A 140,142-nucleotide genomic window follows, 5' to 3' on the forward strand; every position below is an offset into this window, starting at 1 on the left:
ATCACCATATTATCGTGTTAGGGTATCCTAAGGCTGACTTGGAATACTTACATTTACCAGAATGTTGTATATTTTCTTGTTATTAATTAGCACCCTTTTGTTTCTGCTTGAATAACTCATTCCAGCATTCCTCGTAAGGCAGGTCTAGTGGAGATTAACTCCCTCAGCTTTTGTTCGGGAAATATCTTGCCTTCATTTATGAAGGACAACTTTGCTGGGTAAAGTATTTTTGATTGGCAGTTTTTTTTTTCTTTCAGCACTTTGAATATATTATCCTACTCACTTCCAGCCTACAAGGATTCTGTTGAAAATCCGCTGCTAGCTTTGTGATGGTTTCTTTGTAAGAGAGAAAATTTTTTCTATTTTTGAAATTATCTCTTTGATTTTTGACAATTTTATTATAATATGCCTTGGGAAAGATTATTTTGGATTGAAATTATGGGGTGACCTATTAGCTTCATGGACCTGGATGTCCAAATCTCTCTCTGAGTTTGGGAAGTTCCCAGCCATTATTTCTTTAAACTTTCTGGCCCTTTCTCCTTCTTCTCCTGGGACTCCAGTGATGCATATATTGTTTCACTTCATGGTGTCCCAGTAGTCTAGTCCTATAGTCTTCCTTCATTCCTTTTCATTCATTTTTTCTTTTTGCTCCTCTAACTGAATAATTTACAAGTGATCATTTTTTGAGCTAATTCTTCCTTCTTTATGGTTTAGTCTGCCGGTGAAGCTATTGAATTCTTCAGTCATTGTGCTGTTCAGCTAAAATTTTGTTTTTTGTTTTCTCTTTGTTGAACTTCTCATTTTTTTCTGTACTATTTTCCTGATTTCATTAAATTCTTAATCTATGTTTTCTTGTAGCTCTCTGAGCATTTGTTTTAGTCACAATATTGTTCATTTTTATTTTTTAATTGAAGTATAGTCAGTTTACAATATATCAATTTCTGGTGTACAATATAATGTTTCAGACATACATATACATACATATATTTTCATATTCTTTTTCATTATAGGTTATTACAAGATATTGAATATACTTCCCTGTGCTATATAGAAGAAACTTGTTGTTTATCTATTTTTTATATAGTAGTCAATATTTGCAAATCCTCAACTCCTAATTTATCCCTTCCCACTCCCTTTCCCCCTGGTAACCATAAGTTTGCTTACTATCTGTGTCTTCTTCTGTTTTGTGGATAAGTTCATTAGTATCTACTTCTTTCTTTTTAGATTCCATATATAAGTGATATCATACGGCATTTTTCTTTTTCTGGCTTACTGCACTTAGAACAATAATCTCCAGCTCCATTCATGTTGCTGCAGATGGCATTAATTTCTTTTTTATGTAGTATTCCATTATATAAATATACCACAACTTCTATCCAGTAATCTGTAGATGGACATTTAGGTTGTTTCCGTGTCTTGACTATTGTATATAGTACTGCTATGAACACTGGGGTACATGTATCTTTTCAAATTAGAGTTCCCTCCAGATATATGCCCATGAATGGGATTGCTGGATCATATGGTAAGTCTACTTTTAGTTTTTTTGAGGAATCTCTGAGCATATTTAGAACAATTATTTAGAATTCTTTGTCAGGCAAATCATGAATCTATTTCTTGGGGGTCAGTTACTGAGTTTACTGTGTTCCTTTGGTGCTGTCATATTTCTCTAATTTTTCATGATCCCTGTATCCTTGCATAAGTGTCTGTGCATATGAACAGGCAATCACCTCTTCCAAACTTTATGGACTGACTTTAGTAAGGAAAGGCCATCACCTGTGCGCGGGGACATGCCAGAATGTTTTGTGATGCAGGTCTAGTGGAGCAGAGTGCCAAAAGCTGGGGTGTGTGCTAGCTGTGGCTTGGGGGAGGGGGCACATGATGTCTCATTGGTGCAGGCCATGGGGTCCAGGGCATTGGCAACTGTATGGTCCTTGGTCAGTGCTGTGGGGGATCCCCAGTGGCTGTAAACATTGATAGGTTTGTCACTAGCACCTCCAGGTCCAGTGGCTAGGGACCAGGGCAGGCCGCAGTGGTGGCCAGAGCCAGTAGTGTGCCTACACTCAGCTCCAGTTGCTTGTGAAGTGGCAGGGGTTGGTTGCAGACACAAACATAGTGGTGAGGACCAGGGCCAGCAACAAGGGCCTGGGCCAACTGTGGGCACACTGGCTTCTGTGGGGCCCTGGCTGCTCATGTGCACTCCTGTGGCTGCAGGATCTCTTTACAGGCACATGCATGGCAGTGAGGCCAATGAAGGGAGTCAGGCCAGGAGCATGCAGGCACACAGCTGGAGGGGTAACTGTGGGTGAACCCAGTGGTGCAGACCAGTGACAAGTGATGGCTGAATCTGGGCACAGAAGCAGTTAATGGGGCTCTGTTGCCCTGAACACCTATGGCTGTAGGATATTGTCACAAGTCCACAGCAGGCAGTGGGGCTAGATGCTAGTGAGCCCAGTGGTGCAGGCCAGTGACTTGCAATATGGCTGATCCAGGCCCCAAAGCATTTATGTTATATCCATGATCAACAGAGTTTCTCCTTGCAAAATATGTGAGATTGGAAAAATTACGTAACTATTAAACGAAAACAGAAAAAAATCCAAAAAAGAAATACAATCCAAAAGAAGACCCCTCCTCTCAAAGTTAACTTTAAGCACCAACTCTGACTTTTCTACAAAGGGCATAATGCTGTGTGACTGTCTTTTCATTGAGTATATCATGAAAATCTTTATTAGTTAATACATTTTAATAGTATAAAGTGTCTCCCTTATGTCCATGATGGTAATATAGTCAAGAGGTTTACAAGTTCAAAGAAAAAAATATCTAGACATAAAAAAGAGTCTGTATGAAATTATTGAACATTACTCAACAATAGTTTAAAAGACTTGAGTAATAAGAGGTACAAATCATTTTCCTGAATAAAAAGATGGAGTAGATTATGGCACAATATTGCAAACAAGATCTCAACAAAGTTTGTATTTTCACATTTTTCGTTCTGTTGCAAGAAAAATGTAAATTTTACATGGAACAATGGGAAGAGCCAAACATTTTGTGAAAATGCAGACTAAAGTTTGTCTGAAGATATGTCTTTAATGGCTATGATCTAAATATTTTAGTTTTGAGTCAGTAAAAACTCATGTCAAGTCCTAAGATTGTGTTAACAGTTTAGTATGTGATAATGGCGGTGTTTCAAAAAAGTGGAGAGAAATGAGCCTATTTAATAAATGGTGTTGGAGTTATCTCTCTAGACAGCATAGTAAGAGTAGAGGTCTACCTCACGTATTATGAGTATATTTTTATGTGGATTCTTAATTGAAATATAAAATTTAAACTACCAATGTACTCAAAAATTATGAGACTTTCATAATTGTAATGTTGAGAATGCATGACACCAATTATAGGGATAAATTTTTTAAGTTTAAATTTATGAATTCTGAACTTCAAAAAAAAAAAAATCCGTCCATAGGCAAATTTTAGAGTGTATTCCCTCAAAATGAAAAAGAATATCATGTTTACATGGAATAATATAAAGTGAAAAAAGCAACTGTGTATAGTTTTCACTGTTGCTATAAAAAGGGGTAAAATATATTTTAATTACATAATTATATATATAATTTATATGTATATTTACATTTAATTATATATAAATATATATATATTTAGATTTATAGTACAAAGAGCACATAAACCAAGAAACTACTGTAGTCTTTCTTTTTTCAAAGCACACATTTTGCGTTTTTGGAGGGGCTTTTTTATTAGGGGGAGGTAATTAAGTTTATTTATTTACATTGGGAGGAGGTACTTAGGATTGAACCCAGGACCTCATGCATGCTAAGCATGCTCTCCACCATTTAACCTATACCCTCCCCCCAGTACTGTAATAGTTTTATGACCAACTATTATGAAATGATAAGCATATCAATTAAAATGCGGCTAAGGACATGAGCCAATATTAAGAAACTGAAGATGAACAATGAATAAATAGCATTAAATTGTTCAGTGTGTCTAGAAAATCAGCTTAAGAAATATTTCATTACATCATATAAATAAGGTTGGAAAAACTGTAAAAAGAACAGGATCCACTGTGGGAATGGATTTAGGGAAATCACATTTCTTAACTTTCGATGGGAGTTAAATTCATATAGACTTTCATGAGTCAATTTCATCAGAACTGAAAGTGAATTTACCTTTTAAACCAGAAATGACACTTTTAGAAAGAAATTCTCAGAAGGAAACCTGGACCAGCAGAGCAAGATTTATGCTCAAAGGTGTTCCTCTACAGTGTTATTTATGATAGTAAAAATACTGGAAGCTATCATAAGTGAGCATCGGTGGGGTACAGGTATTGATCTGGAAGATGGAATTCTAGGTAGTCATTAAAAATGATTGTGGAAAGGCAGAAAAAGTGGGAAAATCTTAATCACAATAACCACACATTGTGAAGTGAAATATGGAGTTCTCTATGTATATATAAAATCCTAATATTGTATGTATCCAAAAAGAATGTTGAAATACAAGAAGCCAAACCATACCTACCCAAACACCACAGATAAAACTACAATCCAGAGCAGTATTTTTTTTTCCCATTTAAGTAAAATTGAAGAACACGTCTCAGAGAGAGTAAGTCTGTGACTCCTGTGATATATGAAAGTTACTTTATTTGTACTTTCTGAGCATTATTTTCTCAGTATTACCTAATACCCCAGCTGCACAGTGTTTCATGGTTAAAGTTCTTCACAAGCTTCCACAGTATTTGACTGCTCTTCTACAGTTAATGATGTTGAGATATGTTTTTCATCACTATCACTGATGTTAGCAGTTTTAAAACTCTTGGATACACTTTTACAGGAATTTTTAAATGCTTTTAACTATAATAACATAGACTAGCTACACACACCACCAAATCAAGTGAAGAACCTCCAAAAACGCATAAATACCAGTAATAGTTGTTCATTCATAGACTATTAAAATGATATGGTTTATTTCTCTTTAGTAGCAATTACAGATACAGCCTGCCAATCACTGGGCATGCCTGCTCTAAGATGATCTAATTCTAGGCAACAAAATAGGATTTGGAAATAGCATTTATAATTTTGCATGTAATACAGGACGTTATTGACATTTTGATGGGAACTCGCTCTCAAAAGTAATGTTTAAGAGTAGACCTCAGTTCCTCACTGTCTGAAAGAGAAGCCCGAGTGTGAGAGGAAGGGCAGGCTGGGAAAAGGGAGGCTTAGTTCCTCACATAAAAGGAAGGAATTTGAGATCATGCAGTGTTTGGTAACTGAGTGGCAGATGATTCAGTGACAGTGACAGGAATTCAACAGGCTAAGTCTTCCCCAGAAACACAGAGATAAAGGGGTAGGTTCTGGGTAACTACAGAGGCTAAGTCTCCAACTGGGGACAATAAATAGGGGCAGTGGCTGAAGACAGCTAGGATAAGCATGGGTTGAATCCTCCAAGAGGCTAAAGGCTGCCACCTTTCCCTGCCAAGCATAGGCTGGATATGAAGTGACAGGGCATACCAGGTAAGCAGAGGCCAAGTTCAAGACAGAAAATGGGCCGAATTCCAAAAAAACAGGTGATACATGTATATGTATCACGCACGCGCACACACACACACACACACACACACACACACACCCAATCCAAATGGCTCATTCTCTCCACTCTGGCCTCCCCATTTCCCTCTCCACACTACCTAAAATCAAACCATCTTCCTGACAACTTTTCATATTTTATTTTTATAACACCACCACATCTTCTCCCTTGCAGATATGTTTTCTTGATATGGCTGGTGGTAGCAGCAAAGACACAGACTATCTGGTCACGATGACTTCTCAGTAAAAATATTCTAGGATGGCTTCTCATTGGCCTGTTTTGTAACAAAGGATCATTCCCGGATGAGTACAAATGTGGGGCCAGGAAGAGATGGTGTCATCTGGGGTAAATGCCAACTCTGCTCAGAAGAACAGGTTTTATTACTAGAAGAATGCAGAAAAGTTCAAATAGCCCCTTCAAAATCTTTAAGTACATAATAAAAGCGTCATATCACGCGAACAAGAAAAAGGATGAATTAATCAAACAGTGCAGGGAGAACTGGCTATTTATTTGGAAGAACAGAGAGCTGCCAACCTCCTACTACATGTAACAAGAAATATCATGGAAGGATATATGAATAATTTAACATGTCTGCTTCACACACGTCAAAGGAAGAGACATACTTGCCACAGTGCTTGGTTCCAAAAGGGATTTATTGTGACAACACAAAAGCACAATGAAGCGGAAACATTTAACTTTCAACTAGTAGAAGAACTTTATTTCTAAGACTGACCCTTCACACAGGAATTTACAGGGATAAAAAACACGGTGCTGCTTATTTTCCAATGGCTCCACCCAGACCTTCCCCTCTACCTTCTCAGTGCCCACTTGGGCTCACCTGCACGCGGCATCTGGTTGGGTTCCAGCAATTTGGTGCCACAGTTTCACTAGTGACAACATCTCCTACGAGGTGGTCCTTCCTCCATGAGAGCAGCTCCTGTCAGGCTCTGTGACACTTGCTTCCACCCTCTGCCCCTTAAGGACTGAGAATGGTAATGTCTTCCTGGTGATGCTAGTCTCTGGGTGCTTCATTATTCCTTGTTTCTGGCCCAAACCACTGTAATAAGCCTGCCATTAAAATCTTCTTAGTTAGAGTAGAATTCTGTTTTTCACCAGAACCATGGCTGATATAAACAGCCATCCCTATATTGTCGTAAGGAAAAATTCTTCCCTAAAAGTGCTGCATAGAACATTAACACTTAGAAAAGAATTCATCTGTATTGGGGAAATGCCTTCAGCTCTGAATAAAAGACAGCCCTAAGAATAAATAAGAAGCCACTATTGCCACAGTGACACAAAGTCCTAGTGGAGAGCAGGTCTGGATAGAGCTGTGCAGCTCAGTGATGTCACCTCTGAGCCAGGCTTTTCCCATCTTGTGGACTGTCATCTTCAGACTATTGCCCTTTAGAGCCACAAGCTATAACCTAGTGTGACATATGGACATGAAGAAGTCCAGGAGAGAGACAATCTCTTCTCATGTCACCACAGAATTTTATCACTGAGATCTTTCCCACAAGCACAACAGAATAGTTTCCAAACACCTCACTGCTCACACATCGACCCCAACAAAATCATTAGAATAGAGTCTTCATGAATGACTTGGACTAACCTGAGTTTAACCCTAAATCATCTGGGGGAAGGCCAGACACAGAGAACACAGAGCCCAGCAAGTACGAAGTAGGGAATGGCTGTAGGGTGGGCAATGTCTCTTGAAACTGCTTATCAAGGTATTCCAAGGAAGCAAAGGAAACCACAGGACAATGGAGGAGGAGACAGTATATTACACTCCATTAAATTAAATACAAATACAGTTCTTGGGTTATACACATCATGCCTAAATAGCTACAGCAATGAAACACCAAGCGTATGACAGGAGCACTTCATTACATACCACTACATTTTATTTGTAGAATGCAGGGAGTGTTACTGTCCGTAACTGACGTTAATCTTTGCGAAATCTATGTAAATATGGTTGTGATTAACAGCACTTACATTATCGACTGAACTGAGACAGCTGAATAACCTCAGAAAAATATTATTTGGTTTTATGGAAGTGGAAGCTCAGTACCAATGGTCATACTCATTCTTGTATGCCAGCAAAGTCAGAGGAAAGGGGAGTGATATGGTTGTAAAACAGAATATACTGGCCACACTACAGAGGGACGCTGGTCGTATTTAGAATAGGACTGATGCAGAGGTAGTTAAAAACCTCACAAAAACATATTTTGGCTTCTTTATTGAAGAGGCCACTCAGCAGCGATGGCCCTAGCCATTTATTTATGTCATGAAACAGGAGAAGGGGTATGTGGCTTGTACTTAAAATTTTCCAAATGTATTTTCATGTATACAGTGGTGTACTGCTGTAAATACCTGAAAACAGGTTCTCTGAGAAAACAGAGATCCTGATTTGTAAAGTCTGCCAATTTCCACAGTGTAAATACTCTCACTAAAGCCAAGCTACCAACACGATGGCACTGAACGTAGAGCTGGGAAGAGAGGTGTAGTGACACATCGTCATACGGTAGTTTCACCATGCAGATTCAACAACACAAATAACCCAAAGAACAAAGATAATAACAAAATACTGTAAAAGAATTAGGAAGGGCTGACTACGTATTACCTTTGTTCTTAATATAATTTAACTGTAAGTTTATACAGTTTAATTTTCAAACAATGACTATGTTTAGCAATGGGCTTGCAAAATTCCTGAAAATTTAATAATCAGCAGTACTTACAAGCCAGTATGAGCCTACTGCAGCAGATTCCTGTGTGTTGGTACGTGTGTATAAATATATTTACAAATACATATAAACCAACATATAGTTATATCCACCTATAAAGACACTGGTAGTAAATAACGTGGGAAATATTAATATAGGCCAGAATAGTTACTTAACTAAGGGTTCAGATTTTCTTTTCACAAGCACGTTGGGCTCTAATATACAAATCAGGGACACCTCAAATTTCTGTTACATTAGCACACTCACATAAGGCCTGCAAACATCAGGGACTCTTCACATAAATGTTTAATCCTGTTGTCATGTAACTTTTTTGAACTCCAGATTCCACTGTGAACATAAGTATAAAGGAATAGCATCCATTACAGTTACAATAAAATTTTGGTATCACATCCGGAATACAATCCTACACAACATCAATTCTACATGAAGATTTTTATCACATGACTTCAATGGATTTCCCCTCAATACAAATTTTCTGGTGAAAAGTTGTAACTTTTCTTGGAAGCTTTCACATATTCAAAACATTAATAAGGCTTTATTCTAGTAGTAACTGTTTGAAGTACAACAAAACGTGACTTTCTAATAATTTGTGGCCTTCTTTGGGTTTCAGTAATCTCACTTTAAAAAACTGTATAACGAATCTGAACGCGTGGATGAAGGCTTCTGGACATTCAGGACGCTGAGAGTGCTTTCACCCTGGTGTGAATCCTCTGATGTTTAGTGAGCACTGACCTCTGACTGAAGGTTTTCCCACATCCACTACACTCATAGGGTTTCTCCCCTGTGTGAGTCCTCTGATGTTTAGTGAGAGCTGATTTCTCACAGAAGGTTTTCCCACACTCATTACATTTATAAGGTTTCTCCCCTGTGTGAGTTCTTTGATGCACAATGAGGTTTGACTTCACACAGAAGGATTTCCCACATTCATTACATATAAAGGGTTTCTCTCCTGTGTGTGTTCTCTGATGTACAGTTAGGGCTGACCTGTGGCAGAAGGATTTTCCACATGCGTTACATTCATAGGGTTTCTCCCCTGTGTGGGTTCTCTGATGTTCAGTGAGGTTTGACTTCACACAGAATGTTTTCCCACACTGCTTACATTCATAGGGTTTCTCTCCTGTGTGCGTTCGCTGATGGTTGGTAAGATGTGGTTTCTGACAAAAGGATTTCCCACATTCAGTACATTCATAGGGTTTCTCTCCTGTGTGTGTTCGCTGATGTTGAGTGAGGTTTGACTTCTCCCAGAATGTCTTCCCACATTCACCACATTCGAAGGTTTTTTCTCCTGAGTGAGCTCTTCGAAGCTGGGTGAAGTGTGACTTCTTGTTGGAAGTATTTCCATTTTCATTGTGCTGATAAGGTTTCTCCCCCATGTGTACTATCTGATGTTTAAAGAGGGCTGACTTTTCCCATGTTTTGTGATTTACTTTATATTCATGGGGGATTTTTCTTGGGTAAGTTCCCTGAGGGATAATGAAAGTTGAATTGTCACAGAAAATTTGCCCATATTCATCAAATTCATAAGGATTGTCCCCTGTAAGAGCTCTCTGATGTCCCAATCTTAAATCCACAAAGAAGGACTTCCCACAAATACTGCATTCATATGGCTCCATTTCCAAATGAGTTCTCTGAGATAAATTGAGCTTCAAACTTTGGATGAAGGTTCTTCCACATTCATTATATTTACAGAGTGTCTCTCCTCTCTGAGCTTTCTTGTTTGTGAAAAAGGCTGCCTCCCCATGGAAGCCTTGTCCATTTTCATTATACTCAAAAGGCTGGTTAAAAATAGGCTGAGTGAGATCTGGGCTATGATGGAGGACATTCCTTTTTTGATTATATTTATAAGATCTCCCTCCAGTAGTTTTCTCATGCCTAATGTCAAGGAGTAACTTCTCATATACATTAAACTCATCCGACTTCTTTCCAGAATAGTTCTTTCTGTTAATAATTAAGCCTGAAATGTTCTTCAAACTCATTTCACATGAGTCACATATCTTACACAGAAAATTTCTGGAAGGAACGGAGTCTGTACCTAGACTGAAAGTTTTTCTTACTCTATCACCACTATTTGTACTTAACTTTTTGTTGGTGGTGAAAGCAAGTTGCCAAAAATGTTCATCTTGATTTTCCTGGCTGCTCTCTATCAGGTCATCAACTTTCCAGTCTTCTAGAAATGAGAAAAATAACCACATCTTATGAATCCTAGTACACTTCCAATGGAACGGGACTTTCACACAAATGTCCTATTACGTAGTCACTTCTATTGTTTTGGGCTCAGTTTCTTGGTGTGAACTAAATCTATGTATACATTTCCTTTGTCCTTCTGGTTTGAGTGGAAAATAAATACTTGCTGCGGTGGAAACAGGGAAAGCAAAGTGGCAATGCCATTTACTTTATAAATATAACCTTCAAAACTGGACAGACAAAGGTGAAATAAAATTCAAAGCCTAGGGAACTGGAGAGTGGCTGATCCTCAGAGAAGGGAGTGAGCCCAATGGAGACAGTAAACACTGAATAAAGTGACACTGAAGATTAGGAGACCAAAGGATGCTTTCAAAGGATGAACTATGATAGAACAGAGTTTAGCCCTAATCCCCTCATACACTGATTACTGGGGGGAGGGGGGAGTGGGATATTACTGCTGGAGTACTTGCTTCTACTCTGCACATCAACACCATACTAAAATTCTGAAAACACTAACTTCCTCAGGTTCAGAATAGTCCTATAGGCTAGGATCTAGTTTTGCCTTTAACTCACAAAGAATAATTTTTTTTTTTAACTCCCATGAAAGAAGCAGACTGGAGAAGGTGAAATGAATTCAAGACGTGGTGAGCAAGGGATGGACATTTTCTGAGAATTCTTCACTTAGGGAGAAGGAAGCTCTGAGAACTGGGTAAGTTCGACAAGGGAGTTTTGCTGTAATTGTTGTTGCTGTTTTAAGGAAAACAGACTGAGAAACGTATGACAGGGCGATTTCAGCTGGACATGTCCTTATCCCCACACAGCTTGATGACTGTGGTAGGATCCACAGGAATTTGCAGGTTGCCATTTCTTTTTTTCCCCTTTGACATATCAACATCAAAATAGATTTCTGAAAGCACCTAGTTCCTCATGTTTTAAGGGACAATGCTGTACCCCAGACTCTTATCTAGTTGTGATTCACAACAACACAGATGTCCAACAGGAAATACAAAACAGATGAGGGACAGGCCACTTCTGCAAAAGGCCCAGGTTCATTTTGTTTTGTCACAGCTGTTAATGAAGCTGGCCCAGCCATCAAGTCGTATGTTTTGTTACTTCAGTCTGCGGGCTTACTTTTCCCCAAAACAACTTTTGTTTCTGAAGCAGTACTGATGTTTAAGCCTGCTTTTATTTATATCCAGATTTATCTTTTACATCAAGGTTTTCTGCATTCATATCTAGCCTCATCTTGGCTTTTACTTACTTGTGAGACCCATAATGAACACATTTCTCTATATGGTTCTGACACCTTCAACAAACTTTATCATAAAAATTCTTGGCTATACTTTACGGCTGCTTCCCAATGCAGCAATGTTAATCACATGTTAAAAGAAATCTCTAACAGCCCATTGCTCCAAAGACTAACTGATAATAGTTATCATCTTGGCAAACACAAACCAAAACAAAAACTGGATTCACATTACGAGTTCACGTCATAATTCCTCAAGTCCATTAAAAAACTACCTGTGCAGCTCTAACTGAATCTCTAATAAATTGCTCGTTCTCAGCAACACACCTATCACTTAATCAGCTACACCAGCCTTGGCTCTCCTTGCGACTGGGACATCCTTCAGGAAAGGCTACTTACTTTAATTTAAAACAACAAGCCACAAAAATAATATTAAAAGACAAAAGCCAACAAACTCTAAAACATCCCTACCATTTTCAGCTTCCACTTGCTGCCTTTAGAAGAAGTTACTGTCTGTATAAAAATTCCATTGCTCAAGGCTACACCCTTTGCCATGGTCATAGTCTAGCTCTTGGTTAAGTGTTACCAAAATCCTGTTTCCTCTGACCTCATTGAAGAGACAGTACATTAATGATTCTAAAAAAGCAATGTACTTATGAATTATTTCCAACCTGTACCTGATGAACTGTAATACACGAGGACAGAATATGGGAATGTGCATTTAGGAAAAGCACTACAGAATGCTCTCTGAATGGATGAAGAAGAGTGATTGCTTCTAAACTTGGCTCCATAGTTATGCAACAAAGTAATTATTAAAATATAAGAATTAGGAAGAGTATGAAGGGCCTTCTCTTTGGGAAAACAAAATCTCAACAAGGAAAGAAACCCTAAGCAACAATCACATGGTCAGGCCTGAGTTTTGGGGTTACAGCTACTAGTGTAGAAAATACGGACTATTAAAGTTCTAGCAAAAAACTGAGCTCTGACTTAAAATAAATGAAATAATAACAACAAACCATTACTATACACCATACAAAGTTCAAATACTTTACACGTACAATTTTAATTAAGTTTCTGAGAAGGCAAAACAAACAAAAGTAAAAGTTACAGAAAAAAGAGAAAATGTTTATAAGTGAAATTTAAGATTTAAGATAGTATGAGGTTTAGTACACATTCTGAAGAGCAGAAAGACACTGAGATATACAGAATAGGACCGCATTGTGATAGTCAATGAAAGGAGACTGTAATTTCATTTATGGATAAGGAGTAACTTTGTTGGGTTAGTGAAAGATAAATTGGATCCTTTGGGTAAAAAAATAACCAGTTAAAAATAAGATCGAGTCAGGAATGACAGAACACAGAGTTAATGGTTTTGAACAACATCAGTAAATAAGTGAGAAAATGAAGAGATGCAGAAGATGGTTCTGAAAGGAAAACAACCACAAAAGTATGAAAAGACTAGTACTAGGAGATGATGGGTTCAGTATGCTGACCCCGTGGTAGTAATGGATGGTAGACTGTTCCTTATTTGGCCCCTGGGAAACGAGTCTCTCTAATTTTCATGTGACTCACACTGATCCTCTCAAGCTCCTCTAATGATGAGATTTAATGGACTTACACACCTTGTAAAAGCGGTATTGTCCCAGGACCACCTCTCTCATTTCCAAACAACCACTCTGTAGAAAAGGGGTCTGCAAATTGTGACTACAAGGCGGTGGTCCTAGAACTAAGAATACTTTTTATGTTTTTAGAGGGAAAAAGATGGAAGGGGCAGTAGAGAGGAGTGAAGAGGAAGCACAGGAGGAAGAGAAAGAGGTAAGAAGAGGAGCAGCAGCAGCAGTGACCAAGACCATGTGTGGCCCACTAAGCCTAAAATATTTACTATCTGGTCTTTAACAAAAAAGTTTGCCTATCTCTAATCTAGAAGACTTCATCTAGCCCCAACCTTTAACCCCACCTAAAGCTGATGGCTTTCAAATGGATACTTCTAGTTCTGGCCTCAACCATGTACTTATATGATGTGTTTCAAATCTCCTATTCAATCCCAGATTACAACAATTATCTCAAGCTTCTGTCCAAATGTAAAATTTGTAGCAACTCCCCTATAATCTCTCCTCCGGATTTTCTCTATCTCAGTCAATGGTACCCTAAATTATCAGATGCAAGAGACAAATCATTGGAATCAGGCTTAACTCCTCTCTTTCTCTCTATATCCAACCCAGCGGCAAATCCTCTTGGCCTCATCTTAAGATATACGTACAAATCTACAATTTCTCAGCACTTCCAACATTGCCTTAGCCACTGTCCTCTCTCCTCCAGAGTACACAATAGTGTCCTGTTGATATTTTTCCCTTGCTCATGCCTAAGCACCGCCTACCCACCACATATTCACTGCACAGAAGTCAGAGAGATCCTTCAAAACTGTAGATCTGATAGCTAAATCTGATTTACACTGAGTCAAAAGAGCCTGAAGATTTCCCAAATCACTCAAAATACAATTAACGTATCTGTCACGGTCCCTGCTACTTCTATGACATCATCTCCTGCCAATCTCCCTCATGCCCACTCACCTCCCACAATGCTGACAGCCTTGCCATTCTTCTGACACTCTGAGAGCACACCTGTCTAAGAAGTTCAGCACCTGATGTTCCCTCTGCCTGGAATTCTCAGAATCCACATAGCTCACATTTTTATTAGAGACTCATTTCTACTGTGGACCTCATCAAAAAGGTTTTCCCTTGACTTCTTTACCAAATAACACATTCCATCATTCTCCAAACCCCTTTCCACTGCTTTAACTCTTCATAATACTTACCACTGCCTGACACCACGTGTGTGTATGTATGTACACATACCCACACACACAACCCTGTACCTACACACGTATGCTTTTTGCCCCTCAGTGTAATATACACTCTTTGATAACAGGGACATACTTTTAATTACCTACAAACGAAACTGGGTCACGGTGGGAGCTCAGCATGTATCTGTTAAATGAATATATAGAAGTATTGCTTGGATACATACCATCTAATAAAAGATGTCTAAAGACAACAGAGGGAAGGTGAACAATTTTAAAAGCTAAACTAGCCAAGAAAAATTACCTAAGATGAAGCCAACTGAGTTTGGATTATGGGTATAGGCAAATCACTCTAAGATGTCAAAGAACAAATGACAGTGTTTATGAATGAAAGTAACATATGAAGGATGTGATTAAGGTAATAGAGGGATGTGGGCCAACTGTTCTTAATCACTTCAAAAGGTCTGGGGCTAAAAAAAGAAATTTCTAAAAAATATTTCAAAGTTGATAAACCATAAACCAGTGGCCTAAGGTCTCATTTCCTCTGGCTTTCATCTGCCTGAGAACTTACTAACTCACCTGAGAGGTACTGTTTTGGGAATCTTTCCTCTGGTATCCAGGGCTCTTCTCCTTGCTCAATCTTGAAGATCACTTCTGGCTTAGTAATGCAATTCCCTGTAAAGAAAACAACACAGGACTATGGCTAAACAGCCTGGCTTTGGGGACTGAAAAAATGACGAGGAAGAAAGGCAGAGCTTCAGGAGCTATCTAAGGAGGTGCAGAAATGAGCCAATCCTGGAGGAGGGAAGGACATAGCATTCTTTATAGTGGCCAAAGGGACTGGTCCTCTTAGAACCTTGAGTCCCAGTCAGAAAATTCCACAAGGAGTTCTTATGTTTCATCAACTAAGAAATGCATGCTACTGGTAATCACATGGGAAAAAAATTCTTACCTACTGAGACAAGGTGGCTGTAATTTTCCAGGATCACATCTCTGTATAATATCTTCTGAGTAGGATCCAGTAGGTACCACTCTTCCTGGGTGAAGTCCACACACACATCTCTGAATGACACTTGTTCCTGTAACAGTATATTCCTTTTCTATATGAAGTTGTCAGAGCGATATGAGTGGAAAACATTTAAAAGAACTAATCTCTTTAGAATTTACTAAAAATTGATATGTAGGATTGCCTTCTTTTATGTTAGAGTATGTACGATAAAAGTAGTATCTTATACAAACTGAGTTTCCACTAGGGGCCTGGAACTGTCCTAGTTGCTACAAATACGATTCCCGATAAGGAGACATACACAGTAACATTTATTAAATTAGACATTGTAGGAGCTAACAGTATGCACAAAGTAGACTGTGGTAACCAAGAAAAAGTTAGTTCTTTCATATTGTCTTTTATATTATCAGGTTAACTTACACTGAGGAAGGAAGGAAGTTGTTAAAATGAATAGAGGAACTGAAATTAATATGGTACAGGCCCTAACCAAGCTCAACTGATTAAAGTGACCAGCTCTGCATTCTACCTGCCTACCAGAGAAAAAAGGATGGATCCTCTCAGCTAAAAGAGATCGTTTTCTGGAGCCTCTACCAATATTTGTGTTGTTAAATACAACGCTTGGCATCCAATAAAAAAATTTCATGTTATATGAAGACACACAGACCAAGAAAAAAAGGACAATAAAAGCAGACTCTTGGGAGGTTCGGATACTGGAATAAATAAGAACTTCAAAATGAATTATGATTGATATGTTCAATAAAAAGAGGAAAATATGAATAAAATAAATGAAAGGATGGGAGAAGTTCAACAGATATGTGGTTCTGTGTGTTGTGGAGAAAGAATTATTAGAGCAGGCCTAAGACTGCTGTTCTTTGAAAGGTCTGCTGCAAGGGTGTCCCTTGGCTGGCATCCAGGAGCTTGGATTTCTGGAGGGTTCTCACCATTCCTTGATAAGAATGGTTCACTGTGCCTAACCTGTTTGTGTAAACAATATGGTTTATGCTGCACACATGCATTCCTTCTGGAGTCTAGAATTTCGTTACATGCTGAGCAGAGAGTATCTATGTGACTAGCCCCTGATAGAAGCTGAGCACTGAATGTATGTCGAGATTCCCTGGCAGTCATTTCATACCTGTCGTCACACCTCATTGCTATACGACTTACGTCTTTACTAGGAGAAGACTCTTAGAAGCTTGTGCCTGGTCTCCTCTGGGCTATGCTCCACATGCCTTTTCCCTTTGCTGACTGTGCTTTGTATCCTTTCACTTTAATAAGTCACAGCTATAAGTACAGCTACATGCTGAGTCATCTTGGCACATCACTGAACCTGGCGATGGTCCTGGGGATCTCTGATACATGTGTATACACAGACAAGTACATACATACATACATCAAATGGGCATTCTAAGGTTGAAAATTACAATACCTGAAATTAAGAACTCATTAGATGGGTTCAAATCACGTGAGAGAAAGAAGACACAATCTAAAATGTATGCACCTAACAAAAGAATATCAAAATACATACAGCAAAAACTGATAGAACTGAAAGGAGAAATAAACAGATCTATAATTATAGCTGAAGACTTCAATATCCCTCTGTCAGTACTGAGAGATAAAGCAAGCAGAAAATCAGTTAAGCATACAGATGAGCTGAACAGCGCTATAAATCAACATGATCTAATTGACATTTGTAGAATACTCCATCCAAAAAGACAAAACACACATTCTATCATTCTATTCCAGCTCACACGGAATATTCATCAAGACAGATCACAGTCTAGGCCACAAAACACATCCGGACAAATTTAAAACAATAGCTATCATACAAAACATGTTCTCAGACCACAATGGAATTAAATAGAAATCAATAAACAAGAGATAGGTGAAAAACTCCCTAAATACATGAAAGTTAAACAACATAGTTATAAATGACTTAGAGGTCAAAGAAGAAGTCTCAAATGAAATTTTAAAATATTTTAAATGAAATGGAAAAAAAATGAAAATACCATGTATCAAAATTTGTGGGATGCAATGAAAGCAGTGCATAGAGGGAAACGTACAGCATCAAATGTATATATCAGAAAAGATTTAAAATCAACAACTTAAGCTTCCATCTCAGTAAACTAGACCAAAAAAAGGGAAATTAAGCCTGAAGCAAGCAAAATAAAGGAAATAATAAAAATCAGTTTAACTGAAAACATGAAAAAAATAGAAAAAGTCAATGAAATCAAAAGTTGCTTCTTTAATTAATAAACCTCCAAAGTAACCAAGAAAAAAAGAATAAAGAAGCAAATTGTGAATCTCAAAAATGAAAGATAGGTGACACTACTAATCCTAATGACATAAAAGAATAATAAGAAAATACTACAAACAATTCTATTCCTGAAAAATTGATAACATACATGAACTCAACAAATTCCTTAAGACACAACTACCAAATTCACAAAAGGAGAAACAGATAACCTGAAGAGACTGTTAAAAAAATTGAATCCATAATTAAAACACTTCCAAAACAGAAAAGCACCAAGCCCAGACGGTGTCACTGGTCAACTCCACTAAACATCTAAGGAAAAGATAGTAACAATTCTCCATAATCTGCTCCGGTAAATAACACTTCCAAACTCATTATGAGGCCAACAATACCCTAATACCAAAAATAGATCAAGATATTATGAGAAAAATAAAGATCAATAACTCTCAATAACAGATGCAAAAATCCTCAAATATCGGCAAATCAAATCTGACAAAATATAAAAAGAAATACGGATCACAACCAAGTGGAATTTATTGCAGGTATGGAAGGCTGGGTCAACATTAAAAAAAAAATCAATCAATATAATTTAACACATGAAAGAAGAAACAGTACATATCATATCATGAAGAAAAAGCATTTGACAAAATCCAACAGTCATTCATAATAAAACCTCTCAGCAAACTAGGAATAGAGGGGAACTTTCTCAACTTGATGAAGACCCTCTATAAAAACCCTACAGCTAACATCATACTTAATGTTAAGAGGTTGGACACTTCCCTCTAAGTGCAGGAACAGGGCAAGGCCGTCCTGTTGCAATACTCCTATTCAGCTTTGTACTGGACATCATAGCTAGTGCAGAAAGACTTAAAACAAGGCAAAACAAACAAACAAAAAAACTGAAATAAAAAGTGTATGATTAGGGAAAAAAACTGTCTTTATTCAAAGTCAACATGATTGTGTATGTAGAAAATCCCAAAGAATCTGCAAAAAGAAAAAGAAAAAAAATCCTGGAAGTAATAAGCAAATTTAGCAATCACATAGGATACAAGGTCAATACAAAAAAGTTAACTGTTCTCCCATTATCAGAATTAACAATGGAAATTTCAAATTTTTGAATTAAAAATATCCCATTTACAACACCACCAAAAAAAAAAGTACTCAAGTATAAATCTAACACAATTACAGGAATATGCAGAAAAACAAAAACTGTTGGAAGAAGTCAAACAGCTAAATAAATGGAGAGATATTCCATATTCATCAGTCAGAAGACTCAGTATTGACAAGATGTCAATTCTTCCCAACTTATACTATAACTCAATGCTATTCAAATAAAAATCCCAGCTATTTTTTAGACATTGACAAAATGATTCTGAAGCTTATATGGAAAGGTAAAAGACCTAGATAGCCAACAAATGTGGAAGAAGGAAAAAGAGGATTTATGGTACCTGATTTCAAGACTTACATAAAGCTGTAAGTAACCAAGACAGTATGTTATTGGTAAAAGAGACACATAGATCAGCGGAACAGAATAGAGGGGCCAGGAACAGATCCACTGAAATAGAGTCAACTGATTTTGTGTGTGTGTGTGTGTGTGTGTGTGTGTGTGTGTGTGTGTGTGTGTGTATGGTATAGTTGATGTACTATACATAAGCTTCAGGTGTACAATATAGTGAGTCACAATTTTTAAAGGTTATTTTCCATTTATAGCTATTATATAACATAGGCTATATTTCCTGTATTGTGTATCTTTGTATTTTTACTTATTTTACTTACTTATTTTATATACAGTAGTTTGCACCTCAATCCCCTACTCCTATCTACCCCTCCCTCCTTCCCTCTCCCCACTGGTAACAACTAGTTTGTTTATCTGTGAGTCTGTTTCTTTTTTGTTATATTCACAAGTTGTTTTTGTTTTATTTAGTCAACCTATTTTTTGACAAAGGCAAATACCTAAATGGAGAAAAAAAAGTCCTTAAACAAATGATTCTTAAACAAGTGTACATCCATGCAAAAAAAGAACCTAGACACAGACTTTATATCTTATACAAACATGAATTAAAAATGAGTCACAGACCTAAATGTAAAACGCAAAACTACAAAACTTCTAGAAGAAAATATAGAATATAGAAAATCTGTGTTATCTTGGATTTGGTGATGAGTTTTTAGATACAACAGAAAAATCATTCCATTAAAAAACATTCCATTAAAAAAAATACATGGGTTGGATTTCATTAAACGAAATCTTTTGCCTTGCAAAAGACACTTCTTAACAAATGAAAGAACAAGCCATAGACTGGAAGAAAATATTCACAACATGTGTCTAATAAAGGATTGCATTCAAAATGTACAAAGGAACTATGAATACTCAATAGTAAGAAAACAAATGACCTAACTGAAAAAACAGACAAAACATCTGAACAAACAAGTCAAGCAAAGACATATGGATAGCAAATAAATTTATGGACAGGTGCTCAATATCATCTGTCATTAGGGAAATGCAAATTAAAACAAAAATGAGATACCGTGACACATTTATTAGAATAGTTAAATCTCAAACAATGACAGTGTCAATTTCGGGTCCAGATGCAGAACAACAGGAATTCTGATTCATAGTTGGTAGGAAAGCAAAATAATGCAGCACTTTTGTAAAACTGGCAGTTTCTTACAAAGCTAACAATAGTCTTAACACATGATCAAGCAATTTCACACTGTAGGTATTTAAAATCTTACATCTATGAAAAAACCTACATTATGAATGTTTCCAGCAGCTTGATTCATTATGACCAAAAACTAGAAGGAAACAAGAGTCCATGGGTTAACAACTCTGAAATTACTTGTATGTGTATGTTGGAACTGAACAATTAAGTAAATGAAATGAGGATGGTGGTAGCCAGACTGCTAGAATGGGAGTTACAGACAAGCACGGGGAGAAAGCTAGAATGTTCCATGTGCTAATGATTACAACAGGAGACGTCATTAATGTAAACTAATGCTTAGCTTAATATAGACAGAGATGGTTACAGACTGAAATGTTTATAGTTATGTGTATATATGTGAGTTAGTACATATATATTATTTCCTTGTTCAGTCAGCTGAGAGGGTTTATAAGCACACCAGTAGCAACAGGCACACCCAGCCCCTCAACCTTGGTTTCTAACATCATTCTCCAATAAAAGGAACCAGAGCTCTTCAGAAAAAAAATGCCTAATTCTAAGGCAGGAAATATATAAGATGAGCCTGGAATATCTTCTTGTACCAGAAATTATGGAAGAAGTACTCAAAAACACAATAATGGCGTAGGTCACAAGGACACAGGAACCAGTTGAAAGTACTCTAGTTAATAACCAAGCTGGAACAATTTGAGCAACAAAATGAACAAGGTAGTATTGGACTATAAACAAAGTATAAAATAACTAGTCATGAGTTCATTTTGGTATAAAAATTGACTGAGTTAACAAACAGGAGAATACACGAATCTAATCTCCTGTGCAGAATTCCTAATAATTTATGTGGCTACTTCACCATGAAGGAGGTGTAGTAGAACTCCACATTTTCTTCCAAAGAGTACAGTATGAAAACAGGAAAAAGGAATAATTTTACAGTGGAGAAAGCTGACCATACAACCTCAGCCAGGTGATCAACGGTGACATATCAACTGTGAAAAGTAATGTTGAGAGCATTTACCCCTTGATAAGATGTTGCCAAATGACACTTTACCTCTGTGGTCCTTCTCCAAGAAACCAATAACCCCAGTCTAATCACGAGAAAAATAGCAGACAATTCCCAAGTGAGGGACATCTACAAAACACTCCTCAAAACTGACAAGGTCATCAAAAACAAGGGAAGTCTGAGAAACTGTCACAGCCAAGGGGAGCCTAAGGAAACAGGATGACTAAGTGAAATGTGGTATCCCAAAGCAGAAAACCTACATGAGGGGGAAAAAAACCCATGAACAATTATTCAAGACAAATGATACACCAGAAACATTTTGTAAGTCATATAAAAAACAAGCATTAGTATCCCTAATATACTAAGACACCAAAATATACCTAGATTTCACTGAATATAACTAGACGTTGAAAAAAAAGACAGAAACCTAAGAGCAAAATGGGCAAAAGACATGAACAGATAGTTCACAGAAATATAAATACAAGACACCTTTTACACTTGATTTACATACATAAAAAATATTCAGCCTCACTCATAGTTAAGAAAATTGCAGATGTAAACTACATAAGACACTACTTTTTACCTATTAGCTGCTAACATTAAAAAGTTAAACCACATATTTCTATGGGAGAAGCTGTGGAGAAACAAAACACTTTCATGCAGTGCCAGTAGAAATACAAAAATGATACTATAATCCCATCAAACAGATCAAGTTTATCAATTGTATTCAACCCTTTGACCTGGCAATCTCACTTCTGGGAATTTATCTGATAGAATAAAACTACAAGTACAAGGTTATTCATTAAAACATGGTTTGTAGTAGCAAAAGGCTGAGTTAATAACTAGTTTAATGAACTATGGAACATTCACAACTGAATTACCATGCAATTACAACAAAGAAAGCAGCAATCCATGTTCTGTTAAGAAAGATCCCTGGGACAGTGAAGGAAGTGAAGAAAAGCAAAAAAAGAGGATGGAAAATAGTGTACAGACGGACTACTCAGTGTGGTTCCCTGAGTAGCAGAATCAGCTTCACCTGGGAATTGATTAGAAATGCAGCCTCCAGGTGCCCACCCAGATCTACTAAATCAAAATCTGCATTTTAACACATTGCCAGTGATGTACAGGTGCATCTAAGTTTAAGAAGCCCTAAGAATAATATATTCCCTTTTTTTAAGCTGCACTGTAGTCAGTTATAACGTGTCAACTTCTGGTGTACAGCATAATGTAATATATTCACTTTTAAATAAAGGCTGAGGGCACACAAATTTTCTTTTAACTGAATAAAAAAACACTGGGAGGACAAACAATAAACTAGAAATAATGGATACCTATAAAGGGTGACAATACATTCCAGTTCGTCTGGGACTGTCCCAATACATGGCAGTCATCCCAGCACAATTGTTATTAAAACTTCTTTCACTCGCAGTGAAAGCGTCACAGTTTAGATGAGAAATAAATGTCACCCTACCTGGAGGAAGCATCAGATACAGAGAGACTGGGGGTGTGAATTTTTACTTACATTTTTATTGTATCATTTACTTTACCATGTTAATATATTACCAATTCAAAATATATATATATATATATATATATTTTTAAAGACAAAATCAGTCAGGAAAAACAGGTATACTGAGAAGGGCAGTGGGCTAAGGATATACAAAGCAATGGATAAGCAATAAACTCAGGGATAAGCAATGCTGGGGCAAAAAGGCAAAGACAATTTCATGAGGGATAGAAGATAGACAACAGAGGAGACTCTGAAGACAAAGAGACTACGGATAATAGTACCAAATGCTGCAAAACGGTCAAGTAAGACAAAATCGGATTTGACTACAATTTGGTAGCCTTTTCCACCATTGATTCAGGTGACTGGTGGTGAAGGAGCAAGACTGCATTGATTAGGCTGAAATGGAAATGCAGAGACAAAAGTTAGGACTACCTGCTACTCATGCTAGAAATACAAATGTGCAGACCCAAGGTTTTATAAACCTTTATAAACTTGAGAAAATCCATTTTAAGTCAAAGTGGGAATAAACAAAAAAACTCACCTGGGATTTGTTCATTTTTCACTCTTAGTGGAGGAAGGAGCGCTGAGGGAGAAGGAAGAAAGAAGTAAGAACTTGGCCTGCCTTGTAGTTCCTGGATTCACCTGCCTACACAGCTCCACACAAAAGATACTTACATGTCCATGTGTGGCTCCGATTTATGTTGAGCTTAGACATGATACTTTTCACTGAGTGAATGTAAACATTTGTTTCTTATTGATTTATTACCAATATAGGTTCTGTGACACAGAAAAATTAAAAACATGAGAAGATGAGTTTAATATGTAACAGTAAGCTAAAGGAGGAAACACTAAAGATTTGTCAAAACTGATGTTGTATGGGAAAAAAAACACCCCAACCACATTGTTAATCTATTTAATCTATTTACCTGCTAAAACCATTAATCCTGTGAGGTCAGATAACCCAAGAAAGGTCTTAAAAAAGGGATGGGGGTGTTTAAGGCAAGATTAAAAAAGAAAAAAAAGTCTGTTCTAACCTATTCACAATCTTCAAAAGGATCTTTTAATAAAAAAACTATCTTTGGCCAAACAGTGACAAAAGAACCTGCAGTGGCCCAGAAATCTGCAGACCTGACTTTTAACCTTGGTTCTGGCACTAAAAAATTGCACGATCTGAGCCAGTCACCTTCTCGGGCTCAATTTTTTTTTTTTTTTTCATCTTTCATTAGGACACAAACAACCCAGAAAGGACTTGCCTGTACTACCATCCTGGGAGTCTACACGGCCAGGAGAGCAGGAACCTCAGCATTTCTCCTGATGCCATCAACAATGGGACACTGTTTGAGGGCAGCTTGCCTCAGGAAGGAGTGAATGGATAATGAGGGAGGAGGGGGTGTGTAGGGACAGATAATGAGACTTTCCTTAGCTATGGCTAGTGAGCCTTTCTACTCGGACCATGCCTTCAAATTCTCCAAAGAGGTGACATTTTCTGTGTAGCCTGAGTGCCCACCCCTCTCAGCTCCAGCTCACCTCTCTCTTCTTAAATTTGTCCCAGACCTTCCACCGCCACACAGCCTTCGATGGCTTCAGGATACTGTGTCATGATTATACATAACAAATAACAAATGAATACACAATAAATAATAACTGGGGAGCTGGGTGATGTTAGAGCTAGGAGAAAGCCTTGGTGGCTAGCTGGTCCAGCCCCTTCCAACTCCATTTCATAAACGAGTTAACTGAGGAACGGAGGCCCTGGAAACGTGTCCAAGCTCCAGCCGCAACAAACACACACAACAGCAGCTAACTAATGTGAGAGCTCAAAAGAACACAATACGGCAAGCATTCTCGATATCAGCATTTTGGAGATGCGAAAACCAAGCCTCCTGCCGGCTATCTGGTCAGGGAAACCCATTTATTTCCGACCACCTGCCTGGAGCACTCGTTCCCCCCCGCCCCCCACAGCCGCCCTGCTCCCCGTAAGCCCAGCGCACAAGCAGCGTACACGCACACGTCACCCGGCGGAGCGCGCGCACGCGCACTCGCTCTTCCCCGCACCCCTGCCCCCTCCCCGTGGGTCCAGCGCACACGTCACGCACGCGCACTCCCCACCCGCGGCCACACGACGGCGCCGCCCGCTCCGCTCCGGGGCTGGAATGCTGCGGGCCGAGCGAGCCCGAGAGCCCGCGTTCCCGCTCGGGATCTCGGCCCCTGTAGGCAGAAACGCCCCCGCCTGCCGTCCCTTCAGTTCTACAGGCGCCGAAGATTCCTGCGGCCCCGCTGGTGCTCGCGGGGCTCCAACCACCACCTGGCACCGCTGCCTCCGCCGGCTCCCTGAACCGCGCGGGGCCCCCTCGGCCCTCACCCCCTCCCTCAGGGGCTCACCCGCAGCTCCCTTGCCGCGTGGACCTGGAAGCCAGGAATTGTTTCCCACGAGGGGCTTGGAGGCCGGGGAAGGACAAGCCGGGAGGAGAAGGCGGGGATGCACATGCGCAGAGGGAGGGAGCGGCGCGGCGCGGCGGCGGCGAGCTGGAACTAGGCTCCTGGCTGCTTGGGTTGGCTAGGTGGCTTTACCTTTAGAAGAGGTGCCTCACTCCTAAATTGTAAAAGTAAGCTAACGGCAGTACAGTACCTCGCTAGCGGTTTTTATGAAGATTAAAGGCGTGTACATCGTAAAAGCACTTAGGACCGCGTCTGTAACATGAATTGTTCAGTACATTCCTTAAGGTTACCTTACCCCAATATACACAATGCCCACTCCTTTAGAGAGTTTCTGCCTTGTTGACGGAGTTGAGAGGTTGCTGTCTGATATACTCACTCCTGCTTCCTGGAACCTGGATTCTGTCTGTGTCCCAGAGATGTACATCAAAGCACTGTGTGTTTTAGACTAGACACAAGCCAAGAGAAGTAAAATTGTGCATGAATTTTATTTATGGACGTGGACAGATATTAGTTTAGTTTTGATAAGTTTATCTTCTAGCAGTTTAGACAATAAGTTTATGTAAACTAAAATAAGATCTGAGATCAGCATATTATTTGGAATGAGGAAAAAAGCAAGCTAGCAATTCAGTTTTAATAATAAAAACTGTTCTTACGTAAGAAAGTATTCATATACCACTCTTGAAGAAAGCACATTCTCATCTGTTGGAACCAACCATGCTTTCTTTACTTGGAATCAAATGTACATTCCTTTATGTGGACATCCTTTCGACATTTATAGCACACTATGATCATTTTTCATAAAAGAATATATGGTTAACTCTTTTTGGTCAATGTCATTTAACTTTTTAAAATAAGGTTTACAGAAGAGTTGCAAAGATAGTTCCTGTGTATTTTTCACTCAGCTTCCCCTAATGTTAACTCAACTTTACGTAACATTGATACATTTACCAAAACTAAGAAAGTGACATGGGTACAATTCTGTTAACTAAACTACAGAGTTTATTCAGATTTCATCAGTTTTTCCACTAATGTCCTTTTGCTGATCCAGAATCCAATCCAGGATACCACAGCACGTTTAGTCATGATGTCTGTTTGGTCTCCTACAGTCTGTAACAGTTTCTTTGTCTTTCCTTGTCTTTCGTTACCTTTAAATGTTTGAATAGTGGTCAGGTATTTTGAAGTATGTCCCTGAATTTGAGTTGTCTGAAGTTTCTCCTGATTGGACTGAGGTTATAAATTTTTTTTTTAGGGAAATCTTTTTTTTTTCCTTTTTCAGTTTTATTACGTAGGATTATTACAGTTCGACGGCACATACACATTATATTGCATGTAAATCTGTATATACAGTATATGGCACATTTATTTAGTTTACATATATGTACTAATTATTGTTTCTAAGAACAGATCTTTAGCTTTTTAAACTTACATAGTTATCAAAGGAATAAAGTCAACTACAAAATAAGAATCAACAGAATGCAGTGATCCAATCATAAAGGACTATCAAATATGCTTACACGTGTTTAAGAAATCAAAATAATAATTCATTTGTGTCATTGTTATTTTTCTTTAGCTTCCTCATATAAATGATGTTGTATGACATTTTTCTTTCTTTTTCTGGCTCACTTCATTTAGAATGACAATCTTGAGGTCCATCCACATTGCTGCAAATGGCATTGTTTTATTCTTTTTTATGGCTGAGTAGTGTTCCATTGTATATATGTACCACATCTTCTTTATCCAGTCATCTGTTGATGGACATTTGGGTTGTTTCCATGTCTCAGCTATTGTATATAGTGCTGCTGTGAACACTGGGGTGCATGTGTCTTTTTGAATTTTATTTTTCTCTGGATATATACCCAGGAGTGGGATTGCAGGATCACATGGTAAGTCTGTTTTCAATTCTTTAAAGAACCTCCATACTGTCCTCCATAGTAGCTGCACCAACCCATAGTCCCACCAGCAGTGTAGGAGGGTTCCCTTTTGTGCACACCCTCTCCAGTATCTATCATTTGTAGACTTTTCAATGATGGCCATTCTGGCTGGTGTGAGGTAATATCTCATTGTAGTTTTGATCTGCATTTCTGTGACAATTAGTGATGCTGAGCATTTTTTTTTTTTCATGTGCCTACTGGCCATTTGTATGTGTTCATTGAAGAATTCCTTATTTAGGTCTTCTGCCCATTTTTGGATTGGGTGCTTGTTTCTTTGATACTAATTTTGTATATTTTGGAAATTAGTCCCTTGTCAGTCACATCATTTGCAAATATTTTCTCCCATTCTGTAGGTTGTCTTTTCATTTAGTTGCTGGTATCCTTAGCTGTGCAAAAGTCTCACAATATACTTTTAGTTGGGCTGTTTATTTTCTTATTGTTGAGTTTTAGTAGTACTTTGTATGCTTTGAATATAATTTCTTTATCAGATGTGTATTTGGCAAATTTTTTCCTCCTAATCTGTGATTTGTTTTTTCATTCTCTTAGCAGTGTCTTCTAGAGAGTAAATGTTTTTAATTTTAAAAAATCCAACTTATCAATACTTTGTTCCATGGATGATGCTTTGGTATTATAGCTAAAAATTCAAACCTCAGGTTCCCTAGACATCCACGTATGTAATCTTTTAGAAGTTTTTCAGTTTGGGGTTTTACATTTAAGTCAGTTATTCATTTTGAGTTAATTTTTGTGGAAAGTGTAAGTTCTGTGTCTAAGCTCATTTGTTTTATATGTTTGTTTTATTGTTCCAGCATTGCTCGTTAGAAGACTATCCTTTCTCTATTAAATTGCCTTTGTTCTTTTGTCAAAAATCACTTGAGAACATTTGGGTGAGTCTCAGTTCTGGGCTACTGATCTATGTGTCCTTATTTGCCAATACATGCTTTCAAAAATCAATTGACCATGGATGTATGTGGCTATTTCTACATTCTCAGTTCAATTCCATTGTTCTATATGTCTATCCTTATAGTGGCACCACACTGTTTTCATTAATGTAGCTGTGTAGTAAGTTTGGAAATCACAAAGTGTGAGTCATCCAATTTTGTTCTTTCTTGACATTGCTTTGGCTGTTTGGGACACCTTGTATTACCTTATAAATTTGGAGATCAGCTTTTTCATTTCTGCAATACTATTGTGGGAATTTTGATAGGGATTGCATTGAATATGTAGGTAATTTTCAGTAGTACTGACATCTTAGCCACATTATGTCTTACCTGGCATGAGCATGGGATGTCTTTCTCCTTATTTCAGTATACTTTAGTTCTTTCAGTAATGTCTTATAGATTTCAGTGTACAACTTCCTTATCTCTTTTAAATAATTATTCCTAGGTATTATTTTCTTTTGTATACTATTTGAAATGTGAAGTTTCTTAATTTCTTTTTCAGGATAGTCAATGCTGCTATATAGAAACACAACTTATTTTTCACTATTGACCTTGCATCTTGGAATTTACCCTAATTTGTATATTAGCTCTAGTAGTTATGTGTGTGTGTGTATTCTTTAAGATTTTGTATGTATAGGATAATGTCACCTGTGAATAGAAATAGTTTTACTTCTTCTTTTCCATTTTTCATGTCTTTTATTTCTTTTCCTTGCCTAAATTTCTCTTGCTAAAAGTTCCAGTACTTTGTTGAAAAGAACTGGTGAAAGCTGGTATTGTCTTGTTCCTGATCTTAGTAGGAAAGTTTTTGGTCTGTCATTGATTTTTATGTTACCTCTGGATTTTTTCCTAAATTCCCTTCATGTTGAAGAAGTTCCCTTATATACCCAGTTTGCTGTATTTTTTAATCATTAAAAGATACTGAACACTTCAATTGCTTTTTCTGTGTCAATATATGTGATCACTGTTTGCCTTTGTCCTATTAAGGTGCTATATTACATTAATGGCAACTCTATTTGTATGTTAAACCATCCTTGCATTCCTGGAATAAATCCCACTTGTTCATGGTGTATCTTTTTTTAAGATGCTGCTAGATTCAGTTTGCTAGCATTTTGCTGAGGATTTTTATATCTATACTGATAAGGAATTTTCATTTGTGATTTTTCTTTGTAATGTCTTTGTCTTTTTTTTTTTTTAACAAGGATGATGCTAACATCATGGAATGAGAAAATAGTGATCTCTCCTCTGCTATTTTATGTAAGAGTTTGGGAAATTCTTTAGATATTTGATAGAACACACCAAAGAAGCCATCTGATTTTGGACTTTTTTTGTTGGGTGTAGGGGTTTGATTACTGATTCAATCTCTTATTATGGATCTGTTCAGATTTTCTATTTCTTTTTGAGTCAGTTTTGGTAATTTGCATGATTCTTGGAATTAATATTGTTTTACAATTACTGTTGGTGCATTTATCTTTTAAATTACATGAGAAACAAAAAGGAGTTACTAACAGACACCATTAATACTGGTTTTTATATTTACCTATGTAGTTATGTTTACCAGTATTCTTTATTTGTTAATATGACTTCAAGTTACTGTCTAGTGTCCAGTATCCTTCCTTTTCAGGCTAACAGACTAAGTTTAGAATTTCTTGTAGGTTAGGTCTGCACTGACTTTGCTTGCCCACACTTTAATCAGGCTTCTGTCCCCATCACAAGCCCCTGAAACTTTGTCCCTAAGTCTAACCAAGTACAGAAAGACAGAATATACCTTGACTTAGCAGCTCATTCTAAAGGCTAATGCGAGCCAGACACATTTCCTGTCAGACTACCCCGTCACGCTGTTTGTTCTCCTCCTCCACTCACTTGTCCAACTTCCTCTCCAGAGTTCTTGCTAACCCTTCTTATTCATTCCTGAAAAAGAAAAGCTTTTTTCTATTTGATTTTGAGATGCTTTCAAATCCTGAAGTTGAAGCATTCTTTCTATTGCAACAGTCTTTTTGAAACGTTTCTGGTCCCGAAATTCTGGATTTATTTTTACTTAATATCTGAAGCACTAACCTGCTTATCTTTGTCACTGCTGAGAGAAATGCTATTATTTGCTATTTACTTTTAAATACTATTATTTTGTTGCTAGTATTTTCTGGTGTTTAAAGTAACTCCTATTTATATTCATAAATCACACTGATTTACAACTTTGCTTGCTTGGGTAGCTTGGTGTTTTAAGAGGCACGCTGGGTGTGAGAAGACTATTTTTGCGAGGTACTTAAAAACCTCAAGGCTGTACACAGAAGTGATAACCCTAGGCCACAATCCCTGAATTGCTAAAGAGCAGTAATGTTTCCAAACCCTCTCAAGGCCCTGGGCGAGCAGGCTTCTGGGAAATGGAGTCTGGAAGCTTGTGGGCTAGTCGCGTGTGGTCTTGGGAACTGGTCTTCTGCGGCTCCTTCTGCGCATTTGCAACGCCCCGTAGGCTCAGCCTCTTGAGTGCGTCGTCTTGAGCCTATTGTGGGAGACGGTCCAGAGCATCCAGGTCTGCTCGCCGCTTGGGGGCCGGACCGGGTGCAGCCAGAGTGGGAGTAGTAGGCGAAGCAAAAAGGTTGGGCAAGGGGTGAGGGGACTCCCTGCGCCGCTCCGGGGAGCGGGCAGGGGGCGGCGGTGCCCGACGGTGGGGAGGAGCCTCTTGGACCACGGCAGGACTCGCAGCCTTAAGAAGAGGAGAGGGCGGGTAGGGGCGGCCAACGCGGAGTCTCTGTCAAGGGAAGTCGCCGGGGTGGGCGTGGGGACGCGGGGCCTCGGCGAGGCCGCAGACACCGCGTCTGTCCCGCCCCTCCACGGCGCGGGTGCCTTGGTCTCTACGGCCCGCGACCGTGGGGCACGTGCACATGCGTGATGAGTGCGCTCAGCCGGGCATAGGGAGCTGGGGGTAAGGGAGCTTTAGTGCAGGGCAGAACTTGGTGTAAAAGAATTAACTGGGAAAGGTTACCTACATGAGACTTCATTTCCTCATTTGTAATACTCAGGATACTAATACCATGTGCCTCTTGGGGTTGTTCAGAGATTAAATGCCATAGCATAGTACCTGGCAGTGAATATTAGCTACTCTTGTTTATAGAAATACTTCTTACTCGTTATGCTCACAACCTCTTAGGTCAGTATAACTGTCCCCGCTGTAACAAATTAGAACAGTGAGACGGAGAGGAGAGTTGTATATCCAAAGTCACAATAACAAACTAGTAGACAACCTCAGATTTTTCTCGTAATGTCACGGTGTTTCTCATTTACTATCTTGGTTAGAAAAGCTTGTATTGCGCCTCCACAGCACTTAGCAGAAATAATTTGACATGTGAAGAAAAAATCTGAACGGTTGAATATTAGTGTGTAGCAGCTCTGTGGGATATCTAGAAGTTTTCAGAGTCCTTGGTTCAGAGAGCATAATTGTTTCTGAGTTAGCTCTATAACAGTCTGGCTTTGTGTTCTGAGCAGCCTTGGTTTGAGTTTATAGAAGGTCGACCTGAGATTCTGTGGAATAATGAATACTCGGAGTTGACTTGTGGGCCTGGGTGAAGGTTCCACTTAAAATAAATTTGCCCCTTAGGCACATTTCCTCATTTATCTCAGAACAAATTACCTCTTGCCAAATAAGAAGGAGGAGGTTCTAGGAACAGAATCCCACGTGGGAGAGAGCACAGCGCACCATTTGCGTTTCTCAGCAGAGGGAGTAGTTCTCAGAAAGGAGCAGATCCCAGGTTTATACAGCCTAATCAGAATGAGTGAGATTTGGATAATGCTGCCATATTCAGAAGCCACCACAGGCTGCCTAATGCAGGAAAGTCTGGACCAGGTTTCAGAAGAGAGAGGAACTGGGGCTGAGAGGAATGAAAGAGGGTTAAGCTAACCAGGAAATATTACTTCATTGGAGGGGTTTTGATGACATGGTGTGGGGAAAGGAGCTTTGCAACCAGATGGGAATGCTGTTTTACCAATCCCAATTTAACTCCCACTCTGTTTTTCCCTCTGCCCAGATTCTGAACTGTTCTCACACAGTGAATCTGGCATCTAAAAATATGCTGATGATTTTCTTACAGAAACAGTGCAAGAAGAGTTTTCTGTTTGTCTTGTTAAAAGTTGGGAAAAATTGGTCCTGAGAGTGTAAATGAATTCTCTGGCTTTGTGTTAATGGCAGAGCCAAGAGTAGGTGTTGAATCTCCACGTAGCCAGGCCAGTGGCTGTCCACATCATCACTGATAGAACACTTTTCTTAAATCTTTTGAGACTCTACTTATACTTTTAGAAAAACACTTAAAAAGTAACCTTAACCTCACCTTAAAATGCCTCCATCCCTTTTTTTATAGGTTTGGTGAATTCTGTACCTCAAGGAGTAAACGAGAAATAAACAAACAATGTACATTACTACATTTGATTTATAACTTTTGATGAAGGCTTAGTCTTTCTTCATTTAGTGTTTTGTAATTTGTTTAACCAGTTTTCTCATAATTTTTAAAATTCTTTGAAATAAAATAAAGGGATATGTATATTGTTTAAAAAAATAGAAAGAATTACATTCACCCAGTGAAAAAATTGCACATCTAAGCTCTTCATGACCATATCGCACTCACACATGGACATGTGGGTACTTTTTTCATATGTCCCTTCCTGCCCCTTCTCCAGTATGAAAAGGATATTCCCCCAGAGAGAGGCATTTCAACCCAGGCGATGTTTGTAGCTTTTTAAATAGGTAAATCTAGGAGTTGTGGGCAGTCTGTATCTCTAATGACTTCATTCCTCTGTTTTTGTCCCAGCTGTACCTTCAGAGATTTCAAAATTTTCTCAAGACCAGCAAAATATGAAGAAATCCTATGTGAGTTGTTGAAGTCATCCTTCATTTTGTTTTATAATGTATTTTATGAGGTTAATGACTCCTATACTTGAAAGGGAAAGGCAGAGGTCCATAAAATGAACCTGAGGGAAACAGCATAGCACAATGGTTCTCAAATTTTAATGTGCATTAAAATCACCTGGAAAGTTTGTAAAACACAGAATGGGGCCTGAGAATTTCCATTTTGAACAAGATTGCAGGTCATGCTAATGTTGAGGTCTACAGGCCAGTGGCATTGGACTAGTAGATCACTGGGGCAAAGACAAGGAGACACATATACACAGATCATAAGAAGTTAAGTGGTTATCAGTTTTTCTTAATTGAAGTATAGTTCGTTTACAATGTTGTGTCAATTTCTGGTGTACAGTATAACGTTTCAGTCATACATACACATACATATATTCATTTTCATATGCTTTTTCATTGTAAGTTACTACAAGATACTGAATATAGTTCCCTGTGCTGTACAGAAGAAACTTTTTTTTAATCTATTTTTTATATATAGTGGCTAACATCTGCAAATCTCAAACTCCCAAATTTATCCCTTCCCATCCCTTTTCCCCGTAAGATTGTTTACTATGTCTGCGAGTCTGTTTCTATTTTGTAAATGAGTTCATACTGTCTTTTTTTTTTTCGATTCCACATATGAGTGATATCGTATAGTATTTTTCTTTCTCTTTCTGGCTTACTTCACTTAGAATAACATTCTCCAGGTCCATCCATGTTGCTGCAAATGGCATTGTTTTATTCTTCTTTATGGATGGTAGTATTCCATTGTATAAATACACCACAGTTTCTTTATCCAGTCATCTGTAGGTGGACATTTAGGTTGTTTCCATGTCTTGGCTATTGTAAATAGTGCTTCTGTGAACATTGGGGTTTATGTATCTTTTCAAATTAGAGTTCCCCGCAGGCATACACCCAGAAGTGGGATTGCTGTATCATATCATAAGTCTATTTTTAGTCTTTTGAGGAATCTCCGTACTACTTTCCACGATGGCTGCACCAAACTGCATTCCCACCAACAGTGTAGGAGGATTCCCTTTTATCCACACCCTCTCCAGCATTTTTCATTTGTGGACTTCTGAATGATGGCCATTCTGACTGGTTTGAGGTAATATCTCATTGTAGTTTTGATTTGCATTTCTCTGATAATTAGCGATGCTTAGCATTTTTTTATGTGCCTGTTGGCCATTTGTATGTCTTCATTGGATAATTGCTTATTTAGGTCTTCTGCCTATTTTTGGATTGAGTTCTTTTTTTTTTGTTTTTTTGTTATTAAGTTGTATGAGCTCTGTATCTATTCTGAAAATTAAGTCCTTGTCAGTCGCATCATTGAAATATTTTCTCCCATTCCATAGGTTGTCTTTTTGTTTTGCTTATGGTTTCCTTTGCTGTGCAAACTCTTATAAGTTTAATTAGGTTTCATTTGTTTAGTTTTGCTTTTATTTCTATTGCCTGGGTAGACTGTCCTAGGAGAACACTGCTAAGATTTATGTCAAAGTATGTTTTGCCTATGTTTTCTTCTAGGAGGTTTATAGTGTCTTATCTTATTTTTAAGTCTTTAAGCCATTTTGAGTTTATTTTTGGATATGGTGTGAGGGAGTGTTCTAATTTCATTGATATACATGCCAGTTTTCCCAACACCACTTGCTGAAGAGACTGTCTTTTCTCCATTGTATATTCTTGCCTCCTTTGTTGAAGATTAATTAACTGCACATCTGTGGGTTTATTCCTGGGCGTTCTATTCTGTTCCATGGATCCATATATCTGTTTTTGTACCAGTACTATGCTATTTTGAATACTGTAGCCCTGTAGCATTTTCTGAAGTCTGGGAGGGTTATTCCTCCAGCTTCATTCTTTTTCTTCAGTAATGCTTTGGCAGTTCTGGGTCTTTTGTGACTCCATATAAATTTGAGGATTGTTTATTCTAGTTCTGGGTAATTTGTCAGGGATCACATTAAATCTGCAGATTGTTTTCAGTAATATGGCCATTTTAACAATAATTCTCCCAGTCTAAGAGCATGGGTAATCTGATAGGGATCACATTAAATCTGTAGATTGCTTTGAGTAGTGTGGCCATTTTAACAGTATCAATTCTTCTAATCCAAGAGCATGGAATATCTTTCTATTTCTTTAAATCATCCTTAATTTCCTTAATCAGTGTTTTGTAGTTCTTTGCATAGAAGTCTTTCATCTCCTTGGTCAGGTTTATTCCTAAGTGTTTTATTTATTTTGTGCAATTTTAAAAGGGATTGCTTCTTTGCTTTCCTTTTCTGATATTTCTTTGTTAGTGTGAAGAAATGCTACTGATTTCTATATGTTAATCTTATATCCTGCTACCTTGCCAAATTATTTTATCAGCTCTAGTAGTTTTTGTGTGGAGCTTTTAGGGTTTTCTATATATAGTATCATGTTATCTGTATATAGTGACAGTTTGCTTCTTCTCTTCCAATATGGATCCCTTTTATTCTTTAAGTCAAATTCTTTTGTCTAATTGCTATGGCTAGGACTTCCAAGACTATGTTGAATAGAAGTGATAAGAGTAGGTATCCTTGTCTTGTTCCAGATTTTAGCGGGAAGGCTTTCAACTTTTCACTGTTGAGTATTACATTGGCTTTAGGTTTGTCATATGGCTGTCAAATTTGAGTTTTTGTTTTTCCACTCCTGGATAAAACTAGAACACCTAGAGAATAAACTGGCTGCATGTCATTAAAAGAAATTTCCAAAAGTCTTAGTCTTGCTCAGTATGTCATTTAAGAGATGACTCTCTGGCAGATATTTCTGCACTTAATCAAATTTCAACCTGCTTCATGTAGAGTGAATTCTTCCTCATCATTTGCTGGAATTTGGTCATAAAAAAATCAACAATAATATAAATTTGTTTATTGGGTTAAATACACATAAACAATTACTCATTTTAAAGTGTACAGTTTGGTGGCATTCAGTACATTCACAATGTTGTGCAAACATTATCACTGTCTAGTCCCAGAACATTTCCATCATCCCAATATAAAACCTAATATCCTTTAAAGTCATTCTCCATTCCCCTTTTACTCCAGTCCCTGGCAACCACTAATCTGCTTTCTGACTCTAAGGCTTGCTTGCCTCTTCTGGATATTTTATAAAAATGTAATAATACAGTATGTGGGTTTTTCTTTTTTGCATCTTTCACTTAAAATATAATGTTTTCAAGGTTCATCTATATTGTGGCATGTATCAATCTTCATTCCTTTTCACCCTGAGCTTTATTAAGGTATAATTAACAAAACTGTGAGATATTTATTTTTATTTTTATTTTATTTTTTTTAACTTTTTTATTGATTTATAATCACTTTACAATGTTGTGTCAAATTCCAGTGTTCAGCACAATCCTTCAGTCGTTCATGGACATATACACACTCATTGTCACATTTCCTTCTCTGTGAGTTATCATAACATTTTGTGTATATTTCCCTGTGCTATACAGTGAACTGTGAGATATTTAAAGTGTATATCATGACAATTTGATACACATATATGTTGTGAAAGGATTCCTCCCATCTAGTAAATTAACACATCCATCACCTCACAGATTTATCCTTTTTTTTTATAAGAACATTTAAGTTCTCTCTTAGCAAATCTCAGTTATACAATACAGTGTTATCAATGGTAGTTAGCATGTTATACATTAGATCCTCAGACCTTATTCATTTTATAGCTGAAAGTTTGTACTCTTTTATCAAGACTTCATTTCTTTTTATGGCTAATAATATTCCATTGTATGGATGTACCACACTTTGTTTATCCATTTATCAGTTGATGGGCGTTTGGGGTGTTTCTACCTTAACAGTTATTGTGAATACTGCTGTTGTCAACATTTGTGCACCTATTTTTTCTGTTTTTTTGGTTTGAACACGTGTTTTCAATTCTGAATGTTTCCCTAGAAGTGGAAATGCTGGGTCATGTCTTAATTATTTTTAACTTAATGAGGAACCACCAAACTTTTTCACAATGGCTGCACAATTTTACATTTTCACCAGCAATGGATGAGAGTTCCAGTTTTTCCTCATCCTCGACAACACTTGTTATTGTCTATTTTTAAAAAAATTATAACCATCCTAATGGGTGCAAAGTAGTATCTCATTGTGGTTTTGATTTGCTTTTCCCTAACGACAAATGAGCACCTTTTCATGTGCTTTTTGGAAATTTCTGTTTTACAGACATGTCTATTCAAATCCTTTTGTCCATTTTTTAAACTGGGTTTTTTATTATAAGAGCATTTTGGGTACTAGGCTTTTATCAGATATGTGATTTTCAAATATTTCCTCCCATTCTTTTAATTGTCTTTTTTAGTCTCTTCATAGTATATCCTTTGAATCAAGATTTTAATTTTAATAAAGTTTGGTTTATCTGTTTTTCTTTTGTTGTATGTGCTTTTGATGTCATATCTAAGAACTCATTGCCAAATCAAGATCATAAAGATTTATTGTGTTTTCTTCTAAGGTCTTTGATCTATTTTGAGTTAATTTTTATATATAACATAAGGGAGGGATCCAACGTCATTTATTTGTATGTGGATATCCAGTTGTCTCAACACCATTTGTTGAAGAGACTTTTTTTTTCCCATTAAATTACGTTGGCACCCTTGTTGAGAATTAGTTGACCAGAGAGGTATAGGTTTATTTCTGGACTCGGTTCCCTTCAGTTGATCTATATGTGTATCCTTATGCTGTTTTGATTCTCAAGCTTTGTAGCAGGTTTTGAAGTTTGGACATGTGAGTCTTCTGATTTGTTCTACAATTTTATTAAATTTGTTTATTAGCTCTAATAGTTTTTTTGTGGGTTCTTCAGGATTTTCTGTTTATAAGATGATGTTTTCTACAGACAGAGATAGTTTTACTTCATTCTTTCTAATTTGGTTGCCTTTATTTCTTTTTATTGCCTGATTCCTCTGGCTGGGACTTCTTTTACAATGTTGAATAGAAGTAGCCAAGGTGGATATTCTTGTCTTGTTCCTCATCATAGTGGGAAAGCTTTCAGTCTTTTACCATTAAATATGTTAGCTGCAGGTTTTTCATAAATGCTTTTTATCATATTGTGAAGTTCCCTTATATTCCTAGTTTATTGAGTGATTTTTATCCTGGAAAGGTTTTGGATCTGGTCAAATGCTTTTTCTGCTTCTGAACTTGAGCATATGGAGATTTTTCATCTTTATTGGTATATTAAATTGATTTTCTCATGTTGAACACCTCTTGATTCCTGGCATAAATTCCACTTTTTCATGGTTTATGATCCTTTTTATTATTTTGTTAGACTCAATTTTGTAGTATTCCGTTGAGGATATTACATTTATGTTCAGCAGGCATATTGGTCTGTAATTTCATTTTATTGTGCTGCATTTATCTGGCTTAGCTATTAAGACTAATTAATGCTGGCCTCATTAAATTAGTTAAGTACAGTTGACCCTTGAATAACATGGGTTTGAACTGCATGGGTCCACTTAAATGCAGATTTCTTTTGACACTGAATACTACAGTACTATAAATCTATGCTTAGTTGAATCTGCAGATGCAGAACTGTGGATATGGAGGGCCAACTATAAAGCTACACTTGGATATTCAACTGCACTAGGGTTATCACCTCTAACACTTGCATTTTTCAAGGGTCAGCAGTATTTCTTCCGCTTTTTGGGAAGAGTTTGTGAAGGATTAGTGTTAATTCTTCTTTAAATGTTTGTTTAAATTCACCAATGACATCATCTGGTTCTGGACTTTTCTTTGTTGAGAGGTTTTTCATTACTAATTTTATCTCTTTGTTTACTATTCACATTTTATTTTTCTTCCCCAGTCAGTTGGTAATTTGTGTGTTTCTAGGAATTTATTAATTTCCTCTAAATTTCCAATTTTTTGATGTATAATTGTTTGTAATATTGTCTGATAACCCTCATTTCTGTTAGGGTGGTAGTAAATGTCTCCGTTGCTGATTTTATTATTTTGAGTTTTCTTTCTTTTTTGTCAGTCTAGCTAAAGATTTGTTAATTTTGTTGATTGTTTTCAGAGATACAATCTTTGGTCTTGTTCACTGTATTTTTCTATTCCATTCATTTGTCTTTCTAATCCTTATTATTTCCTTCCTCCTGCTGGAGACAAAGACCAAAATACTATATCACAGGATCACAAGGATAGAGACAAACAGAGGGAACACTATATGATGACGGAAGCAGAGATTGGAATAATGCAGCTTCAATCCAAGGAATGTCAGGTACTGCTGGCCAACATCAGAAACAAGAAGGAGGCAAGGAAAGAATCCCAGAAGGATCATGGCCTTGCTAACATCTTGCTTTCAGACTTCTAGACTCCAGAACTATGAGAGAATAAATTTCTCATTACCACCAGTTTGTGGGAATTTGTCACAGCAGCCCTAGAAATGTAATACACGTGCCTGTTAACATAGATTTGTAATTATTGTTTTATGCTTATGTCTTTTAAGTCAGATAGGGGAAAAAGAGGAGTTATTAACCTAAAATATAATATTGGCTTCCATATTTACCTTAATAGCTTAATGGCATTCTTTATTTCTTCTAATAGCTTTGATTTAGTCTTCTGTTCATTTTCACCTGAAGGACTCCTTTTAGCATTTCTTATAGGACAAGTCTATTAGCAGTGAACTCCTTCAGCTTTTGTTAATCTGCGAATGGCTTAATTTCTTCCTTATTTTGAAGAATAGTTTTTCTGAATGTAGAATTATTTGTTGAAAGTTTACTTCTTTCAGCTCTTTAATATGTCATCCCACTGTCTCTTGTCCTACATGGTTTCTTAGGAGGAATTGGATATTCTTTTTCAGAATCTTCTGTACACGATGAGTCATTTCTTTCTTATTTCCTTCAAGAGTCTCTTTTTTTCTTTGATAATTGATTATTCTGTGTTTTAGTGTGGATCTCTTTGTGCTTATGTTACTTGAAGTTTCTTGAGCTTTTTGGATATATAGGTTCATGTCTTGGATCAAATTTGGGAGGTTTTCAGCTTTTATTTTTTCAAATTTTTTTTCTGCCCTTTCCTCTCCTGGTAATCCCATCATGCAGAGGTTGTTACACTTGATGGTATCCCATAGGTCTCTTAGGCTCTGTTTATCTTTCTTCGTTCTTTTTTCTTTCTGCTTCTCAGACTATAATTTCTATTTACTTATCTTCTAGTTTGCTGATTCTTTTTTTTTTTCCATCTGTGCACATATGCTGTTGAACCCTCTGTTGAATTTTTCATTTCAGTTTCTGTACTTTTAAACTTCAGGACTTCTATATGATTCCTTTTTATTCATCCTACCTCTTTGTTGATACCCTCTTTGGTGGAATGTTTTTCTTCTGGTTTCCTTTAGGTTTTAGGTTTTTTTTTCTCCCTATGAATTCCTTTACCTCTTTAATCTTACTTAAGACAATCTGATTTACAGTCTTTATCTAGTAAGTCCAAAGACTAAGCTTCCTCAGGGAAAGTGTCTGTGAATTTTGTTTTTTTGTGTGTGAATGGGCTATACTTTCTCATTTAGATGCCTTGTAATATTTTGGTGAAAACTGGACGTTTTGAATATTATAATGTGTTAATTCAGAAATCCCATCTTTCCCCCAAACCCCAGGGTTGTTACTATTGCATGAGGTGTAGTTTTTTGTTTGTTTGTTTAGTGAATTTCTAAACTATTTTTGTAAGATCTCTATTCTTTGTTGCATGTCATCACTGACATCTCTATTCTATTTGCTATAGCGGTCAACTGGTGATTTAACGGAGATTTCCTTAAATGCCTGTGGCCAACAAAATAAAAAATCTCCCAGTCCTTACTGTGGGTCTACATGTGTTAGGGACACCTTCAACAGTATACTGGGCAGTTTACAACTCCTCCCTCCCTCCTATTTCCTACTTATGTAGAGGTTAGCTTAATGGTCATCCAGAGGTGAGCACTTAGGACCTTGTTGGGTCTTTCCTGAACATGGGCCTTGTCCTAGATATGTGTGTGTCTTCTAGATTTCCAGGAATAGATAGAAACCTTTCAAAGCCCCAAAGCGTTTTACTCCCCAACTTTTCTTCACAGACTTTTTCAACATATTTGTTGTTTGCTCCAGCTGACATCCTTTGCCCCAGTGGCAGCAGCTGGTTCATTTGCCTTTGAATGTTTTCAATAGATGCCCTTCATACAGTCATTTCTCTGGTGTCAGAGAGTTGTGAGCATTCTAATCTAGTCTTTTCAGGTGTTCACCAGTTAGGTTAAAACAGACAACCCCCTAATTGTTTGAAAAACAGCTCTATTCTGCTGTCTCTGGCACCAGAAATCTACACCAAGAGTATTGGATTCCATCTTCAAGACCACTGCTAAAACAGTGTTACGAGTGAGTTGTCTCCTGAAAGTTTATATGTTGAAGTCCTAATCCCCAGTACCTCAGAATATGACCTTATTTGGAGAAAGGGTCTTTACAGGTCTTTACAAGAGGTAATCAAGTTAAGGTGAGGTCTTTAGATTAGGCCCTAATCCAATACTGGTGTCATTATAAAAGGAATATTTGGACATAGAGCTACGTACAGTGGGGATATATTGTGGAGCCACAGGGGAAGACAGCCATCTGGAAGCCAAGGAGGGAGATCTTGAATAGCTTCATATGTCACAACCCTCTGAAGGAACCAACCCTGCTGATACCTTAATCTTGGACTTCCAGCCTCCAGAACTGTGAGATGATAAATTCATGTTGTTCAAGCCACTCAGTCTGCATACTTTGTCATGGCAGCCGTAGCAAACTAATACAGCCTGAGTAGGTGAGGTTGAGCAAGATCCCTCCTGCCAGCGTTCAGCTGCATTTTCGTTTTTTTGTTTTTTGTTTTTTGGGTTTTGTTTTTTTTTTTGGCCATCACCTCCTCCTCCTCCTTACAGGAGTGGCTGTTCCCAGTCTCATTTTCTTGGCTGTTGCGACCTTTGTCTTTTTTCCAGAGTTCTGCTTAAGTTGATTCTGATGGATTTTGCCAGGGTTCCTGCGGTGTTTTGGTGTTCCTGCGGAAAGATGCAGCCCGGGGTTTCCTGGTTTCCCTGATCAAAGTCTGTTACCAGTGATATTTTCTAGAGTGTGAGCTTGACCTCTCTGCAGCGTTTGACCCCAGTGTCTGTGCTTTTCTGCACAGCCTCTGCTGGTGGCTTTCCACCTCTCTAGCGACACCTTCTTCCTGGAATCTTTTGACTCTTTATGAATAATGTATCCACTGTATATTAGTTTCCTATTAAAGCTCTAACAAACTACCACAAACTTAGTGGTTTAAACCAACACAAATTTATCCTCTCTAGTTCTAGACGTCAGAAGTCTGAAGGTAGTCTTACGAGGCTAAAATCAAGGTGATGACAGGGCTGGTACTCTGGGCTCTCTGATGGGAGAATGTGTTTCCTTGCTGTTTTTAGCTGTTGTGGTACCTTCCTCCATTTTCAAGACATATCACTTCAGTCTCTACTCTGTCTTTCCACTGCCTTCTCTTTTGTAGTCGTATCTCTCTCTGGCTCCTTTTTAGTTATTAGGACACTTATGATTACACTGAGAATCCACCTGGATAACCCAGGATACTCTCTTTTCAGAATTCTTAGCTTAATCACACTTACAAAGTCCCTTTTGCCATATACAGTAATATTCACTTGTTCCAGGGATTAGGACGTGAATATCTTACGGCCGTTATTCAGTGTACCGCACCAGGGTTTTCATCCTTGACTCACTATTCATATGTTTTTACATATATATATGTATGTAAATATATATGTTTATATATATTTATTGACTTCATTTTCTGTTTGTATAAGTAGACAAACGTATGTATGCATGTATCATGGAAGAGTATACATTTTGTTTTATATGCTTCTTAGAATTATGTAGGTTATCTCATTTGGTACATGGGTTACTGCAGCTCCTTTTTAAAAATTTAATATTGCACTTAGGATCAGTCAAGTTGATTAATACTTTATTCCTTTTGATGCCATATAATATTTTATTATGAACCCATAACACATTTTAGTTTTCCATATTTTTACTGAAAGACATTTGTCATTTCCATTTTTCATTTTCATGTCTAATAAAGGTGCACCTTGTTCTGTTGTGCTTTATTACACTTCACAGATACCGCATTTTTTACAGATTGAAGGTTTGTGGCAACCCTGCATCGAGTCTATTGGCACCATTGTTCCAAAAGCATTTGCTCACTTCATGTCTCTGTGTCATATTTTTGGTAATTTTTTGCAATATTTCAAACTTTTTCATTATTATAATATTTGCTATGGTGATCAGTGATCTTTGGTGTTACTATTATAATTGTTTTGGGGCACTATGTAACCCATATAAGACGGTGAACTCAAATGTGTGTATTCTGACTGCTCTACCCGGCCAGCTGTTCCCCAGTCTCTTTCCCTCTCCTTGGTCTTCCATACTTTGTAAGACACAACAGCATTGAAATCAATAACCCTACAAGGGCCTCTAAGTGTTCAGGTGAAAGGAAGATTCACACATCTCTCACTTTATTATTTAAAAAAAAATTTTTTTTTCTTTTTGGCGAGGGGAGTTAATTAGGTTTATTTATTTATTATTCTTAGAGGAGGTACTGGGGATTGAACTTAGGACCTTGGGCATGCTAAGTGTGTGCTCTACCACTTGAGCTGTACCCTCCTCCCATCTCTCACTTAAAATCAAAAGCTAGAAATGATTAAACAGTGAAGAAAGCATGTTGAAAGCCTAGACAGACAGAAAACTAGGCTTCTTGCACCAGTTAGTCAGGTTGTGAATGCAAAGGAAAAGTTCTTGAGAGAAATGAGAAATGCTATTCCAGTAATCACACAAATGATGAAAAAGCAAAACAGCCTTGTTTCTGATATGGAGAAAGTTTTAGTGGTCTGGATGGAAGGTGAAACCAGCTACAGCATTCCCTTAAATCAAAACCTAACCCAGAGCAAGGCCCTAATTCTCTTTTCTTCAATTCTGTGACAGCTGAAATTGGCAAGGAAAGCTGCAGAAGAAAAGTTTGCAGGTGGTAGAGGCTGGTTCATGAGGTTTAGGGAAAGAAGCTGTCTCTCTAACGTCAGAGTGCAAAGTGAAGCAGCAAGTCTGATGTAGAAGCTGCAGCAAGATATCTGGAAGATCTGGTTAACGTAATTAATGAAGGTGGCTACACTGAACAATGATTTTCAGTATAGACAGTACAGCCTTATATTGGAAAAAGATGCCATCTGGGACTTTCATGGCTAGAGAGAAGTCAATGCCTGGCTTCAAAGCTTCAAGGGGCAGGCTGACTCTCTTGTTAGGGGCTAATGCAGCTGGTGACTCTTAAGTTGAAGCCAGTGTTCATTTACCATTACAAAAATCCTAGGGTCTTTTAGAATTATGCTAAATCTACTCTGCCTGTGCTTTATAAATGGAACAACAAAGCCTGGTTAACCGCACATCTGTTTACAACATGGTTTGCTGAATATTTTAAACCCACTATTGAGACCTACTGCTCAGAAAAAGATATTTCTTAAAAGTATTACTGCTCGATGACAATGCACCTAGTCACCCAAGAGCTCTGATGGAGATGTACAGTGGGATTAATACTGTTTTCATGCCTGCAGAGACAACATCCATTCTGTAGCACATGGATGGAGTAATTTTGATGTTCTGGTCATATTATTTAAGAAATACATTTCATAAGGCTGTAGCTGCCATAGATAGTGATTCGTCTGATGGATCTGGGCAAAATAAATTAAAAAACCTTCTGGAAAGGAGTCACCATTCTAGAAACCATTAGGAATGTTCAGGATTCATGGAAAGAGGTCTACATATCAACAGTAACAGGCATTTGAAGAAGTTGATTTCAACCCCCATGGGGTGACTTTGAGGAATTCAAGACTTCAGTGGAGGAAGTAATTGTAGGTGTAGTGGAAATAGCAAGAGAACTAGAATTAGAAGTGGAGCCTGAAGATGTGACTGAATTACTCTAATCTCATGATAAAACTTTAACAGCTGAAGAGTTGCTTCTTATAGATGAACAAAAAAGTGGTTTCTTGGGCTGGAATCTACTCTTGTGAAGACTGTTTGAGACAGTCTATTCAATTATGGGAAAAAATATTCAGATGTCTACCTACATTTATTTTACTCTAAAAAAAGAATGAAATCTTATGTATAGATTGACACTGTAAGTTTACAGTTTATAAATAAAAAGGTTTCCCAGATGGAAGAGTAACCAAATATTTTGGACACCCCTGTTCTGCAGGAGTTATGTCCAAATTTATTCAAGAAGTAATTCCCCAAACACCTTTATAGCTCTTTGTCTTATCATAGTCCTAAATGGTACTCTCCTATGTGCTAATTGTTATTCGTTTAACTACATGTTTTAGATGTATCCATGGTTATGCCATTGCCCCAAGTTCATGTATGTTACTCTAATGTTTTAACAACTCAGAATTTGACATCAGTGCAACTCATCCTAACAGCAGGAATAGAACTTTTGTCGCCTCCTCAATCAACCTTGCAAATCTTTTCACTACAGTAACACCTGATTGTAGTTCTACGTTTGTATGTTTGTCTGTTTTTCAGATTATATGCTCCTTGGTAACAGTAACATTGCTTTATCATTGGATTCCCCCAAAGTAGAAGAGTTCTTTGTGGCATGTAGGCACACAGTGGGATGCCAATAACTTATTACAGTAGTAGGAAATATCTTTTATGATTTCTCCCTCTCCATCCAAATACAGTGTAAAAGTAGACACCCCAAAACACATTTTCTGATTAACTCTGAGAAGTGAACATCATAACAATTCTCATGCAGCTTTTCCATGTCTTCCAATTCTGATTACTTAAATTTGAGCACAAATGTGCTATTTCAGGGATCCTTATCATTTGAGGATGTGACTGTGGGCTTCACCCAGGAGGAGTGGCAGCAGCTGGACCCTGCTCAGAGGACCCTGTACAGGGATGTGATGCTGGAGAACTACAGTCATCTCATCTCAGTGGGTAGGGATTGTTTTCCATGTAGACTCCTACTTTGCACGTCCATTCTTGGTTGCTGAAACCTGTGGGGGCTTTTTTGAGTTTAATGCTTTTTCAGGCTTGAGATTCAGGGTGATAAGCAGAACTGTTCAGACATCATGAAGAATGTTTTTTCCCCCCAATAAAAGATTGAAATTGGTCCCCGAAGCTTCATTTTCTGTTTTCCTCAGAAGCCCTAAAGCCCTTGAGACTAGCCCAAGTCCTGTGTCATTTCCCGTTCACAGGATATTGCATCTCTAAACCAGAGCTGATCTTCAAGTTGGAGCAAGGAGAGCAGCCATGGATGTTAGAGAAAGAGTCCCCAAGCCAGGACTACCCAGGTTAGTTAGGGTGAATTAAACAGATGGACACCGGTGACAGGTATGAATTCTTTTTCTTAAGTGCTGCTCATAAGTTCATTTTTTTTCATTCAACAAATATTGAGCACCTATGTGTGTCATTCAAGTTTTAGATGCTGGAAATACATCAGTGAACTAAATTTTGTCCCTGACCTCAGAGAGCTTACATTCTGATAGGGAGAGAAAGATAAGAAACAAACAATATCATACACACACACACACACACACATACATACACACACACATATATGTACACACACACACACACACACACATAATATGCCAATAAATAGAAGGAAATTAAAGAAAGTTAAGAATGATGGAGTGTTATACTTTGAAAAGGAGGTCAGGAAGGCCTTTTGATGATATCAACTTGAATAAAATGGGGGTGAGAACCATGGGGAGTCTTGATGGCAGTCCATCAAAGCAGGGATGCACTTAGTGTTTTTTAATTTTTTCATTTTATATGTATTTACTTTTTTACTTAGTGTTTTTGACAAATATCTTCATGGGTTTAGGGAAAGGAGTGAGTGAAGAGTAGTAAGAGTTGGCATTGTAGAAGTGACAGGAGCTCAAATTATGTAGGGCCATTTCGGCCATGATAAGGATTTTGATTTTATTCTAAGTGAAATCAGAAGCCATTGGTATAATTTTAGCTAGTAAGCAAAAGACACTGATACATCTTTTAAACTGATCTTTCTGGCTGTTGGGCAAAGAAAATACTGTTAGGGGCAGAGGGCTGAAAGCAGGAACAACAGTCAGGACCATATTTCAATCTATGGAAATGTGATGAGAGCTTCCCCTTGGTTGGAAATGGTGAGGAAGAATAAAAGTGATTGGCTTCTCTATATATTTTGAAGGTGGGGCCTATAAGATTTGCTATTGAAATGGATAAGGAATGTGAGAGAAAGAAACTCCAATTACTTTCAAGAATGACCCCAGTTACTTCATTCGAAGCAATTGGATGAGTGGGCACCAATTGCTAAGACTGGGAAAATGGAAGGGAAGCAGTTTAGGAGGAGTTATTAGTTTAAACTGCACATACCAAGCTTCAGATGATTGTAAAATAGCCCAGTTTACTTAAGAATGAGCATTTGGATATATAAGCAGAGGTAGATTAGGGGAGGATCCAGGTTGAGATATTTGTGTGGAAATTATCAGCTATGGCCGTATTTAAAGTTTTAAAATTTAGCGTTTAAAGCTAAGAGGTTAGATAACATCTCTCCCTAGGAGTAGGAGTGCACAGAGGTCTGAAGGCTGTACGCTGGGACACTAGCTTACAGAAGCCATGAAAATGACATGACTCGCCAGAAAAAAGGGAAGCAGGAGTCTGGAGATTAGGGGGAAACAAAGAGAATGTAGTGTTCTGAAGCCAAGTGAAGACAGTGTTTAAAAGACAGAGTGAACTTCTTTGAAAAAGAATGTGTGAAGTCAGCGTTTTCTCTATCTCTGCCTGCAAATCATCAAGAAACATTAAGGAAAACGAGTAATACAAACTCCATTTTTTAACACTAGAGAATATCCAAGATCCCAAATCAGTACAAGTGTAAAAGCTGCAACATTACTGAAAAAAAAATCAAGCAGGAGTATATGTATCAGCAGATGGTTATAAAACAAAAGCATTTTTTATAACTTAATAAAATAAAAGAAACAAAAAAGAAAAGCACTTCTGATGTTCAGAGGAACTGGCAAAGTCCTCTTCAGGTACAAATTACATACTCTGAGATGTGAGACCTAAATGTTCATATAACCACAATATTGGGCACAGGATAGCTGGAGCTTTGAATACAGTTTGGTTCTGCAAAGCAAACATAGTAGGGCTAAGTGTGGAAGCAGACACACAAGCCATACTTTTCAATAACACTCTTTCTGTGACAACAAGCAAAGGGAGACTTTCCATTTGTTGAGGGGGGGACCTCACAGAGGCATATATGTGGGGAAATAAACTTACATGCTACTTTAGTGGGTAATCCTAGAACACAGAATTTAAAGCAAAGACTTTCTTGATAACAGTTGGTCAGGATGTGCAGACCTCCTACAAAAATGAGAAGACGCAGGGAGTGAGTCTGGTTATGAGGAAGGGAACACAATGAGGCAATTAGCTATGGGTCTGTAATAAGCACATTTGATTGCTCAGTCAGCAGGGTATTTTCATAGTGTTCATGTGAACCACCATGTCCTGGAAGAAACAGTCAGAAAGGTGGGAGGGGAACTGATGTATCTGCTGTCTTCTTGTTCCTCTCTCTCATTAGATAAGACTGGTCTGTAGAGTTTTAACTCCATCTCATCTCTGGATTACATTACCTCTCTAGGTAGCTGCTGGGGAAGCCAGCGCCTTCAGGGCCCAAGTTCAGCTACTTGTGCAGTGAAGTCAGCACAACACTTGGTCGGCATCTGCACTGGTGCCAACCCCAGCACCTGACTCCATGATTACCAACAGAGCAAGCCCTGTAAGGCTACTTGGTTGAGAAAGGAAGGCAGATCTAGGTTGATCTATAGACTGAGTCTGGTACATGTGCACAACACATGTTCATAGGGAATTATCCTTTTAATCTAAGATACATCTCTATTCCCTCTCCCCAGTAAACCTCATGCAGTGAGCTGTTCTTAAAAACTCGTGTCCTTTGAAGCCAAGTAATCAAAAAGGAATCAGCACAAATGCATACAAACTATTGCAAGAAAAAAGGGGTGGAGAAGATCAGAAAAGAAGTAGTAGGCAATTGAGTTGTCATCTGACTGAAGCAGTTATAAATTACATAAGTACTGTGACCAGATATTAAACCATGAATTTCAGAAAGGAGAACTAATTGATTTGATTACTTCTGTGACAAAAGGATTCAAGAAAGATGTTCATAAGCTAGAAAATGAATTGTAGGATGTCAAACTCAGAAAACAATTGGAACAGAAAATAAAATCACAGTTAAGTAAACAAATCGGAGGAATCTTAAGGAAGAATAGGTACTGCCAAAATTACATTCAGAAAGAAATGAAAAAAATGAGCAAGAAGACACGGAAATAAATAAAATTTGAAGTACATAAAAAAGAATAAAAAAGATTCCATATGTATTTCATAAATACAATTCATTCCCCAAAATAGAAAGTCAAAGAAATAGAGCAAGTATTTAAAATATTCTAAGAACACTTGGTGGGGAAAGATACAGTTTAGTCTGCATAAAAGAGCAAATCCTCAATCAGGGTATATGGACCTAAAATTGTCAACATTATGATATATGCTAACATGGTTAATAGATTTCAAAAACAAAGAATCAGTTTGACAGCCAGTCAGTGTAAGAAAAAGTCCAGCTAGCTTCAGACTTTTCCACAGCAGAATTTGCTGCTAAAAGTCAGCAGAGCAATTCCTACAAAATCCTTATGAAGTCACATTAGGAATTTTATACCCCATTAAAAAGATATTTAACAAAAAAGAGCCAATATTCTTTGAGTAGGCAAGAACTTTGTTCCCAGAAGCCTTTGTTAGAGGATGCATATCAGATAACCAGGAGAGACATAAAAAAGATTGGTGGTTTTCTCTGAATTTAACTGAAGGACCAATTTTAAAGAAATAGAGGAATTAGATGACAGAACAGAATGTAATAGTTACAAATCTGAGCAACAGAGATAGGCTGTATGGATTGATTAGGGGAGGCTAAAAATTAAGAAAGAAATATACTAATGCAATGAGTTCTGTTATAACAGGACATGTGCATTCCTAAAAAAACACTGCTCAATACAAAATAAATTAAAAACTACATGGCTAATGGGAAAATGGGGTCGGGGGTATAACCCTCAAAAGCTTTGTCAGTGACACATTGAGAGAGCAGTATTGCAGTCTCCAGCTGTAATTTTGCATTTATTTCTCCTTTCAGTTATGTTGGTTTTTGCTTTATGAATTTTGAAGAATTATTAGCTGCAAAAATATTAGGATCTTTATGTCCTCTTGATGAATTGATCCCTTTATGATTATGTAATATCTCTGTATCCCGGATAGTAGTCTTCGTTCTCAAGTTTACTTTGATATTAATATAGCTCCTCTAGCTTTCTTTTAATTAATGTTTCCACATATATCTTTTCCCCTCCTTTTAACCTATTTATATCTAAAGTGGATTACTTACAGATAGCATATGGTTGGGTCTTTTTTATCTAATATGAAAACCTCTATTTTTTAATTGGAATATTTTGACCACTTAAATTTAACATAATTTTTGTATGTTTGGATTCAAATTTATTATTTTGCTGCTTGTTTCCTATTTATCCCATTTGTTATTACCCCCTCCTTTTTTTCTTTTTTAAAAGCTCTTTTGGATTGAGAATTTTTTTGTTTTATCTCTACTATTTACTACTAGTAATACCTCTATCTTAATTTATGTACTATGTGGTTGCCCTGTGGTACACAGTATACATCTTCAGTTTATCACAGTCTAATACTACTATTTTCCATGTTGTCTTACAGTCTTAAAACAATGTAATTCTATTACTCCCTCCCACTCTGTGTGATGTTTAGCCATTTTACTTAGATTTACATTTTTACTTAGAAATCCTGCAATACATGATTAACATCTTTGCTTTAGGCAGCTAATCATCTTTTAAAGTGATGAAAAGTCTTTTACTTACCTTTAAAAAAATCATATTCTAGCACTTTATTTCTTTGTGTATCTTAGTCCTTCCAATACTTCCTTTAATATTTCTTTTTTGTCTTTTATTTTATTTTATTTTAACATTTTTTACTGATTTATAATCATTTTACAATGCTGTGTCAAATTCCAGTGTAGAGCACAATTTTTCAGTTATACGTGAACATATATATATTCATTGTCACATTTTTTTCTCAGTATTCCTTGTAACACAAGTCTCTTGGCAGTGAATTTTCTCAGCCTTTTTTTTTTTTTTTTTTTTTTTTACCTAAAAAGACCTTTATTTCATCTTTATTTGTGAATATAGAATTTCTCTGAGTATAGAATTGTGGATTGGCACTTTTTTCTGTCCTTACTTTAAGGAGTCGCTCTATTGTCCTCTGGCTCACATTATTACTCCTTCCTTTGTTCCTCTATATTTAATGTTTTAGTTCCTCTAGCTGCCTTCCAGATTTTCTTTTTATTTTTGTTTTTCAGCTGTTTAACTACAATGTTTCTAGGTTTAGCTTGTTTTGTTTTATTTGTTTGTATTTCTCTTTTTTGTTGTTTTCTCAGCTTCTCATATATGTGGTTTGACGGCTTTCATCTTTTTTTTCCTTCTTTTCTGGGACTCCAGTTACTTATATGCAGCTGTGTTTGATATTCATATTTCTTGGATCTTTTTTGTCAGGAGAATTTTCTGTGTTTGTGCTCCATTTTCAGCCTTTAACTGTCTTCCCAAGGAGTTATGTTAGAGAAGGCTTATCTTTCATCTCTTGATCCTCCTTCAGCAGTGGGCTGCTGCTCTTGTTACTCCGTGCTACATTGTGGCTGGGGTCGGGTGGTCTTTGTTGTTCTGATCCAGCTTCAGTCTTGGGTATGAGCCTGGGCCTCAGCAGTGGGACTTCCTCAGTGTACCTCCCCTTTCTTCAGTTGTAAGAGACTTCTACTTTCATATCAGTAAAGCTTCTTGGGCCCTAGATGATTATCTGCTCCTCCTGGAGGGATGGAGTGTTTGTCTTCTACCCTTACCCCACTATACTCCCACACTAAGGGATCCAGACTGTTGGCTAAGTTTATCTCAGATTGGTAGCTTGCTTTAAGCAAAAGAAAACAAGTCCTCTCTTAAGGAAAAGCATTTCCAATTCAGGACATTAAGATTCTCACTAAGTTCAACAAAACACGAGCTCAAAAAAACTAGGAAATAAATTATTTGTGAGATTAAGCAGAAGTGACAAAATATATTTTCCAACACCTGTTAAGAAAATGGCTTTTTAGACAGTTAAGTGTAAAACATTCATTCAAAGAAATAAAAGGTGAAATAAAATCAGTAAGGAAGAATGTCTAAATGGGTATGGGTAGGCAGATTGTTGAATAACCATTCGAATTTTTAGAACTAAAAATAAGTTGAAGTTCTAAAAAATAGATTAAATAGCAGACTAGATGCAGCTGAAGAGACTTTACTAGAAAATAAATGACATAGTCCAAGTAAAGATGACAGGAGAAGGGAAATAAGTCACTAAATTCAAAGATATCTAGGGTAGGAATAAGAAGACAGATATAACATGAATAATTGGACCAGGAAAGAGAAAGAAAAATGGAGAAGCAATATATGAAACAATGATTGCTTCGAATTTTCTAGAAATTATGCAATAAGATCACATATGTGGGACACAAAACACATACCAAGCAGGATAAATAAAAAGAAATATATACTTAAGAACTATTAATTTAATTGAAGAACACTGGATCTGAACAGCAGCCAGAGAGAAAATCAAGTTACCTACTAAAGTATGAGACGCTGCCAGAGACTTCTCAATTGAAGCAAGAAATATTTGTCAGATTAGAACTATGAACTCAGAAAACTTTTTTTTTTAAAAAAAGAATCAGAGTTGTCAGAGAGAAATAAAGCCTAGTTAAAGCAATATAGATTTTATTCAGTAACTGTTGCAATGAGGGGTAAAGTTTCAGTGAAACTGAGCTCAACTCCAAGTACAGCAGAGACAGCTGGGGATTTGTAGTGAGCAAGCAGAGTGAAGGGGTCACGGAATAGAAAATTACTAAGAGAGCAATCAAGGGTAGGGGGATTCTTACTAAACTGGCCTAACAGGTTGCTTGCTAAATGCAGGCCACAGGTTTATACATCAAGGTTGGGGCGTGAGGAACTTGATCAGACATCAAGGGGGAGGAAATTCTCCCTAGACTGACAAGGATTCTTGCCAAAACTGCTCAGCAAGGACAGTCATGAAAGGCCAAGGTTGAGGTCTGGCCAAGAATAGGTCTCAGAAGAGCTTATATAAAATTTGGTTAAGGAAAGAGTCTCTGTCAGAGTGTATCATTAAATTTGAACTGATCCTGAAGTAAGTTATAGAAGCAATATTGTTACTGTATAACTTTGTTAGTAAAATTCTAATAGAGATACTACAGGAAGAAAGAAAATGAAACCCAAAAGAATGCTTGAGATGAGAGAAGGAGTGGTAAGTGATAAGAAATTAGGAAACATATGGGTAATTCTAAACAATATGTGGATAAAATAATTATGAACCTAATTTGTAGGGCTGAAAAAGACACTATGATATGCTAAACATAATTGCATAATTGACTTGGGAGGTGATCAAATTGTATTTAATTCTTCTGTTATTCAGAAAAAGAGATTCAAGATACAGAATCACTTCAAATGCTAGGTTAAATATTCATGATAACAAATGAAATGAACAGCCACCTAAAGTGGAGAAATGTGTGTATAACCTCCAAAGTTTTAAAGAGGAGAAAATGGAAAAGATAACAAAATACCCAAATTAGTCCAAAATGAAGGAAGAAGAGTGCAATGGATATAGTAGTAAAGCTGTGACAAATACAAAGCACCAAGTAAAATGTAGGAGACAACTTGATATATCTTAGTAATCACCATAAATGTAAAAGGACTAAATTTACCAGTTAAAAATCAGATAGTCAAATTGGATCCTCAAAAAATAAAATAAAATTTTGCTCCAAGACTTTAGGTTTCAGTGACTCCATATTTATATCTTCACTTCCTTTGCTCATTCAGTTATTCAGTATTTTTTCTTTGCAGGGCATCTCTAACAGGATATTCTGATTTCCTCCCAATGTGGCAAGAACTGATGTTAAAATCGTCATTAACAAATCACAATCTTCCCTACTTATCCACATTTACTAGGTTCTATAGCCTTCTACTCTTACAGCTGACAACTATAGCCATCATTTAACTTTTCTCTCTGTCCTTCTTTCTGATATTAGATCACTGTTAGTGTTATACTTTTGTAAAAGTGCGTAAAAAAATATTCTTATCTTCTCACTTTCCACTGATAATACTGAAAACACTAGCCATAGTGTTTCCTCTTTTGATTGTTCTAATTCTTAAATGAAATTAGACTCTTCCCCCCACCCAAAGCATCTAATTTATCATATTTGTAACCTGAGTTCTATTTTTTTTCCCAATAGTAATATACAACAGTTAAGTTTTTCTCTTTTAATGACCCTTTAAATGTGGCTTCATCTCATTTCTGTGGCACAAAACTGGGGGTGCTAAACTCCTACTGAATCTTTCCTAAGTATCACCCATATATATGCTTTCCTTCCCTACAACTCTATGTTTAATTCCTATGTGTTTAGTGATTCTTGTGAGTAAATACATGAAAAGTATATGGAGACTGCTAGATCATGGTAATGGTTTGTTATTTTTCCTGTTTTTATTATCATTATTATGATGACGACGACGATGATGATGATGATGATGATGTAAATTTTGGGGTTTTGTTTTTTACTCTTCATTTTAGATTGTTTCTTGATTTTTATCTAATATCTGAGCCAAAAGAGAAAAATAATATATTTCCATAAATAATTTTTTGAGGAAAAAAAGAGCACTGTGCTCAAAATTAACTTATTTTCACAAAACAAATAATATTTATAAGATGAAAAATACCTGAACTCATAATTTGGAAGTTATTCCCTCCTATATATTGACTAAGTTAGTCACAGTGCAACATTTGTTCAGCAGACTCGTATAGTACATTATTTACCATGATAAAAATGATTAAGGTGTCTTCCTATGCCATTCAGGAGAGAGCTATATATTCTGCCATTCCACTTGATTTTCTTATTCATTTCAAAATATATTACTAAAAACTCTGTTTTTATAATTTTTACGTCCTAAGCGCAGAACAAAAAACCAAAAATCTCTACCCTTTCCTCTAAAAAGTCTTCATAGATCCCCTCAAAAAATTATTCTCTACCTGTTTCCACTCTCATAGTCCTTTATTTCTCTTTTCTATGTGTATTACATCCTGCAATATATTATAGCTGTATGCTTCCACTTCCGGTATTCCCTCTACTATGTACTATGATCCTGAGGTCAGGATTAAGGTTTATTTGTTGAGATGCCCCTCCCAAAGAATTTGGTCTAATCTGATATAAACTCAGTGTTAATATTTTGTTTAATAACTAAGCCCCTTTTGGTTAGTGATCCAAATGGGATGTTATTCCACTGTATAGGAGCCTGTACTAATTATTGATTTTTTTATGCTCAGTGCTTGCCTTAAGGTGACTCTCCACTGATTTTTATTTAGATACTTAGTGTTTTCTGTTCCCTTGTCTTTGTGTGTTAGATCTTGGCTTTACCATTCATGAAACAGAATGGGAAATATATCCATTAAAAATCAGATTAGAATTTATAAAAGAGAAGGCTTGAAAGTATGTATTTATGTGCTTTTTAACAGTGCTTTGAAATGAATTGTTTTAAATACTGGTAAGATGCCCATCAATGAAATATTTGTGCATCATTTTCATAATAAAAATCGTAGATTTAGTAGGCATTTATTATTTTTAAGAAATATTTTCAACAAGTCTTGATATTTCCCATTAACTTTTATCTGTGTATACATGTTGCAACATGTATTCATTTTATTTTCATTTTTTATTTTTATCTTTTGAAGTAAAAATTTTTTGATACATTTTAATTTAAGCTCAAGTTCCACAGCTTTTGTGAAATGCTTCTTGCTTGTTTTAATTTACATTATCTGCTATAGATTCTGATTATTGATTCTGATAGAGTGTAGATATTAATGAGTCTGCTTTCTTATCTATATTATGCTTTCTCCAAAGAGGTTATATCTCCAAAGAGGGTATATCTTATTTTGTTATGTAACTTATAATGGATATTGGATCATTTCTTAATTGGGATTTGATGAGTGAGTGGGCCTTTTTTGGATTCATTCAGAAAACACTACAAGAAATTAACTTCTAAATGCACATTTTGGGTTATAAACCTCTAGATTCTTGTTCAGAAATTATAGGCTTGAATAAAAGTTGAGATGTGTATTTTGAAAAAGCACATCACTTGTTAAGGACCAGTAATTCCGTGTCCACTCAGGGTATTCAGAGGAAATCAAAGATAAACACTTACAGGATCATAGGTTATAGTTGGAAAAGGAAGAAAAAAAAAGTTGGGTATTTTAAATTTCCACAGTAAGTAGAGGGTGTTTATGTTACAAAGGAGTATTGTTCAATGTTGTGATAGAATGAGATGTATAGAATGTAAATTTTAAATTTCAGTGTGAATAGAACTTGAAATTGTAGAGATGTTTATAAAGACTTATTTGGACAGTGTCATTTCCCTGATGTTTAATGTTTAAGTTCTGGGCAAAGCCAAAATGAGGAATGTAAGCCAGCTTAGTGAAAGTCTTGATTGGACTTGAACAATTTATGGCAAATTAACAGTCTGACATTCCTAGAAAGAAGACATTTATTATGGACTTTTGGAGTGATAGCATGGATACAGTATGAATGTAATTGGTAAAAAGTGTTTTTATCTTTCTCCAGAATTGTAACTTCAGTCTATTTTGTCTCATGGTGCTTGGAGACAGTGGGCTCTGGACAGGTTTTTTAACAAAGTCATCATTTTTGTTATATTGCGTAATCTGGAAAGGAAGATAACAAGATGAAGTCTAGTTGACAGTTCTTAGGGTAAATAAATATAAGTGTCAATGAATATTTTTAAATATAAATGTCCATGGTTTTAAATATAAATAAACCCCAGAAATGTGAAAATCCTGGTGTAAAAGCAAAAATTTATTAATACTGTGTCAGAGCAAATTTAAGATGAGAAGTTAGCATTTGATGATAGGATAGGTTCACTTTTGCAGAAACTCTGAGAGAATAAGCTGAATATACCCAAACTAAAAGCAACAAATGGATGTGGCCCTCTGGCAATCTTCCTTGTCTCTTTGATTTTCCATTCCCTGGTAGACATTTGTATTCTTTTTAAGTCACGTGGGTAGAGGGAGAATTAGAAAGCAGGCTACAGGACTCCTTAATCATGAACAAATCTGTACTTTCCCAGATATTTAATTTGGTATTAACAGTATAATAAATTAACAATATATAACAGAAAATAAAAATAATTTTTGAAAGAGGAGAATTGAAGTGGAAACATGTAAACCATAGAGATTTATCTGCAGTATTTTAAGTATAAGAAAATTATGTAAAGTCTCATCTGTTTCCTTCAAAAGATCAGATCATTCCTCTGATATTTCTCTAGGGTGCTCTTATCTACTAATCTTTATTCCCTCTCTGGTTCTCTGCATTTCCCATCCCTGGATCAGTCTTTTTTTTTTCAAAATCTATTTTTCTTTATTCTCTGTGCTTTGAATTTATTTCTAACCTCTATATTAAGTCTTGAAGTATATATTTATAAATTGCCAAATGTAGACATGTGTATTCTAAGTTTCTATCTCCTCTTTCTGGCTTTGTTTTTTCTAAGCCAAAACGATGGGGGATATGAACATTTTGGATTATTCTTTTTTCAAGAAACTAAGTCAGCCATACAAAAAGGCATTTGTATATAAGTTCATCATATTATGTAATAAAATTCATAACTTACAGTTTTTTTCTTATTTTTAGAAGTCTGCAAAATTTATTACCAACTAGAGCAGAGTCAAGAAATCCAAGACAGACATTTCTGGCAAGCTCCATTTATCAGCAACAAAACACTGGCTATAGAGAAAGGTAATGTATTAGGAAGAGTGTTAAACTTTAGCCCAGACCCAGTTCCTCCCATAAAAATACCCTGTAAATGTGACACTAGTGGTATGAGTTTGAAATACAGTTCAGAATTTATTATTGAGGAAAACTATGTAAGAAGCAAGTCTGATGCATACCTCAATGCATATGGAAAATGGTTTCTTCATGTTAATCATGAAAGAATTCATATGGGAGAGAAACCTTATGAATTCATTCAAAATGGAAAGTACTTCAGTCATAATGAAGACTTCATTCCATGTCAGAAAATTAAAAATGTAGAACAATCTTTTGAATACAAAGAAAATGGGAAAGATTTCCATGAGAAGACAGTTTTCATCACATATAAATACACTCACATAGGACAGAGTCCTTGTGAACATAATGAATGTGATAAAACATTCTGTAATTATTCAACTCTCATGGCCAATAAGATGGCACAACAAAGAGAAAATCTTTATAAGTTTAATGAATATGGTAAAACCTTTGAGACATTATCTCTTTCGAAATGTAGAATTCATTTGAAGGTGAAAGATTATGATTGTATTGAAGGAGTGGATAATTTCAGCAGATCAACCTTTCCTAATGCAGGAAACAGAACATTTGAATGTAGCAACTTGAGGGGACCTTTCTGGGAGAAGTCAATTCTTAGTGTAACTCAGAGAACATGCATAGGAGACAAAGCCTGTGAATGTAATGAATGTGGAAAAGCATTCTGCGAAAAGTCAAAACTCACCAGACATCAGAGAACACATACAGGAGAGAAACCTTATGAATGTAATGAATGTGGGAAATGCTTCTCTAGGAAATCCCTTCTCAATTTACATCAGAGGATACACACAGGAGAGAAACCCTATAAATGCAATGAATGTGGGAAATCCTACTCTAGGAAGTCACACCTCATAATTCATCAGAGAACTCACACAGGAGAGAAACCCTATGAATGTAGTCAATGTGGGAAAAGCTTCTACCATAAGTCATATCTTACAGTACACCAGAGAATTCACACAGGGGAGAAACCTTATGAATGTAATCAATGTGGAAAAACCTTTATAAGCAACTCAGTTCTCACAATACATCAGAAAACACACACAGGCAAGAAACCCTATGAGTGTAATCAATGTGGGAAGTTCTTTTCCAGGAATTCATACCTTACAATACATCAGAGAACTCACACAGGTGAGAAACCCTATGAATGTAAAGTATGTGGGAAAACCTTCTGTCACAAGTCAGATGTCAGTAAACACCAGAAAACTCACATAGGGGGGAAACCCTATAAATGTAATCAGTGTGGGAAAACCTTTAGTCGCAACTCAGGCCTAAAAGTACATCAGAGAACCCACACAAAGGAGAAACCCTATGAATGTAATGAGTGTGGAAAATCTTTCTCTGAGAACTCAGTCCTCACGGTGCATCAGAGAATACACACAGGGGAAAAACCTTATGAATGTAATGAATGTGGGAAAACCTTCTACAATAAGTCAGATCTCACTAAACACCAGAGAACTCACACAGGTGAGAAACCCTATGAATGTATAGAATGTGGGAAATTTTTCTCTAGGAATTCCTATCTTACAGTACACCAGAGAACTCACACAGGGGAGAAACCCTATGTGTGTAAAAAATGTGGGAAAACCTTCTGCCATAGGTCAGACTATACAGTACATAAGAGGGCACACAGAGGGGAAAAGTCTTATCACTGTGATCAGTGTGGGAAAACCTTCACTTGCAATTCAGTCCTTAGATCACATCAGAGAACTCACACAGGGGAGAAGCCCTATGAATGTAGTGAGTGTGGGAAATCTTTCTCTGAGTAATCAGTCCTCACTGTACATCAGAGAATACACACAGGGGAAAAACCTTGTAAGTGTAATGAATGTGGGAAGCCCTTCTGTCATAAGTCAGATCTCACTAAACATCAGAGAACACACACAGGAGAGAAACCCTATGAATGTAATCATTGTGAGAAAACCTTCAGTTGCAACTCAGGTCTCAAAGTACATCAGAGAAGACACATAAAGCAGAAACCCTATGAATGTATTCACTGTGGGAAAACCTCTAAGAAATCAGTTCCCACAGTCCATTCAAAATTATACTCAGGGGAAGAAATCTTATAGCAGTGAGAAAAATATTTAGTGATTCATACCTCAAAATAGTGTGGAGAAGTCACACAGGATGTTACCCTCTATGAATGTAAAGTGGCAAATTTTTCACCTTAAGTGATATTCTAGAGTAAATAAAGAGTACCCATAGAGGAAATTATTATGAATATAATGAATGTCTGAAAATATTAGTAAGACAACTAAAAATGAATATATGTAGAAAAAACTTTATTAATGTATTTAGGAAGTGTGGGAAAATATAAGTTAGGGCTTATCAAACAAATAATTTTGTAGGGGATAATTCTGTGAATCAAATGGATGTAGGAAAGTGTTCTTCCAGAACTTGGCCATTGCTAACAATCAGATAAACTATACTTGGGAAAAACTGTCAATAACTTGTATTTTTTGAGACCTTCATACACAAGTTGTACTCATTGTATGTCAGGGAATAACAGGGAAGCTATGCAAAGAATACAGCAAGTGTAGTTGAGCTTATATCAAGAAATGCCATTTTACTGAATAAGACAATTGATGTTAGATGAGGTCTTCAAAATGTTTTGAATGTGAAGGCTTTAACAAAATTCAGACTTTATTATATCTGAAGATTGTATTGGAGGAAGTCTGTCCATTTAGGAAGTATGGACAGAAATTTTCCTTTAGATATGATGTTATTCTAAAAGTTATGTTTTGCACTGCTTTCAATTTTTTAAATAGAAATAAAACTGAAAATAGACATGAAAATATTAACTGTGGAATATGAAGGAATAATATGTGGAATATGGACTTTTTAAAAGCACAAATATGTTGAATAATCTCAGTTTCTGATTCCACTTTTAGAGAAATGCATGTCAGCCCATGGCCCTCCCCTTTATGAGCCATCACATGTTTTTAGTGAGTTTTCATCACGGCTGTGCTGTCACCCCTGCAAACACAGTCAGTTCTGCATATCTGTATCTTCCTATCTGTGGTTCCATGGTTGATTGAATTCTCAATGCAGAACCCAAGGATACGGAGGGCCCGCTGTAAGGGACTTGAGCATCAGCTGATTTTGGTATTTGAGGGGGTGTCCTTGAGCCAATCCCTAGCAGATACTGAGGGATGACTGTAGTGCCTAATGGTCTGGTTCATCCTGGGGCCGACCTCTAGGGAATCTCAGCGTAGACTAGATCCCATCAGAACAAACACCAGGGGCAGCTTTGAGGCTGCATCTGTCTCCTCTCCTTAGGTTCAGTAACTGGAAAGCTGAGTGTGTGAATGAAGCTAGAATACTGCCTGGAATACTCTAGGACATGTGACCTCAATGTTCCAATTCAGATTTACAGGAAGCTTTTCATAGCTTCCTTCTTGAAACTAAGTCTGTTGACCCAATTACAGCCCACCCTTTTAGGGGAGGGAAACTTGGTATAGTTGTAGTGAAATATTTCATACATATGTCCAATTTTGAGTCAGATATAACCAATGAGTGTACCCGTTGCAGGTTGGAAGTAAAGTATTACAAGAAGAGTTGATGCATCCTGCATACTGTCCTCAAACCCATTTTATATCCTGTAACTGCTACCATCTTCAACATGTCTCATTACCTCTACAATAATACACATAAGTTATTTTGTGTATGTGTGTGTAATAACATTGTTTTGCAAGTATATCAGTGGGTACCTGTTCTGCAACTTGCTTTTGTCTTCAGATGTGTGGTTTTGATATTTGTACATGTTGATATATTTTGCTTTAGTTGATTTATTTTAATAAAACATAATATATGACTATGTAACTATAACAATATTGTCCATTTTTCTGTTTATCATTTAAAATTTTTTCAGAGTTTCAGTATTAAAGCAATAAGGTTTAATTTTTTAAAAAAGAATTTTGAGATATAATTTAAACATGGTAATATATACCCTACTTTAGTCGCGAATTTAATGAGTTTAATAAGAGTATAATCACATGCACTCTCTCCTACAGTAAAGATAGACAACATACCTGTTACGCAGAAGCGTTCTTCACTCCCTTTCCCAGTCCCTCCTGGGACTTCCTTCTCCCTCCTGGCTCCTGGCAAACCAATGATCTGCTTTCTAGTACTAGGTTAGATTGATTTTTTTTATTGCATGTCATATAAATGGAGTTATACAAACTGTCCTCTTGTTTGTCTTCCTTCATTCAGCATGATTTTGAGATTCATCAGTGTTTCAGCAGGTATATTAAATACCTTTACTTTTATTGCTGAGTGGTATTCCAGTGTATACATATATTACAATTCATTTATGTATTCGCCTATTGTTTCCAGTTTTTGATTGTTAAGAACATAGTTGTAATGAACTTAATGTGCATTTTTGTGTAGGTATGTATTTTTATTTCTCTTTGGTAAATAATTAGAGTAAAATTTCTGAGTTGGTAGGGTTATTATGTGTGATATCAAGGTTTTCGGAAGTAGTTAATCCATTTCACATTTCCATCAGCAGTGTGCAAGAGTTGCAGTTGTTCCACATTTTTGTCAGTACTTGGTATTGTCGCTCTTTAATGCAGCCATTCTAATGAGTGTATAGGTATCTAACTGTGGTTTTCAGTTGCATATCTCTGATAAATGATGTTTAGCATCTTTCACTTATTTGTTGGCCATTTGTGTATCTCATTTTGTAAAGCATCTATTCAAATTGTTTGCCACTTCTTAGTATGGGTTGTTCATTTGTTTATTATTAAGTGATAAGATTTCTTTATTAATTGTGAATATTTTCCTCTAGTCTGTGGCTTTTCAAAAAAATTTTTTTTTCATTTTGTTGAGAGTTCAGCTTATCAGTTTTTCTTTTCTACTGAATCTTTGCAAATCCAATAGTTCCAAAGAATTTTTTCCCCATGTTTTCTAAATGTTTTAAATCTATGTTTAGATGTATGATCTATTTTGAGTACATTTTTGTATATGGTGTATGTTAAGGGTCAAGATTTATATTATTCAATTTGAATATTCAAACGTTTCAACTCCATTTGTAGAAAAAACTACCGTTTCCCCATTGAATTACCTTGGCACCTTTGAAAGAATGGATTATTTGAATTTGTGTGGGTGTGTGTTTGTGTGTGGTAGGGAGTCTGCCTATGGACTCTTTATTCTTTCCACTGACCTATATATCTTCTTTACATTGTTTGTATTCCCTTATCTTTATAGTGAATTTTTAATGAAATTGTATAAATTCTCCACCTTTGTTCTGTTTCAGAATTGTTTTGGCTATTCTGAGTTCTTTGAATTTTCACATACATTTTAGGATGGACTTGTCAGTTTCTGAAAGGAAACGAAGACTGCTTTAATATTGTTTTAGGATTTTATTGACTCTGTAAGTCAGTTTGGGGGAAATTGGCATCTCAATAATATTGACTCTTTTGCTCCATGAATGTGATATAGCTCTCCATTCAGTTGCTGTCTCTTGGTGAAGAGGGAAGTCTTAACCTGTGGAGGCAAGGTTTCCTGGACCAGGTGCTTGGGTTGGCTAAGTCTCTCAGTGGGGGAGCGAGCGCTTCCCCAGGCTGCCTGTTGTTGGGTGGGACCCTCCAGATCAATCCCCTTTGCCAGTGGTTTCAAGCTTGCCTGCAATTGTCAAAAAGACTCCCTTTTAATCTGGGGAGAGGAATGAGCCTACCAGGACCACCTTCTGTTGCTAGGTGGAGGGCTGGGAAACACTTGAGTCTGGATGGCCTTCTTCTGTTGAGTGGAGGGACATAAGATGCCATGCTGCAGCGTTACTCCTCCAGGCCTGGGCTCACAAACCAGTCTGCTGCCACTTTAACACTACACAGTTCAAGCATGTTATTTCAGACGGAGAGTTTTGCAGGGAGGAACAGGGAGAAATGGCTGTACACCATATTGTCTAGACCAATAGTTTGCTTTTGTTTTTTATGTATCTCATCTATTCTTTTGCCCTCTTTTCCTGACACCTTTTTGAATGTATATTTTCCATACTCCATTTTATTAGCACTATATTGGTTTATTAACTGTACCTCTTTTTAAAATTATCGTGTAGGTGTTTCTTTTAAATTTATAATATTCTTCTTTAATTTGTTCAGTCTATTTTCAAGTAAGAGTAGGCCATTTAACATTTCAAGTACACAAGAGAATACTTAAATTTCTCCTCTCCTGTTCACTATTTTTGTCATGCATTCCATTTCTTTGTTATCAGTCTGACAAATATATTCTTGTGCTGACTTTAAACTTTCTTTTTAAAGAAATTTTAAAATGAAAAGCATTTTATATTTGTCTTCTTATTTACTATTTTTTCTTATTTCCCATTTTTGATGTTCTTTATTACTTTGTGTGTATACAGATTTTCATCTCATATCATTTTCTTTTTGCCTAGGAGAACTTCATTTAACATTTCTTGTAATGCAGTACTAATGGCAATGAATTTCCACAGCATTTTTTGTTCATTTATTTGTTTGGAGGGAAGTTATTTTGCCTTTTTGTGAAGGCTATGTTAGCTGGATGTAGAACGGTATGGTGGTAGTTTGTTTCCTTCCAAGACTAGAAGTATGTCATTTCGTTGTCTTTTGGCTTGGATAGTTTGTGATAAGAGGTCTGAGCAAATTTTATCTTTGTTCCTCTGTACGTGTTGTGTATTTTTTTCTCAGGCTCCTTTAAACTTCTTTTGCTTATAACTTTTTCAGGAAATTGATTATGATGTGCCTTGGTGTGGTTTTCTTTATTTGCATTTATCATGCTTAGATTTCTTTGAACATCTTGGCTTGTAGTTTTTGTTAATATTGGAATGCATTTACCTATTATTTAAGAAATATTTTTTTGTTTCTCTTTTCTCTTCTTCAAAGACATGAGTTACACACATTTTAGAGTAGTAAGTATTGTGCCATGGAAACTAAGCCTTCATTTTATTTTATTTTAAAAGTCTTTTCTGTTCCTGTATACCCCACAGCTGTTTCCCATTATTAATATTATATATTAATATAGTACATCTGTTACAATTAGTCAGTATTGACACATTATTTTTAACTGAGTTGATATTTTAATAGTTTAATATGTAGCCCTCATACATTACTGATGGGAAAGTAAAATGGTGCAGGTGCTGTGGAAAAGTTTGGCAGTTCCTAGCAATTCCACCCCTAGTTATAAGCAAATGTTATGTGTAATACATATATTCATCACAGCACTATTCATAGTAGTCAAAAAGTGGAAACAACCCAAATGTCCATGAACTGATGGATACATAAACAAAATATGGTAACCATACAATGGAATATTATTCAGCCATTGAAAAGAATGAAGTATTCTTACATGCTACAACAAGGGTAAACCTTGAAGGTGAAAGAAAACAGACACAAAAGGCCTTTATGTAGCTTCACTTCAAATGCCATCCATCACCTTAGGCAGCATCAGTCTGTAAGTATTTTTGACAGATGTCCCCCCAGGAAGCAGCTTTAGCACTGGACCAGTTTTGAATTAGCTGAAATAAATAAGGCTTTTGAGCTCTGCTATCAGACAGGTCAGACAAATAAACTGTAATTTATTTGTGAATGAGGTCTGTTGTGATTCTTCTAATATTGGAAATGTGGGCTGTTATTTTGACATTATCCTGAGTTGGAGAATGGGGACTGGGATGGGGACAGTTAGAATGTCCTGAAGTTTTACTGTTCTTAACCCAAATCAGCCATTTTCCTTGAATTCGCCCTCACTGAGTCACTTGCAAGGCTTTGATTAAATTCCAGATTTCATAAAGTTGATTCTGACGGTTCTTGCCTGTATTTTTGTTGCTCATAGAGAATATTATGAGTAGTTGCATGCCAACAGTCTAGGTAAATGGGGAAATCAATGGACATACAAATAACCAAAACTGACTCAAGAAGAAATAGAGAATCTGAATAAATCTGTAACTACTAAGGAGATTTAGTCAGTAATTAAAAGCCTACCAACAAAGAAATCCCCAAGATCAGATGGCTTCACTGGTGAAGTGTACCAGTTTAGATGAAAAAAAAAAAATGACTATTTGAAAAAAAAGAAAAAAATTGTGAAAATAGTAAATATTGGGGGCAATGTAGAGAAATTGGAATGCTGGTTCATTGCTGATTGGAATGTAAAATAATGCAGCTGTTTTGGAAACCAATACTACATTTCCTCAAAAAATTAAATGATTAGTACCATAGTGTTCATCTATTTCATTTATAGGTATATACCCAAGAGAACCGAAAGCAGGGACTCAGACACTTGCACATTACTGATCATAGCAACAGCATTGACAACAGCCAAATGGATACAATCCACTGACAGATAAACATAAACAAAATGGGGTATATACATACAACAGGATGTTCAGACTTTAAAGGAACAACATTCTAACACATGCTACAATATGGATAAACCTTGAAAACATTAAGCTAAGTGAAATAAACCAGACACAAAAGGACAGATACTGTATGATACTGTGTATACAAAATTACCTAAAATAGGCAAATTCATAGAAAGAAAATAGAATAAAAGTTCCCAGAAGATGGAGGCATGAGGGAATTGGGAATTATAGGATTTATGTTTGGGGATGATGAAAAGTTCTGAAAATTAATATTTGTGATGGTTGCACAACACTGTCATTGTACTTAAAGCCACTGACTTGTACAGCTAAAAATGGTTAAAATGGTAAATTTTATGTTATGTGTGTTTTACTATAATTAAAAAAAAAAACCCAGTCAGAACAACACAGAGAAAATAGACTGGGTAGAGTGATGCCAAGGCCTGTGGGACAAAAACAAAAGATTTATCATTTGTATAATTGGAGTCCCATATGAAGAGGAATATAGACTTGAAAAAATATTTGAAGAAGTGATTGAAAATTTCTCAAATTTGTCAGAAAACAGAAATCTACAAATTCATTAAGTAGTAAACCATAAAAGGGTAAGTGAATAGAAATCCATGGAAAGGCACATCCTTACCAACCTTGTAAAAACTAATGATGAAAAAAAAGCTATCAACTGTGTATTATCTATAGAAAATACCAATGCAAATGACAAGAGATTTTTCACCTGAAACTTTGGAGGCTAAAAGTATGTGGCAAAAAAATTGCTCGAGTGATTAAAGTACATAATTGTCAACTGCAAATTCTATATCTATTGAAAAGATGCTTTGGGAATGAAGGGGAAATATTTTCTCTGATAAAGGAAAACAAAATTTGCTGCAAGGTGACCTACCTTCAAACAATGGCTAAAGGAGGTTATTCAAGGAAATGATAACAGAAGGACATTCAGAAACATGGAAATGGGTAAAAGTTTGAATAAGTATAACAGACTATCCTCATATGTTTCTTAAATCATATTTCATATTGGAAGCAGAAAAGACATCTAATGTGGTACTCAATATATAGAGTGAAAATTCTGAGGACAATTATATTTCAAAAGTGGAGCCTGCAAAGAACATACACAGTACAGTTGTCCATTAGTGTCAAAGGGATTGGTTCCAGGAGTCCTCACAGATACCAAACTCTGGATGCTCAAATCCCTTATATAAAATAGCCTAATGCAATGAATGTTGGTTAATTCTGCTGATACAAAACCCATGGATACGGAGGGTCTGCCATAATTCTCTACACTTCATTTGAAGTAATGAAACTGCTACCCACAGGTATATATGAGCAAACACTAAGAAAATGGTACAAAAAATATACTCAGTGTTAATTTTGCAAAGGTTAGCTCTCAAGATCTATTCTGAGGTGCATCCTTTATAGAGTTATTCTGAGAGATATTAAATACCTTAGAGGTATTAAACACTGTTGTCCCCAGTGACACTTAATTAATCATACTTTCCCTCCTTTGCTGTCAGATTCTCTCCATTCCCTCTGTTTTCCCAAGATGAGCTCCAAAATAAACTGCCTGCAGCTAATTCCTTGCCTTAGCCTCTGATTCTGTGGGAACCCAAAGTAGTACTGTTGGTGCCAAAAGTGACCCTAGAAGTAAGAATTTCAGTTTTGGAATCTAGAACTAGATCATTTATTAATCAGAGAGCAATGAAGGCCACATTGCTCATGGTAAGTGGTATGAGGATGATCCTTGTTACGCTGTAGTATCACATTTAAAGCAATTCTCGTATGTGGTCGACTGGGATGAGGGAGGGTAGACTTGTCTTCTGCAAGCTCTATCTCTTGAACGGGATGGGACGATGGTATGTTTATGAGCTGTGGAGTTGCTGGCCTTTCTGCCTTAGAAGCCTTGAAGGTAGGTTCAAGTTAGCTAACTATCAACACAGAACACACAGTGAAGGATAGTAGGCCTCTGTAAAAGCATTCAAAAGATCTTTTATCCTGAGATATAAGCCAAGTCCGGTAAATCATGCACAATTTTTAACTGTGGAATAAGCAGTATTGCAAAGATAATTACAACAGTACAGGATTTACAGATTTCTTGTGCAAAATTCAGGAATCTCATAAAGGAATGGAAAATTGAGACCTAGAGTGGGAAATCTGCAGCAATACGCTTGAGTCTTTTGAACCCAGAGCCTCTGTTAAACCCTTCAGGCTAGCAGAAGCTGTTTCTCTTTGAGAGACTGGGACACTCTGCCATTTCCCAGACTGTGCAAATACCTAACATGAGGCAAATGCCTTTCAGGATGACGCTTGGTCTTCTCAAAATCTACCCTACATCTCCTCATTGCCTCTGTTAACATTTAATGTAGTTACTGATATGATGGATTTAGTCCTATGTTTTGTTTCTACTTGACCCCTCTTTTCCCCCTGATTTCTTGCCTTTTTCTGTTGAATTTGAATATTTTAAAATTCCATTTTAATTTCTCTATTAGCTTTTTAGCTCTATCTCTATGCATTATGTATATAATAGTTCCTTTGGCAATGATAACATACATCTTCAACTTTTCACCATCTATTTAGAGTTAATGACATACCATTTCGTGTAAAATGTAGAAATCTTGCAAGCATAGAAGTCCATCTCCACCTCCCTGGCATTGTTCTTTCTGCTATAGTTGTCACATGTACATTATAAACTCTAGACAGGAGGTGATTTTTGATGTCTGGTTCTTATGAACTGAATGCTTGTTCCCCCCTACTCCAAATTCATTTGTTGAAACCCTACCCTAAATATGATGGTACTAGCATATGGGGTCTTTGGGAATTAATTAGGATTAGATGAAGTCATGAGGGTGGAGCCCCCTTGGATGGGATTAGTACCCTTTTTAGAGTCACCAAAGAGCTTCCTTCCTCTTCTCTGCTCTCTGCTGCAAGAGGATACAATGACAAGTCAGCAGTTTGTAACCCAGAAGAGGGCTCTCACCAGAACTCCGTGCTGGCACCCTGATCTCAAATTTCCAGCTTCCAGGACAGTGGAGAAACAAATTTCTGTTGTGTGTAAGCTACCCAGTATATGATACCCCATATACAGTACTTTTTTATGCCAACCTGAAATGACTAAGACAATAGTCCAAAATGAAACAGGCTTAGAAGATGAGCTTGAAGTCTCATCTTCACAACAACAAAAAAGCTGAAAAAACTGAAAAATCAACAACTCTTTTTAGATCAAAGTATAGAAGTCACAGGATAGGCGCCCAGGAGGAGACGCCCACAGCTGGAGCCAGTGCTGACAGGAACACTCCTGTAATTGAATTGTTGAAGGCTCACTGTAGGATAAGCTGAGAGTTAAATATTCCAAAGGGGGCCCAATTTTTGATGAGTTTTTTCCTCCAGATTCTCATTGTGAAGATCATAGAAAAATCCCCTTGCTTCTGGCAGGGAGAAGGGAGAAGTAGCCATTTTGAAATATGCTCTTAACGAGGGCATGCTCTTTCCTCCTGTACCAGGCCTGACCTCAAGAGAAACTGTTACACCAGAGCCTAACTACTGGGAGAAGGAAAATACCTCAGACTTCTGGAGCCTTCCCATTTCACCTAAGGTGGGGCGGGGACAAAAACTGAGACACACTTGTTAAGGTGACTCCACAGGGACACAGGCTCACTAAAAGACTGAGACCGAATGCTGGAAAGCTACAGAATGCTTCCTTCCTCTCATACCTTATCACCGTATCAGTTGGCCTCCTGTGTGATAATGAGACGTTATAGCTAAAAGAACTCCAAGCATCAGACCTTTTTAAAAAGGGATCTCTGAGAAAACACAAGGACAACAGAGAGGGGAGACAAAACAAGAACACTAAAGAAAATTTTAGCCTCTGATGCACAGCTACAATAAACAGTAAATACAGCCTCCCTTCCTAGCCACATAAAGTCAAACCTCACACTAAAGGTTTGTTACATCAGTTCTGTTCACCCAATATATCATTTCTGGCTTTTAATTAAAAAACAATGCAAAGCATGCTAAAAAGAAAGAGAGAAAAAAGGCTCAAAAGGCAAAGTGTGCTTCAGAACCTGACTCAGATATGGAAGAGATTTGGAATTATCAGATCAGGAATTTAAAATAATTACAATGAATATACTAAAAGCTCTGCTGGAAAAAAAGTGGACAGCATGTTAAGAACGGATGGTTAGTGTAAGCAGAGGAATGAAAACTATAGGGAAATGCTAGAAATCAAAAACATTCAAATAGGAATGAAGACAGTAGACTAAACACAGCTGAGGAAAGAATCTGTGAGTCTGAAGATTTTCACAGGAAGTTGCCAAACTGAAAATTAGAAAAAAGAATGAAAAGGAAAAAGGAAAAATATATCCAAGAACTATGGAACAATTACAAAATGTGTAACACACTTTAATGGGACTATCATGAGAATGAAAGAAAGGAGCAGAAGAAATATTTCAAGTAATACTGGCTGAGAATTTTTTCAAAATTAATGACAAACAAAGCCACAGATCCAGGGAGCTCAGAGAAAACCAACGAAAATAAATACCAAAAAAAAAAAAAAAAAAAAATCTACATATAGGTACCTTATATACAAACTACAGAAAAATCAAAGATAAAGAGAAAATCCTGAACAAAGTCAGAGGAAAAATATACCTTACCTATAGAGGAGTAAAGATAAAAATTACATTGCTTCTCTTCAAAAACCATGCAAGTAAGAGGAGACTGGAGCGAACTATTTAAAAGTTTGGGGAATAAAACTCATCAATCTAGATTTCTGTATACAGTGAACTTGCCCCTCAAAAGTGAAGGAAAAATACTTTTTCAAGTAAACAAAATCAAAGGAGTTTGTCACCCATAAACCTTGCAAAGCATGTTAATAGGATTCCTCAGAAAGAAGGAAAATGTTTTAAGTCAGAGTTGGATCTATATAAGGAAAGGAAGATTGTTTTAGAAAGAATAAAGGCCAAACAACATCTTTCATGTTTTTATTCTTAATTGATCTAACAGATAACAGTTTGTTCAACTTAATACTAGCACAGGTATTCTTGGTGATTATAGCTTGTTTCTAAATGAAACAAATGGCTGCAGTGTCAGGTAACATTTTGCCTATGTTTTCTTCTAAAAGGTTTATTCTTATGTTTAAGTCTTTAAGCCATTTTGAGTTTATTGTTGTGTATTTTGTGAGGGAGTGTTCTAACTTCATTGACTTACATGCTGCTGTCCAGTTTTCCCAACGCCATTTGCTGAAGAGACTGTTTTTACTCCATTGTATGTTCTTACCTCCTTTGTCAAAGATTAATTTGTTGTAGTTCTAGGATTATTTGTTCCAGTTCTGTGAAAAATGTCATGGGTAATTTGATAGGGATTGCATTAAATCTGTAGATTGCTTTGGGTAATATGACCATTTAAACTGTATTAATTCTTCTAATCCAAGAATGTGAGATATCTTTCTATTTCTTTAAGTCCTCTTTAATTTCTGTTGGTCAATGTTTTGTAGTTTTCTGCATATAAGTCTTTCACCTCCTTGATCAGTTTTATTCCTAAGTAATTTTCTTGAATGCAGTTTTAAAAGGGATTGTTGACATATTTCACAGAACTAGAACAAATCAGATTAAAATTTATATGGAATCATAAAAGACCTAGAATTGCCAAAGCATTACGGAAGAAAAGAATGAGGCTGGAGGAACAACTCTCCCAGACTTCAGATAATACTTCAGAGCTACAGTAATTAAAACAGCATGGTATTGGTACAAAAACAGACATATGGATCCATGGAACAGAATAGAGGGCCCAGAAATGAACCCACAAACTTTTGGTCAATTAATCTTTGACAGAGGAGGCAAGAACACACAACGGAGTAAAGACACACTCTTCAGCGGATGGTACTGGGAAAACTGGACAGCAGCATCAGTGGAGAGTCTTATGGAGACTAGCTGATACATGGAGTCCTGTTACAGATCATTTTCACAGTTAGTTCAATGGATTCACAGATCCACTTTATTACTCATTTTCCCAGTTCCTGTATGTATTCTTGAGATGAATATGGTTGGAAGAACTCTCATATTGGTACTATATCCTGGGAATAAGAGTCATTATGGTAAGAAGAGTCAAGTAGAAGCCTCTGGGGCTGTTCCCTGGCCAAGATTGGTAGAACTCTTGAAAACGTAACAGATTCAGGATTAGTAGTCCTCATTATACTATAATTCATTTTACTGTTTGACCTCTGCAAAAAAAATAAATTGTAGCAGATGATGGTGTACTGCCATAAACTTAACCAAAACTACCCATTTTAAGAAATTCTCTGGGTGTCATATCTCTACTAGAATAAACATAGTCTCTAGTTTGTAAATCTGGAAAATATGTTCTTTTAAGCCTCATTAGTAAAAGAATCACAAAAAGCATTCTGACTGTACATGGGGTGAGTAGCAGTACACCTTTACTGTCTGGCTCCAGAGCTATAGATACATACTCTGTCACAGTATAGTCTGCTGGAATCTTGATCATCTTTACATTCTGTAGACTAGTATGTCAGACATAACTTTAAATGAAAACATTATTGGATTTCTTAACCGCCTACAAGGTACAGCTTGTACCTTGGTGGACTTCCTGAGAATTAAGAAGCAGAATATATTGCACTTGGGAAAACTGTTCTGTCACATTTATTCTGATAGTTTTGAGTAGAGCTCACAAGGTAGATGGACCCTGTGGCAGGTGGAGAGTGCAGTGTAAGCTCTCCTGACACTCAGGCCACATAACCTGGCAGATTAAACAGTCCTGGAGTTGTCTATGGTAGATAACCATACTTTGTTGATTTCTTTGTTAACTGGGGGATTGGAGCTTATATCCCTAGGACCTTGTGGAAAGATAACTTCTGTGTCAGAAGACTTCTTGATATTTAAATATCAGTTCCTAGAGGGCTGCTAGGCGCTAGTCGAGATGGAGCATCTTACCATTAGATAGCAAATAATTCTTTGACTGGAGCTGTCCATTTAGAAGCTGAGTGTTGTCACATTGATTGTCATCCACTATATGAAATAATTGTACACTCAAAATCAGGCCTGAGCATGGTACATTTCCAAAACAGGTGGCTCATACCTTCATGTCACCTACCACTGTATTTTTCTTCAATTTATACCTGTGGCCCCATGGAGGGTGCCCTAAAACTAGGCCTAGTTATGGATGGGTTGACATATAGGCCCACTTAAGGATAGCCTTAAAGAACAGTACTGGTGAAAAATCATTCTAGTGCACAGAGTTTCTATATTCCTACTTGGTTGTCAGCTTTGTATGGAAGAAGTATCTGAAGTAATTCATGGACTCTGGGGCCATAGCAAATGTCTTGCCTTGTTTATCAGATGCCCAAAAGAGCAAGACTGGAATATCAGAGAGAAGAGTGTTTGAGGAAATGGCATATTGAAAGACTTATGGGTATGAACATAAAGTGTGTGAAAGTTCACTCCTCTAATTGATACATGCAAGAGCATCCTTCACAGCCAGGCACTGAATAACCAGATAGGCAAGACAACTCGTCTAGTGCATGTCAGCCTGGATCTGTCCTTGGCCACTCTGGTGCTTCTGAAATGGGTCATGAATAGGGTTGTCAGTGGTAATAGGATGCAGGCTGTAGATGGGCCCAGAAGTATGGCTCCCTCTTATAAAGGATAGGCTAGCTATTGCCACTGTTGAATGTCTGATCTGACAGCAACTTATACAGTCACTGAGTCCTCAGTGTAATACCATGCTTTGGCCTCTCAGGAATGAAATTCTGGGTCATCACACCAAGCAAGCTGGAACAGTTGATATGTTGAATAAGGGTGATCAGAATGTAAGACAGTTTGTGTAAGAAAAAGAAAGTATATAAATGAAGGCCATGGGACTAGAATTGCATCTGTGGGAACTGTAGCTTGTTTCACTAACCCTCATTATTATGAGTGGTGCAGTTGGCCACCAGTAAGAGTTGGTGATAGAGAGGAACTAACATGGAACATGAGCAGATTTTAGACATGCAAAGCTTGGATTGCAATAGATCCAATTTTTGCCTCATGTTATAGCCCATCAGCCCACATTTCTTCAGCTTCAGATGTGGAGAACAGTTCCCATGCATGTTGTCTCTGTCACTTCAGGTTTTCACTGCTTTATGAATTCCTGCCTGGAGTTTTTTCCAGGGCCATGGAAGCTCATTCAATAGGTGTGCAGGGACAGCCCAGAAGCGTATGGTAATGTTGCAATGCAGTGCTCCGCTCTTAAGGGATAGGAGTTAGTGGACAAATGTCCCAGATTCCTTTCCTTTTGAAGTACAGTTCTGAGATTCATCCTGCATTGCTCCTTGGAGGGCCCCCTATAGGACTGCATTCCAGTTGTCCGCACTGGAAAATAATATGTCAGCCTTTTTGGATTGCAGTCCTTCCACTTCTCACATTCCCTACTTCCTCTTCTTTATTTGAAATGAAAAGGGGCCAATCCTACTTCCATCTCTTGGTTCCTAGATCCATTCTGGCTACTAGGCACAAAGCACAATATAACAGCCATGGGACAAACGTATACGGGGTAAAGGAAAGCACTCAAATTTTATAGGATATCACTTCCAGCTGGTAACCATCTTAGTCAGTGGGGGCTGCTATAACAAATTACCATGGACTCAGTGGCTTAAACAACAATTTATTTGTCACAGTTCTGGAGGCTGGGAAGTCTAAGATCAAGATGCTGGCGGATCTGGTGTGTGGCATCTGTCCCAGCTCTTGGTTTGTCTTCTCATTGTATCTTCACATGATGGACAGCAAAAAGAGAGAGCAAGGTCTCTTGTGTCTCTTCTATCATGAGCCCTCCACCCTCAGTGCATAATTACCCCCCAAAGATCCCATCTCCAAATATAACACTGGGGATTAGGGTTTCAACATGTAAATTTGGGATGGATACTTTTTGTCCATAGCAGTGACTTAGCTAAGGTTCGAAGAGATCATTCCAATCTTCTGTTATGAAACCATCTTCCAAGTGATGTAGTCATATGCCCATTGATGTACCTCCTTCACCTTGAAATGTGTTCATTGGTTTAAGAAAATGTAAGTGGGGTCCCAGGTCAGTGTATCAGATGTTTTGTGAGCCAGTTCTTCAACAGGGGTACTGGTAGAGGAACTGGTAGAGGAAAAAGAAGCTGATGCCTCAAATATTTATCAGCCCCAAGTAAAATGAACTGCTGTTCCTTCCAGGATGGAAGGGGTCCAATGTAACCAATTTGCTACCAATTGCTAGCTAATTGGACTCCTTGAAGTACGGTACTATGCTGAGAACCCAGCATGGGTTTCTGCTGTTAGCTAGGTCAGACGTTTGGCAGCAGCAGTCACTAAATCAGCTTTGGAAGAGGGAGTGCGTGTTGTTGGGCCCATGTACAGCCTCCACTTCTGCCACCATTACTGTTCCTTTAACAAGCTCATTGTGCAAACTCTGGGGAGACTGAGGGCACAGGTTTTATGATACTTATTGGACGAGTCATTCTATTGAGCTGGTTGTTTAGTGTCTCCTTTCAGGTGGCAGTAGACACAAAACACAAAGAGCCATGTACCTGTGTGCACTCCTATAGGTCACCCAGATCACCTTGTCTCTAATTTTCTCATCTCACTTTTCCTGGTCTCCTAGTCAGCAAGGTATTTGCTCCCACTAAGGAATTCTTGTGTATTCATACTTCAGACCATGTTTCCTGTACCTAAAGTTGACGACAAGGTTTAGTGCTCAAAGCTCAAAGATATGCACACTGAAAGGATGTTCCCTCACCACAGGCAGGCACATACCTCAGGGGGATAGTGGTACAGCAAACAGTTCATTTTTAAACTTTCACTATCATTTTGAGCTAATACAGCCATAAGATAGGCCTAGTTTTTATCCTCCTCTGTCAGCTGGCCACAGGAAACTTCCACAAGGCCATATGTGTGAGTGAGGGGAGAGGCAACGGTGGTAGGTAACACACAGGTCTGGGCCACCTCTGTGTGTAATTCACTTGTGCTCTGTGGAAATTTTACACTTCTATCATACAATAAATTGCTGCTCCAGCTACAAGGCTTCTTATAAGGCTGGATATATCTGATGGCATCTTTATTTGCATAGTTACTTGCCTTGGTCAGACACTGTCTATAAGAGGGCATGGGGCATTCCGAGAGCTCCTTTGCAAATAGGGAAGTGCTCTTTACTGCAAAATGTATTGTCTAGCCACAGGAAGCCTAGGGGTTTTCACTGTGACTCTCCTATTGTGGCTCCCAGAGTTTGCACACAGTAGTCTTTATTTAGCAAAAGACATGGGCTCTGTCATATATGGCCTGAATGGTAGGGCAGCATATGCCATAGTCTGGTCCTTTCTGAAGAATCATCGCTTGCTCTAGGGCTTATTGCCTCAAATAGGCAATAAGTTGGTTGGAGCAGTGCTATATTCTGAATGTGTCCCCGTCAAATTCACATGTGATGGTATTGGGAGATGAAGGTCTTGGGGGGTGATCAGGTCGAGGGTGGAGCAAAAAGAGTCCCCAGAGAGTTCCCTTGCCCCTTCCACTATGTGAGGACACAGTAGAAAGATGGCAGTCGAGGAGGAAGCGGACCCTTCCCAGGTGTATAATCTGCTCTGCCTTGATTGTGGGTTTCCCAGCCTCCGGAACTGTAAGCAGTAGATTTCTGTTGTTTATAAGCTGCCCTGTCTTTGGTATTCTGTCTCAGCAGCCTTAATGGACTAGGCCAGGCAGTGTAGTCAAGTGCTACGTGTCAGCTCTAAAATCCAAAGAGGCTTACCTCTCCCCTTTATCTCGTTCTCAGAGTAGGGGCTGCAGGTGTAGTGATTTGTTCTTTGCCTTGGAGGAGATGTCTCATCACACCCCAGAACACTGTATCTCTACAAGCTTCACAAATGTGGTAAGTCCTTGCCTATGTTTTGCATCTATGCCCCACTCTGTTTTGCTCATATTTCTTACCATACTGTCTAAGGTTCTTGCCATTTGCTATAGCTAATCTAATATTATCAAGAGTCTGGATCATGATGTCTCTAGAATTGCATGATAATTAAGGGGATGAAGAAATATATTGTGATGAGAAAAGGAAAATTAAGATAGCCATGGTGTAAGACACTCCATGTGAGGACTTACTGTCCCCCAAGTGAGGACAGTGTTGGTTTTTTTCAATTAAATAAGTCAAGTGGTATCCTCACTGGCTACTAACTGTCTCACGATGGTCTATAAGCCACTGTCACAGATCCCTGTGGATTGAGGCCTCCTACTTACCATTTTGGCCCGGTGCCCTTTATAGTATTTATACTCACTTTACTTTTGACTGTTAGTGCTGCCATGTGGCTTCTGCTGTTTCAAAATTCCATCATCTCCATCGACATTCGTGAGACTAATTCCATAGCAGCATCTCCTACCATTAATCTTGGTCTACAGAGGACAGTCACCATTAAGCTCATTGGTACCAATGCCCCCCTCACTAGTTCATTCCTTACCATCTGGACCCCAAAAAATGGCTATTGAGAGCACCAATCCTATGACCCAGCAGTCCCATACCTCTTTGTAACTAATGCAGATTTGATTTTAAAACTGTGAAGTAATACTTATTAATATGCTGTGAAACTCTTTCAGTGGATTTGGGTAAAATGTTTTCATATATAAGATTGGAATAGAATATAAAATGGAGTGCACTTTAAGTAGTGGGGGAATTCTTTCCAGAAACATTTTTAGGATATATGTTTTTTCGATTGTATTTGTATGTACTGTATTTTTTTCTTGTCTTTAATGCTTTTACTGCACATTTATCAACATTGCTCATTCCCTGTACCCCTCGAGTTTTTTCTCAAGTGTAACATCAGTGAGAACCTCCTTGACCACACACTGTATGAACACCTCCTCCACCACCCTCATCAATTCTCTAGCTTTCTTTCCTAGGTTTTCCTCCTAGAACTTATCACAATCCACCATATAACAAGTAGCTTACATTTTTACCCCTATCATGTCTTCCCCAACTAGAATAAAACCTCCATGAGGGCATGGAGTTTTCTTTTGTTCACTGCTATAAACTCTATGCCAGGAATAGTGCCTAATACCTTGTAAGTACTAAAAAGTTGTTGAATATATGACATATACCTTTATGTTTTTATTGTCATTGAAGAAAAGTACTCTGCTTAAGAGTGGACTGAAGTTAAAAAAAATAGAAAAAAACTTATCTAGAGAAACAATCTGTCTAAGACTTATAGAAGTGTTCATATCAATAAGAAAAAGGGTAAAACAGAACAGAATTGATTAGAAAATATTAAACGTATCATGGATAGAAATGGTATTTTTTCATGAAACACAAATGTTTCAGTTGGTATAAATATATTATTCATTTACTGGTAGATATGTAAATATTATATAAGTATATATAATTACATTATTGAATATAGCATATAGTCACATGTGATATATTCCCACATGTATCCAAAAGTTCACCACTTCATTCTTCAACTATTTGCTGGAATGTCATTTTTCAGTGAGACTTTCCCTGACTACCCTTTTGAATGCCCTCTTTATTATTCCCTTCTGTCTTTTTAAAAATAGCTCTGGCCACCTCATCTACTGTGTATTTTACTTTTTGGTGTTTCTTAGAGTCTGTTCTCCCCTCAGCCCCTGCCCACCACTACAATACAATCATCAATAGGGTAGAGATGTTTTTATTCACTACTATTTCCTCAGTGCCTAAAATAGTTTCTGATGAATGGTAGGTACTCAATAAAAATCTTCAAATTAATTAATTTAAGTGTTTGTGGATGTGTTGGGTCATGAAGTATAATAAATTATTTCTTATGGTGAGTTAGGAGTTTTGAAAAGAATGTTTCAAACACTCTATAAGGAAATTCTTACTCATTTGCAAAAGACATGAGCAAAAATTATATTTCACTATAATACTGATATATATCATCTTACTATATTTCACATAGTGAAATCATGTTTCATGATTTAAGTAATGAAAAATTGGAAAGTAAATGTTCAACTGAAAATATTGTAGTTTTATAGTTTTATAAGGTAGAGTATTATACAATGGAAAAATAATCAACTTAAGCTACACAGATCAACATGGGTTAATCTCAAAACTACAGAATTGAAGAAACATAGCAAGTTTTAGAAGAGCATACATGTTACCAAAATTGATAAAAAAAATTGCAAAGCAAAACATATGTATACTATTTATAGATAAAAACATATAGAGTAAAAGTATAAATAAATAGAGAAGACTGATAAAACACCAGATTTAGAATAGTTGTTGAGGCTGGAAAGAGCTAGAGGTCAGAAAATGATTTTGCAAAGACACGCATGGGCTGAGGTTTTTATAAATTTTTCCTTGTTAACAAGGGGAGGTCGTCGTGTTACTCTCTATTCTTTTCTGTTTGTATGAAATATTGTATTTTTAAAGTCACCAGTCTTCCTGTACCCTAAAAGGGTCTGTAGCTTAGAACCTTACACCTCCCCTGGCCCTAGTGCCTCCTGGGAATTGGACTGGTGGCACCGAGGATAGCAGTCATGGAGATTTCTAGAAATGGTGGTTCTCTAGCTCAATGTGCCCAGACATTTTGCTCCTAGAAGAGGCAGGGATGGCCTGAGGTACTAGGATCTCCCACCACTTCTGGTTGCTCTCATTCTCTGTTCTGGGGAAATTTTGGCCAAACTTAAGCTCCCATAAGGAGAATTCTAGGATGAAACAAACAGGCGAGCACTCTCTGAAAAGCTGAGGCCAGTCTTGTGACAAACATGTGAGATGGGAAGGTAACAATCTTGCAAGGACCGCCCCCACAGTGTGACAAGAGGCTGAGGGGAAGGGGCAGAATCTCAGGCCACGGGGATGATGAGATAAAGGCACGAGCTGTTGCTTATGATGTTGGAACCTCTGAATTTTTGTCTATGATTAGGGAGTAAATATTCTGTCAAAGAACTGCTTTAACAGAATTTTTTTTTTAGCTATTTAGCTTCCTGCATATAAATTTACTCATTCAGAAAGCTGTGCTAAGATACAGGATTTATAGGTGAGGACAAATGGGAAATCACAGATACAGTGGGAACAATGAATCTTATTTTTCTATTTTTTAGGTAAACTGAGTAGTTAGCAGCTAAGAGAGATCAGTCTGGAAAGTCTGTCTTTAGGCAAGCTAGGCAGGACATCCAAGAATATGAGTTAGTTTTGATGGAAACTCTGAAAAAACTTGAGAGTTTAACAACTGAGTACATGCAACAGGTTGTCTCTGTATAATACATGTGAGTGAGTGTCCTTTGATTAGAAATTCCATTAGACCAGATCTATAGCATTTCCCTCATTAGAATTTCTCAGTTTTCCTCATTTTGGTCAAACCAGTTTTCACCATGAAGCCTTTAGTCTTTTTAACACAGAATCATAGTTTAATGTCGGCTGATGTTACTGGCTGTGTAACATTTAAGCATCTGGAAACCAGACACGTGTTCTCTTTTCTGTGCAATATTCAACATCCATTTTATTTCTTAGTATTGCTCTAGCAAGTGAATTTTAGTTTGCAGGGCCTGTACAATTTAAGCTGTTTTGTTATTTGTTCCAAGGTCAGAAATAATGGATCCCACATTCTGGTAGTTTTAGCCATGGTTTTATTCTTGTAGCATTCATTTATAATTAAGAATACAAATATAGGAAATTGTCCTTTTTCGTGTGATTTGAAGTCTGACACTGATTAGTGTCTCTTTCAACATATTGAATCTCATTATATAAGTAGAGATGTTTCTGGTAACTTCACTTTTAGAAATACAGTTTTCACCTCTTGGGCATATGACTGTGTACATGACATTAGATATCTGATAATCTCAATTTGGAATCTCACACGTGAGGGGAAAATTCAAACCAAGTCTCAGATCGTTCGGTAACAATTTTATGAGAACTTATAGGGATTTTAAGGTATAATCTCATGGTCTTTATCATTAGGAATAGTTGTAGAACTTTAGGCTAGGAAATATTAAACTTTTTTCAAAGCATAGTATATTAATAATTTTTTAAATTTTTAGTATGTTTTATGATGTTTTGATCTTAAAAAGCTTGCTGGCCAGGGAGAGACTGCCTATCCCACTGCTAGCCAATTCTTAGAGATAGCAAAGGGCTAGAGACAGTCTTGGAGCATGTCTTTCAAATGCAAACCAACCAGTTCCAGCCCCAACCACCTCCTTAACTAACTCTCGCACCAACCTAATATTTCCCCTGCCCTATATCAGCTGAGGCCTTGCACCTCTCAGCTATACACACACCTTTACAGCCCAGAGCTATAATGAAAGAGGGTCCCAAGCCACATATAAACTTTACAGGTAAGGCAAGATCTGGTCACCTGTTGAATCTCTTGGGTAAAATCTTTATTGTTAAAAAAATAAATATATGGATAATCTTCCCCTGCCGTTGGGGTTTATTCTTTGCTATACTAAGTTTCAAGTTCTGGATATAGTTAGGGTGACACCATGCAGTATGAGATAGTCTAATTTAGCCAAGATTGCTTATCTGTCATGGGGACAGATTGTTGTTTTTGGATAAGTCTTTTTTAGAAATCAGATTAAACACTGTCATTGTAGTATTATTGGTGGCAAAACTTCTAAGGGCTACTTATGCTGCACAACTATTAATGTGAAGGAGGCTAACTATTCAACACCTGAAACAAAAGCTTGATTTATGCTTTTGTTTCCGTTATCTATTACTGTGTAACAGAACACCTAAAACTTAACAGCTTAAAACAACAATTTATTGTTTCCTTGTAGATAGAGTGAGTGGGTAGTTTTTCTGCTCCACTTGGCCTTAGCTTGGAGCCTCTCATTCAGCTAGCATTTAGCCGATGGGACTAGGCTGGAAGGTCTAAAACACCTTCACTCACATGTCTTGACATTGTGGGGTTTCACCCCCCCATAGTTTGAGTCTTTTCACAGCTTGATGATCTCAGACTAGTTGAACTTTTTTTTGTATGATGATTTGCTTCAAGAAGGAAAATGGAAGCTATCACACTTCCTAAAGGGTAGGAAGGCCTGGAACTTCTGCCACATGCTGATTTGCCAGAACAAGTCACAAGGCCAGTCCAGATACCAGAGGATGGGAAAATGAATCTGCATCTTATGAATAGCATGTGGGAAGGAATGGATATTGTCCATCTTTGACCATCAGATTAACCAAAGGAGGCCCATAGTTGTAAATCAAAGAAAGTAAGAAATGATACAAGGTTTTGGGAAATGGCGTATTCAGGGATTGGTGGACTTTGCAAAGCAGGAGTGTTGAGGCACTGACTGCCTGTCTTTCAGGTTGTAAAAGTGTAGTCACTGGAGTGAGGCTGTAGCTAACTGACTGACTTGCTGACTTTCCAGAGCATGGTCAGAGAGAAAGCTGCTGTTCATTGACTTTCAGAAATAGGGAGCTGTCGCAGATTGGCTGATCTTCATAAGCATGTGTACTGATGAGACATTTCCTCCAATTAATTGGTATCAATTCTGATCAACTGTCTCTGATCCAGCAGGTTTGTTGGTTACTAATTCATGGTTTGAGGCTATGGCCAAGAAACAGTATCCAGGCTCTCCTGAATTTGGAGACTAGGAACACTTTATTCTTATCAGAGGATTATTTTTTTAAAAGTATTTTCATTAGTACAGGCTTTACCCTTAATAGCAGATTTGCTACAGCTATTGAACTGTCCCCAGAAAGTACTAATTTTTATTTTTGATTGAGAAGCCAAGGAAGGATTGAGAAGTCCAATGTATTTGCTTTCACAACATGCTGAAATAAAGAACTATAAAGGGATTAAGATTCCTCTTAAACCTCCATCAAGATAGTATGCTCACGTCAGAACTGAATAGAATACTGGTATCAATATTTACCGTGGCATATTCAGAAGTTATATAAATATAAAGTATATTTAAGATATATGCAATCACTAAATATCATAATAGGTGCTCATTAGTTTTAAATATCAGACAAATCAGAAGAAGGCATGACTAGAAAGTTGAACAGCATGAAAGTCATCTTCATTGGGAAGGGGAAATGAGACGGCATGATGATATGAAGAGTGGGCAATAAAGTAATTTTACTAGTAATGTAGTAATACTAGTAATAGTAATGTAGCTGGTGGAGGTGGATACTATAAGTTTTGTCATTGCATTGCACTAATTAAGTATGACGTAAAGATGTATTTTACCTTGAGATAGTAAGAAAATTACAAAATGATACAGGAAAAATTGGCCACTGACTTGGAAGAAAATATAGGACTACTGTGGTTAGTGATCAATTAACAATTTAATTTAGACAATGTTTACTTCATACATTTACTGCTATATTTCATCAGGAAATTTGCTTTGATATGACAGAAGGTAAAACACATTTCTTTGGAAAAAAAATTCTAATGCTTAGGCTTGTATCCTATAAATATAATGCATATAATAAATATATTGCAAAAATACACCCACCCACAAATTGCTATTTGCATCATTTCTAAACAAATACCATACATAAAAGTATCTTGACATTGGTTGTGATGTTTTCAGTTCTGAGAAAAACTTGTAAAGCCCCAGAGAGTAACTAAGTTATGCTCTGTGGGCCGTACGGTTTTCTCTGAGGGCTACTGGGCTCTGCTATTGTAATGTGACAGGCAAAACAGAAACAAATGGGTTTTTTTTTTTTTGGTGTTCTAATAAAACTTGTATTTATAGATAAATTTGAAAAATCATAGAATTTTCACATGTCACAAGATACAGTTTAAGTTTTTTTTTAACCATTTAGAAATGTAAAACCATTCTTAGCTTGCAGTGGGCCAGATCTGAATCACTTGTGGGAAAACGTACAACCAAACCAAACCAAGGCACCACAGCAATGAAGTGGGGGAATGAATGTTGGCAGCCAACCTTTTATTTTTTGCAGCATAATTCAAGGAGTACAAATGAAAATAATGATACTGTCTAACAGATAGCTCTTCTTGTGTCTCAGACACTATTCTAAGTGCTTTAAGAGAGTTAACTCATTTACACCTCAAAGCAATCCTAACATATTATTACTATCACTTCTCGTTTATAGAAAAGGAAACTGAGGCACAGAGAGGTAAGTGGAATGCCTCATGCTAGAAACTGAGCCTACGCAGGAGTCCAGAGTCCACACTCCTAACTTCCATGTCATGTTGCTACTTAAGAAGAAAAAAGTAGTGAAGAACATTTAGGACTCTCATATAAAATACAAATGCAGGTAACACTGCACCTTGCTAAAACATTGACATTAAGACAGATAATTTCTTTACATAGCATTATTTTTTCTTAATTGTGTAGTGTTTTCAGCGGTTTTAAAAAATAAACTCAGGTCTATCCTATAAATAAATGTATCCCTAATGTAAAATTTAGCTGACCATGAGACAGCTGAAAATGTTACAAAACATCTTTAGCTTTTTCTGAAGGATTAGTTCAGTAATGTCTACATCCATTTAAAACTGTCAGGAAATAGGAGAAAAAGATACATCATAATTTTAAAAGAATATAACACTTAAATACACATTATATTAACAACAGGAGTCACTGCTGAGACTAACGAGAGATATCTTCATATACACAAAAGTTACTGAACTAAGGTTACATACTTCCCTAGGTACGATTATGGATGGGTTCACATGCACAACACCCACAATTTGTGTCCTGTGGCACACTGACATTCACACAGAAGTCCTGCATATTAAAGGACTCTTCACGTGTGTTTAGTGATGTCACCTAGTTATTCAATTTATTTGTACTTTTTAAAAAGCTTTATATATTTAGACATTTGCAGGTTTCTTTAAAAGAAAAACCACCACCTTGTAATCACATCTCTGCACCATGACTTCTACTACAAATGTTTCCCTCAGTACAGATTCTCTTAGAATGTTTGTTAAAAAGCTTTCACATATTTAAAATATCTAGAAAGATTCTATACTTTGTATCAGCGATCTAACATTCACCAAAACATTTCTTGATAAAGCCTTCCATGTATGTTGCAATCTTTGTGATTATCCCCTCTGAGGGTTCTAGTATGAGTCCATCTGACATAAAAAGATTTCTGAATGCTCATGATACTGACAGGAATTTATCACTCCTGTGAGCTGTTGGATGTTTAAATGATGGCCACCCTGATAGGAAATTTCCTGACATACATTTTACTTACAGGATTTCTCTTTTGTGTGATTTCTGTGTTGTACAATAAAGTATGACTTCTGAAAGAAAGGTTTCCCTCATGTTTTGCTATTTGTAGTGTTTCTGCCGTCTGTGTTGTCTGATATTTAGTAAAGTCTGATGTATAGGTAACATTTCCTAACACTTATAGAATTTCCCTCTGTGAAGAAACATTGTGGCTGAAATTTTCCTGTATTGATATTCCATAAGATGCCTTATGTGAATTATCTGATTATTCTCAAGAACGAATTCAGACAGAATTTCCCAATTTATACTATTCATTAGCTTTCCCCTTCTGTGTGTGTCTTCTGATGTGCAGTGAGTTTTGATTTCTGGATAAAAGTTTTCCTGCACTCCTGACATTCGTAGGGTTTCTCTCCTGTGTGTTTTCTCTGATGTATGATAAAATGTGACTTCTGAGAGAAGGATTTCCCACAGTCCTTACATTCGTAGGGTTTCTCTCCTGTGTGAGTCCTCTGATGTAATCTGAGGACTGAATTCACAGAGAAAGATTTCCCACATTCGCTACATTCATAGGGCTTCTCCCCTGTGTGCTTTCTCTGATGTTTAGTGAGGTCTGATTTATAGTAGAAGTTTTTTCCACATTTGCTACATTCAAAGGGTTTCTCCCCTGTGTGAGTTCGCTGATGTACTGTTAGGGCTGACTTCTGGTAGAAGCATTTCCCACATTCCTTACATTCATAGGGTTTTTCTCCCGTGTGGGTTCTCTGATGAGTTTTGAGGTGAGAATTTCTAGAGAAGAATTTCCCACACTCCTTACATTTATAGGGTTTCTCCCCTGTATGTGTTCTCTGATGTACTGTGAGGTGTGACTTCTGGGAAAAGGATTTCCTACATTCCTTACATTCATAGGGTTTCTCCCCTGTGTGTGTTTTCTGATGCACCATGAGGTATGCCTTAACATAGAAGAACTTCCCACATTCAGTACATTCATAGGGTTTCTCTCCTGTGTGTGTTTTCTGATGTTCCATGAGGTGTGGCTTCTGGTAGAAGGACTTCTCACACTGATTACATTCATACGGTTTCTCCCCTGCATGGGTTCTCAGATGTCTACTGAGAGATGACAGGTGGTAGAAAGTTTTCTTACATTCTTTACATTCATAGGTTTTCTCTCTGGTTTGAGTTTTCTGTTGCCTTGTGAGGTCTCCATTCCTAGGGGCAGATTTGCCACATTCGCTGGGTTTGTCCTTTGAGTGAGTGTGCTGATGTACTATGAGAGCAGACTTCTGGCAGAAGGACTTTTCACATTCATTACATTTATAGGCTTTCTCTGTGGTATCAGTTTTCTGATGTTTTGTGAGTTCTCCATTCCTAGAGAGAAATTGCCATATTCATTAATGTATAAAGATTTTTTTTTTTGGTCTGCTGTATTTTTCAAGTAGCTCTGACAACTGATTTCTAGAGATTTTTCCCCCAGTGTTCATTAGATTCATAGGGTTTCTCCACTGTGAATATTCTATGTTGACATACATTCTGGTTTAACATTTGGTAGAAGGAACTTCACTTGCATTATATTCACAAGATCTCTCAGCTGCCTCAGCTGCTCCCCTCTGTGTGATAAAGCCTCCCTCATTGTGTAAATCAGAAGAATCAAAAATTGTTTCAAAGTTTGATCCTGGTCCTGAATTATGAATAAAGTCTCCATTATGAGAAAGGGTAAACACGTGGATTATGTTCTTTGGAATGTGTTTCAGTGTCAGTTTTCTCGTATTTAGTGTTAACTAGTACTCCCCAACTTGTGGTACCCCCATCAGGACCCTTTCTTACAAAGCTTCTAATCTCAAAATTGAATTCTTGAACTTGCCTTGTATTTTCAGCTTGGCTTTCCTGATTTCTTGGTCCTTGATCATGAATATTCCATAGGTCTTCTACAAAAGAATCACAATTTAATACCGTATACATTTTAACACATTATTATGGTCATAGGGTGGATTCTTAGGCTTCAGGCCAATATCCTCAAAGGAAGGAGTTCTCAAATGCAAACTTCCTCTATCACATTGGTTGAGAAAAAAAAAAACAAAACACACACTAATAACTGCTATAGCAGAGGGGAAGGGACCTGGTTATAAACCTAAGTACCTCTGAGACTACAAAATGACTTTGAAAACTTGAGGAGAAAGTTAAGAAAAACAAACAAACAAAGAACAGGGAGCAGAGAACAAAAGGTATTCAAAGTGCTGCTGAACAGGAATGTGGGGCTCACAGAGAATGCTGTGACCCCATTAAGGACAATGAACAGTAAAGAGGGTGATAGGAAAAATCAGTAGACAACTGTGTTCACTGAAAATATCACAGGAAAGATTAAACTGGATGAAGAAGCCAAAGTATAGGTTTTTACCCACTCAAACCTAGTCTACTGTGTTGGGATACCTAGTCGTCAGTAGACAACAAACTACTTCATTCCCTCCTCACCCATTCCACAACAATCCAGATGTCAACACTAACGTGCCTTTCCCAGAACATCCACTTCCTCATGCTTAGAGGGCTAGTCCTGCAGCTTGGGCTCTCACTCTCCATCTAGCTGCCTTAATTTTCACTGGTTCAGAAGACCCAGAAACACATACATCCAAAAGGAAAGACTTTAAAAAAGCAGAGTGCAAGCCATTCTTACAAGAGAATGAATTCCCACTCGTTGCACCAGAGATTTTCAATGCTGACCACCAATTCCGCACCTCCAAAATGGTGTTACCTATGGCTCAACACTAGTCTTATTCTGCTTAAATATCTTAGCTCCCACATCTTTGCTTCAATTTACTACTTGATCTTTAAAGAGTAAACTATTCAACATCATTCTAGAAACTTTACCCACCTTCATATTTATTCATCTTTAAATGCTTGAAAGAAAGTGAAAGATTATGAGCAGAGAATTTGGGTTAGAATTTCATGGCATTTGTGCGGAAAACATAAAAGTTATTTGATAGAGACATGTGCAAGGTTAACCTGGATACTCATGATAAAAGACCTTATGTAGGAAAGACACTTAAGAGAGCAGATGAGATGAAGATTAGCATGTGTTTGGAGGCCACAAGGCAGAATAAGATGCAGTAGGCAATAAAGGGCCAGACTAGTTCTTGACAGAAAATTAAGTGTATTTTGTATTAACTTTGAAATAATATAACTGATGAAAGGCATAATGATTTGTAATCTGATTTCAGAGTTTAAAGACAGAACAGGAAATTAAAACTGGTGCTGAAAAAAACTAAGGCATTTTGTTGTTAACAAAAGGAGGAAAATACATTTGAAAAAAATTTGTAAGGCAGATATATAAACACTTTAAGATTATAGTTGCACATTTCAATGGCAAGGAGTAAATGGGAATTCTAGACAGAAGACAAAATGAAAATTTAGGTTGAGGGTAGTATACAGAAAGAGAAGTAAATTTATTTTAAAAATGTCATACAAAAGAGGGAATTTAGATGGAGAGAATGAAACTTCGGGGTGTGATTTTTGCTGCCTACATATGCAAATCAAAGGTCCAAAATCATTTCCAAAAATACAGGGCATTTGAAAAAGAGATTCCTGAAAAACATATTTCAAAAGGCAGAGGCACCAACCCTCTCAAATAACATGGGCTATTATTTCTCACTTACCAGGGTAGTTCCGACGTGGAAATTCTACTTCTAATATCCATGGCTCTTTTCCTTGCTTCAACTTGAAGACTGCATTTGGCCTATTCACACGATAACCTATTAACAGAGAAGATAAAGCAAATACTATAAATTGCTTGGAATACAGCAACTCTGAAGGATATGGAAGTGCTGCTTTCAGAGCAGAACAATGAAGTTCTCATGTAAGCTTGGCAAATTTAGATTCTATCAGTGGGGTAGGTGGGGACACCAGTATTTTTCTGGTACCCGAAATGGATTCATCAACTTTGACCCCTAAAACAAAGCCAATATTCAGCCCTGCAGGGGTCTTACAAGTTCCAGCAACTGGGAGAGGAAATGCAAACGGCTGGGAGTGACAGGTGGGGGAGAGCTCCTCACCCACTGAGATCAGGTGGCGGTAGTTCTCCTGCATCACTTCCCTGTACAGGGTCCTCTGAGCAGCATCCAGCAGCTGCCATTCCTCCCGGGTGAATTCCACAGTAATATCCTTGAATGTCACTGGCCCCTGAAACAACATGTTTCTGTTCAAACTGAAGTGATCAGAACAGAGTACCATCAAAAAGACATGTGTAAATTAGCTCTTCATGTGCCAACTATAGGGTTTACTCTAGAGAGTTAAGATACACTCTAACTCTGTACCCTGTTTTATACATACATAAAATATTTCTTCAGTACGTATTTACTGAAATATCACTCCATGCCTGGAACTCTGCTCAACATACAAAGGTGAATGAAAGCAACTATTCTTGTCATTGGGGAGCTTACATTCTGACAAGGAAGTAACTATTAAATTCTTAAATGCAGTATGCACAGCAGATACTTTAACAGAAGTATGTACAAGATAAAAGATGGTCACAAAGGGTGGCCAAGATGATAGAGAAGACCCTGAGCTCACCTCCTCCTATGGGCACACTGAAATTACAATTTACAGAGCAACTATTTCTGGAAATGACCTGAAGAGTAACAGAAAAGATTCCCCACACTAAATACATAAAGAAGGAACTACAATGAGACAGGTAGGAGGGGCAGAGACAGTACAGTCAAGACCCATACCCCAAGTAGGTGACCCACAAATGGGAAGATAATCAAAAGTAGAGGTTCTCCCCAAGGAGTGAGGGGTCTGAGCCCCACATTGGGCTCCCCTGCCTGGGGATCCTGCACTGGGAAGATGAACCCCCAGAGTATCTGGCCTTGAAGGCCAGTGGGCCTTGCTAACTAGAGAGCCAGAGGGCTGCAGGAAATAGATACTCCACTCTTAAAGGGCGCATGCGAAATCTCACATGCTCCAAATCACACTGCAGAGGAGGTAGTGATTTGAAAGACTGGCTCAGACCCACTTGCTGATCTTGAAGCACCTCCTGGAGAGGCAGAGGCAGCTGGGACTCCCCCTGGACACAGACACTGGCAGCAGCCATTCTGGGGAGCTCTTTCTACCGTGAGGTACTAATAAGCACCATTTTGGAGTCCTCCTTGTAGCCCATTAGTGCTGGAGGCTTATCTGCCCACCAGTGGGCCAATACCCAGGACACCCCAGGCCATGCAGCCAGCCACCCTGGGCCCCAGTCCAGGCATTCCACAGGCTGTGCAGCCAGCCACAGAGGGACCCAGTCCCTTCCAACAGTGGGCCAGCAGCCACTGCACGAGGTAGGGCCTGGCTTCCAACAGGGCTGGGGCCAGCCCTGCCTACAAGTGTCCCCACAACAGTCAGCCCTGAAACAACAGAAGGGCTCATGCAGCCCATATAGGGGGATCTCCTGGAGCATACAGCTCTGGTGGCCAGAGAGGGGTGTGCTGCCTGGGCCTCATATGACACCTCCTACATAAGATTACTTCTCTATGATTGGGAAATGTAACCAACCTACCTAATGCATAGAAATAAAAACAGAATTAGGCAGAATGAGGATACAGAGGAATGTGTTCCAAATGAAAGAATAAGACAAACCTCAGAGAAAGCTTAGAGAAGTGGATACAGGCATTCTACCTGATAAAGAGGTAAAAGTCCTAAAGATGCTCACTGAACTCAGAAGAAGAATGGATGAACAGTGAGAATTTTAACAAAGTATTAGACACACAGAGCTGAAGGATACAATAAGTGAAACAAACAAAAGAGACACTAGAAGGAATCAACAGTAGATTAATGGATCAGTGAACTGGAAGACAGAGTAGTAGAAATCACGCAAGCCAAACAGAAAAAAGAAAAAAGAATTTTAAGACTGAAAATAATTTAAGAAACTTCTGGGACAACATCAAGCATTCACATTATAGGGGTCCCAGAAGGAGGAGAGAGAAAGAGAAGATAGCTGATAATTTATTTGAAGAAACAATAGCTAAAAACTTCCCTAACCTGGGAAAAGAAACATATATCCAGGTTTAGGAAACACAGAGTCCCAAGTAAGAGGAACTCAAACGAGATCCATACATTATAATTAAAATGGAAAAATTAAAGATAAAGAACCTTAAAAGCAGCAAGAGAAAAGCAACTAGTTATGAACAAGGGAATTCCCATAAGACCAGCAGCTGACTTTTCAGCAGAAACTTTGTAGGACAGAGGGAGTGGCATATATATTCAAAGTGATGAAAGACAAAAACCTACAAATAGGAATACTTTACCCAGAAAAGCTATCATTCAGATTTGAAGGAGAAATAACAATCTTTAAAGACAAACAAAAGCTAAACAAGTTCATCACCACAAAACCGGCCTTACAAGAAATGTTAAAGGGATTTCTCTAAGCAGAGAAGACCATAACTAGAAATAAGAAAATAAGAAAGAGAAAATATCTTACTGGTAAAGACAAACATACACTAAAGGTAGTGGATAAACCACTTATAAATCTAACAGGAAATTTAAAAGACAAAAGTAGTAAAAATCATCTATATCCACAATAAGTAGTTAGGGGATACACAAAACAAAAAGATTTAAAATATGCAGTCAGAAACATAAAATGTGGATGGGGGAGTAATGCAGATTTGTTAGAATGTGTTTGAACTTGAGAAATCATCAACTTAAAATAATCATACACACACAAGTTCTTATATATATCATGGTAACACAAACCAAATAGCTATAATAGATACATTAAAAAAAGAGAAATCCAAACATAACACTAGAGACAGTCATCAAATCACAAGGGATGAGAACTAAGAAAAAGAAAGTATACAAAAGAATTACAAAACAATAAGAAAACAATTAATAAAATGGCATTATATATATACCTATCAATAATCATGTTAAATGTGAATGGACTAAATGCTCCAATCAAAAGATACAGAGTGGCTGAAAGCCTACAATGGACTCAAGATCTCAACACACAGACTGAAAGTGAGGGGATGGAAAAAAGTATTCCATGCAAATGGAAGTAAAGAGAAAGCTGGGTAGCAACACTTACATCACACAAAATAGACTTTAAAACAAAGACTGTAACAGTAGACAAAAGAGCACATTACATAATGATAAAGGGATCAATCCAAGGAGATACAACAATTATAAGTATATATGAACCCAATATAGGAGCACCTAAATACGTAAAGCAAATATTAACAAGCATAAAGGGAGAAGTTGACAGTAACAGTAATAGGACAGGACTTAAACCCCCTACTTATATTAATGGACAGATCATCCAGACAAGAAATCAATAAGGAAGCACTGGCCTTAAAAGATACACTGCAGCAGCCTGACTTAATAGATATACAAAACATTCCACCCGAAAGCAGTAGAATACACATTATTTAAAAGCATACATGCAACATTCTTCAGGACAGATTACATGTGAGGCCACAAAAATGTCTCAATAATTTTGAGAAGGTTGAAATCTTATTAAGCATCTTTTCTTACCACAGCAGTATGAGACTAGAAATCAACTATAAGAAAAAACTGCAAAACCCACAAATGCCTGGAAGCTAAACAACATGCTACTAAACAACCAATGGCTTACTGAAGACATCAAATTGAAAGTTAAAAAAATACCTGGAGACAAAAGAAAGTGGAAACACAACATGCCAAAATCTATGGGACATAGCAAAAGCAGTTCTAAGAAGGATGTTTATAGTGATACAGGGCTACCTCAAGACACAAGAAAAATCTCAATTTAACCTTACACCTAAAGTGACTATAAAAAACTCTGAAGTTAGTGAAGGAAAGAAATAATAAAGATCAGAGAAGAAACAAACGAAAGAGAGACTGAAAAGACAACAGAAAAGATCAGTGAAACTAACAGGTTGTTTATAAATCAACCACACTTCAATAACAACAACAAAAAAAGGAAAATGCTAGAATTAAAAACACTAAAAACAAAGTACAATTTAAGAAAAACAACTAAGAGCTGGTTCTTTGAAAAGATAACCAAAATTGATAAACCTTTAGCCAGACTCATCAAGAAAAAAAAGAGAGCCCAAATCAATAAAATTAGAAATGAAAGAGAAGTTACAACTGACATCATAAAAATACAAAAGATTTTAAGAGATTACTATAAATAACTATATGCTAATAAAATGAGTAACGTGGAAGAAATGGATAAATTCCTAGAAACAATATTAGGAAGAAATAGAAAATCTGAACAGACAAATTCCAGTGATGAAATCTGAATTGGTAATTTTAAAAAGCTTCTAACAAACAAAACTCCAGGACCAGATGGCTTCACAGGTAAACTCTACAAAGACATTTAGAGAAGAGTTAACACCTCTCCCTCTTGGACTATTCTAAAAAACTGAAGAGGAAGGAATGTTTCTGAACTCATCCTACAAGGCCAGCATCACTCTGATATCAAAACCAGACACCACCAGAAAAAAAAAATCACAAGACAATATTACTGATGAATAGAGATGCAAAAAACCTCAACAAAATAGCAAACTGAATTCAACAATACATTAAAAAATTATACACCCCTTGTATGTATCTTTTTGAGTTAGTTCTTATTTTGTGGTTGGCTTTATTCCTTTGATAACTATGTAAGTTTAAAAAGCTAAAGCTCTAAACGTTCTTAGAAACAATGAACAGTAGATATATGTAAATTAAAAACATATGTGCAGTAAAAAAACCCATCTATCAAGCCATGAAAGACATGGAAGAAACTTAAAAGACATATTACTAAATGAAAGAAGCCAGTCTGAAAAGGCTACAAACTATACGATTCCAACCAAATGACATTCTGGAGAAGGCACAGCTACAGAAACAAGAAAAAGATCATGGTTTCCAGGGTTTGGGGAGAGGGAGGGAGAGAGGAATGAATAGATGGATCACATGGGATTTTTAGGACAATGAAATTATTCTGTATGATACTATAGTGGTGGCTACATGTCGTTATGTGTTTGTCAAAATCCATAGAATGTATAACATCAAGAGAGAACCCTAATGTAAACTATGGACTTTGGCTGGTAATAATGTGCCCATGTTGGTTCATCAATTGTACCAAACATGCCACACTGATGAGGGATGTTGAGGGTAGAGGAGTATACATGTGTGGGTGGGGAGAGCTATGTTTGAACTCTGTATTTTCTGCTCAATTCTGTTGTGAACCTGAAACTGCCCCAAAAGAATAGTCTATTAAAAAAAAAAAAGACATATGAATAAACTACCAATTTTAGTTAATAATAATATATCAATATCAGTTCATTAATTGTGAAAAATGTACCATACTAATGTAAGATAATAATAGGGAAAACCGGACACGGGGTATTTGGGGATTCTTTGTACTATCTTTGCAACTTTTCTGTAATTCTAAAACTATTCTAAAATAAAATTTATTTTTTAAAAAGCCATTCAAGTAGAGATTTAGAAATATAAAGCAATTTGTTAAATCGTTCTTTTCATAATATTAAATGACTTCACACAGTGAAAAACAAATTATACACCCTAATCAAGTGAGATTTATCACAGGGATGCAAGGATGGTTCAATATCTGCAAATCAATCAATGTGATATGCCACATTAACAAACTGAAGAATAAAAATCATATGATAATCTCAATAGATTAAAAAATTTAACATCCTTTTTAAAATTTTTGTATCTTTTCTTCCTTCCTTCCTTCCTTCCTCCTTTCCTTCCTTCCTTCCTTCCTTCCTTCCTCCCTTCCTTCCTTCCTTCCTTCCTCTCTCTCTCTTTTTCTCTTTCTTTTGACTGAAGTCCGGTCAGTTACTCTGTGTCAGTCTCTGGTGTACAGCACAATACCCTAGTCATGCATATACATGCATATATTTGTTTACATATTTTAAAATTTTTTATTTTTTATTGAAGTGTAGTTGAATTACAATGTTACTTTCAGGTGTACAACAAAGCATATATATATATATATACATACCACAAAAAGAACATGTAATCTTTAGAATAGTCAGAAGAATAGGACTTTAAAATAACCTTTGTAAATTAAAGCACAGTTGACAAAACTGTCTTAAGATAGTTTTAGTATAGCCAATCTAGTTACTGTGTTAAGTTTCAAATTGCAGCTAGTTGATAGAAAAATAACTTTAAATAATGGAATTGAATTCTATGGAAATTCTCTAAGGGGCAGCAGTACAAAATTCTCAGCTATATGTGCCTACAGATATTTGTCACCTTCCCAAAATTTCACAAAATACATTCATGTATGTATACATACATACATATATTTTCAGATTCTTTTCCATTATAGCTTATTACAAGAAACAGAATATAGTTCCCTGTGCTATACAGTAGGTCCTTGTTGTTTATCTTATAAATAATAGTGTGTATCTGTTAATTCCAAACTTCTAATTTATCCTTCTCCCCTCTTCCACTTTGGTAACCATAGTTTTTCTATGTCCACGAGTCTACTTCTGGTTTGTAAATAAAATTTATGTCTTTTATAGATTCTACATATAAGTGATATCATATGATATTTGTCTTTCTGTCTTACTTCACTTAATATGATAATCTTTAGGTCCACCCATGTTGCTGCAAATGACATTATTTCATTCTTTTTTATGGCTGAGTAATATTCCATCACACACACACACACACACACACACACACACACACACACACACTCTCTCTCCCCACATTGTCTTTATCCAGCCATCTGTAAATGGACATTTAGGCTATTTCCATGTCTTGGCTATTGTAAATAGTGCTGCTATTAACACTGGGGTGCACATGTCTTTTCAAATTATAGTTTTCTCCAGATATATGCCCAGAAGTGGGATTGCTGGTAAGTCTATTTTCAGTTTTTAAAGGAATCTCCATACTGTCCTCCATAGTCACTGCACCAATTCCCACCAACAGTGTAGGAGGGTTCCTTTTTCTCCACAATTTCTCCAGCATTTATTTGTGGACTTTTTAATGTCAGACATTCTGACTGGTCGTGAGGTGATACCTCATGTTAGTTTTGATTTGCATTTCTTTAATTAGTGATATTGAGCATCTTTTCATGTGCCTGTTGGTCATTTGGATGTCATTTGTAAATATTTTTTCCCATACTGTAGGTTGTCTTTTCAATTTGTTTTCCTTTGCTGTGCAAAAGCTTTAAGTTTAATTAGGTCCCATTTGTTTATTTTTGCTTTTATTTCCATTACTCTAGGAGCTGGTTCAAAAAAAAAATATTGCTGTGATTTATATCAAAGAGTGTTCTGCCAATGTTTTCCTCTAGGAGTTTTATAGTATCCAGTCTTATATTTAGGTCTTTAGTGCATTTTCAGTTTATTTTTGTATCTGGTGTTAGAGAATGTTCTAATTTCATTCTTTTACATGTAGCTGCCCAGTTTTCCCAGCACCACTTATTGAAGAGATTATCTGTTCTCTACTGTATATTCTTGCCTCCTTTGTTGTAGACTAATTGACCATAAGTGCATAGACTTCTTTCTGGAATTTCTATCCTGTTCCATTGGTCTGTGTGCCTATTTTTTGTGCTGGTACCATACTGTTTTGATTACTGATGCTTTGTAGTATAGTCTGAAGTCAGAAAGTGAGATTCCCTAGCTCTGTTCTTCTTTCTCAAGACTATTTTGGCTCTTTGTGGGTTTTTTGTGTTTCCATACAAATTTTAAATTTTTTGTTCCAGTTCTGTGAAAAAAGTCATTGGTAATTTGATAGGGATTGCATTAAATCTGTATATTGTCTTGGGTAGTATAGCCGTTTTAAAACATTGATTCTTACAATCCAAGAACATGGTATATCTTTCCCTCTTTGTATGTCATCTTCAATTTATTTCATCAGTGTCTCATTGTTTTTGGAGTACAGGTCCTTTGCCTCCTTAGATAGGTTTATTCCTAGGTGTTTTATTCTTTTTGATGGGATGGTACATGAGATTATTTCCTTAATTTCTTTTTCTGGTATTTTGTTGATAAGTGTTTAGATATGCAAATGAGTTTTGTATATTTATTTTGCATCCTGCACTTTACCAAACTCAGTGATGAACTCTAGTAGTTTTTTAGTTGCATCTTTAGGATTTTCTATGTATAGTATTGTGTCATCTGCACATAGTGACAGTTTTCTTCTTTTCCAATTTGGATTCCTTTTATTTCTTTTTCTTCTCTGATTGCTGTGGCTAGGACTTTCAAAACTATGCTGAATAAAAGTGGTGAGGGTGGCCATCCTTTCTGACAACATTCATTTCTGATTAAAACTCCAGCAGAGTGGGTATAGAGGGAACACACCTCAACATAATAAAGGCCATATACAGCAAGTCCACAGCTAACACACTCAATAGTGAAAAACTGAAAGCAATTCCTATAAACTCAGGACCAGACAAAGATATGAACTCTTGCTGCTTTTATTCAACATAGTACTAGCGGCCCTAGCCATAGCAATCAGATAAGAAAAAGAAAGAAAGAGAATTCAAATAAAAAAGAAAGTAAAATTGTCCCTGTTGCAGATGACATGATACTATACACAGAAAATTATAAAGACACCACCAAAAAAACTTTTAGAACTAATAAATGAATTCAATAAAGTTATAGGATATAAAATTAATGTACAGAAATCTGTTGTGTTTCTACACACTAACAATGAACTATCAGAAAGAGAAATTTCATTTACTATTGCATCAAAAAGAGTAAAAGGCCTAGGAATAAATCTAACCAAGAAGGTAAAACAGTTGCACTCAGAAAAATTAAGACACTGATGAAAGAAACTAAAGATAGCACATAAAAAAATGAAACAGTATTCTGTACTCATGGATTGGAAGAATTAATATTGTTTAAGTGACAATACTACCCAAGGCAATGTACAGATTAAATGCAATCTCTATCAAAATACCAAGGGCACATTTCATAGAACTAAAACAAATCATTCTAAAATCTGCATGGAAACACAAAAGACCCCAAACAGACAAAATAATCTTGAGGAAGAACAATAAAGCAGGAGGTATCATGCTCCCTAATGTCAACCCATACTACAGGGCTACAGTAATCAAAATGTATGACACTGGCACAAAAACAGATACATGGAGTAATGGAACAGAAAAGAGAGCTCAGAAACAAACCTACACTTAAATCGTTAACTAATCTATGACAAAAGAGTCAAGAATATACAATGAGGAAAAGACAACCTCTTCAATAAATGGTGTTGGGAAAACTGGACAGCTACATGCAACAGAATCAAACCAGACTACTTTCTCATACCATACAAAAATAAACTCAAAAATGGATTAAATACCTAAATGTAAGTCTTAAAACCATAAAACTCCTGGATGAAAACATAGGCAACATAGGCAGTATACTCTTTGTCATCCATCTTAGCAATTTTTTTTGGATTTGTTTCCTCAGGTTAAGTGTAACAAAAGCACAAATAAACAAATGAGACTACATCAAACTTAAAAGGTTTTGCACAGCAAAGGAAATTATCAACAAAATGAAAAGGCAGCCTACTGAATGGAGGAGATAACTGCAAACAATATATTCCCAAAGGGGTTAATATCTAAAATACACAAAGAACTCATACAACTCTATATCAAATAAACAAACCCAATTTTAAAAATGGGCAGAGAACATGAATAAACAAAGACCTATAGGTGGCCAACAGACAAATGAAACGATGCTCAACATCATTAATCATCAGGGAAATGCAAATAAGAACCATAATGAGGTCACCTTGCACCTGTCATAACAATTATCATCAAAGAGACAACAAAGAACAAGTGTTTGCCAGGATATAGAGAAAAGGGAACTGTTGTGCACTGCTGGTAAACTGAGGTAGCTGCTAGAAAAAAATTATGGAGGTTCCTCAAAATATTAAAAATACAACTGCCATATGATCTAGGAATTTCACTTCTGGGTAGTTGCCCAAAGAAAACAAAAACACTAATTTGAAAACATACATACACTTCAATGTTCATTGCATCATTATTTACAATGGCAAAGATATGGAAGCAACCTGAGTGTTCATGGAGAGATGAACAGATAAAGGAGACAAAGATATAGATATAGACACACATATATATGCACACACACAATGGAATCATAGTCTTAAAAAAAGAATGAAATCTTGCCATCTGCAACAACATGGATGGATAGAGTAGTAGCTTAGTGAAATAAGAGAAAGACAAATACTACATAATTTCATTTATATGAGGAATCTAAAAAACAAAACAAACTTACAAAATGAAAACAAATTCATAGATACAGAGAACGAATGGTTATTTGCCAGAGGGAGGCTGTCTCAGGTGGGTGTGGTGGGCAAAATAGGTGAGGGAGATTAAGAGATACAAACCTCCAGTTAAATAATAAGTAAGTCATGGGATGTAATATACAGCATAAGGAATATGGTCAGTAATACTGTAATAACCTTGTATGGGGTCACATGGCACTAGACTTATTGTGGTGATCATTTCATAATGTATGCAATGTCAAATCATTATGTAGTACACCTAAAAGTAACAATATTGCACATCAACTATATTTTAATCAGAAAAAAGGTAGCCATAGATGGGGATAGTTATTTGCATTCTTTATTATCAAGTTAGATTTTATTAGGGATCAAACTGACTAATGTAAACTTTAGGAATAAAGAAAATAGAATGGGCAAAGGCATAGATGTATGAAGAAAGTGACAATTTAGGAAACTACATATAAGACAGTATGAGAATAGGGTATAGGACCAAGAGTAATTAGAAGGTGATAGTCAAGTCAGGTTACAGAACATGAAGTAAGTCTGAATTTGTCTTTTAAATATATTTTGTATACTCACTAAATTGATATCTGCTTATTAATTTATCATACATTTACATATATTAGTTCATTAAAAACTGACAAGTTTTCATTTATTTTTGTATTTATGTAAAAGAAAAATATGAATAGATATTCTTCTATTTCATACTATGTGGACTTCTCTTATACACAATAGAAGAGGCAAATAGCACATCAGAAAGATGTTAGAAAATTAGAATACATATATGAGTGACTTACATTAAAGTGACAGCAGTGTGGGACAGAAGCATAATAACCTGGTAATTAATTGGAAATTCATCGATTAACTACTGGGAGAAAGTGGGAGGCTAACCACCCCAGTGTCTGTATGGTTTGGTAATGGCTATAGCCATAATGCTAATTATTTTCATTCTTTCACTTTTATCGACAGAACTATTTAAGGCTATAAAATTTCCTCCAATCACTGCTTTATTTATATTTCATAGAATCTGAAATGTAGTTTTTTCATTTGAAGAACATCTTGGCTGCATATAAATTCTTGCTTCACACTTTCTTAAGAAAAAATACTCAGTTCTACTACCCTTGTTTTATGTATTTATATGTTGCTTACAAGGATTACGTCAACTTAATGTTCTCCCCTTGCCAAGTAATTTAGATATTTTTCCCTGAGACCCAGAGGACTTTTTCTTTTTTTAACTTTTAAATAAGTCTAGTGATTTTATTAGAATCTCTCTTGGTGTTTCCCACTCTAGGTCAATTCTCTTTGGCACACAGAGCCTTTTCAATATGTAAATTCAGTTTTCCTTTTCTTTATGGGAAGTTTCCTTGGATTATAGTTTTAAGTATTAGTTATCTTCCACTACTTAGTTTTTGTTATTTAGGGATTCTACTTTTTCTTACTCTCTTCCTCATCCTTGTCCAATCTTATTTTCCCCCACCACCATGGTCTCTTCCCATTCCTCTCCTGTATGCCATTTATTGTACTTTGGCTCATCTTTCTTCCCCCTTAGGTACACTGTAATTTAACCTTTTTATCTGAGATGTTCTCTGCTCTACTATTTCTTTCCTGAGTTAACTCATCTACTAACATTCACTTTTTCCCAATTTCTATCATACATCTTCAATCTCTGGTTTTTAAAGTTCCTTCCTATCTGAAATTACTTAATACTGAAGAGTTGTGTGTTCCTCTACTTTGTGTTTATATGGGGAAAGAATATACCAACTAAAAACTTGTTAATTCACATTTTCTGCTTTCTTCTTATGTTAGTATTATATGGATCTGAGCAGCTTTTTTTGTTCATGAATCAAATGTAGATAAACATTGATAGAGGGAAGAAATGAAAGGGTTACTCTAGTTCTTAACTCAAAAGCTCTCTCTTCTGTTGGTATAATATTTTCACAGCCTTTAAGAAACTAGCACATTGGGAATGGTTTGTAGATTCTGTGATACTGTATTCTTTGTTTTTAGGTCACCAGATTTCAGTTATTTATTTTCTTACTTGCCTTTACTACCAAGCAAGCAAGCGATTCCTTCTTTTCCTCTGAGTTATTGCCTGTTCCAAGCTGCCACCGGTGATTTCAGTTATTTATTTTCTTACTTGCCTTTACTACCAAGCAAGCAAGCGATTCCTTCTTTTCCTCTGAGTTATTGCCTGTTCCAAGCTGCCACCGGTGTTCCTGCATACACTTTAAGTCCCTTCTTTTCTACTTCTAGTGCTAGTGCTTGGGTCCCACGGGTTTCAAACCTCTTCCACATCTTTCTCCAGTCAGAGTAAGAGCCTCTGCTTCTGGCAGTATGCCTACTTGATCTTACATTCCTTTAGAGCTATGGCATCACCATCTCTTTTCTCCCATCAATTCCCTCCTGACTTACTGCTCTGGAATGAGCTCACAAGCTGTTTCTGCTATTCTGACAATGATCTCCCAACTTACACATAAATTAGTTTCCTGTCTCCTAGCTACTCAGTAAGAGCAGGTTATGGTGTATGGAGATATTTGTTACCAACTAACATTATTCTCTGGCAACTAGGAAATCCATAAAACAAGTTGGGAAAACAAGAAAAAAAGTAAGTTGGGCAAAAGGAGGCAATCAGGTGAATTTATTCATTCTGTGTCTGACATGATTGTGGAACATATAGCTGGAACTGTCCATTCTGGAAGATATGCATGTAAGTAAATTTACGTAAATTATATTTTCACATATATGAAAAATAGGGTTCTAGAAGAGTCCCCCCCCAAAGGATATGCAGAAGCAGCAATATTTGAGATGGTGGCAACAGAAACTAGGCCAAGACCACAAAGCCTGATAAAACTTAGCTAAATCTAAGGAGGCCAGGAGAATGTTTAGAAAACCAAAGAAAGAAGAGTGTCACAAATAAAGGCCAGTTCTAGCTCAAAATTCAAATGTAAAAAGTCCAAGTAGAATAACTATAAAAGCACAGCAAAGGAGTGAAAGCTGTAATTAGTAAATAAGACAACTTGAGACATTTTTGGAAGATAAAGAACTCACAAGGTGAGATAAGAGAAGCCATCTTTTGGATACACATCCTAACAGAGAACTCAGGAAAGCTTCTCTCTGCTCAGAGTTGAAGGGCTACAATTTGACAAGGACAGCAGAGAGACAGGTTTGGCTAGGAAACTGAAATTAAAGTCAAGCTTATGTGATTCCTCACTTAAAAAAAAAAAAGCAAAGATTATCCAGCATAAAGCAAAAGCTGATGAGAAGAGCTCACCACATAAAGAAGAGGAACTAATAAAGGCCACTGAATATGGGCACAAGACAGCAAAAGAGAAAAACACAAAACTGTATTACACAGAGAGATGATTTATTCTTTTGTAATATATATGGGTTTTAAAAAAAATAACACTTCTGATGAAGTAATTACAATTACTATTTTCTTACCATATAGCAATATCACATAAGCAATTAACAGGATATGAATAAAACTGGCATGTGACTTCTTGTATATAGAACCAAACGCTAAAAGGCAAAGAAGGGATACACATATATTTTTAATGGAAAAAGTTTTGAATCTAAAATTCCATGCCCTGCCAAATTTTAATTCAAGGATTAAGAAAAGATGTTTTCATTAACATAAGGATTTCAAAAGCATACAAATGATGCACCTATTCTGCACAGCCCTAGATTACACTTCAAAGAAACCAAGAAGGAAAAGAACATGGCAAACTAGAAATAATAGCCAACAGATAAAAGAAACTAATGAGAACTTATTTCTGGAATAGCCATAACAGGAAACTATGGAAGTTAAAATGGATTGTTTACAGACACAGTGAAAAGGAAAGACTATTCTATATACTAAACAACCACACTGTCCTTCCAAGATACTAAAAAATATGGTAACAAAGTGCTCACATCTTTTCATGGGATACTCATTCAGATACTCATTGAAAGACCATTTTCTGGCCAGATGACAAATCTCAAGCTCAAAATAATTGAAATTATTCAAATAAATTCTCTGACTATAGCCAATTTAAACTGAAAATCAGTAACAGAAAGATACCTGAAAAAGTTACTTGGAAACAACAGCTGAGCATTTGGTTTATGTTATTGGAAAATAACAATGATAAATGTTGGTTCTCTTAGAGATCAAGAAAATTGAAAAAGCTGTATCTAGAATGACCAAGAAAACAGAAACTAAAAGTTAACAATGTCAAAAGTGAAAAGGAGGACAGTTATTACATATCTCATAAACATTAAAAGGATAATAAGGGCACACTGAACAATTCTATGCATATAAATTTGGTATCTTATGATGAAAGATGAAATGGACCAATTTCTTGAAAGAAACAAACTACCAAAACTCACTCAGGAGAAATACCTAAGCTGAATAGTCCCATATCTATTAAATAAACTGGATTTGTAGTTAAAAACCTTTGAACATGAGTGATGTCATAAGAAATGGTAAAGTGGAGAGCTTCAAGAATTGGTCCCTCCAATGAGGCAACCATTAAGGTGGAAAAAACTGACAGAAATCAACGTTTTTCAGAACTCTAGAATCTAAGAAAAAGGTGTGTCCATTTAACATGCCCACATCACTTTGTTTTTGAGCACTTCCTTACTCTCTGATACTACGGAATGCTCTGTGCTTATCTTGTATACCCTTGCCTTAGACCTACAATCAATCAATCTCTCCATGGAATTCTGGTTCCTGTTACTGTAGAATGATATTTTAAAACCAAGATCTGTGTGCTAGGTTTGCTACCGAGGTGTCACTGCTTACAGGCCCTCTCAGCAGACAGTAAATGTATGTTTGTATATTAACTCATGCATATACACATATCTATAATTATTTCTGTATCTATCATATACACAGTAAGTTAATACGTATTAAGATAACATATATACATTTGCTTTTCAATAAATGGCACTGTAAAAAATGGGCATCTGTATACAAAAATGAACCTCAGCCAATAAGTTATACTTTATACAAAAATCAACTCAAAATGAATTATAGACCTAAGTATAAAATGTAAAACTACAAAATTTTTTAGAAGATAGGAAAAGTCTTTGTGACTCTGAGATAAGCAAAAACTTTTTAGAGATGACACCAAAAGACACTAAGAAGAAAAATTTGTTTGGAGTTCATCAAATTTTTGTGAAAGACACTTTTTGGTGAGTAAAAAGAATAGCCACAGATAGTGAGGAAAATATTTGAAAATCACAAATCTAACAAAGCACTTGTATCCAGAACATATAAAGAACTCTCAAAATCATTAACAAAACAACCCAATTTAAAAATGAACAGAAAATTTGAATAGACACTCACAAAAGAAGATATATGGATAGCAAATAAGCACACCAAAAGATATTTTCAACATCATTAGTCATTAGAGAAATGCAAATTAAAGCAATAATGGCATACCACTGCACACCTATCAGAATGACTTAAAAAAAAAACCCTGAAATACCAAGTGCTGACAAGAATGGGAAGCAAGTGGAACTCTGATACATTGCAGTAAGAATACACAGTAGTCAGGAAAAGTCTGGCATTTTCTTATAAAGTTAATTATATATTTACCATGTGACCCAGTAGTCACATGCCTAGGTATTTACCCAAGAGAAATGAAAATCTGTGTACACCCAAATATCTGAATGCAAATGTTTGTAACAGCTCTTTTCATAATTGCCAAAAAAACCAGAAACCCAAATATTTTGAACTGATGAATAGATAAATAAATGAGCTAGACACATATAACTGAATACTATTTAGCAATAAAAAAGAACTAACTATTGATACATCCAACAGCATGATCAAATCTCAAATGCACCATGCTAAATGAAAGTAGGTAGTCTCAAAAAACCACATACTATATGATTCAATTTATATGACACTGGGGAAAGGCAGAACATTAGGGATGAAGAATAAATTGGTGATTTCTAGGAATTAGTGATGGGAAAACTACACAGAGGGAACCAAGGAAATTTTGAGGTGATTAAACTGTCCCGTATCTTGGCTGTGGTGATGATTACATGTCTTATGCACGTGTCAAAAGTCACTGAAATTTACATCCAAAAAGAGTGAATTCTGCTGTAAGTTAAAAAGCAAATAAAATAAAAATAGAGCACAAACCACTTCACACCCATTAGGTGGCTACTCTCAAAAAAAAACACACACACACACACACAATGTAAAAGAGAAAATATCAAATATTGGCAAGGATGTGAAGAAATCGGAACCCTTGAGCATTGTCAGTGGGAATGTTAAATGGTGCAGCCACTATGAAATACAGTATAGCAGTTCCTCAAAAAAAATTAAACACAGAATTACCATATGATCCAGAAATTCCACTCCCAGTTATGTATCCAAAAGAATTCAAAGCAAGGACTCAAACAAATATTTGTAAGCCAATGTTCATGATAACAGCTACAAAGTCTAAGCAACCCAGGTGTCCATCAAGAAAGGACTGCATAAAGAAAACGTAGTACATCCACACAATGGAATATTATTCAGCCTCTAAAAGGAAGGAAACCCTGTCATGTGCTACAACATGGATGAACCTTGAAGACACTGTTCTGAGTGAAATAAGCCAGGATGAACACTGTATGATTCTACTTATATGAGGTACCTAGAGTAGTCAAATTCATAGAGACAGAAAGTAGAATGGTTTTTCCCAAGGTGTGGGGTGAGGGATATTGGGAAGTTAGTGTTTAATGTGTGGAGTTTCAGTCTGGGATGTTGAAGAGTTATGGAGGTAGGTGGCGGTGATGACTGCACAACAATGTGAATGTACTTAATGTCACAGAACTACACACTTAAAATGGCTTACGATGGTAAATTTTTATGTATATTTTACTACAATTGAAAAGTAAATAAGTCAAACTTCAATTTACAAAAAGAAAAATAAAAGCAAAAACAAAATCCCCCTAACACATGAAAAATAGATGTACAGAAACATTAAATATTGAACTAAGCACCAGAATTTAAGGGACCAAGATCTAAGAAAAAAGTGAAATTAACTGGGATGAGTCCTACATATCTGCTTAGAATTTTCAGGGCATTTTCAAATTTCATAGCCAGGGCAAAACTATAGAGCAGAAAGCAGTTCAGAGGTAGCATCTCTAGAGTAAGGATAAAAAACAAGTTTTGAATAGAATGTAGAGAAGCAAAAGGGAAGTTGATCTCATCTTAACAACGAGAACAAGCCCCTAAACTAGAAAGTTATGTTTTCTAAAAGCAGAGATCTGAGAATCCAAAGGTGAACAAAGGAAAAAATTCAGAAGAGACAAATATTTCAAAAGAGAAAAGAAAATCACAACTTACAGAAACAAGTCCAACTTTCAACAACTTTTAATGTTTGCTTGTGGGCTTGTGTGATGTATTAAAAGTCCTAAGTGCCCTAGTCACAAAGCAAGTCAACAGCTTGCCTTTTGATACTACCTGGTGACTGACTGGTGATTTCATATTCAAGAGGCCCCCAAACAGAAGCTTAGTTTCTGTAGGACTTCTTTTATGTCCCATTAAATGTCTCAAAAGTAGTAAGTTTATTTTAAGCTGGGGAAGCAGTTTCTGGAACCAAACAGAAGGCTGCATAATTTACATAGCTGCTCTGAAATATGAACACGCAACCATTTTTTTCGCCATGGGCCTTCACTGAGTGTGTGGCAACAACCCTCCGAAGGCTGGGAGCAGAGCACCAGGGCAGGGAGGGATGTGTCGGGCAGTGAAATCGCTACAGGGCAGGAACCCCTCAGTCGCCCCAAAGAAACGCCGGTTGCAAGCTGCAAGCACATCAGTGGAGCTCTGGTGTGTTCACAACCGAAGCCCTGCTGAAGGCAAAGCCTTGACCCTGCCCTCAAATCATCTGAAGCCAGTGGTGAACTGTATCTAGAATAAAGCTCGGGGCCAGCTCAACGACACACTGACGGACTTAGCAAACAGAGGAAGGGATGTGCCTTTTTCTGCAGGTATTATGTACTTCAATCTCTACTGTACTTTTATACATAATGTCTAACACACAATAAAGAATTATGAGACATGCAAAGAAGTAGAAAATTTTGATTCATACTAAAGAATGAAGCCTATTGAAGCAGATCCACAGATAACCTAGATGTTGATTAGCAGATAAGGACTTTAAAGTAATTACAATAAAACTTTTAAATGACCTAGTAATAAAAAATTGGAGAATATAAATGAAATGATGGGGAATCTTAGCAGAGAAAGAAAAACAAAAAGAAAAAAACAAGAATTTTTAGAATTGAAAGATACAATGTCAGAAGTGGATTCTGTGGGCTTATGAATGAAGAGAACTAACAGAACAAAAGAAGAAAGCCATGAACTTGGAAAAAAGTCATCTCAATAGAAATATCCAAACTAAAAGACCAAACACAAAAAAACCCCAAACTAAATACAGAATCTTAACATTTGGGACAATATATATGTAGTTCAACATTTGTATAATTGGGATTTTAGAAAGAAAAAAAGAGAGAACGAAGCAAAGAAAATATCTGAAGAGTGTCCAAGAATTTTCCAAAATGATAAAAGGCCCATAAAACTCTATTATCCTTCAAAAGGGATAAATGCAAAATAAACTCTACCTACACACATCACAGTCTATTGAAAACTAAAGATAAAATGAAAATCTTAAGCACAGAGGAAAAAGACACATTATATTTAGGTGGCTAACAGTAAGATGAAGACTAGCTTCTCAACAGGAACAACAGAAACCAGAAGAAAAAGATATCCTAAAACTACAGAAACAAAGAAAATTCTCGACATAAAGTTCTATATCTGGCAAAATATCCTTCAAAAACCAAGGTGAAATAAAGACATTTTAAGAAAGGCAAGCCAAGTTAATTTGTCACCATCAGTGCTAAGCGACATGAAATGGTAAAGTGAGTTGCTTAGGCTGCAGGGAATAGGTATTAGAGAGCATCCCAGACGAGCAGGAAGGAATAGAGAGTGCCCAAAGCAGATAAGTACATAAACATAGAAGACCATCTTATCTGCGCACGCACACACGCACGCACACACACACACACACACACACCTATTTCCTTTAAAATATTAATATTGTTTAAAGTAGAAATAAAAATATTTGGGGTTAAAAATATATGTACAAGTGAGATATAAGACAAGGACCACAGGATGGGAAGGGTGTAAATACAATTATACGTATGAGTTTATTACATTATTCATGAGTAAATATAGTATTATTTGAAGACACCGTCATGTTACTGGTGCTTGTTGTAATCTCTAAACTAAGCAGTAAACAAAATAAAGCAAAAAAAAAAAAGTCAATAAAGGAGGTCCAATGTAATACTCAAAACACTTAAATTCTCAACCCAAAGGAAGTACAATAAATCTCATTAAGATAAAAAGAAATACACATATAAACATATTAGAATAAAAGATATCTTAAAAAGCAGCTAGCTCAAAACAGACAGATTTATTTCAAAGGTCTGATAAACTAACAGATGAATTTTCAACAGCATCAGTAGTAGAAGACAGTGAATGCTTTTCAATGTTTTGAAAGGAAAGAACTGTCAACCAAGATTTCTATGAACAGTGAAAAATTTCATGAATATTTCGTATAAAGAAAACTAAGAATTTTCTGCCAGCAGACCCTCACTAAAGCAAACAAGCAGAATGAAAACATTAACTGTAAAGAATGTTTTCAAACAGAAGAAATTTATGCCAGTAGAGCTAAAGAGATTCGGGAAGGAATAAAAAAAGGGATCTTCTTCTAATCAGGCCAAATGCCTAAGAACAAACCAAAAATCCAATTATCTGCATAAAATAAACTTTTCCAAGAGTTGGTAGTGATGACTACACTCAAAATTGCTTCAAAAAACAAAAAGGCTCATTAGTCATTTCTGCTGTCCCCGACTGGCCATTCAGAGACCAGTTACAGAGCATAAGGTAAGGAAAACATGCGGCGCCCCTGAATGAATCCTGGATCAGGAAATTCCCACATAAAACATACAAACGTGTTCAAGACTGACTGAAGAAGAACTGTAGAATAGGTTAAAGTAGGAGAAAGCTCAAAAAATTTAACTTTATTTCTCCCTCTTTCTAGAGTCTCTCTCCACCATCATGTCCAAAGGTTATGACACTTAATTAGAAACAGATAATGTCCACACTGAAAATTTATGGTATAGTAGTAACACTTCAAAAGGTGGCTGTAAGGATTATGTTAGACAGCCTATGGCAAGTGCTTAACAAAGGGCTGGGCATTTAATTACTTGCCAAATACACTGTTTCATTTTGAAAAATTAAGTTTAAAAAGCAAAGAAATGGTTAGCACAGAATTTAGGGTTCCTTTTCTCTGGGAGATGGTGGGATGAGATTAAGGAAGGGCACTTGGGCTTCAAAGGTACAAGTAATTTCTATTGCTTAACCCAGATAGAGGATACACTGGGGTTTACATATCAATGCTCCCTAAATTATACATATACATTATATACATTCCTTTGCTTGCATAAAGTATGATTTTTAAAATTTTTAACTAATCAATACATAAAATCTCTCTAGTTTCGGTGTCCTAAATACTGTTTCTGAACATGCCTCAGGATGTATGTGTTTGCCGTTCCTTTTATGTAGAATGCTCTTTCTCCAGGGATCTACTTGGTTGTCTCTAATCTACTAGACATTCCTCAAATATTACCTTTTAGAGTGGCATTCCGTAACCGACTTATTCCCTGTTCCTTACTTCTACCGCTCTGTCCTCTTAAACAGTTTGAGTTTGCCTCTGAGCACATACATCAGAAATGTTACTCAAATGTTGACATATTTAATTTAATATTGAAAAAATCGCATTTGTTAATAACCTCTCCAATTTCATCAGAAAAGTCTTTAAGTATTAGATTTTGTCAACTTCACAGTGGTAGACATTCTCATTTTCACTTGAAAGCTGAACTTTTAACACCAGCAACAAATCCTAACAGTTATTTTCCTTGAAACGACAGGCTCACTTCACTCATTTTTAAGAAAATGTTTGAATACTCTCTAAATAACCATAGTTGGTCCGCCAGTTGCTCTTTCAAGTAAAAATGGTATTCCATGAAAAAAGTGGCTAGGTGAGCTCACAAATCAAACAATTGCACACATGCTTTTTCCTCAAGGCAACCAACCATCATACTTCAGTACACAGCAGAAGTGCTTTCTGTGAATTTCCCATTTCATCACACTGAATATTAAAAAGATGTGTACTCAGGGGTCAAGATTTAATAAAATTAATAACTTTTACTGTTTCATCAAGGATATCCTTAAGTAAAGGTGGCAATTTTTTACTATGTGTACATTGCAGAGGAATACAGTGTCACTGGTGTCACTGTCCTGATTCATGCAAAACAGGCGGCAATCTGTTGCTTTTACACCATCAGTGCAAATGTCATCAGTGTGAAAGGCAATCTGCATCTTGGTATTATGTTTTGATGTCACAGACCCATTGAATGGGTCTTGGGGTTCCCAGGGGTTTGCAGACCATACCTTGGAAATGCTGTAGTATTCAATCAGTATTTTCCCTAAGGGTGATTTTTAACTACTTCCACTTCTCTAATTTAATATAATGGCTCTCTTCCATAAAAGTTTCTAAACACACACACACACACACACACACACACACGCACGCACGCACGCACACAGTGAAAAAAAAGTAAGAGCTAAAAAAACGACTCACCCGGAATTTGTTCATTTTCTCCTGCTATTGGGAAAGTATAGAAACTATGAAGCCAGAACAGGGAAAGACGGAAGACAGAAGTCATAAGAGACCTTATCTTGCAGCTCAGGAATCACCTGGGAGAAATTTACATACAACATTTTAGTAAAAGATAAACCTCTGGGAAAATGTCCCTTTGAGTCTTGAGAAGGAATAGGAAGGACCGTGATAAGATAAGGGAGTACCCACCTGTCCACTGGTGACTCTGATATAATCTTGATGAAACTGGGACATTTTTGAATGAACATAAACCTTTCTTTCCTATTGGCCGTTTTGCAAATTATGTGTCCATTTACTAAATAACACAAAAAAATTGAAAACTTAAATGGCCAATAATAGCAGATTAGGTTAATCAAGGCAAATAATACATACCCACAGTGTGGAACTCTATGCTGGCAAGTGATGTTGAAGAGAAATATCTATTGATATGGAAAAGTTTTTAAGTTACATGTTATAACGATTTATTCTATTAATATTATAAACCCCACAAGGTTATGACGTCTTCAGAGCTGTCAAAAATAAGATGTTTCTTCTCCCTAAATTTCAGTTTTTTCAAAATCACTTCTCTAGGAACCTTGTTTTGACTAAAATAATGGTATAGTGGACCAGGAGACCAATTCTATGCTAAGCCCTGCTACTAACAAACTTGGTGACTGTCTTAGTTTCAATGCTATTATCTTAAACATGAAAAGGAATTAGGGAATTTCGAACAATCATGTACAATTCTGATTCTACAGGGCTTCAATTCAGCACCACAAATCCAACAGTACCCTGGAATTCACTGTCCTCTCCTAGGGCAAAATTTAATTAGGCTTTGATGAATTCTGACTTGGCCATCTAATCTGCTGACAATGACACAAATCTAACTTCTAAAATAGCTATTCAGCACCATTATCCCAAAACAGGCACTTCATGTACAGAGCAAAAGGTAACTAGATGCCATAATGCCTAGGTCCTTCTCATACACAGAAGAAACCACTTTCAGTGCTGCCCTGATGCTTACAAAATGCCCACTTAATTTGCCGAGATACACCAGCCAATAAGGCATTATGTATGACATCACTTTCATAACATGGAGCACAGATGAAACAGCAGTTTTCTGTTTTAAAAAAGTCTGTCCCGTTTCTTCTCTCTAGAAACTAGTCTCTGGCCTGAATAAGATGCTCAGCTTCTCCAGTAAAACTTAAAATTCAGCGTTTCAACTATGGTTTAAATTTACATGTTTAACAATCGTCTGAAAATAGAAAAGGTTAGAGAACACAGGAAGGGCCTTACTTAACCTTTTACCCAGGAGTTCTGAGGAAGCCTCAAGAATATTTGGAAATAGAATACTACATGGTAAGATTAGGTCCACTCCACTCCGGTGATACTCAAGAGACAATCACTGCACTAAATACAACTTAAGACTGTGGATTTTAGGGTGGGAAACAGCATGAACTACAGAGCAAAACAAGTGAGAGTTGAATCCCACCTGCTAATTCAAGGCAAGCTAATTTCTCTTTGAACCTTTAGTATTCGTATTTATTAAAATGGAGGTGGTTAATACCGATTCAAGGGATGGTTACGATGATTAAGATGATTAAATGAGCCAATAATGAAAAGAACAGCATACCTTGTAATGATAAAAGCAGCTCACCTTTATTGAGTCCTTAACATGCTTTGTATAAACACTACCCTATTCAATACAAAAAGCGACCCTAACGGTTATCATAATTATGCAGATGAGTATCCAAGTCGTACCGAGGTTAACCGGCCCATTTACTGGCGGGCGCTGGAGCAGAGCCCAGGTCCCCCAGGCTTGACAACGCCACGTCTCCCGCAGCCCGCGCCGCCGCCACGCCAGCCCGGACGTGACGGGCTTGGCACCCACGTCACAAGCGGCCGTCCCCTCCGCGCGGCCGTCCCCGCTATGCCCGGCGCCCCGGGCCTCCTCGAGCCGCCCCTCGCGCGCAGGGCGAGAAACGCGGCTTCTTGGGAAGGATCCCGACTGCGGACGACCAGCCTCCCCGCCGGGCCGCCGGCCTGGCTCCCTCCCCAGTCCTCCTCCGCGGCCAGGCCGGCGCTCATAGAGGGGCGGCGGCTTCCAGGTTCTCCGACTCGGCGCAGCCGCGGAGACCCGGCTTCCCCCCGTCCCCGGCCTCGCGCCCGCGGAGAGGCCTGCGACACACCTGCAGGGGCTCGGCCTCGGCTCAGGCCCGCGCAGGTTCCGGGCCCCGCCCTCTGCGGCGCCGCGCAGACCTGGAGGCTCCTGATCCTCTCCCCCCTGGGGTGTGAGACGGAGAAAATGGCGGCGGCGGGAAGGAGCTGGGACTGCTCATGCGCGGCAGGCGCCCGGCGCCGCGCGCGGGAGCTCCGCTTCCCAGGAGCCTCCGCTGCGGCAGCCTGGCGGCTGACGTCGTGAGGTTCGGCCTCGTCCGGCGGTCTGAGTGTTTGCTGCTGGACAGGTCCTTTCGTTGCTCACAGTGGTAGCTGACTAGAACTGGCAATCCTCAGCCTGGGGCCTTGAAAACAGAAAACTATCTTGAGTTGGTGCGATGAATAGCGATAGTAATTTAAAGAAAGCCCTTGGAACCAAGTACAGTAGTGCAAAGAATAAGGCCCTGTAACAGCTGACTTTATCTTTGAAATACAAGCTTGCAAAATTATGCAACTGATACACGAAACATGCAAGGAAGAGAAAACATATAAACTGAAACGGAAGAGGAATCCCACTCATATCATCTTTACAAAAGAAAAAGAAAGCTTAATGTTAGGTGCGCACTCGCATGAGATTTTTACTCAAATATTATGCTAATGGTAGAAAATATTTTGACTGTTCACTAAGGAATAATACTGAATGTATGCTGATTTCCTGGTCAGCAATTTTATGACATCAGTTTACTCTTGTGCCAACTATTGAGTTTTCACTCAAAGTAATTAAAAAAATACTAAATTTTTATACTAGAACTATAGTCAGGCTCTTTATTACAATTCATCCCCGAGGTTTGATAAATGTGCTGTGTTTTATTTAATTGATTTCAAAGTTGTTTTAGTAAGCTGTTACATTCTGTGAAGCCTGCAGCTTGAAAATGGTAAGAGAGATGCGGCTTCTATAGAATGCCTCATTTAAGTCATGACTGTACAGTGGAGAAAAATGCCTGGTTGAGATTCAACCAACAATCACAAGGTAGAATCCAGGATCCTAGTGTCTGTTACAATTTATGTCGGAGTTGAGACACACAATTCAATTTTAGGCACACAGATAGGTCTGGGCCAAAACCCATGACCCGAACACATGATCCAGAGAAGGACCCTTGTTCCACACTCCTGTCCCTGAACACCAATTACACTCAATTCAGTGCTATTTCCAGCTTTGGTCAGTTAAATCTGTGGCAGAGGCAGAGGCAGAGGCTCAGGCCAGACCCAGCAAGTGCGGCATAAAACAGCAGAGCTCAAAGCACATGCTTCCCATCAGGCAACAAAACCAGTTAGCTAGACAAAAACAAGAAAAGAAAGACCTCAAGGTCGTGGTGGTCATTCTCTAGATTATTCTGCTCCCAGGATGGAAGTGGCCCCACAGAGGACAGATTAAAACCACTCAACCCCAAATTTGGTTTGGGTGTCAAGACACACATGCACCAAGAGAATGTAAAAAGATTTTTTACTCACATCATGGGACTCTCTGGGCAGAGCAGGGTAGCACCCAAGCTGATCCAGAACTTACCTGAGTGATTTGAAAAAGTGTGGGAAGGAGTGGCCTGGTTTTTATTGCAGTTAGGGGCTAGGGTTGAGAAAGAGAACATGCATATGGCTTTTCTTGTCAGTTTGCCTGGATGTGGGGCAGAAGAGAAAGGTAAAAGTTGGTTTGAAGACTACCATAGTCAAAATTTAAAAATGGAGTCAGACTCTTTATTACAGTGTGGATATACCACCTTTTGTTTATCCAATCCTCAGTTGATGGACATTTGGATTTTTTCCTTTTTTTTTTTTTTGGCCACAATGAATAATCCTGCTATGAAATATTGTATATAACTTGTTAGAAGAAAATAGAGACCAGGCTTGAAAATCCCCTGAGCAGACAAAACCAGTTAGGCCACATAAGTAGATCTTAACATAGGTTATTTCTTGTAATGCCTCTGATCATCATAAACAAACTTAAGTCATATTCCTAAAGTGGTGTAAAATAATCACTTTTAACTAATATCCTGTTGTCTGGAAAACCCCATTGTAATAATTAATTGTTATAAAGGCATGTAAGGACATGCCTCCATGCTTCTTGTCACTGTCAGTTTGAAGTCTCCCAGTTCACGGTCTGTTCTTTTGAATGCACAAGAAACTTAAAATTTTAGCTTGCTCTGAAACTCTTTGTGTGGATATATATATGTTTTCCTTTCACTTGGGTAGATACCTAGGGGTGGCACTGCTGAGTCATTTGGTAACTCTGTGTTTAACATTTTGAGAAAAATGACAAACTTTTCCAGTGAATATGAACCATTTTACATTCCCTAAAAGTGGTTTTCCCATTTTTATTAATTTTCATTGGATTGTCTTGGCACTTCTGTTGAAAATCAATTGAGCATAAATAGGACGGCTTGGTTTTTTTCTGGACCTTTAGTTCTATTGCATTGACCTAGATGTCTTCTATTATGCCAGGGCCACACTGTCATGATTGCCATAGCTTTGTTGTAAATATTGGGATTCCCTTAAACTCGTTTTCAAATTTGCATGGGTATTCTGGGTACCTTGCACTTTCATGTCAATTTCAGAATTGGCTTGTAAATTTCTGCAAAAAAAAGGCAGGTGAGATTTTGATAGGATTGTGATAAATCTGTAGATAATTTGGAGAGTAGTATCATCTTAATAATATTGAATCTTCTCATTCATGAATGTGAGCTGTCTTTCCATCTATTTTTATTTAATTTTTAAAATAATGTTTTCTAAATTTCAGTGTACAAGTCTTGCATTTCTTTTGTTAAATCTGTTCCTAAGTATTCTTTTTTTATGCTTTTGTGAATGGAATTGTTTTTCAGATTGTTCAGTACTAGTGTATATAGAGAAATATATATTTTTCATATTGACCTTGTGTCCTGCAACCTTGCTCCACTAGTTTAGGTAGTTTTAAATATGGATTTCTTAGGATTTTCTATGAATAAGATCACATCACCCACAGATAAAAGTAGTGTTATTTCTCCTTCTCTAATATGGATGCCTTTTACCCCTCCCTCTTACCTAATTGCCTTAGCTGATGCTCAGTGTTGAACAATGTTGAACACATTGCTGAACAGTACAATACATTATTGAGATGCTGAGGGAAAGTGGTGAGATTGGATGTTTTGTCTTAATCCTGATCTAAGGTGGAATGGGTTTAATTTTTCACCATTAAATATGTCTCAGATCTTCTACTTCTTCTCAAGGCACTTTCAGTAATTTGTGCCTTTCTAGGACTGTGCATTTCTTCTGATTTATCTAATGTGTTGGTATATAGTTGTTCATATATTCCTTCATAATAATTTTAATTTCTATAATATTGACAGTGATGTCTTCTTTTTGATTCCTGCTCTTGATAATTTGTTTTTCCTCTCTTTTTTTAATGGTCACTGTGGATAAAATTTTATTAGTTCTGTTGATAGTTTCAAAGAATCACTTTAATTTTATTAATTTCCTCTTTTTTTGATTTCATTTGTTTCTGCTTTTTATTATTTACTTCCTTCTTGCTTTGGGTGTAATTTGTTCTTCTTTTTCCAGTTTTCTAAGGTGAGTGGTTAGGTTGTTGATTTAAGATTATTCTTTTTTAAAAATAGATGTTTACATATATTTACCTCTAAGCACATACTTGTGAATTTCTCAAATTTCTTCTGTTACTGATTTCTAATTCCTTTGTGGTCAGAGAACATTTTTTCTGTGATTTAAATCCTGTAAAATTTATTGAGACTTGTTTTATGGCCTAGTATATTGTCTGTCCTGGAGAATGTTCCCTGTACACTTGAAAAGTGTGTATTCTGCTGTTGGGAGTATGGTTCTAAAGATGTCTTAGGTCTAGCTAATGTACAGTGTTTAGGTTTTCTATATGACAATTTTCTGCCTAGTTATCCTATCGAATATTGAGACTTGGGTGTTGAAGTATCCAACTCTTATTGTTGAATTATCTCTTTCTCCCTTCAATTCTATCAATTAGCTTCATGTTTTATGAGACGTTTTTGGTCAAGTGTATGTATTTAAAACATCGTTATATCTGTCTGATGGACTGATCATTAAAATGTTCTCTGTAAGAAACAGTTACACCTTTGTGTTAAAGTCTATTTTATCTGTTATTAGTATAATCACTCTAGCTTTCTTATGATTGCACTTGCACGTTGCGTATTTTCCCATCCTTTTGGGTTCAGCTTATTTGTACTTTTGAATCTAAATTTTGTCTCTGGTAGACAGCATATAGTTCAGGCTTCTCTTTAATCCCATATGACAATTTGCCCATTGCTTGTAATGTGTAATCCATTTCACATTTAATGCTTTTGTTGATTTGGTTAGATTTATGCCTGGCATTTTGCTGTTTCCCGCCTCCCCCCCCCCCCCCCGTATATATCATGCTTTTTTGTTGTTGTTGTTCTCTTGTTTCTCCTTTACTGCCTTCTTTGGTATTAAGTGGATATTTTTTACTATACCATTTTATTTTAAAGAGTTTTTAAATAAATTATGGTAGACTAGTTTCTAGACTTACAGAATTATTGTGACTATAATGGATAGATTCTTGTATAGTCTGCATTAATTTCCTTTATTTTTAACATCTTACATTAGTGTGGTACATTTGTCCAAATTAACAAACCAACATTGATACATTATTATTAACTAAAGTCTCTAGTTTTTCCGATTTCCTCAGTTTTTCTGTAATCTTTTTCTGTTCTATGACCCTTTCCAGGACACTGTGTTACATTAAGTAGTTATGTCTGCTTAGGCTCCTCTTATCTGTGATCATATTAAAAACTCATCACTTCCTAATTAATTTCCTTAAGTTTACTCATATCTGTGCTCTTGAGGCTATTTCTTTTTCTACTTTATCAGTGTGTTGGAAATACTATATAATGGTGTACTATTGAACATCTCTTCCCAACTCTGTTCCAATGGTATCATGTTAGTAATTTGAAATTGATCATGACAGGATTATTTATACCTTGGAAATTGGCAACTACAACTCAGGGCTTTTTTTTTTTTTTTTTGAGAGCCTATCATTAAATATTTTATTCTATTGATTCTACATTCCTTCTCTTTTTAGGAACCAACAGGAAGGCATTGGCTACCAGGAAGGCATTTTACCCACTAGTATGCAGAATTTTTACTAAGGTAAATCCAGGAGCTATGGAGGAGGCCAGATATTTTATAATTCATTTCTTTTTCCTTATGTCTCAGTTACATCTTCACAGGTCTCTATGCTTTTTAAAGAAAATAGAAAATGAACAAATCCCATGTGAGTTTCTTTTTAAATTTCCTGTTTTCTTTTGCATTGAATTTTACAAGATTTATAAGATATAACCATTAAAATGTAAATGTAGAAACAGATAAATGTCAACTTTGGGGGAAATATGGAGTAGCGGATTAGTAGTAAGGCAAAAGTCGGTGACCCTCAAGTCCTTAATGTTTAAGGTACCGATGCTAAGTTGTACATTTGTTTCTGATAGCGATAGCAGACATTGTTATGGAAAGTGCTTTGAAAATAAGAATAAACCAAACTGATTCTTCATGGGATGTAAAGACTTTCCTGACATAGACGTCTAGAATAGCTTTCTTGTTTATTAGTTATCAAAATGTTGATGTTGTGAACAATGTTCTAATAACAACCTTGAAATAAATGAAGGCTGTTGCCTCTAATGGAAGAGGATATGGTAGAAACAGAGGGCATAATGCCAGAGCGTAAGTGGTATAAATTATCAAGAGACCATAATACCGGGTCTTAAATAGAGAGCTGCACCATGGTCCAGCTTAAATCCGTGATAAAACCTAGTATTTTGAGGACAGCAGCATGTAAATCAATGAAGCTAGAACATTCCCTTACACCATACACAAAAATAAACTCAAAATGGATCAAAGACTTAAACATAAGACAAGATACAATAAACTTCCTAGAAGAAAATATAGGCAAAACATGATCTCCCATACATCTCAAAAATGTTCTCCTAGGGCAGTCTACCCAAGCAATAGAAATAAAAGCAACAATAAACAAATGGGACCTAATTAAACCTACAAACTTCTGCACAGCAAAGGAAACCATAAGTAAAACAAAAAGACAGCCTACAGAGTGGGAGAAAATTTGTGCAAATGAAACCGACAAAGGCTTGATCTCCAGAATATACAGCAGCTCATAAGACATAATATGAAAAAAACAAACAACCCAATCCAAAAATGGGCCAAAGACCTAAACAAGCAATTTTCCAAGGAAGAAATACAAATGATCAATAGACACATGAATAAATGCTCAATATCACCAATTATCAGAGAAATGCAAATCAAAACTGGCAATGAGATATCACCTCACACCAGCCATCGTTCAAAAGTCCACAAATGACAAATACTGGAGAGGCTGTGAAGAAAAGGGAACCCTCCTACACTGCTGGTGGGAATGCAGTTTGGTGCAGCCACTGTGGAAAACAGTATGGAGATTCCTCAAAAGACTAGGAATAGACTTACCATATGACCCAGGAATCCCGCTCCTAGGCATATATCTAGAAGGAGCCCTACCTCAAAATGACACTTGCACCCCAATGTTCACAGCAGCACTATTTACAATAGCCAAGACATGGAAACAGCCTAAATGTCCATCAACAGATGACTGGATAAAGAAGAGGTGGTATATTTATACAATTGAATACTATTCAGCCATAAAAACCGACAACATAATGCCATTTGCAGCAACATGGATGTTCCTGGAGAATGTCATTCTAAGTGAAGTAAGCCAGAAAGAGAAAGGAAAATACCATATGAGATCACTCATATGTGGAATCTAAACAAAAGAAAAGAAAAGAAAACAAAACATAAATACAAAACAGAAACAGATTCATAGACATAGAATACAAACTTGTGGTTGCCAAGGGGGTGGGGGGGTGGGAAGGGACAGACTGGGATTTCAAAATGTAGAATGAATAAACAAGATTATACTGTATAGCACAGAGAAATACATACAAGATCTTGTGGTAGCTCACAGTGAAAAGAAATGTGACAATGAATATATGTATGTTCACGTATAACTGAAAAATTGTGCTCTACACTGGAATTTGACACAACATTGTAAAATGACTATAACTCAATAAAAAATGTTAAAAAAAAAAACCTAGTATGTTGAGGAGTGATACATGGACAGTATAAAATAATTTACTGTAACTTCTCCATAGGAAGCTCTTTTGGTTTTGTTTAAGTCTTCATATGCTGGTTTTCAGTAGAAATTTCAATTTATGTTTTGGAGCATATTTCTGAACATTATGTTTCCATTTTAACCCATTGCCTGTAAGTTTGGTTCTTTCCCACCACTTGCCTGAAATTTGTTTTGGTGAGTCACCAGTGAATGTGATCTTATTGATCAGCAACATTTCTTCTTTTCTAATAAAGTATTTAATACCAAGTGTCCATCTAAGCAATACTTTAGTTGCATCCCACAAATTTGGGTAAGTTGTATTTTCATTTTCCTCCTGTGTGAAGTTTTTCTTGAAACTTCTGTTCAATCTATGGGTTATGTAGAAGTATGTTGTTTAATTTACAAATAGTTGGAGATTGCCAGGTATCTTTCTGGTATTGATTTCTAGTTTGGCCAGCGAACATAATGTCTATGATTTATTTTCTTATAAATTTGTTGAGATTTGTTTTATGGCCCAGAATACAGTCTATTTTGATGAATGTCCCATGTACATTTAAAAAGAAAGTTTATTCTGCAGTTGTGGAATGGCATGTTTTGTAAATGTCACTTAGGTTTAGTTCAATGATAGTGTTGTTTGGGTATTCTATATTCTCTCCAAATTTATTTTTACTTCTATCAATTAAACAAACATTGAAGTCTCCAACTGTATTTTTTCCCCTATTTTTCCTTTCAGTCCTCTTGGTTTTTACCTCATATTTTGGGGTTTTTTAAATTTTTTTATTGAGTTATAGTCATTTTACAATGTTGTGTCTAATTCCAGTGTAGAGCACAATTTTTCAGTTATACATGAACATACATATATTCATTGTCACATGTTTTTTCACTGTGAGCTACCACAAGATCTTGTATACTTCCCTGTGCTATACAGTATAATCTTGTTTATCTATTCTGCATATGCCTGTCAGTATCTACAAATTTTGAAATCCCAGTCTGTCTCTTCCCAGCCCCCACCCCCTTGGCAACCACAAGTTTGTATTCTATGTCTATGAGTCTGTTTCTGTTTTGTATTTACGTTCTTTTTTTTTTTTTTTTTTAGAATCCACATATGAGTGATCTTATATGGTATTTTCCTTTCTCTTTCTGGCTTACTTCACTTAGAATGACATTCTCCAGGAACATCCATGTTGCTGCAAATGGTGTTATGTTGTCTTTTTTTATGGCTGAATAGTATTCAATTGTATAAACATACCACCTCTTCTTTATCCAGTCATCTGTTGATGGACATTTAGGCTGTTTCCATGTCTTGGCTATTGTAAATAGTGCTGCTATGAACATTGGGGTGCAGGTGTCTTTTTGAAATAAAGTTCCTCCTGGTTATATGCCCAGGAGCGGGATTACTGGATCATATGGTAAGTCTATTCCTCATATATTTTGAAAGGTGCATACACATTTACTTTTACCTTGGAGAACTGACCCTTTATCATTACATAATGTTCCTTTCTATTTTTGATAATAGCCCATGTTATACAGTCTATTTTGTCTGATGTCAGTACAGCTGCTCCAGCTTTCTTTGGATTATTGTTTGTATGGTATTTCTTTCTTTATCCTTTTACCTTTAATTTTTTATGTTTTTATAGTTAATGGAAGTTTATTAGTCAGTCCTTTTTTTTTAACCCAATCTAACAATCTGGCTTGATTAAGATATTCACATTTAACTTAATTATCAATATAGTGAATTAAGATCTTCCATTTCCTACCTATTTTCTATTTGTTATATATATAATTTTGTCTTTTCTTTCTCTTGGATTAGCTGCATATTTTTATTATTCCATTTTATCTTTGCTATTGACTTATTATTAAACCTATTAAGTTTTTAAATAGTTGCCCTAGGGCTTATAACATACATTTTTGGTTAATCAGAATCTCCTTTCAAATATTAAACTACCTGGTGTTTAGTGTAATGACCTCACAGCTGTATATTTCCAACTCTTCCCTCCTGTCCTTTGTGCTTCTATTGCCTCATACATTTTACTTTAACATATGCTCTATGCACACGATATAGTGCTACTCTATTTGCTTTAGACAGTCAGTAATCCTTTAGAGCAAGGATCTCAGTCTAGGGCCCATAGGTGAAATTCAGCTCACTACCTGCTTTTGTAAATAAAGTTTATTGGGAACACAACCACACGATTTTTTAATGTATTGTCAATGTGTACTTTCACACTATAATGGTAGAGTTGAGTAATTGCTATATGTAATGTATGACCCACAAAGCCCAAAATATTTACTGTCTAGCTCTTTAAAGAAAAAATTTTCTGACCTTTGCTTTAGAGAAAGGAAGGATTAATTTAATTTTCCCCTTATTTATTCCATTTCTATCACTTTTCTTTTTGTGTGTGTGTGTAGATTCAATTTTCATTCTGACATTGTATTCCTTTAACATTTCTTGTGCTTGTGAAGAATTCCTTAAATTTTTGTTTTTCTGCAGAAGTAGTTTTTCAATTATTATTGAAGATATTTTTGATAAATATAGAATTCCTGATTGACAGGTATTTTCTGTCAGCACTTTACGTATATCACTTCATTGTGTTCTAGTTTTCATGGCTTCTGGCAAAAATTCTGCTTTAATTGTTATCTTTATTCCTCTTTTGTAATATTTCTTTGTTTACTGGCTACCTTTAAGATTTTCTCTCTTTTTTTTAAGGGAATCTAATATGTTGTGCCTAACTGCACCTAACTGCTGCTTGGTATTTTTGATTTTCTTGGATCTTTGGTTTGTTTTCTATAATTAATTGGGGTAAATTTTGAAATAATGCCATTTGCAGCAACATGGACGGGCCTAGAGATTATCGTATTAAGTAAAGTAAGTCGGACAGAGAAAGACAAATACCATGATATCATTTATATGTGGAATCTTAAAAAAAAAAAGATACAAATGAACTTATTTACCCACCAGAAATAACTCACTGACTTAGAAAACAAACTATGGTTACCAGAGGGAAGAGGGGTGGAGGGGAGGGGTAAATTAGGAGTTTGGGATTAACATATATACACTACTATATATGAAATAGATAAACAGCAAGAACTTACTGTATAGCACAGGGAACCACATTCAATATCTTGTAATCTATGGTGAAGAAGAATATGTATGTTCCTATGTGACTGAAGTATTGTGCTGTACACCAGAAATTGACACAGCATTGTAAACTGACTGTACTTCAATAAAAATATATGAAATAAGTAAATAAAATTTAAAAAGAATATGTATCTACATGTATAACTGAATCAGTTTGCTGTACATCTGAAACTAACACAACATTGTAAATCAACTATACTTCAATTTTTTAAAAATTGGGATAAATTTTAAGCCACTGTTTCTTACATTATTTCCTAGAAATGGGCCTGACTTTCCTTCCAGTCCAGGGGTTTAAATTAATCTAGTTAGGACTTGGCAGGATTTGAGATGTGTTGTTTGTGTTAGTACCTTCAGTGCAGTATAGGCTTCAAATTTCTGTTAAGATACCTTGTGTTTTAGGATAGGGGTTAGTTTACCATAGTTATGTCTGTCCTCTGAGTTTTTAGGATTTCTCTTTGTTTTGTGCCTCAGAGAGAGTCTCTTTGCAGGCTTTTTATTTACCTCCAGTCCATCTGTCAGCAGTGTTCTATTGGCACATGTAATTCTAAGCTCGTTAGCTTGGTGGTGGGAAGTGGTGAGCAGTGTGTTCTCTCTTTTTCCAATACAGCCTCGGTCTTGGGGATGCTCTGTGTCCCTGAATCTCCAAGATGTGGCTTGCTTGATTTTCTTGCTCCTTCCCTGCTATAGTTGTAGGCTCAGTGCATAATCCTTTCTTTTACCCAGGTACAAAGTAAGTGCCCAGTGGTGTCCGTCATGGAGAAAAAGCCTGTGAGAAGGTGCAAGGTCCTTTAATATCTGTGACCCCCAGGGGTTTCACACTATTGTGCCTGCTCACACTCAGTCTTTGTCAATTAATATGCCACTGATTCTGGTTGAATTTTCTTACCTGCGGTCCAACTGGGGTAGGCAAGAACATACATGTCCCCTCGCCCTGCAGATACTATCTCTTCCGAGGTTTGGGGCACTTGGATGCCTTGTGTCCTTGGCTGTCCCATAAGTTAGAAAAAAAGTTGTGAATTTGAAGTTACTAGGCCCATTGTCATTGTATGAATGACAGTGATTCTTCTTCTCGCTTTCTGTATCCTAGGGCAGAAGCTGAAGTCAATCCATGAATTTTTAATGCATCCAATATTTTGTTTGTGACATGTTGCCTCATAATTATAAAGAATATATATCCATCTCATTTAAGGCCTTAAAGCTTTTCCTCTCCAATTAATCATAAACTGTTGACACAGAATAGTTAACTTTCCTTTTCTTTACTGACCCCAGTATACTTTTCACATTTTCTAACATATTCCAGTAACACCTTCTTTTTGGAGTTTTTGAGTGCATTGTGTTTGTGTAGTACTTAACCTGCTGGAGAACAAGAAGAATGTTTTATTCTTCCTACTATTCCCAACAGCCAGGACATTTCAAGGCACAGGGCATTAATAAATTAAAACAAAAGCAGGAATTTAAAAATTATTTTTCTTTTATAAAATCTATTATGAAATAATGTACATAGTAGGCATATTATAAGATATAAACCCTCCACAGTGAACCTGGTAAGAATTAATTTCCATATATCTTTTCTGTGCCACTACAATTCTGATCATTTTAGGCTGACCAGAAACATATTTTTACAGGAATCAGTGTCAGTCAGGGATGTGACTGTGGGCTTCATCCAGGAGGAGTGGCGGCACCTGAACCCTGTCAGAGTGTTACCAAGTCCAAACTCGTCTGCTCACCACACGACAGGGCAATAAATTGGGAGATGAGGTGTTGGGGCAAGGAATAGCGACTTTATTCAGAAAGTTGGCAGACCAAGAAGATGGCAGACTAATGTCTTAGAGAACCATCTTACCCAAGCCAGAATTCCAGCTCCTTTTATACTAAAAAGGGAAGGGGGTGTGGTTCGTTGCTGCAAACTTCATGGTGTCAGAATTTTTTGTTCTTGGAATCCTTTGTTCTTGCAGCTGTCCACGTGGGTCAGGTCATGGTGCCCCTGTGAAACCTCTAACAAAACAAGTGTTATTTTCTATTCTGCAGCTTGTTATCCTTATATAAGTGCAAAAGTGTTAATATCCTTAAAGGTCAGTCTTGAGAATAGGCTGTCCTGTATATTTCAGGCTAAAGGCAGAATTCTTGTACAAACGGTGCAGAACCAGCAAGACTAAGCCTAGAAAGCAGGGCACAGGGTTAAAGCCAAAGGAACAGATCTAATATGGAGTCAGGTTTGTTCTTTTCTGTTACAAGAGGATGCTGTGCAGGGACGTGATACTGGAGAACACTACAACCTTGTCTCGGTGGAAGCAAAGTTTCCATATCAAAACATGAATAGAATGCATTTTATTTCTTAGATACCAAAACTTGTGATCTTTTGTGGTTAATGTTGAGGCTTTTGGTTCAGGAATCTGAGATTGCTAATTTCTTTTAAACACCAGGAAGAATGTTTGTATTTTTGCATCCCGTGAAAGGTTTAAATGAGCCCATCAAGGTGCAGCTCCAGAAACTCTACCTACTTCCTCCTTTAGAGTTGCTGTAGCACAGACAGCCCGGCCCCAATTCTGTCATTTTTCCTTTTACAGGGTATTTCATTACCAAGCCAGAGCAAGGAGAGGATCCATGGGCATTAGAGGAAAAACTTCTATCCCAAAGCTACCCAGGTGAGTTAGTGAATACTAGGCAAGAGGAAGCCTTGGGAAATTATATTCTGGGTGGTCAGTTTAGGAGTTGAACATGTAAATGTTTTCTAAGAATCTCTTCTTAGTGGCACCTACTTTGGAAGTGTAGAAAGGATATATATGTGATAAAATTGGAAGAGGAAAGGGTAATGTCTGAGAAGGAATGTAAGCTGATTTTCTGGTTATTAAAAGCTTGGGGTCCAAAGATACCATTTATGCGGACAGGTCAAGTAATACAGACATTTGTATGTTCAATAGCACAAAGATAAAAACTAAGAAAGGTAATAAAATCTACTAAAATTTAGTTTGTGAGGAGAAGGGAGGAAACGCTAATTTCACTGTTACATGTAGTGGAGTATTACTTGATACTATCTACATAAATAGGTAATTTATTCATAGAATCACAAATCCAGACTTGTAAGATTAAGTACTATAACAAGATTATAGCCTCCCTAATTTTATAAGGTTATATTTTTGTCTGTAGCTAAAAGCGATGAAAAAACACCTTTTAATGTGCCTAAAGAGCATGTGCAAACAAGCGGGAAGATATCATGCTCACAGAAAACTCTCAAAAATCCCGCAAAGTAGAAATATGACATTCCCTAATCATAGTCTGATAAAATCAGAAATTGGTAACGAAATTGTCAAGCCTACAAGACAAGTTCTTTCTTTTATTTTCTCTTTTGTATTCTTGAATATTTTTTCTTTTTAAACTTCTAATATTTCTCATATTCTCACTTTCTACTGATATCAGTAAGAACCATATTCCCTCATACTTTTATTTTCTCCAGTTCCTAATTGTAGTTAGTGAGGTGTGTTGGTGGTGGTGATGGAAGAGGTGGTAGTGCTTTGTGTTTTTGTTTCACCTAGAACATCGTTTTCTTTCAGTAGCCTGACAAGATAAATTTATGTTTCCCCTATTATTTATTTCATGAAATTTAATTACTTGCCTGCCATTGACTATCACTTCATGGTCTGATTTGGCTTCCTTAATTTTATTTTTCTGTTGCCTGTACTGTCGCTAAACATTATTTTATCCCCTCTCCTCAAATGCCACTTAGGTGTAGCACATATTTTTCTTTTCTTTTCTTTTTCTTTTCTTTTCTTTTCTTTTCTTTTTTTTTCTTTTTGAAGTATAGTCAGTTTACAATGTTGTGTCAATTGCTGATGTACAGCATAATGTTTCAGTCACACATATACATACATTTTGGATATTTTTCTATGTCACACCTTTCTTCATTATTTTCTTTCCTTGGCTAGATACTAAATGAATTAATAAATGAAAAGTGCTCAGTATATAATAAAACATGATTTTTACTGTTACTATATTGCATATCCTTAAAGTGTAGGTTAAGTTTGTCATCTTCCAAGAAACAGTTCTTGAATGTTTGACCCCCCAGCATCTCTTCTTTATCTTGACACTCAGCGTGTGCTGGGTCTTTCACACAAAACTAAACAAAAGTCATAGAATCTGTTATCTAATAGTATCAAGCTTTTTTCATATCTGGTTTATGATCTAGGAAAGAAAATTCCTATGCTGGTACTCTTTCTTACTTAGGTATATAACCAGAAATAGACTTTTGGTAAACCCATGTTGACTGGAACGAGGTAGAGGAAGAACTTCATATTCTGAAAACACTTTGAGGGGACTCTTTCTGAATACACGCTCAGGTTATAAGCCTATAATTCTGATGCATCAGACATAAAATGGCACAGTGTCTAAACACTTGTGTTTAGAAAAAGCTTTCCAGTTAATGCTGATACACAGAGCTTATTGAAGTCTATTGATTTAAAATCACTCAACTTCAGAGGAAATAAGAGAGTTAACAACATCTGCTGTGAGCATTGGGTATTGTTAGAGCAAAGCAAACTATGGCTGGAAACCTGCCACATATTTTTATGAATAAATTTTTTTTTGCAGCACAACCAAGCTCATTTGTCTACACATGGTTTCTGGCTGATTTCATGCTTAATAACAGAGTTCAATATTGTGACAGGTAGTATAGACTGCAAAGCCTGAAATATGTACTATTTTGCCCTTTAAGGAAAAGTTTGCCATCCTTTGGTTATAAGAATGAGAATAAAATTGCACAAAGCACTTTAAATTTGGCACTTAATTAAGAATAACTTGTCATCTTCCCTCAAATCCAAGAAACCATAGTTTATTACTGGACCATTATTTGATGAACAACTAAGGAAAAGTTATTCTGCCCACTATACTGTGACCTGCTGATCACAGGTCTGTGATCAACTATAAGATGCATCCCGATTTTAGAATGTTAAGTATATGTACCTTACAGTAGATGAAATACAGTAAGTTAGAAAGCAGTGCTCAGGTTGTGTTAAAACAACAGGTCTAGATAGGAACTACTTTTACATTTAGAGTAAATATAAATTTGAGTGTTTATAAAGCAGGTAGATTTGAAAAGGCATTCTTGGAGATTTGGTGTAATAATATTATGTCATTTTTTCTAGATATTAAGTAGAGCCAAGGCTAGAACATAGGCTGAGTGTGAGAAAACACTTTCAACTTGCTGTGGAGGACAAGCAATTCAATGAGACAAGGAACTTACTAAGCTGGGGCAGAGGATATTAATTGTGGGGTTGTAGAATGGTAGGTTGAAAATCTGATGTGCGTTTAGTTGACGAAAATTTGCCAGAATGATGACTTGTAACAGTTTTCTATGTGGTACTTGGCTCAGGTCAGTGGTTTCTCAGCTTGGGATAGATTTTGTTGCAGTGGATAACAAATATACACAGGACTTTTTAAATGGTAAATAAACATAGTTGTTGCCCATTTTCTGGGACTGGACTGAAAAATATAGTCCTTAAATTCTAATAGTAAGTAGAAGCCTAAAATGTGAAAATGTGAGATGTGAAATATAAAGCAAAATTGAGACATTTTCTGTGAAACAGGCAAGGTTTTACGGAAAAGTAAGTAAACGTAAATGTGATTATTATGATGTGACAGTTCACCTGTTGAACAACCATGACAGAGCAACGTTAAGGTGTCACAGCCAAAACAGAGCAATACATCAGATCTAGATTGCCATGGGGCCCCTTAGTCTGTCATTGTTCTGTACTTTTGTATGTTCCTGTGAATCACAGCTAGAAGAGGGGATTAGAGTTCAAGCTAACAATTCTTCCCTGAAACATGAAGCAGTTGGTGCATTCAGGAATTTACTTTGCCATTATGTGTAGAATGGGAATAAGGGAAGTTCAACCGAAAGCATGAAAACTTGTCACGATGTTATTAAAACAATGCAGGTTTGAACGTATTAGATTTACTCTGTAGTCTGTCTCTTCAGTTTCTCATATTTCTCCCATTAACACCTTTACCTACTGGTTTACCTTGTCATCCCAGTTACTCTTCATTAGCTCAGCTAGACCCACCCCAGTCACTGTGATTTTCTTCCTACCTGAATCTGCCACTCCTATAAAATCTTCCATTCTCTGTTCACTGTTTCTTGAGTTTATATCTTCATCTCTATCCATTTTGAAAGTTTTAGTTGTAAAATGCTGGATGATTACATGTCGGCTTATTTTTTAATTTTGCTCTCTCTATTCCACATTTGTTTTCACAAACAAACTAAATGAGGAAAAGGCACTTTGATCTTGAGAGACTGCTGAAACCAAAAGTTAAATATATAATAGGACACTAGTATCTTTTTTAAAGTTTTTGTTTGTTTTTTGGGGGGAGGGGCAGAGGTTTATTTAAACCTATATTTACTAATAAAATTACCTAATATATCTATTTATTTATTTACTTAATGGAGGTACTGGGGATAGAACCCAGGACTTCATGCATGCTAGGCACATACTCTAACACTGAGCTATATCCTCCCCTCAGGACACTTGTATCTTAGTCCAATTCTATTAGGAATATGTTCAAATTCTTATGGTATGTTTAATATTTTTATTTCTAGAAGACTGCAAAGCTCATAGACTAACAGAGAGAATCCAGGAAAACCAAGACAAATATTTTCCACAAGTTGCTTTCAACAACACAACACAGACTTCAAAGAAAGTTAATCCTTTAGGAAAATTATCTAATATGAGCACAAACTTTATTTCTTTAAGAAAAATGCCATACAAGTATGATTTAGGTGGAATATACTTGAAAAATATTGCAATATCAATTGATAGTAATAGAAACTCTTTAAGAAGGAACCCTGATATATTAAATGTACATAAGAAATTACTTGATATTAAGCAGGAGAAAGCTCATACTCGAGAGAATTCTTATGAAAATAATCAAAATGAAAAAAACCATTGGTTATAATAATGGTATTATTCAGCACCTAAATATTCTAACTTCAGAGAAGACTTTTGAATATGATAATGGTGGAAAAGCCATAAAAAAGACCATAATAATTCCACATAGGCAAATTCACACAGGAGAGAAACTCTGTGAATATAATGGCATGAAGAAACCTGTGAGAAATCCTCAGTTTTGAAATGTCATGGAATCTAAATGGAAATGAAACAATATGAAAGCAATCAAATTGAAAATAATTTCAGCAGAATGTCACACTTCACTCAACTTCAGGGAAATCAGAATAGAGAGAGGCTATTCAAATATAATGAATGTGGGAAAAAATTCAATCACACATCAAACCTCACAGTGCATCAGAGAACACATACAGGTGAGAAACCCCATGAATGTGCTGAGTATGGGAAATCCTTCCAGCAGAAGTCGACCCACATGGTCCATCAAAGTTCATACAAGAGAGAAACCCTATGAATGTGATTTATGTGAGAAGACCTTCAGTCACAAATCAGCCCTCACAGAGCATCAGAAAACACAGATTGGAGAAAAAGCCTACAGAAGCAGTGAATGTGGGAAAACTTTCTGCCAGAAGTCAGCCCTCATTCAACATCAGAGAGTTTACCCATTTTTGGATTGGGTTGTTTGGCTGTTTCTTATTAAGTCGTATGAGCTGCTTTTATATTCTGGAGATCAAGCCTTTGTTGGTTTCATTTGCAAAAATTTTCTCCCATTCCATAGGTTGTCTTTTTGTTTTACTTATGGTTTCCTTTGCTGTGCAGAATCTTGTAAGCTTCATTAGGTCCCATTTGTTTATTGTTGCTTTTACTTCTATTGCTTGGGTAGACTGCCCTAAGAGAACATTTTTGAGATGTATGTGAGATAATGCTGTGGAGAAAGGGGAACCCTCCTACACTGCTGGTGGGAATGCAGTTTGGTGCAGCCACTGTGGAAAACAGTATGGAGATTCCTCAAAGGATTAAGAATAGACTTACTGTATGACCCAGGAATCCCACTCCTGGGCATATATCCAAAAGGAACCCTACTTCAAAATGACACCTCAACTGCAATGTTCAAAGCAGCACTGTTTACAATAGCCAAGACATGGAGACAGCCTAAATGTCCATCAACGGATGACTAGATAAAGAAGAGGTGGTATATTTATACAATGGAATACTACTCAGCCATAAAAACTGACATCCTAGACTTCAGACAATACTATAGAGCTACAGTCATCAAGACAGCATGGTATTGGTACAAAAACAGACATATGGAACAGAATAGAGAGCCCAGAAATGAACCCACAAACTTTTGGTCAGCTCATCTTCGACAAAGGAGGCAAGAATATACAATGGAATAAAGACAGTCTCTTCAGCAAATGGTGCTGGGAAAACTGGACAGCAGCATGTAAAACAATGAAGATAGAACACTCCCTTACACCATATACAAAAATCAACTCAAAATGGATCAAAGACTCAAACATAAGACAAGTTACAATAAACCTCCTAGAGGAAAACATAGGCAAAACATTATCTGACATACATCTCAAAAATTTTCTCCTAGAAGAAATAGAAGCAAGAATAAACAAATGGGACCTAATGAAACTTACAAGCTTCTGCACAGCAAAGGAAACCATAAGTAAAACAAAAAACAACCTATGGAATGGGAGAACATTTTTGCAAATGAAATCAACAAAGGCTTGATCTCCAGAATATATAAGCAGCTCATACAACTCAATAAGAAAAAAATAAGCAACCCAATCCAAAAATGGGCAGAAGATCTAAACAAGCAATTCTCCAAGGAAGACATACAAATGATCAAAAGGCACATGAAAAAATGCTCAATATCACTAATTATCAGAGAAATGCAAATCAAAACTACAATGAGGTATCACCTCACACCAGTCAGAATGGCTGTCATTCAGAAATCCACAAATGACAAATGCTGGAGAGGCTGTGGAAGAAGGGGAACACTCCTACACTGCCGGTGGGAATGCAGTTTGGTGCAGCCACTATGGAACACAGTGTGGAGATTCCTCAAAAGACTAGGAATAGACTTACCGTGTGACCCAGGAATCCCACTCCTGGGCTTATATCCAGAAGGAACCCTACTGCAGGATGACACCTGCACCCCAATGTTCATAGCAGCAGTTTACAATAGCCAAAACATGGAAACAGCCTAAATGTCCATCAACAGGTGACTGGATAAAGAAGAAGTGGTATATTTATACAATGGAATGCTACTCAGCCATAAAAACCGACAACATAAAGCCATTTGCAGCAACATGGATGCTCCTGGAGAATGTCATTCTAAGTGAAGTAAGCCAGAAAGAGAAAGAAAAATACCATATGAGATCGCTCATATGTGGAATCTAAAAAAAAACCCACACAAACAAAGCATAAATACCAAAGAGAAATAGACTCATAGACATAGAATACAAACTTGTGGTTGCCAAGGGACAGGGGGTGGGAAGGGATAGACTGGGATTTCAAAATTGTAGAGTAGGTAAACAAGATTATACTGTATAGTACAGGGAAATATATACAAGATCTTATTGTAGCCCATGGAGAAAAAAATGTGACAATGAATATATATATGTTCACACATAACTGAAAAACTGTGTTCTACACTGGAATTTGATACAACATTATAAAATGATTATAAATCAATAAAAAATGTTAAAAAGAAAAAAACATCAGAGATTTTACACAGGAGAGAAACCCTTTCAGTGTAATGAATATGGTAAAACTTTCCATTAGAAGTCAGCATTGATATATATCAGACAACTCACACAGGAGAGAAACCATTTCAGTGTAATGAACGTGGGAAATCTTTTCATATGAGGTCAACTTTGACTAAACATCAGAGAACTCACACAGGGGAAAAACACTATGAATGTAATGAATGTGGGAAGAATTTCTGTCAATAATCTACCCTCATTAATCATTTGAAAACTCACTTGGGATAAACCTTATAAATGAGATGAGTGTGGAAAAACTTTCTGCCAGAAATCCAACCTTACTAATCATCTGGGAATTCACATACGGTAGAAACCATATGTGGCAGAAACTGGCTATGTTTTTCCCAGTCCTCACAACTTGTCCAGATTTTCTAGCCTTTCTTCTAACCACATGAGGTTATGTGATCAAGCTCTGACCCAAAATGTTGGTATATTTGGTATGTATTTTTCCAAGCTTGTAAAGGACCTTATTTGAACTCTTTCCTGCCTCCCACTTCTTTCCCTATCAAAGAGCAATGGAGATTATCCTCAGGACAGCTTGGGAGCTAGTCATTAGAGATGAGAGATTCACAAGTTGGAAGAAACCAGAGTCGTTGCATGACTTCCCGAGCAGAGCCCTCCCTTCTCTACCTGCATCCTGAAGTCTTTTCATGAACAAGAAGTAAACTTGTGTTGAGCAATTACATGTTTAGATCTGTGTGTTGCCATAGCATATCTTAGCCATCCCTTATCTCATATACCCTGTGAATCTAATGGAGTTGTGAGAAACATTGTATGTCAGAGAGTTCAGTATGGGAGAACCCTTGTCAATATCCTGCATTTTATTAAACCTTCATCAGCAAGTGAAAAATTTTGTAAGTCAGATATTTACAATGGAAAAACCCCAAAATGAGATGAATGTAGGAAAATTTTCACAGACACATCTTATTGAACATCAGATAACTGAGTGTAGAATAAAACTTTATAATCTTGAAAAACATTTCAAAATTTATATATCAGAGAATACATATCGGAAATTGTCAGTTTAAGAATTGTTGGGGGAAATCTTCATCTGGAAATAATCTAATTCTAGAAGCAAAATTTTGAATGCAGTACTGAATATCTTATTAGTAATATAACAGTATGTTTACTTAATCATGGTCACCATGGAATATGTAGCTTTGAAAAAGACACAAATGGGTTGAATCATCAGAGTAGCAGTTTTAAATGTATATGCAAATAACCTCTGAGCTATGTCAGTCTTATGTATATGAGTATGCTCTTTAATAGCTATTTCATGTATGTTTGATTTTTGTTTTAGACCTTAAAATAAGAATAGTGGAATGCCGCAACCTTGCCTGAATAACTTTTGTAACATATACCAGCGTTGCTTACACTAAATATTGTTGTTTCATCATATATTTACACCACAACAGAGTAGGCATCCCTCAGAACTGAAAAGGGGACCCTAGCCCACTGATGTGATTATCTCTGGGCCCAGAAGAGGGGCTTCATGGAATTGGGATCTGTATTAGCTAGAGAGAGGGCTGGCTGACTGACACTGGTATCGCTCATGAGGCATGAAGAGGCTGGTTTGCAAATGTTAAGAAAAACTAAACTGGATTTAACCGTGCTCTGAGAAGGCACCTTACACCTTGGTGAAGAAGCATTCCTGGGGTGGTGCTGACTGCACAGGAAGCAGATGGGAAGTTCACAGGAAGCAAACAGGAAGGAGCATGTGCTTTTTCCCTCCTCCAGCCTTGCAGTTGCTCAAGCATATACTATTAACAAAGCATGACAGGGAACAGCTGGTAAAGCAGAAACGTGGTTACAATGGGAAAAAGTAGCTTGACAAAGTTGGCTGACCCAACCTAGTCAAGCGGTTAAAGTTAACATAAATAGCGTTGAAACGAATTGAGTTTGTGCACCATCTAACAGAATGCAGTGAGAGGAACACAGCCAAAAATGCATAACCTGAATCTATTCAGGAGAAAACACCAAACAAACCCAAACTGAGAAGCACTGTTCAAAATAAATGGCTCATAATCTTCAAAGGTCTCAAGATCATGCAAGTCAAGAAAAAAAACTGAGGAAGTGTTTGTAGGAGACTAAAGAGAAGTGAAGTCACAATATGTGAACCTGGATTGAATTATTTTGCTCTACAGGCAATTATTCAGCAAGTGGGTGTAACTCAAATGGGTGTGAGTATTAGGCGGTAGGCAACAGTGTTAAGTTCCTGGTTTTGAATGGTTGAAATGTGATTATGTAGAGTATTCTTATTACTAAAGTATTTGGGAGTGAAGAGGGCATCATGGTGGCAACCTACTTTCAATGGTTCAGGATAAAAAGGTTATTTGTACTATTCTTACAAATTATCTCTTAGTTTAAACCCATTTCCAAAGAATAGTTTGTACTTAACAAATAAATCATATAGTTTTTACTGCTTTGATTTAGCTAATAATGTTAAGCTATAAATGAAAACACAGGCTTGGTTGAAAATTAAGTTGGTTCTAAGAACCTTTCTTAGAGGAAGCCCATGTATTCAGAGCTCAGAGGAATTTGAGCTGATAGCTATGTACTTATAACTGAGGCCTCTCATGTAGTCTTCTCCACACATGAGTCTTTGAGTCATGTTCCTTGAAACAGTAAAGGAAGTTGGATGTGATTAACAGCCATGATTGGTGTGCATGTTTACTCCTGATCTGATGGTCTCTGGGCTCTGGAATTTTGTTCCTGGGCTGGCATCAGCCACAATATTGAGAGGAAGAGGACCTGTGGATGTCCTGCAGGGAGGAGGGAGTGGCTGGGTTTTCTTAAGCAACTTTCCTTCTTGATGCCCTCTGAATAATGACTGGAGACATTTTATCGAACATTTGCTAAGTGTCAGGAACTGTGCTAGAAATGGTCGAATTTAACACCTACTGAAGCCAGGGGAGTGGGAATGTAGTGGCCATAATAATGATGATGAAAATGTGGATCAGGGCGAAGAAATTACTGACTGTCTCTGTAGGAGATGGATGTAGGAGCTAAGTTTAGGAACCTCCTGCCATCCTTAATGGGACTAGAAACTGTGAACCTCCATTGTCTAATTTTATGTCTTAGTCCATTTGGGCTGCAATAACAAAATGTCATAGACTGGGCAGCTTCTAAATAATGGGTGGTTATTTCTTATACTTCTAGATATGGAGAAGGCCAAAATCAAGGTGTGGGCAGAGTCTGAGTCTGTTGAAGGCCTGCTCTTTGTCTTTTCCCTGTGTCCTCACATGGCAGACATGGGGAGGGATCTCTTTTATAAGGGTGCTAATATCACTTGTGAGGGCTCCAGTCTTATGACCTAGTGACCCACCAAAGGCCCCACCTCCAAATACTATTATATTGGGATTACGTTTCTAAGTACGATTTTTGGGGGGGGGCACATTCAGCCTATAGCATTGTTTCTTAGTTTGTATTATTAATTATATTTTACAGATAATATTGGAATATATTCTTTTTAAAAATTACAAGGCTTCCCTTCTTTTCCCTTCCCTTCCTAACTCAGTGGCATTGGCAGCAGTTCTACCACAGGCTAGTGAGGGGCTCCACACAGGGGAACAGAATCGTGTGACTGTTCATGTCACAGGACACAGGGCACTGTGGTGTGGGAGTTAAGGAGGCTGTAGATAGAGGAGATTGTTGGCTTGGTTAGGAGACTGATTACATTGAGGGAAAGGTGAATGTATCGAAAATGTGAGCCAAGCTTCTCACTGTTGAAGCAAGTATTTACAAACATGGAAAGGCAGAAGACTAAACAGAACCATCAGGTATTGAATTGCAGTTGGAAGTATTGGTATGAATTGATGATTTTTAAATATATGTATAACTGATATAGGTGTATATATGTGTATATATGTACACAAATAAACATATATATATACACATACGTATGTATTATGTGTGTGTACGAATGTTCTCTGTACATATGTTTCCTAGTTCTTTCTGCTGAGAGGGCTTACTACATCCAAGTAGCAATGAGCACACCAAGCCTCCAGATTTTTGTATCTATATACCATCTTTCACTTAAAAGGAAGCAGAACTTAGTAAGTTGTTCATTCCAGACCTGGACCTGGGAAGGCAGCTGAGCCTCAACTATCATCTTGCGATGGAAAGCAAAGCATTCTGAAGGAATAATGGAGACAAAGCAAAAGTATACAGGAGACATTTTGAAGGTGCTCTTATTGGCCAAATCTGGAAAAATTTGAGCATGAAAATGAATATTAATAGTGTAATATAATCTATTATAAAATAGGAAACTGTGAATCCATCTTGACATAAAGATAAATAAATAAATGAGAAGGAAAACCTCTTCCTTACTAAATAAATGTTTGAGGAATGATGGGAATAAGAAACCACTGTTTGGTAACATTATAGTAATGATTAATTCAGGTAAGATTGTTAATAAACACTAAGATTGGTAAGTGGATGATGGGGTTATTTTCCATCAAATACCAATTTATCTCCACCAAATACCAATTACAAAAGGAATAATGGTGGTATTGTGGTGGGAAAACCTGGCAGACACCAAAATGACAAGATGATCAACCTAATATCACCACTGTCAACATGGTGTGCCCCCTCATGTGATACACCAATATATCTTTTCTGCGGTTACTACCAAGAAAGCATGACCTAGGTCAGATAATGAAGAAACACAGTATGGACCCAGACTGAGGGTCATCCTACAGAATGTAAGACCTGTACTTTTTTAAACTATCAAAAACAAAATCTGAGGAACTGTTCCAGAATGGAGGAGACAGAAAAACTATGGACAATTAAATGTAATGTGGGTTTCTGGATGGATTCCTGGACCAGAAAGGGAAAAGAGCCATTGCTAGAACAATTGTTGAGATCTGAATGGGATTTGTGGATTGGACAGTAGTGTCCTGTCAAGGCTGATTTCCTGACTTATTTGTTTAGATGATGGCTTTGTGGAAGAGTGTCATTGTTTAAGGAGAATCAGACTGGGGTACTTAAGAATTGTAATGTATGATATCTACAGCTTGATTTCATATGGTTCAGAAAAAGAATAATGATAATAGGAGGATAACAAGATGAGTACATGGATAGAGAGACAGAGACAGATAGCGATGATAGTTATCAGATAGATAAGGAAACAAATGCAGTGAAATGTTAACAGTTGAGAAATCTAGGTAAGGAGGATATAGGAATTTTTTGCACTGTTTTGCAACTTTCATAAAGTTTGAAATTCTTACAAAATAAATCATTGAATATTTACAGTTTCATTGAACTATCACTTCTACATTGGTAGCCTTCCCTGAAAAAACCATTTCTATTCAGAGTATAACCTTCTATGTCTTCTCTTACCATATATTTAAAATGCACGTATATGTATATAAGGAGAATATATAATAGAGTGCTGTCTTATGTAAGATAATTGTAGTTATGCAATTTTTAACATCATAAACATTGATGAAGTCTGATATTTATTATCACAAATGTTGAAATAAAACAATTTCTGAATTATTAGTTGCCTGGTATAACATTTAAAAACTGACATCCCAAATGAAATGTAAACTATGCCTCTAATTGCCATGTGGTAATGATACTTTAGCTACTAAGCTGAAATAAACTCTATAATTTGTTAGTATCCTGTCAATGAACTCCAATCTTATGTAAGTGCATAGGAGGTTTTTATGGCTGAGATGGTGATGTGGGCTTCTTCTAAATTACAAGTTGAAATTGAAAATACTTTAAATCTTTAAAAGCCATCCAAATGAAGGAAATAGAAAACCACCACTAGGCAAACAGCACAACAATGTTTGCTGCAGACACTATCCATTAATAGATGTTAGTATTAGAAGACTTTAAGTTTGAGGAGAAATGACATATTTGCATTGCCTCAAAGTGTCTCCTCCAAGATATTAATTAGTTACAATGGGAAAAGTAGTAACTTTACAGCAGAGGATCCTGACAGACACCACTTTAACAGAGAGGCTGATGTCTCCAGTAATAACAAATAGCAGTATCATAAATCCCTTGATATGATGCTCTGAGAAATGCACATGTCTTCTGTGATATTCTTGCCTCAAACATACATCATCCTAATCATGAGAAAACATTGGACAAACACAAACTGATGGACATTCTACAGAATAACTGACCAGTACTCATGAAAAGTGTCAAGGTACTAAAAAATAAGGAAAGATTGAGGAACTGCCCCTCCAATTAAGTGACACTTCCTGCACAGACTGCTGGTCCACCCTTCCAGGCCCAGCTCATCTTCTCTTCTGAACTTAGGACCAAACCTTCCACAGCCATAGTCTATGATGGTTTCATTTAGTGGTGACATCATCCAGGTTTTGTTTACTCTATTTGAGACGAATAATAAATTCCAATCACAGAAATGTAAGATATGCATATTTTTTTCTGGAATTCTCTCT

General features: G+C 36.8%; 3 protein-coding genes and 1 long non-coding RNA gene across 8 annotated transcripts; 2 read left to right on the plus strand and 2 right to left on the minus strand.

Annotated features, from left to right (window-relative positions):
- Window positions 1-6,230: 6,230 nt before the first annotated feature.
- ZNF248 (zinc finger protein 248) lies at window positions 6,231-25,508 on the minus strand. 4 transcript variants are annotated; one of them, XM_010949414.3, is made up of 7 exons: window positions 25,385-25,503; window positions 24,533-24,596; window positions 23,681-23,782; window positions 23,547-23,588; window positions 15,519-15,645; window positions 15,146-15,241; window positions 6,231-10,503 (listed from the first exon to the last, which is right to left on the minus strand). In XM_010949414.3, the coding sequence occupies exons 4-7, from the start codon at window positions 23,559-23,561 to the stop codon at window positions 9,008-9,010; spliced, it is 1,734 nt and encodes a 577-aa protein (XP_010947716.1). In that variant the 5' UTR covers window positions 23,562-23,588; window positions 23,681-23,782; window positions 24,533-24,596; window positions 25,385-25,503; the 3' UTR covers window positions 6,231-9,007. The 4 variants fall into 4 exon arrangements, with proteins under 4 accessions (XP_010947716.1, XP_045368401.1, XP_074230540.1 ...); XM_045512445.2 differs by lacking the exon at window positions 24,533-24,596 and having other exon boundaries at window positions 25,385-25,508; XM_074374439.1 differs by having other exon boundaries at window positions 6,231-10,500; window positions 23,681-25,496.
- Window positions 25,509-30,747: 5,239 nt separating this feature from the next.
- LOC105064474 (zinc finger protein 33B-like) lies at window positions 30,748-62,042 on the plus strand. Of its 2 annotated transcripts, XM_074374438.1 has the most exons (7): window positions 30,748-30,837; window positions 33,107-33,165; window positions 34,148-39,426; window positions 46,027-46,153; window positions 46,414-46,509; window positions 58,056-58,160; window positions 61,752-62,042. In XM_074374438.1, exons 3-7 carry the CDS (start codon window positions 39,373-39,375, stop codon window positions 61,760-61,762), a joined length of 393 nt encoding a protein of 130 aa, XP_074230539.1. In that variant the 5' UTR covers window positions 30,748-30,837; window positions 33,107-33,165; window positions 34,148-39,372; the 3' UTR covers window positions 61,763-62,042. The 2 variants fall into 2 exon arrangements, with proteins under 2 accessions (XP_074230539.1, XP_045368400.2); XM_045512444.2 differs by having other exon boundaries at window positions 30,752-30,837; window positions 58,056-62,042.
- A 23,809-nt stretch (window positions 62,043-85,851) lies between these two features.
- On the minus strand, window positions 85,852-113,804 carry ZNF25 (zinc finger protein 25). The gene is made up of 6 exons (XM_074374441.1): window positions 111,794-113,804; window positions 111,566-111,681; window positions 89,714-89,840; window positions 89,318-89,413; window positions 87,532-87,595; window positions 85,852-87,038 (listed from the first exon to the last, which is right to left on the minus strand). The coding sequence occupies exons 2-6, from the start codon at window positions 111,578-111,580 to the stop codon at window positions 85,988-85,990; spliced, it is 1,353 nt and encodes a 450-aa protein (XP_074230542.1). The 5' UTR covers window positions 111,581-111,681; window positions 111,794-113,804; the 3' UTR covers window positions 85,852-85,987.
- A 288-nt stretch (window positions 113,805-114,092) lies between these two features.
- Window positions 114,093-133,862, plus strand: LOC141579206 (uncharacterized). The gene is made up of 4 exons (XR_012510378.1): window positions 114,093-114,357; window positions 118,851-118,918; window positions 126,624-126,701; window positions 130,646-133,862. It is a non-coding gene; the product is annotated as an uncharacterized LOC141579206 (long non-coding RNA).
- Window positions 133,863-140,142: the final 6,280 nt, after the last annotated feature.

The sequence above is a fragment of the Camelus bactrianus genome, chromosome 11 (assembly GCF_048773025.1).
Source record: "Camelus bactrianus isolate YW-2024 breed Bactrian camel chromosome 11, ASM4877302v1, whole genome shotgun sequence".
Taxonomy (NCBI): Eukaryota; Metazoa; Chordata; class Mammalia; order Artiodactyla; family Camelidae; genus Camelus; species Camelus bactrianus.

Bases quoted from the DNA above. Each gene is read 5' to 3' on its own strand.
- LOC105064474 (XM_045512444.2), top strand. From the start codon at position 39,373: ATGATGACGGAAGCAGAGATTGGAATAATGCAGCTTCAATCCAAGGAA. The intron at 39,427-46,026 runs GTACTGCTGGCC...GTGCTATTTCAG, and splicing joins TTCAATCCAAGGAATGTCAG to GGATCCTTATCATTTGAGGA. The intron at 46,154-46,413 runs GTAGGGATTGTT...TCCCGTTCACAG, and splicing joins CAGTCATCTCATCTCAGTGG to GATATTGCATCTCTAAACCA.
- ZNF248 (XM_045512445.2), bottom strand. The intron at 15,242-15,518 runs GTAAGAATTTTT...TTTTCTTTACAG, and splicing joins CAGCCACCTTGTCTCAGTAG to GGAATTGCATTACTAAGCCA. The intron at 10,504-15,145 runs GTGAGTTAGTAA...TCTCATTTCTAG, and splicing joins CCCAAAACAGTACCTCTCAG to AAGACTGGAAAGTTGATGAC.
- ZNF25 (XM_074374441.1), bottom strand. The intron at 89,414-89,713 runs GTGAGGAGCTCT...CTCTGTTAATAG, and splicing joins CCGCCACCTGATCTCAGTGG to GTTATCGTGTGAATAGGCCA. The intron at 87,596-89,317 runs GTAAGTGAGAAA...ATTCTTTTGTAG, and splicing joins TCCACGTCGGAACTACCCTG to AAGACCTATGGAATATTCAT.